The 121,896-nt window shown below is 40.3% G+C and overlaps 2 protein-coding genes and 1 pseudogene across 3 annotated transcripts; 2 read left to right on the forward strand and 1 right to left on the reverse strand.

Annotated features, from left to right (window-relative positions):
• Positions 1-24,643: 24,643 nt before the first annotated feature.
• On the forward strand, positions 24,644-84,675 carry ADGRE3 (adhesion G protein-coupled receptor E3). Of its 2 annotated transcripts, none has more exons than XM_077119586.1 (16): positions 24,644-24,759; positions 39,880-39,930; positions 41,601-41,729; positions 46,524-46,679; positions 48,891-48,922; positions 57,011-57,194; positions 58,569-58,688; positions 65,713-65,897; positions 67,908-68,075; positions 74,466-74,663; positions 75,987-76,222; positions 76,672-76,738; positions 76,936-77,027; positions 78,771-78,939; positions 81,808-81,916; positions 84,498-84,675. In XM_077119586.1, the coding sequence occupies exons 1-15, from the start codon at positions 24,735-24,737 to the stop codon at positions 81,913-81,915; spliced, it is 1,920 nt and encodes a 639-aa protein (XP_076975701.1). In that variant the 5' UTR covers positions 24,644-24,734; the 3' UTR covers position 81,916; positions 84,498-84,675. The 2 variants fall into 2 exon arrangements, with proteins under 2 accessions (XP_076975701.1, XP_076975702.1); XM_077119587.1 differs by having other exon boundaries at positions 41,604-41,729.
• A 5,371-nt stretch (positions 84,676-90,046) lies between these two features.
• On the reverse strand, positions 90,047-107,869 carry CLEC17A (C-type lectin domain containing 17A). The gene is made up of 12 exons (XM_077121576.1): positions 107,771-107,869; positions 107,605-107,676; positions 105,694-105,726; positions 105,561-105,611; positions 105,442-105,483; positions 105,250-105,291; positions 104,183-104,332; positions 104,035-104,097; positions 100,692-100,787; positions 100,332-100,483; positions 94,798-94,907; positions 90,047-93,256 (listed from the first exon to the last, which is right to left on the reverse strand). The coding sequence occupies exons 1-12, from the start codon at positions 107,811-107,813 to the stop codon at positions 93,124-93,126; spliced, it is 987 nt and encodes a 328-aa protein (XP_076977691.1). The 5' UTR covers positions 107,814-107,869; the 3' UTR covers positions 90,047-93,123.
• Positions 107,870-114,139: 6,270 nt separating this feature from the next.
• On the forward strand, positions 114,140-115,634 carry LOC143649658 (ubiquitin-conjugating enzyme E2 D3 pseudogene; annotated as a pseudogene).
• The last annotated feature ends 6,262 nt before the right edge of the window (positions 115,635-121,896 follow it).

Consider the following 121,896-nt stretch of genomic DNA (forward strand, 5'->3'; position numbering starts at 1 on the left):
AAGAGTTCAGCAGGGGTGTGTGCTCAGCAGGAGTTGGGCTTCAGCCTGATCCCATGGCAATCATCTGTGTACCCTTTCCTGTCTATCTTTTAACAGACCCTCAACTGTTTTTTTTCTTTTCTATTTTTCAGTGCATGGGCTGGGAGTTGAACCTGGGTCTCCTGCGTGACAGGCAGGCATTCTGCCTCTGAACCATCCATACATCGTTTCTGCCTAAATTTGAATAGACCCCCAAGTAGAATTGCACCCTGTTTGTACATGAGATCCAGGCCTTCGTTTGGTGGGGAATTACCAAGGGCAAAAGGGAACCTTCAATGTGAACCCAAGTAAATACAAATCTTTAATGAGTGAAGGAAATCAACTTGCAAATAAGGTTATTAAGATAATCAAATGCACCAGACACAACAGAAAATCACAAAGCAGGTGAAAATCCAGGCAGAAATGGTCCAGGTAAATGACCAAATCAATATACCAGAGGTGACACAGAATATGGAACTACTCAAGAATATTTATAAAGAAATAAAAGATATCAGGAAGACACTAGAAGACCATAAGGAAGAATTCAAAAGATTAAATGGAAAAATGGCAGCTCTCACAGAGATGAAAGATACAATAGACCAAATTAGCAATATATACTAGAGACACATGATAGCAGATTCAAAGAAGCAGAAGGAAGAATGAGTGAGCTAGAAAACAGAACGACTGCACTCAAGTGCACAAAAGAATAAATGGCAAGGAAGATAGAAAAAAAGAAACTGGATCTCTGGGAAATGATGGACAACAAAAGGTGCACAAATAGAACAATGATTGGTGCCCCAGAAGGAGAAGAGAACAGTAAAAATATGGGAAAGTTAGTTAAAAAGTTAATAAGAGAAAACTTCAAACCCTTATCAAAAGCATAGAGATGCAAATCAAAGAGGTCCAAAAACCTTAAATAGAATAAATCCAAATAAGCCCACTCCAAGGCACAAACTAAACAAAGTGTCAAATGTTGAAGAAAAGCAGAAGTCCTGAAAGTTGCATGAGAAAAGTGATCCACTATATGCAAAGAAAACACGTAAGACTGAATTTGGACTACTCAACAAGAGTTCTGCCAAATAAGAAATACTATAGGGAGTTCCCTCCGTTGAAAAAAAAAAGACAGGAGAGGGGTCTGGAGAAGGGCACAGAATTGAAGAGTGCCAGTAAGGGTCATTCAAAGGATAAAAAGAGAGAGAGAGGGAAAAAATATATAGATATGACAAATAAAAACTAAATGATAACATGGTAGACTCGAGAACTCTCTTACAGTAATAACTTTTTGAATGTTAACGGACTAAACTCACCAAATAAAAGATGCAGATTGTCAGAATGGATTTAAAGCATGATCCATCTATATGCTGCTTACAAGAGACTAATCTTAAACCCAAGGATACAAGCAGATGGAAAGTGAAAAGATGGAAAAGAATTTCTATGCAAACTATAACCAAAAGAAAGCAGGATTAACCATGCTAATATCGGATAAAATAAGCATTAAATCTAAAGATGTCATAAGAAACAAGGAAGGGCACTACGTATTAATAAAAGGAGCAATTCACCAAGAAGAAATAGCAATCATAATGTTTACGGTTCCAATCAAGGAGCTCAGAAGCATATGAGGCAAACATTGACAAGACTTAAGGGAGCTAGCTATAGATGTTTCAACAATAATAGTGGGAGACTTCAATATACCACTATCGTCTATAGACAAAGCAACCAAACAGAGGATAAGCAAGGAAATAGAGAAATTAAACAATTTGATAAATGAATTAGACCTAATAAAATATATAGATTGTTACACCCCAAAACACCAGGAAGTATGCATTTTTCTCCACTGCTCATGGAATGTTCTCCAGGATAGATCAAAGGTGAGATACAAAACAGGTCTTTATAAATTTAAAGAAATTGAAATTATCCATAGCACTTTCTCTGACAACAACAGAATGAAGCTGGAAATCAATAATCACCAAAGAACCAGAACTTTCACAAATATATGGAGATTAAACAACACACTCCTAAATAATCATATGTCCTAAATGCCTTTATTAAAAACAGAAGAATGAGCAAAAATCAAGGGCTTAACTGGTCATCTGCACAAATTAGAGAAAGAACAGCAAACTAACCACAAAGCAAATAGAAGATGAGAAATTCAAAAGAGTAAAGCAAGAAATAAACAAACTGGAGAACAACAACAAAAACAATAGAAAAAAATCAACAAAACCAAAAGTTGGTTCTTTGAGAAGATTAATTAAATTGATGGGTCCCTGGCTGGGCTAACAAAGAAAAAAAGAGAGGACACAAATAAGCAAAATCGGAGAGGAGAGGGGTGTAGTTACTGTGCATCCTGAAAAAAAAATTTATTATAAGAGGATACCATAAACAATGATCTGCCATCAAACTAGACAACTTAAATGAAATGCACAAATTCCTAGAAACACGCAAACTACCTATACTAAAGAAAAAAATAGAAGATCTCAATAAACCAATTACGAGTAAACAGATTCAATCAGTCATCAAAAAAACTTCCTACAAAGAAAAGCCCAGGGCCAGACGGCTTCACGGGGAATTATTATCAGACATCCCAAAAAGAACTAATGTCAATCCTGCTCAAACTCTTCCAAATTTTTAATGGTGCAACCACTGTGGAAAGCAGTTTGGCGGTTCCTCAAAAAGCTGAATATAGAATTGCCATATGACCCAGCAATACCATTGCTGGGTATCTACTCAAAGGACTTGAGGGCAAAGACACAAACAAACATTTGCACACCAATGTTTATAGCAGCGTTATTTACAATTGCAAAGAGATGGAAACAGCCAAAATGTCCATCAACAGAAGAATGGCTAAACAAACTGTGGTATATACATACGATGGAATATTATGCAGCTTTAAGACAAGATAAACTTATGAAGCATGTAATAACATGGATGGACCTAGAGAACATTATGCTGAGTGAGTCCAGCCAAAAACTAAAGGACAGATAATGTATGGTCCCACTGATGTGAACAGACATTCGAGAATAAACTTGGAATATGTCATTGGTAACAGAGTCCAGCAGGAGTTAGAAACAGGGTAAGATAATGGGTAATTGGAGCTGAAGGGATACAGACTGTGCAACAGGACTAGATAAAAAAACTCAAAAATGGACAACACAATAATACCTAAGTGTAAAGTAATCATGTTAAAACACTGAATGAAGCTGCATCTGAGCTATAGGTTTTGTGTGTGTGTGTGTGTGTGTTTTACTATTATTATTACTTTTATTTCTTTTCTCTATATTAACATTCTATATCTTTTTCTGTTGTGTTGCTAGTTCCTCTAAACCGATGCAAATGTACTAAGAAACGATGATCATGCATCTATGTGATGATAAGAATTACTGATTGCATATGTAGAATGGTATGATTTCTAAATGTTGTGTTAATTTCTTTTTTTTCCATTAATTAATAAAAAAATAAATAAATAAAAAACTCTTCCAAATTTTTTAGGAACAAGGAATTCTACCTAACGCATTTTATGAAGCTAAATCATTCTAATTACAAAACAGGTAAAGATGCTACAAAAGAGTAAAACTACAGGCAATTTTTCTAATAAACATAGATGCAAAAATTCTCAGCAAAGTACTAGCAAATCGAATCCAAAGACACATTAAAAGAATTATACATCATGACCAAGTGGGTTGCAAGTGTGGTTCAACACAAGAAAATAATCATTGTAATATAGCACATCGAAACAGGGAAATCACATGATCATTCAAGTGATGTTGAAAAAACATTCAACAAAATTCAGCAGTCTTTCTTGATAATACCCTTCAAAAGGTAGGAATTGAAGGAAACTTCCTCAACATCATAAGAGCATATGTGAAAAACCTATACCCAGCATCATACTTAATGGTGAGAGATTGAAAACATTCCCTCTATGATCAGGAATGAGACAAGAATGCCTATTGTCACCACTACTTTTTTTCAACTTTTTTATTGTACTATAATGTACATACAAAGCAAAAAAAAGAAAAAAGCAATTTTCAAAGCACTTTTCACAAGTAATTACAGGACAGATCCCAGAGTTTTTGTCATGGGCTACCATACCATGCTCTCAGATTTTTTCTTCTAGCTGCTCCAGAACATTAGAGGCTAGAAGGAATAAATATTTTTTATCATCACTATCGTTTTTTTTTCTTTTTCATGAAAAAATAACATATATAAAAAAAGCAATAAAGTTCAAAGCACAGCACAACAATTAGAACAGATTTCGGAGTTTGGTATGGGTTACAATTGCACAATTTTAGGTTTTTACTTCTAGCGTCTCTAAGATACTGGAGACTAAAATAAATATCAATATAATGATTCAGCAATCATACACATTTGTTAAACCTGACCTTCTTTGTATACCTCCACCATCACCTTTGATCTTTCTCCCACTCTTTGCAGTTTATTTGGGCTATGCCCATTCTAATTTTTCATGTTGGAAGGGGCTGTCAATAATATGGGGTAGGAAGATGGAGCTAGCTGATATTCTGGAGAGGCTGACCCCTCTAGGTTTCAGGACTTATCTGGTCCAGGGCCCCATCTGGAGGTTGTAGGCTTCTGGGAAGTTACCCTAGTGCATGGAATCTTTGTAGAATCTTCTATATTGCCCTAGGTGTTCTTTAGGATTTGCTGGAATGGTTTAGGATGGGGTTTGGCAAGTTATGATAGGTAGCAACATCTAACTGAAGTGTAAGAATGACCTCTAGAGTAAGAATAACCTCCAGGGTAGCCCCTTGACTCTTTTTTAACTCTCTCAGCCACTGATACCTTATTTGTTACACTCTCTCAGCCACTGATACCTTATTGGTTACACTTCTTTTCCACCTTTTGGTCAGGGTGGCATTGTTGATCCCACGTTTGCCAGGGCCAGGCTCATCCCTGGGAGTCATCTCCCATGCCACCAGGGAGACTTTCCCCCTGGATGTCAGAGGGGAGGACAATGATTTCATTTGCTTTGTTGGGCTTAGAGAGAGTGAGGCCACATCTGAGCAACAAAAGAGGTCCTCCAGAAGTAACTTTTAGGTATACCCTGGGCTGAGCTTCTCTGCTACATACATAAGCTTCACAAGAGCAAGCCTCAAGATCAAGGGCTTGGTTTATTGACTTGTTTGTCCCTAATGTTTGACACAGTTGCAGGGATTTCCCTGATGGTAAAATATAATAGTTCCATATTTTTTATCTCATCCCTCAAGGGATTTTGTCAATACTTTTTGATTATCTGCTTAGTATATTCTATTGTCACCACTATTATTCAACATTGTACTAGAAGTTCTAGCTGGAGTGATTAGACAGGAAAAAGAACAAAAGGCATCCAAATAGAAAAGGAACACAAGAAATTAAAAGATTAAGAGAAAAAAAGAAGAAGAAACAAATAGAAAAGGAAGAAGTAAAGCATTCATTATATGCAGATGATATGATTCTATACCTAGAAAACCCAATAAATCAATGACAAAGCTGCTTGAACTAATAAACAAATTCAGTAAAGTGGTGGGATACAAGATTAATACACCAAAATCAGTAATGTTTCTATACACAGGTAATAGCCTAATTCAGGAGACAAGTAAGAAAAAAAATCATTCAGAATAGCAGCCAAAAGAATCAAGTTTCTAAGAATAAGTTAACCAGGGATGTCAAAGACTTGTACATGGAAAACTACAAAACATTGGTAAAAATAAATCAAAGACCTGAAAAGATGGAAAGACATTCTGTGTTCATAAATAGGAAGGTTGAATGTCATTAAGATGTCAATTCAACCCAAACTGATCTACAGATTCAATGCAATACCAGTCAAAATCCCAACAACCTTGGAAAGGCTAGTTATCAAATTCATTTCAAGGAAAAAGAGAATTTGAGTAGCTAAAGAGATCCTGAAAAGAGTGAAGTAGGAGTACTAACACTTACTGACTTTAAAGTTTATTATAAAGCCACAGTGGTCAAAACATGGTACTGGCACAAAGATAGAAGTACTGACCAATGGAATCAAATTGAGAGTGCAGAGATAGGTCACCAAATGTATGGTAATTGATCTTTGATAAGGCCCCCAAATTCACTGAACTGGGACAAAATAGTCTTTTCATTAAATGGACATGGGAGAATTGGATATCAGTAGCCAAAAGAATGAAAGAAGACATCTACCTTATACTCTGTACAAAATTAATTCAAAATGATTAAAGACCTAAGTACAAGAGCTAGTACTATAAAACCTCTAGAAGTAAATGTGAGGAAATATGTTCAAGACCTAGTAATAGGAGGTAGCCACTTAAACTTTACGCCCAAAACACAAGCAATGAAAGAAAAAAATATTGATGAATTGGAACTCCTTAAAAACAAATGCTTCTGCACCTCAAAGGACTTTGTCAAAAATGTGAAGAGGCAGCCAACTTAATGGGAGAAAAGATTTGGAAACCACATATCAGATAAAGGTTTGATATCCTGTGTACATAAAGACATCATATAACTCACAACAAAACAAACAACCCAATTATAAAATGGTCAAAGTACATGACTAGATGTTTATCTAAATAGCAAATACAAATGGCTAGAAAGCACATGAAGAGATGCTCATGTTCATTAGCCATAAGGGAAATGCAAATCAAGAGTATGGTGAGATACCACCGCATACATATAAGAATGGCTGCTATTAAACCAACAAATGTTGGAGAAATTGGAAAACTTAGTCACTGCTGGTGGAAATATAAAATGGTACAGCTGCTGTGAAAGACAGATTGGCAGTTCCTCAGAAAACAAAATATTGAGTAGCCCTGCAGAAATACCAATACTCAGTATATACCCAGAACAGCTGAAAGCAGTTACATGAACAGACAGTTGTACACCAATGTTCATAGCAGCCCTTTTCACAATTGCCAAAAGATAGAAACAATCCAATTGCCTATCAACAGAAGAGTGGATAAGCAAATTGTGGTATATACACTTGATGGAATATTATGCAGGAGTATAAAAACATGAAGTCAGGAAGCATATGACAATATGCATTAACCTTGAGGACATAATGCTGAGCAAAATAAGCCAGGCAAAAAAGGACAGGGGTTATATCATTTTGCTACAATGACTCTGGTAAAGGTAATTGCAAAGGTTTACCCTGTAGAATATAGGGGACCTAGAGTTACACAGAAGCTAGAGACAAGGGAAAGGTTACTCAATGAGATTGCCCTTAAATGTAAGGAGCAGATAAAAGTGATGGTAGGTAATTAGTGGCATTACAAGAAACATTGCTATATTGAAGATGAATATGATTGAAAGGGGATGTGTAGTGCCATGTCTCCTGCTGATTCACTCTACAGTCATATCATGTTCTCGCATGAGCACCTTCAAAAGTTTGATCTTGTACAAAGAGTGAGTAATAGAGGGGTGGAAGGAGAAAACTTACACTGCATACTATGGCCTATAATTAACAGGAAGACATCAACAGGATGACAGCAATACCAGGCGTAAATAATTGGCGGGGGTGGGTAGGGGGAAGGACAAGAGATTAGGGGAGGATTTGATTTGATATTTGGTGAGGCTGTGTTTATCGACTGATAAATCGAAGGAATGCCATTAGATTGTGATGATAAACTATACATCCTCTTACAATCATATTCATCTTCAATATGGCAATGTTACTTGTAAGGCCACTAATTACCTATCATCACTTTTATCTGCTCCTTACATTTAAAGGCAATCTCATTGGGTAACCTTTCCCTTGTCTCTAGCTTCTGTGTAACTCTAGGTCCCCTATATTCTACATTTCATTGTCTCTTTGGACCAATGAAAATTGTCTAACATTGAGAGTGCTGCTGATTGTACAACCAAGTGAGGACACTGTAAGACCTAATTTGTTTATTTTGGACATTTCCCATGATGCCCAATAGATGGAGAGAGCTGAAGGTTCAGTGACTGAGAAGCCAAAAGGCACATTATGGCATATATCTCTCTCACACACACACACGATGAAATACTGTGTGGCTACAAAAGGGAATGCCATTCGATTGTGATGATAAAAAGATATTTATGCTTTCTAACCTCCTATATTCTGGAGCAGCTAGAAGGAAAAATCTGAGAGGATCGTATGGTAGCCCATGACACACTCTGGGATCTTTCCTGTAACTTTTTGCTGAAGAGTGCCTTGAAAACTATTGCTCTTTTATTTCTTTGCTTTGTATATATGTTATACATACAATAAAAAAAATTTTTTAATGACATCATGAGGCACACAATGAGCTGAACCCTGGGGACAACGTGTTATGCAAAACAAAATGGAAACAAAAGAGCAAATATGCTATGGCCACTTTCAGAAAATACTTATAAGAAAATTGGATCCTAGAATGTAAGTTCTTATAGCAGTCACATTTAGTTCAGAGTGGTAATTGTTATTTCTAGTTTTTTGAGAGGCGGTGCTATATATGTATAACCTAGTATTTCCCTGGAACTTTAGGTATCTGTGCGACACCTAAGACTCAGAGTAGGAGATCTGCAGTTCTGAAGGTCAGCATTGCCATAATCAACAACTGTTAAATAATTGAAAAAGAGATCAAGTTTTGAATAGAGGTAAAAATGAAGCCAATTGTGTCAGAACTAAGGTAAGTCAGAAAAAAGGGGTAAGGAAGACATTGTCTGTATTTTAGAACTTAACTTACTCTATGAGACCAAAGGAAAAGAGGTTTATTTTGTCCAGAACCTAAATTTTCTGTAGCCCATCATCTACCTCAACCTGTCTGGATAGAGTATTTAAACAATCCAAACACAGGGAGCCCAGAGTAGGAATGAGGCTTTGAAATTCTGTACAATTTAATGTAATACCCAGATACACCCCAGAGTATGTTCAGCAGATAATTTTAAAAAGAATTGGCGAAGTCCCCTGGGGGACCAGAGGGAAAAAATGGAACTATTAATCTTTACCACCAGGGAAACCCCTGATACTGTCTCAAATATTAGGGACTCCCAAGTCAATAGGCCAAGCCCTTGATCTTGAGGCTTGCTTTTTTAAATTTATTTCATTTATTAAGCATACCAACATACAAACACAAACATTCTTACCATATGATCATTCCATTCTACATATATAATCAGCAATTCACAATATCATCACATAGTTGTTTATTCATCACCATGATCATTTCTTAGAACATTTGCATCACTCCAGAAAAAGAAATAAAAAGGAAAAACTCATATAGACCATATTCCTTACCCCTCCCTCTCATTGACCATGAGTATTTCCATCTATCCAATGTATTTTAACCTTTGTTCCCCCTAGTTTTTCCCTATACCCCTTACCACTCCCTTTCATTGATCATTACTATTTCAATCTACTCAATTTATTTTAACATTTGTTCCCCCTTTTATTTATTTATTTTTATCCATATTTTTTACTCATCTGTCCATAGATAAAAGATAAAAGGAGCATCAGACACAAGGTTTTCACAATCACACAGTCACCCTGTGAAAGCTATATCGTTACACAATCATCTTCAAGAAATATGGCTATTGGAACACAGCTCTACAGTTTCAGGTACTTCCCTCTCACCACTCTAACACACCTTAAACTAAAAAGGAGATATCTGTATAATGCATAAGAATAACCTGTAGGATAACCTCTCTACTCTGTTTGAAATCTCTCAGTCACTGACATTTATTTTGTCTCATTTCTCTCTTCCTCCTTTCGGTGCAGAAGGTTTTCTCAATCCCTTGATACTGAGTCCCAGCTCATTCTAGGATTTCTGTCCCATGTTTCCAAGGAGGCTTTCACCTCTGGGAGTCATGTCGCATGTAGAGAAGGGGAGGGTAGTGAGTTTTCTTGTGAGGCTTCCTTTTGTGAAGCTTATTTATATACTGGAGAAGCTTAGCCTACAGAGTTATGCTTTAGAGTTACTCCCAGAGGACCTCTTTTGTTGCTCAGATGTGGCATTTCTCTAAGTCCAACTCTGCAAGTGAAATCATTACCTTCTCCTGTTTGTGGGACATGACACCCAGGGGTGAAAATCTCCCCCAGCAATGTGGGACATGACTCCCTGGAATGAGCCTGGCCCTCACACTGTAGGATCGACAATGCCTTCCTGACCAAAAAGGGGGAAAGAATTGTAACAATAAGGTATCAATGGCTGAGAGAGTTCATATAGAGTCAAAAGACCACTCCTAGGCAAGCTTCAGCAGACATTGTTACTTATAATGGTTTGCCTAACCCCAACCAAAACCGTTCTTGACAACCCTAGGGCTTTATCTCCATGCACTACGATTACTTTCCAGAAACCTACAACCTCAAGTTGGGCAACTAGGCCAGATAAGTCTTGAAATGCAGAGGACCAAGCCTCTCCAAGAACATCAACTAATTCCATCTCCCATCCCATATTACGAAAGCTCTTTCCAACATGAAAACATTAAAATGGGCATATCCCAAATACCCCTAAAGACTGGGAGAAAGATCAAAGGATAAGGTGGCATTATAGCAGAGAAGATAGGATTTAACAAATGAATATGATTGCTGAATCATTATATTGATATTTCTTTTAGTCTCCAGTGTCTTGGAGCAGCTAGAAGTAAAAACCTGAAAATGTAGAATGGTAACCCATACCAAACTTTGAAATCTGTTCTTTAACTGCTTGTTAAAATGTACTTTGCAAATTATTGGGGATTTTTTTGTATATATTATATTTCACAGTAAAAAAAAATTGAATAGAATTGAAAAAAAAAGTGCTATCATAAATTATGACAAATTTTCCCCACCAGTGCAAGTGTTGGTGGTGGGGTAGTGTATGAGAATTCTGCATTTTATGCATGATTCTTCTGTAAACCCAAGCTTTCTCTCTCTAATAAAAATTAAAAAAAAAAAACAGAATCACTGCCTTTGGTGGATTCTGAAGGCTGCCTAGGAGGAAATACTTCTTCTGGGTTTTGAAGAATTTGGCCTTTGCTCAAGATTGGAGAGAGGAAGGGAATTTCAAGTAGAGGAACAGTATGTGCAAAAAAACTTCATGAAGACAGTTTTTTTGTCTGTTTTGTTCACCATTGCACCCCCTGTGCCCAGATGACTGCAGTAATTTCTGTAAAGAGTGGTTGAACCTTGACTCTGGGGTTTATAGACAATAGGATATTCCCACTGTTGGGGGCCAAGCTGGGGATCCCCACAAGGTAGAGGCCTCTTGGTAGCTACACAGGAACTTGAGGTCTCTAAAAGTAGTCACTGCTCACTCCCTCCCTCCTTCCCGGGCCGACTGAGAGTCTCGGAGAGGCAAGTTTCCCAAGCCGAGGCGGCCGGCGCCCCTCTTTTGCGGGCGGCTTCGAGTCTCAGCTTCGAGTCCGCGGCTACAAGTCTCAGATCAGAGGGCTATCCAAGCCGCGGTGCCCCACCCATGGGCGGCTTCCTGGTCTGGTGGGGAACTCCCCAGGCCGCGGCGGCCAGTGACCGACGCCCCTCCCCCGCGGGCGACTTCCTGGTCCGGTGGCGAATTCCCCAGGCCCGCTGCGGCCAGCGACCAGCCACAGGGTCCCCTCAAGCCGCGGCGGCTGACGCCCCCACCACGCGCGGCCCCTGAACCAACGGAGAGAATTGGATCGGAAATCCCCAGGCCGCGGAGATCAGTGACCGGGGGGATCCATTCCAAACACGTGAGACAAACGTGTGCCACGAGCGCCACCTACTGGGGCAGGATAAGAAAAATAGAACCCAGAGATTTCACAGAAAAATCTTACAACCTTGTTGGGTCCGACACCCAGGGAAATCTGACTAAATGCCCAGACGCCAGCAGCAGAAGATAACGGTCCACACTCAGAAGATTGAGAATATGGCCCAATCAAAGGAACAAACCAATAGTTCAAATGAGATACAAGAGCTGAGACAACTAATGCTGAATATACGAACAGAAATGGAAAACCTCTTCAAAAATGAAATTGATAAATTGAGACAGGACATGAAGAGGACATGGGCTGAACATAAAGAAGAAATAGAAAAACTGAAAAAACAAATCACAGAACTTATGGAAGTTAAGGATAAAGTAGAAAAGATGGAAAAAACAATGGATACCTACAATGATAGATTCAAAGAGACAGAAGATAGAATTAGTGATTTGGAGGATGGAACATCTGAATTCCAAAAAGAAACAGGAACTATCAGGAAAAGAATGGAAAAATTTGAACAGGGTATCAGGGAACTCAAGGACAATATGAACCGCACAAATAAACGTGTTCTGGGTGTCCCAGAAGGAGAAGAGAAGGGGAAAGGAGGAGAAAAACTAATGGAAGAAATTATCACTGAAAATTTCCCAACTCTTATGAAAGACCTAAAATTACAGATCCAAGAAGTGCAGCGCACCCCAAAGAGATTAGACGCAAATAGGCGTTCTCTGAGACACTTACTAGTTAGAATGTCAGAGGTCAAAGAGAAAGAGAGGATCTTGAAAGCAGCAAGAGAAAAACAATCCATCACATACAAGGGAAACCCAATAAGACTATGTGTAGATTTCTCAGCAGAAACCATGGAAGCTAGAAGACAGTGGGATGATATATTTAAATTCCTAAAAGAGAAAAACTGCCAACCAAGACTCCTATATCCAGCAAAATTATCCTTCAAAAATGAGGGAGAAATTAAAACATTCTCAGACAAAAAGTCACTGAGAGAATTTGTGACCAAGAGACCAGCTCTGCAAGAAATACTAAAGGGAGCACTAGAGTCAGATACAAAAAGACAGAAGAGAGAGGTATGGAGAAGAGTGTAGAAAGAAGGAAAATCAGATATGATATATATAATACAAAAGGCAAAATTTTAGAGGAAAATATTATCCAAACAGTAATAACACTAAATGTCAATGGACTGAATTCCCCAATCAAAAGACATAGATTGGCAGAATGGATTAAAAAACAGGATCCTTCTATATGCTGTCTACAGGAAACACATCTTAGACCCAAAGATAAACATAGGTTGAAAGTGAAAGGTTGGGAAAAGATATTGCATGCAAATAACAACCAGAAAAGAGCAGGAGTGGCTATACTAATATCCAACAAGTTAGACTTCAAATGTAAAACAGTTAAAAGAGACAAAGAAGGACACTATATACTAATAAAAGGAACAATTAAACAAGAAGACATAACAATCATAAATATTTATGCACCGAACCAGAATGCCCCAAAATACGTGAGGAATACACTGCAAACACTGAAAAGGGAAATAGACTCATATACCATAATAGTTGGAGACTTCAATTCACCACTCTCATCAATGGACAGAACATCTAGACAGAGAATCAATAAAGAAATTGAGAATCTGAATATTACTATAAATGAGCTAGACTTAACAGACATTTATAGGACATTACATCCCACAACAGCAGGATACACCTTTTTCTCAAGTGCTCATGGATCATTCTCAAAAATAGACCATATGCTGGGTCACAAAGCAAGTCTTAACAAATTTAAAAAGATTGAAATCATACACAACACTTTCTCGGATCATAAAGGAATGAAGTTGGAAATCAATAATAGGCAGAATGCCAGAAAATTCACAAATACCTGGAGGCTCAATAACACACTCCTAAACAACGAGTGGGTCAAAGAAGAAATTGCAAGAGAAATTAGCAAATACCTCGAGGCGAATGAAAATGAAAACACAACATATCAAAACTTATGGGAGGCAGCAAAGGCAGTGCTAAGAGGGAAATTTATTGCCCTAAATGCCTATATCAGAAAAGAAGAAAAGGCAAAAATGCAGGAATTAACTGTCCACTTAATGGAAGACCTGGAGAAAGAACAGCAAACTAATCCCAAAGCAAGCAAAAGGAAAGAAATAACAAAGATTAGAGCAGAAATAAATGAAATTGAAAACAATAGAGAAAATCAATAAGACCAGAAGTTGGTTCTATGAGAAAATCAATAAGATTGATGGGCCCTTAGCAAGACTGATAAAAAGAAGAAGAGAGGATGCAAATAAATAAGATCAGAAATGGAAGAGGAGACATAACTACTGACCTCACAGAAATAAAGGAGGTAATAACAGGATACTATGAACAACTTTACGCTAATAAATACAACAATTTAGAGGAAATGGACGGGTTCCTGGAAAGACGTGTACAACCAACTTTGACTCAAGAAGACATAGATGACATCAGCAAACCAATCACAAGTAAAGAAATTGAATCAGTCATTCAAAAGCTTCCTAAAAAGAAAAGCCCAGGACCAGACGGCTTCACATCTGAATTCTATCAAACATTCCAGAAAGAATTAGTACCAACTCTCCTCAAACTCTTCAAAAAAATCAAAGCGGAGGGAAAACTTATGAAGCCAACATCACCCTCATACCAAAACCAGGCAAAGATATTACAAAAAAAGAAAACTACAGGCCAATCTCTCTAATGAATACAGATGCAAAAATCCTCAATAAAATTCTAGCAAATGGTAACCAATAACACATTAAAAGAATTATACATCATGATCAAGTAGGATTCATCCCAGGTATGCAAGGATGGTTCAACATAAGAAAATCAATTAATGTAATACACCATATCAACAAATCAAAGCAGAAAAATCACATGATCATCTCAATTGATGCAGAGAAGGCATTCGACAAGATTCAACATCCTTTCCTGTTGAAAACACTTCAAAAGATAGGAATACAAGGGAACTTCCTTAAAATGATAGAGGGAATATATGAAAAACCCACAGCTAATATCATCCTCAATGGGGAAAAATTGAAAACTTTCCCCCTAAGATCAGGAACAAGACAAGGATGTCCACTATCACCACTATTATTCAACATTGTGTTGGAGGTTCTAGCCAGAGCAATTAGAAAAGAAAAAGAAATACAAGGCATCAAAATTGGAAAGGAAGAAGTAAAACTATCACTGTTTGCAGACAATATGATACTCTACATCGAAAACCCAGAAAAATCCACAACAAAACTACTAGAGCTAATAAATGAGTACAGCAAAGTAGCAGGTTACAAGATCAACATTCAAAAATCTGTAGCATTTCTATACACTAGCAATGAACAAGCAGAGGGGGAAATCAAGAAACGAATCCCATTTACAATTGCAACTAAAAGAATAAAATACCTAGGAATAAATTTAACTAAAGAGACAAAAAACCTATATAAAGAAAACTACAAAAAACTGCTAAAAGAAATCACAGAAGACCTAAATAGATGGAAGGGCATACCGTGTTCATGGATTGGAAGACTAAATATAGTTAAGATGTCAATCCTACCTAAATTGATTTACAGATTCAATGCAATACCAATCAAAATCCCAACAACTTATTTTTCAGAAATAGAAAAACCAATAAGCAAATTTATCTGGAAGGGCAGGGTGCCCCGAATTGCTAAAAACATCTTGAGGAAAAAAAACGAAGCTGGAGGTCTTGCACTGCCTGACTTTAAGGCATATTATGAAGCCACAGTGGTCAAAATAGCATGGTATTGGCATAAAGATAGATATATTGATCAATGGAATCGAATAGAGTGCTGAGATATAGACCCTCTCACTATGGACATTTGATCTTTGATAAGGCAGTCAAGCCAACTCACCTGGGACAGAGCAGTCTCTTCAATAAATGGTGCCTAGAGAACTGGATATCCATATGCAAAAGAATGAAAGAAGACCCATCTCTCACACCCTATACAAAAGTTAACTCAAAATGGATCAAAGATCTAAACATTAGGTCTAAGACCATAAAACAGTTAGAGCAAAATGTTGGGAGATATCTTATGGATCTTACAACTGGAGGCGGTTTTATGGACCTTAAACCTAAAGCAAGAGCACTGAAGAAGGAAATAAATAAATGGGAACTCCTCAAAATTAAACACTTTTGTGCATCAAAGAACTTCATCAAGAAAGTAGAAAGACAGCCTTCACAATGGGAGACAATATTTGGAAATGATATATCAGATAAAGGTCTAGTATCCAGAATTTATAAAGAGATTGTTCATCTCAACAACAAAAAGACAGCCAACCCAATTACAAAATGGGAAAAAGACTTAAACAGACACCTATCAGAAGAGGAAATACAGATGGCCAAGAGGCACATGAAGAGATGCTCAATGTCCCTGGCCATTAGAGAAATGCAAATCAAAACCACAATGAGATATCATCTCACACCCACCAGAATGGCCATTATCAACAAAACAGAAAATGACAAGTGCTGGAGAGGATGCGGAGAAAGAGGCACACTTATCCACTGTTGGTGGGAATGTCAAATGGTGCAACCAATGAGGAAGGCAGTTTGGCGGTTCCTCAAAAAGCTGAATATAGAATTGCCATACGACCCAGCAATACCATTGCTGGGAATATACTCAAAGGACTTAAGGGCAAAGACACAAAGGACATTTGCACACCAATGTTTATAGCAGCGTTATTTACAATTGCAAAGAGATGGAAACAGCCGAAATCTCCATCAACAGAAGAGTGGCTAAACAAACTGTGGTATATACATACGATGGAATACTATGCAGCTTTAAGACAGGATAAACTTATGAAGCATGTAATAACATGGATGGACCTAGAGAACATTATGCTGAGTGAGTCTAGCCAAAAACTAAAGGACAAATACTGTATGGTCCCACTGATGTGAACAGACATTCGAGAATAAATTTGGAATATGTCCTTGATAACAGAGTCCAGCAGGAGGTAGAAACAGGATAAGATAATGGCCAATTGGAGTTGAAGGGATACAGACGGTGTAACAGGACTAGATACAAAAACTCAAAAATGGACAGCACAATAATACCTAATCGTAAAGTAATCATGTTAAAACACTGAATGAAGCTGCATCTGAGCTATAGGTTTTTGTTTTGTTTTGTTTTGTTTTGTTTTGATTTTACTATTATTACTTTTATTTTTTTCTCTATATTAACATTCTATATCTTTTTCGGTTATGTTGCTAGTTCTTCTAAACCAATGCATATGTACTAAGAAATGATGATCATGCATCTATGTGATGATGTTAAGAATTAATGATTGCATATGTAGAATGGTATGATCTCTAAATGTTGGGTTAATTTCTTTTTTTCCGTTAATTAAAAAAAAAAAAAGATAAGGGATAATTGGAGCTGAAGGGATTCAGACTGTACAACGGGACTGGATATAAAAACTCAGAAATGGACAGCACAATACTACCCAATTGTAATGCAATTATGTTAAAACACTGAATGAAGCTGCATGTGAGGTATAGGTTTTTTTTGTTTTTGTTTTTGTTTTGTTTTTTTTCTTTCTATTATTGTTTTAATTCTTATTCTGTTGTCTTTTTATTTCTTTTTCTAAATCGATGCAAATGTACTAAGAAATGATGAATATGCAACTATGTGATGTTATTAAGAATTACTGATTGTACATGTAGATTGGAATGATTTCTAATTGTTTTGTTAATTCTTTTTTTAATTAATAAAAAAATGCTATTTAAAAAAAAAAAAAGAAAGTAGAAAGACAGCCTACACAATGGGAATCAATATTTGGAAATGACATATCAGTTAAAGGTCTAGTATCCAGAATTTATAAAGAGATTGTTCAACTCAACAACAAAAAGACAGCCAACCCAATTACAAAATGGGAAAAAGACTTGAATAGACACCTCTCAGAGGAGGAAATACAAATGGCCAAAAGGCACATGAAGAGATGCTCAATGTCCCTGGCCATTAGAGAAATGCAAATCAAAACCACAATGAGATATCATCTCACACCCACCAGAATGGCCATTATCAACAAAACAGAAAATGGCAAGTGCTGGAGAGGATGCGGTGAAAGAGGCACACTTATCCACTGTTGGTGGGAATGTCAAATGGTGCAACCACTGTGGAAGGCAGTTTGGCGGTTCCTCAAAAAGCTGAATATAGAATTGCCATACGACCCAGCAATACCATTGCTGGGAATATACTCAAAGGAATTAAGGGCAAAAACTCAAACGGACATTTGCACACCAATGTTTATAGCAGCGTTATTTACAATTGCAAAGAGATGGAAACAGCCAAAATGTCCATCAACAGACGAGTGGCTAAACAAACTGTGGTATGTACATACGATGGAATATTATGCAGCTTTAAGGCAGGATAAACTTATGAAGCATATAATAACATGGATGGACCTAGAGAACATTATGCTGAGTGAGTCTAGCCAAAAACTAAAAGACAAATAGTGTATGGTCCCAATGATGTGAATCGACACTCGAGAATAAACTTGGAATATGTCATTGGTAACAGAGTTCAGCAGGAGTTAGAAACAGGGTAAGATAATGGGTAATTGGAGCTGATGGGATACAGACTGTGCAACAGGACTAGATACAAAAACTCAAAAATGGACAGCACAATAATACGTAATTGTAAAGTAATCATGTTAAAACACTGAATGAAGCTGCATCCGAGCTATAGGTTTTTGTTTTGTTTTGTTTTGTTTTGTTCTTACTATTATCACTTTTATTTTTTTTCTCTATATTAACATTCTATATCTTTTTCGGTTGTATTGCTAGTTCTTCTAAACCGATGCAAATGTACTAAGAAATGATGATCATGCTTCTATGTGATGATGTTAAGAATTACTGATTGCATATGTAGAATGGTATGATTTCTAAAAAAAAAAAAATTGACAGCACAATACTACCTAATTGTAATGTAATTATGTTAAAACACTGAATGAAGCTGCATCTGAGCTATAGTTTTTTTGTTTTTTTTCTTATATATTTTTGTATTTTTTATTTTTATTTTTTCTCTTTATTATTTTTTTCTGTTGTCTTGCTATTTCTTTTTCTAAATCGATGCATATGTACTAAGAAATGATGATCATACATCTATGTGATGATATTAAGAATTACTGATTGCATATGTAGAATGGAATGATTCCTAAATGTTGTGTTAGCTAATTTTTTTTAATTAATAAAAAAAAAGTAGCCACTGCTAGTAACAGCTAACAACTGCTTTCTGGTCTAAATTTTACAGTGGAAGGGAACTTGAATGGTGAAGCCTGAGCCTTTCCCTGTGACCCACAAATAAACCTTGTGCTCAGGACCAGGTACGCCTAAGCCTGGCACTTAAGATGGATGATGAATGTGGGTTGACTCCCTCCTTGGGGCATCTTATCATAAAACACATCTCCCAGCAGATGGTGATCTGCCAGCACTCTCCTTCCCATTTTGTCCCAAGTATATGTAAACATTCACAGACTGCTTGGCTAGGTATATGCAGTTTATGACACCTGACAAACCCTACTGCTATATCTGTTCCTGGTGGGGAAGGAATGAGGCCACTCACCTTTAGCACAAGAGAGGCACAGGCAGACCATCTCCTTACATTGGCTATAGAGCGAGATGCACTGGTCATGGGAGACTGAGATCACACATAGATGGATGGATGGATGAGTGGGTGGATGGATGGATGAGTGGATGGATGGATGGATGAGTGGATGGATGGATGGATGAATGGATGCATGGATGGATGGATGAATAGATAAGTGGATAGGGCTTATTCAGGGGCACGTATGAGGCAGACCTGCAGGAAACTTGCAGAGATAACTGAGAAAACACTTTTTGAGGGCTGATTTCCAGCAGGAAGGCCCCTAGTGTCTTGTACTGTAGTGACTTGGTGATTAAAGGGAAATCTAATCTCATTTTGTCATAACAGGTGGAAGTCTGGTGACATATGAGTTTCACTTCTGGGCTCTACTAAGCAGTGTGAGGGTGATACATAACCAACATGGTTTCTGGTACTTTTGTGGGTGTTTTTAATAAATGCCATTCTCCACACTCCTAATGGACCAGAGAACTACACTGTATAGAGCTGGATTCTCAAACTTGATCATGCATCTGAATTGCCTGGAGGACCTGTTAAGCACAGCTTGATGGGACCCCCTCCAGAGTTTCTGATTCAGCAGGTCTGGAGAAAAGGAGAGTCTGCATTTATAACAAATCATACTTTGTTGAGTTTTCTTTTCTCTTGGTGTTACATAAAATAAGGGTGCACTTTAAAATTGATGATGCCTTAGATGTGACAAAATATTATTTGAACCGAGAGGAGAGGGATGCCTAAATCTATCTTGGGAGTAGAGATGGGGCAGAGTGAGGTTAGTCAAGGAAGAATATACTAAAGAAATCACACTTGGAGGGCTTGGCCAGAAGCACAGTAGTGGAGGAAGGAGGACATTTCAGATGGAATGTGTCTTGATCTGTTCCTACTCATCCCATTGGCAAAATAGGGGTTCCCTAACCCTAAGTAGTATGAGATGGTCAAACACATGAGCTCCAAAATGGGATAGATGAATTCAAACAGAAGTTTGTTCATCAAACCTGCTCACAGCCTGGGGGAGGAGGAACGACACACCATGCCAGGCCATAGGGGTTGTGGTGGGGAATAGAGTAAACAAGTAGGTGCTGTGGGAGGCAGACAGGGAAGGGTGATCTTTTTTTTCCTGGGGGAGGATACCATTGGATTGCAGCTGGTTGGTTGATGGGGGCACTAAATGGAGGGGGGTGCTTTCCTACCAGGCGGGGATGTATCTGGAGAGAGTAGGGGAACTCACAATTAGGCCTTTGGAGCCCTGTGAGGCTTAATAATGCTAAGGCAGCACATGAAATTTCAGGCTTTACAATACAGAAAGGACATATGCAAAAGCCCAGAGGCTGGAAAAAGCCAGAGGAGTTCAGGGTACAGCAAATGGCTCAAGGTATCTCGTAGCCTGAGGGAGAGGAGGCTGGAAGAGTGGTTCAAATCAGGTGGGCTTAAGCTGTGCTAAGTGTATTTGAGTTGTAATGTATCCGTGGGGCAGTGGGGTGGAGGTGTGATGTTCCCAGATTCATATTTCTCAAAGGAAGGAGGATGGATGGGAAAACAAAGTGTTAGGAGATTGCTGCCATTATCCCAGAACAGAGAAACTTGAGGGACAAAGAGGTTGATTAATTTGCCCCAAATTGCTCAGGTAACAAGTGCAGCACCAGGCACTTGAACCCAGTGCAGCAAATTAGCAGAACTACCTTGGCCTGACCACTAGGGGGACCCCATGTCTCTCTTGATCAACTCCTGCCCCAACTGTCACCCCACCCACAGAGGTCCACAGGGAGAAAGAAAGGAAAGCCCCAGCACACAGATTTTTGCTCCCCCTACCAAGCTGCACAAGGATTTTGAGAACTCAAAACTCATGGCCCTTCTCTGTCTCAGCCAACATGACAAGCAAACTCACTGCCCTTCCCCTCTCTATGTGGGACATGACATCCAGTGGTGTAAACCTTCCTAGCAACATGGGACAAAAATCCTAGAATGAGCTGGGATTCAGCATCGAGGGATTGAGAAAACCTTCTCAACCAAATGTGGGAAGAGAGAAATGAAACAAAATAAAGTGTCAATGGCTGAGAGATTTCAAATAGAGTCAAGAGGTTATCCTGGAGGTTATTCTTATGCATTATATAGATATCACCTTTTTAGTTAAGGTATATTGGAGAGGCTAGAGGGAACTGCCTGAAAATGTAGAGCTGTGTCCCAGTAGCCATGTTTCTTGATGATGATTGTATAATGATATAGCTTTCACAATTTGACTGTGTGATTGTGAAAACCTTGTGTCTGATGCTCCTTTTATCTACGATTCGGACAGATGAGTAAAACATATGAATTAAAAATAAATAAATAATGGGGGAACAAATTTAAAATAAATTTAATAGATTGAAATGCTAGTGATCAATGAAAGGGAGTGATAAGGGGTATAGAAAAAAATAGAGAAGCAGAGGCTAAAATGTATTGGGTAGATGGAAGGGGAAATATTGGCGGTCAATGAGAAGGAGGGACAGGGGGTATGGTACGTATGAGTAAGAATGTTTGTGTTTATATGTTATGTTTAAAAAAAATAAAGAACTTATGGCCTTGACAATACCAAGGGTCAGTCAATTGCACAATGCTTCACCCATCCAAGAAGTACCTTCTGTTCATCTTCCTTCACTGACACTCATGTCCTCATCTGTCTCTGCTTTCTCTACTTCCTCATCTCCCATTCTTCCCTCAATACACTTTGTTTCTGGTTTCCACCATCATCTTCATTGCCATCACCATCATCACCTCTGCCACCTTCACCATCACTGTCACCACCTCCACTGCTAACACCAACACCATCTTTACTTCCATCACCATTGCCCCTGCCTTCATCACCATCCCCACCACCAATGCCGCCATCTTCACTTCCATCATCATTAGCACTGTGATCACTGCCTTCATCACCAGCACCACCATTTACTACTCTCACCATCATCATCACTTTATCACCATCACCATCACATCACCACCATCTTCATTACCACCACTGTCATCACCATCTTCATGACCACCACCACCACCGTCTTCACAGCCATCATCATTAGCACTGCCATTCCCACCATCATCACCATCTTCAAGACCACACCACAATCTTCACCAGCACCTTCACCACCACCGTCATCTTCTTCATGACCATAATTGCCTCTACCACCATCACTACCCTCATCACCACTGGAACTCTTGTGAAGAATACCAACAACCTCCTTAGTGTGCCACCCTGTGGATATTTTTCAATTTTGACTCATTCTGCTCTCTTTTCTTGCCTGCCATGATATCATACTATATCCTTTCCCCTGTCTCTCTGATCACTATTTCTCTGTGCCCTCTATCGGCTGTTCCTCAACTCCCTGACTAGGAAATTAGTTATTTAAGGCTATGTCCTCACCTACAATTGCTCTCTAAATTATTTAATTCATTACTATGGCTTTGATTACAATCTATTGGTCTGTGGGGCAGGGAAAGGTGGAAACCTCTTTTCTATGATTCAAACTATATATACAATGTGTATGGATATCACAGCACCTCAAAATCAACTTATCCAAAAATTAACTCTATCTCTCCCCCCAAATCTGCTTCTCCTCCAATGTTTTCCTTCTCTGTAAAGCAGTATCACTGCCATCTACCCAGTTCCCAAAGCCAAAGAGCCAGGAGTTAATTCCTCCCTCTCCCTCTCTTCCCAACTTCCAAGTCCTGTAGATTCTACTTTTTAATTTTTTTAAATAGATCCATCAATTCACTCACTCAGCAATGATTCCAGGGGAAGCAATATAGATAAGAAACTGCCATACAGTTATATACTAGAGGGGAAATATATTATAAACAAAATAAACAAGAAAATAACAGATATGAGTACTACAACTAAGAAAATGAACAAAGTGCTATGATTGGGTGTAATTTGGACCTGCTTTTATAGGATGGTAAGGGAAGTCCAGTCTGAAGCACTGAGTTTAGGGCTGAATCTGATAGAGAAGGAGACAGACATGTGAAGATTAAAGGGGAAAGCATTCAAGGCAGAGAGAATGACATGTGCAAAGGTCCTAAGGTAGGAAAGAATGTGATATGCTCAAGGAACAAAAAGAAGACCCTGTGACTGATGCTTAGGGATTGAAGAGGAGGAACATGGCAAATGAGATTGAAGATGTAAATTAAAACACATCATTTAGGGACTTATAGGCCATAATAGGGAATCTAGTTTATATCCAAAGTGCAATGAAGAGTTTTGGAAGGATTTTCAGCAGGGAAGTAATAAAATGTGGTTTGTTTTTTGAAAGATAACTCTGGCAGCTGGGTTGAGAATGTATTGGAATGAGTAAGAATTGAAGTAGGGAAGCCACATATAAGATGCTCCAATAATACATCAGCTCTATCCAGATTATCACCCAAACTGGCCCCCCATACTCAAGCCTATCTCCTCCAATCCACAGAGCATCCAGAAAAACTCCCCAAAACACAAAGCCTATAATACCACTCCACCTGCTTAAAAATCATGCAATGGTTCAAATTTCCACCAAACTCCTCTCCAACACACCTGAATGATGAAAAAGAGAAAAGTTTGGAGGCAGCTTCCAACTTAGACACAAGGGAGAAATGGCTTGATATTTTTTCATTTATTATGAATAGAATCCCCTCTTTGTGCTTCTGTGATACTTTAGTAATAGCTTTTGGTTTATTTCTGGGATGTTGGATGGTGCTTCTTTGAAAGCACCCCTTGCCAAGACTGACAATTAGATCCTCAGCTTTATATGGGTTATACTTCCTTAGTTGTCTGCCTTCCCCCACTACACTCTAAGTTCTAAGTTCTGTTATTTCCAGAATCCAGCACAAGATTCTATCACTTAGTGTTGGCTTAATAAATATTTTTGTTGAAGGAAAGGACTGAGAGGCTTTTTCTCGCAAATTCTGCAAATGATCTGGGCTGCCCCAAATGTATCACTCTACTGGACTTTGAGACTCCAGTAGGACCAGGTGTGTGTTACCTGCTGAGAGGGAAATCCCAAGGTTTGTCATAATGAGTCCTCCAGGAACTTTAGATACCAACAGAGATACACTGAAATTCTGGCTCACCCAGGTTAAATCCACAGGGTTTTTTTAAGACTTATTTTGACCCCAAAGGTACTTCCCACTCCTCAGGGAACACAGTGTAAATAAATGGTAATCCCTATCCTAGGGTCAACGTCTTCTGTCACTCCAAAGACTTCAACAATAGCTAGGAAAACCCCCATCACAAATGCAGAAAAGGTATAGCAAAAATAAACAAATGAAAAGCAGAACCATGCTTTGGATGGTGAAAGACAGAGTTCACTTTTCTAGCTGCAATTTCCTAAGCCCGCAGATCTGAGACATACATATTCATTTTCTTGAGACTTCCTTGAGTTAAGACAGCACACAGGGAGCTTCCAGAGCTGGCTGGCACTGGGTTACCGGCACTCCAGGAATGAGAATGCCATCAGCTTCCCCAGGTACGTGGAACCCTGACAACAATTTTGCTCAATTCACCCCCATTCAGGAGCTACTGGGTTCAACGATTTGCTGTCTTTTCCTTTCCTGCTCCTTTTTCTTCGTGTTTTGCTTTGTACACTCTCTTCTTTTTTCCTGGTATAATGGTTTCCTTCTAGCCATCCTATCGAAATGACACTCTCAAGTATTCCTAAAATTCTCCTTCTGATCCAATCCTGTGAGTCGTTCATCTTCCTCTTCATAGGTTTTGTTTTCTAATTGACATCCTCTCCTCCTTAATAATTTCTGTAACTTAGCACTGCCCGGAATTTTTCCTTTTCCTTCTTCTCCTTCCTTTTTCCTTTTCCCACACAAACAATAATAGCTGACATTTCTGAGTACTCACTATACACCTTACATATATGAATCCATTTGATCCTATGAGATGAGTACTATGCTACTGGACAAAGGCCATGGTTTCTTTTGCCCAACACACTCAGTAACCAATTTCTGAGACACTGAGGTTTCAAAAAGAGAAAGAGTTTATTACTGGGCACATAGTAGGAGAGCAGATGGCCTAGCAGTCCAAAATCTGTCTCCCCAAACTGCAGTAATTCAGATAGTTTTATTAGAGAACAGATGAGCAGGATTTAGGATAATGTGCACAGTGACCCCATATGATGTAATTAGACGTGACCTACTTATTGAGCATTCGCAGACTGATTACGTGCTTAGGCACAGAACGCTTGTAAGAAAATAGCAGAGAGGTTTTGGTGACTCATAGGTTAAAGTCTAAGCTACTGCGCATGTCAGGAGGGCCCACTTTGGTTAGATCCAGTCTCGGTCATCAAGACAAGTTTAGCTTTGGGGTGGGTTAGCTCTGGGCTGACCCAAGACTGTTCATTAATAATCAGTAGGGGCTGTCTTTAGTGATTACAAGACTCTAAAGTTGAAAAACGGGATAACTGGGTACAAATGAAGGTTAGTCCATAAATGTTTACAATCACAGAGGGAAAAGATAAGGGTGATACAATCACTATCAGAGATAAGGCAATGGGGTTACAATTTAGAGATTTCGGATATGTTTCTCTGTCTACTCCAATACACCAGAAAGCAAAAAAAGAATATCTATATAATGATTCAGTAATTAAGTCATCACTTAAATCCTGATTTCTGTTGTTATCCCCATATTACAGGTGAGGAAACTGAGGCACAGAGAGGTTATATTACTCATCCAAGGTCACACAGCTAGTAAATGGCGGTGCTAGGATTCACACGGAGGGCACTGGGTTCCGGAGCTGTGTCATAAATGCTTCTCCCATGGGATTCTGCCTGGTTTTCTATACCTTCATCCCCAGAGGGATCTTATGGTCCTGTGGCTTCAATCACGTCTGAGAAGATGTTTCACAATTCTGAAGTTCCATCCATCCTTATGGCCCCACATCCAAGACAGTTACATCATCAGTCAATGTTAATATTCATTGAGGACCTGCTTGGTCCCTGCGTCATGCTAAAATGAAAAGAAGTTCATTATTGTTCGGTGCCTCCACATAAGGGAAGGAAAATGGCATCACAGAGAAGCTACATGGTTTGTTCAAAGTCACACAGCTATTTAGTCGCAGAGGCAAGGCATAAGGCTCTCCATAAGTCTATCAAAATAATATAAGCTATCAGGGACTTGAACAGATATTTGCACACTGTACTCACAGTGGCATTAATCACAATAGTCATAAAGCAGAAGCAGCCCAAAAGTCCATCAACAGATGTATGAATAAACAAAATGTGATATAAGCAACAATGGAATATCGCTCAGCCATTTATAAAAAAGAATTAAGTTCTAATACATGCCACTACATGAATGAACCCTGAAGACTTCACGTTGATTGAAATAATCTAGACACAAAAAGACAGATATTATATGATTCCACGTATAGAAAGCAGCTACAAAAGCAAACTCATAGAGGCAGAAAGTAGAGTGCAAGTTACGAGGGGTAGGGAGAAGAGGCAATGAGAAGTTAATGCATAATGGGTATAGGGGATCCGTTTTGAGAGATGGGAAAGTTCTGGTAGTGGATGGTGATAAGAATAGCACAACACTGTGACTGTGATTGATCCCACTGAATGTATGCTTGGAAGTGGTTGAGATGGAAATTTTATGTTGTGTATATGTTTCCACAATTTAAAAAAGAGAGAGTGACTATAAAGACAATGACAATTAAAGGCAGTACATGATTCTGTACTGGATCTAATAGTAGAAGGGGAGAGGCCTAAGAGGACATTATTGAGACACATGAAAAAAATTTGAATGTAGACTGAAAGCTTTATAACAATGTTAAATTTCTCAAACTTAGTAACTGCACTTAAGGTGGTTGCACCAATGAATCTCCTTATTTTAACATTTGTTCCCCCTATTATTTATTTTTATTCCATATGTTCTACTCTTCTGTTGATATAGTAGCTAAAAGGAGCATCAGACACAAGGTTTTCACATTCACAGAGTCTCATTGTGAAAGCTATATCATTGTTCAATCATCATCAAGAAACATGGCTACTGGAACACAGCTCCACATTTTCAGGCAGTTCCCTCCAGCCTCTCTGGTACATCTTGAAAAACAAGGTGATATCTACTTAATGCATAAGAATAACCTCCAGGATAACCTCTCAACTCTGTTTGGAATCTCTCAGCCATTGACACTTAGTCTTCTTTCACTCTTCCCCCTTTGGTCGAGAAGGTTCTCTCAATCCCTTGATGTTAATTCTCAGCTCATTCTAGGGTTTTTCTCAGTCCCTTGATGCTGAGTCTCAGCTTATTCCAGGATCTCTGTCCCACGTTGCCAGGAAGGTCCACACCCCTGGGAGTCATGTCCCACACAGAGAAGGGGAGGGTGGTGAGACTGCTCATCATGTTGGCTGGAGAGAGAGGCCACATCTGAGCAACAAAAGAGGCTCTCTTGGGGGTGATTCTTAGGCCTAAATTTTAAGTAGACTTGACATATCCTTTGTGGGGTTAAGTTTCATATGAACAACTCCCAAGACTGGGGGCTCAGCCTATAGCTTTGGTTGTCCACACTGCTTGTGAGAATATCAGGAATTCAACTTGGGGAAGTTGAATTTTTCCCCACACTCACCATTCCCCGACGGGGGCTTGCAAACACTTTTTAGTCACTGATCAAATCACTCTGGGATTCATCGGGGCATCACTTTGGACAAACTAACAAAATCTCATGTCCTACCTGAGATTCCAAGTACTTATGACATTCAATCAAACTATCTACATGAGTTATATTAGGAAATGCTCTAGTCAAAATATAAATTTTGTAACAAATAAACATTTTTTGCTTTAGTCTCACACATTAGTTGAAATTTTAAACTACTAAGTACCATCTATTTTCAGCACACTGCAGTAATGACATTCCTTTGTTCTTCCTCATGCAAAAACATTTTTAAAATTTGTACATTGTACATTTCACTATTATTATACATGCTAGGCATTCCTAGATTATACCATCTTGATATTTACCATCTATCTTTCTTTCTGATTTCATTTATGTCCCCAGCCCTCCTCCCTCTATCATTCTCACATGCAGCTTCATTCAGTGTTTTAACATAATTACATTACAGTTAGGTAGTATTGTGCTGTCCATTTCTGAGTTTTTATATTCAGTCCTGTTGCACAATCTGTATCCCTTCAGCTCCAATTACCCAATATCTCACCCCGTTTCTATCTCCTGACGGTCTCTGTTACCAAAGAAATATTCCAAGTTTATTCACTAATGTCAGTTCATACCAGTGAGACCATACAGTATTTGTCCTTTTGTTCCTGGCTAATCACACTCAGCATAATGTCCTTAAGGTCCATTCATGTTGTTACATACTTCATAACTTTATTCTGTCTTAAAGCTGCATAATATTCCATCTTATGTAAATTTCACAGTTTGTTTAGTCAACTGTCTGTTGATGGACATTTTAGCTGTTTCCATCTCTTGGTAATTGTTAATAATGCTGCTATAAACATTGGTGTGTAAATGTCCATTTGTGTCCTTGGCCTCGTGTCCTTTGAGTAGAGACAGCATATAGATGGGTCCTGTTTTTTAATCCATTCTGCCAGACTATGTATTTTGATTGGAGAGTTTAATCCATTAACATTCAGTGTTATTACTGCATGGGTAGTACTTTCTTCTACTATTTTGCCTTCTGGATTTTATATGTTATATCTAATTTTCCTTCTTTTTACTTTTACTCATAGTCTTCCTTTCTACACTCTTCTCCACACCTCTCTCTTCTGTCTTCCTATCTGTCTCTAGTGCTCCCTTTAGTATTTCTTGCAGAGCTGGTCTCTGGGTCACAAATTCTCTCAGTGATTTTTTATCTGAAAATGTTTTAATTTCTCCCTCATTTTTGAAGGACAGTTTTGCTGGATATAGAATTCTTGGTTGGCAGTTTTTCTCTTTTAATAATTTAAATATATTATCCCACTGTCTTCTCGCCTCCATGGTTTCTGCTGAGAGATCTGTGCATAGTCTTATTGGGCTTCCCTTGTATGTGATGGATTGCTTTTCTCTTGCTGCTTTCAAGATCCTCTCTTTCTCTTTGACCTCTGACATTCTGATTATTAAATGTCTTGGAGTATGTCTATTTGGATCTATTCTCTTTGGGGTACGCTGCACTTCTTGGATCTGTAATTTTAAGTCTTTCATAAGAGTTGGGAAATTTTCAGTGATAATTTCCTTCATTAGTTTTCCTCCTCCTTTTCCCTTTTCTTCTCCTTCTGGGACACCCACAACACGTATATTCATGCGCTTCATATTGTCTTTCAATTCCCTGAGTCCCTGCTCGTATTTTTCCATTGTTTTTCCTATAGTTTCTGTTTCTTGTGGGATTTCAGATGTTCCATCCTCCAGTTTTGAAATCCTATGTTCTGTCTCTTGAAATCTACCATTGCAGGTTCCCATTGTTTTTTTCATCTCTTCTACTGTGTCTTTCATTCCCATAAGTTCTGTGATTTGTTTTTTCAGACTTTCAGTTTCTTCTTTTTGTTCTTTCCTTGCCTTCTTTATATCCTCCCTCAATTCATTGATTTGGTTTTTGATGAGGTTTTCCATGTCTATTCGTATATTCTGAATTAATTGTTTCAGCTCCTGTATGTCATTTGAATTGTTGGTTTGTTCCTTTGACTGGGCCATATCTTCAATTTTCCTAGTGTGATTTATTTTTTGCTGGTGTCTAGGCATTTAATTACCTTAATTAGTTTATTCTGGAGGTTGCTTTCACTTCTTTTATCTAGGGTTTTCTTGCTGGATGAATTTGTGTCTATCTGTTCTTTGACATTCCGTTCAGCTTTATCTGGACATTTAGCTTAAGTTTTGTTTAACAGAGGAGAATTTTCCCGTTCTGGTTTTCTTATTTCTTGCCCTGCTTGTGTGGTGCCTTTCACCCACACACATTTAGGAGGGTCTACTTAGATATTATAGACCCCAGCCAGATTTTCCCAGACCAAACTGGCCTCCTATCAGGAGGAAAGAGTCACCTGTGTTGGTTTTCCCTGAGGGTGAGACCCAGCAGGTTGAAAGACTTCCCTGTGAAGTCTCTGGACTCTGTTTTTCTTATCCTGCCCAGTATGTGGTGTTTGTCTGACTGCAGGTCCCACCAACATAAGATGATGTGGTACCTTTAACTTTGGCAGACTCACCCTGTTGGGGGTGTGGTGGAGACAGAGGAGAGATTGTAGACTGGTTTTAATGGCTTCAAATTACCAAGCCCTGGTTTCTGAATTCCTTGATGGAGGGATTCCACCTGAGTTGGGCTTCGCCCCCCTGGGGAAGGCACAGGCTCCAGACAAGCCCCCAAAAGAGCTCACTTCTGCCTATGTCTGGGACAGTTGCAGCCTGAAAAGTCCTGCTGCTGTATCCAGAGGCAGTCAAGACTTTATAGATACACAGCCACAAAAACCTCTGCTTTCTTCTTTTCCCACCCCCCCCTTTTTCTGTCAGTCCTGCCCCCTTGCCGCCGGGGCAAAAATGAGCAACCTCCGCTTTGATCAGGTTCACCTAAGCTGGGGGCCTATTTTTAGTAGTCAGAATTAGTTAATTAGTTCCACAATTGGTGTTTGATTGTGCCCAGTCTCTGCTGCTGGTAAAGTCCTTTCCTTTCCCCTCTGGAAAGCAGCCTGTGGGGGAGGGGCACTGGCTGCCGCAGCTTTGGGAACTCACGGTTAAGGGGTGCTCGCAGCCGGTCCAGCTGGTCCAGACTGGGGTATGCTGTGTGTCTGGTCACTGACGTGGCCCCAGGGGCTGTTCTGTACTGTTTCTGGTTATTTAGTAGGTGTTCTGGAGGACGAACTAAAACACGCTCGTTGTTAAGCCGCCATCTTGACCCGGAAGGAAACTTTGCAGTCTCTCCTTGTTCTTAAGAAATGGGTATGGGAGTATTAAGTGTTTGAGGAGCATGATATATACAACCCGCTTTCAAATCTCTATCTAGAAGATATATAGATAGAGTAGATAAATAAACACATAGATGATAGATAGATAGATAGATAGATAGATAGATAGATGATAGATAGCAGATAGATAGATAGATAGATAGATAGATAGATAGATAGATAGATAGATAGATATAGATAGATAGATAGATAGAATGATACAGCACATGTGACAAAATGTTAAAATTGGTGGATCTAGGTAAGGTTATTTGGGGGGGATATATTGAAGATCTCTATGGGTATTATATTATTTTTGAAACTCACCTATAAGTTTGAAATTATTTCAAAATTCAAAGTTTAAGGAAAAATAATACTATTTTAAGCTACTTGAAGTCAAAGGCCACATATCCCTGCCCTTTGCAACCCATACCACACCATCTTACATATAAGAGATGTTCAGTATATATTTGTCAAATCAAATTGATTTGAGAGAAGCTCAAACAAGATATTTCCTGCTCTTTGGCAAACGGAGAACTGGACACTTCCAAGATGGATTACTTGTGAATTTCAGCAATGCATGAAATCTCTGCCCATTTCACTCTGGATGGAAGCGGCAGTGTGATGGAATGAGGATTAAACAGAATTAGAGTAAGATTCTAGTCCTTCTAGTGAAGGATAATGGAAGCAGCTAGCATTCGCAGAGCATCTTGGCCAGCTATTATGCGAACTGCTTTGACATGCTCCTTCATTTATTCCTCCCCATGGCTCTATGAAGGAGGCAACGCTGTCATCATGTTGCACATGACGAAGCTTTAGGAAAGTTAAGCAACTTGCCCAATTTACACAACTGATGCCTGAGCTGCTTGACCCCTGTGGGACCTGTTTCTTTTTCAGTAAATTGAGTCAGTGGATGCTTTCTAAAGTCTCTTAACACACCAGAAGTCCAGCATGCTGGTAATTCTTCAGAAACCCTAATTGAAGACAGACTTCTGCAGTAATGATCATAGGTTACTGACTGGGCTGGAAAGTGATGCTGAGGACTGGTTTTGAGGAAAAGTCGTGATGTCCTGGCTGCCTGAGCCCTTGAATATTGGCACACTTTGCAGCCATATGGTTACAAGTTGGCTCTGTGAGCTACAGCCACCATTTAGTCAGGTGTAGTGTCGTACCTGTGTGGCCGGTGGAAATCAATTGTTAGACAGAACTAAGAGGAAGGGGAAATTAAAGGAAATATGCACACACTCTGTTGTTAAGCAGGTCACAGCTCAGCTGGGACTATACTCACTGGAAGACCAAAAATATTCAAAATGTAAAGTGAGTGCAATAGCATACGTAATTGGTCATAAAGCAGATCCAGAACCTTCTTTGGGGAAGAGTAAGACTGAAGTAGGCTGAATAGTGGTGACCAAAGATATCCATGTCCTAATCTCTGGAACCTGTGAATATGCTGCCTTACCTATGTATCAGCCAGCGTTCTCAAGAGAAACAAGATTTTGGTTAGATGGATGGATAGATAGATAGATAGATACAGATATATGATAGCTAGATAATAAACAGATGGGTGATATAAATAAATATAGATGGAGATGGAGATGTAAATATTTATTTGTATGATATGTATATATTTATATTGTATATATCATATTGGTTCTGTTTCTCTGGAGAACAGAGAATTTATCTCTTTTTATATATCTATATATGTTGAGAAATATATATGACATATTTTAAGGAGTTGGTTCATGCAGTTATGGGAGCTGGCAAGTCCGAAATCCTTAGAGCAGGTGTCTTAATTTCCTGGCACTTCCATGCAAAGAACCACAGATTTGGTGACTTAAAACAGCAGAAATACATTGTCTCACAGTTCTCAAGGCCAGAAACCTGATTGTCAAGGTGTGGGCAAGGCTGTGCTTCCTTCAAAACACAGGGGAAGAATTTATACCATGCTTTTCCTAGCTTCTGGCAATGGCTCACTGGCAATTCATGGTGTTCTCTGCCTCAGTGTCACACAACCTTCTCCCCTCTGTTTGTCTGCCTGTATCCAAATTTCCTCTTCTTATAAGGACACCAGTCATATCAGATTAGGACCCACCCTTATTCAGTTTGGCTTCATTTTCATTAATCACATCTTCAAAGATTCTACTTCAAATAAGATCACATTACCATTGGTGGGAATGTAAAATGGTGTAACTTCTCTGGAAGGCAGTTTGGCAATTCTTCAGAAAACTAAGTATAGAATTGCCATATGAGCCAACAATCCCATTACTAGGTATATGTTGAGAGGAACTGAAGGCAAGGACACAAAGGGACATTTGCACACCAGTGTCTATAGCAGCATTACTCACGATTGCCAAGAGATGGAAACAGCCCAAATGGACAAGTAGCTAAAGAAGCTGTGGTCTATATATGATGGAATTTTACACAACTGTAAGAAGAATAAAATCATGAAGTATGTAACAATGCAGATGAACCTTGAGGACATTATACTGAGTGAAATTAGCCAGAAACAAAAGGACAAATACTATGTGGTCTCACTAATGTGAACTAACAGTAATGAGTGAACTTTGAATGTTGAAGTTAAAGATGCAGGTTATCAGGAGATAGAAATAGGGTAGATATTGGGTATTTGGTGCTGAAGGAATGTGCAACAGGATGATTGTAAAAATTTATAAATGGATAGCACAATACTACCTGATTGGAGCACAATAATATAAGTATACTGATTGAAACTGAATGTGAGTATGATTGAGGGAGAAGGGCAGGGAGCACGTATGAAACAAGAAGGAAAGATAGAGGATAAAGACTGAGATAGTGTAATTTAGGGATGCCTAGAATGGACAATGCTGGTGATTAAATGTACAAATAAAAAACATTTTTGCATGAGGGAGAACAAATGAATGTCAACAGAGCAAGGTGCTGAAAATGGAAGATATGCAGGTAAAAGTACAATCAATGCAAGCTAGGGTCTATAGTCATCAGTGAAATTGTAATATGCTTTCACTAAATGTAACAAAAGCATTATACCAGAACTAAATGTCAACAGATGGGGAGCATGGGGTAGGGATATGGATTCTTTGTGGAAGAAAAGGAAATGTCCTCATATAGATTATGGTGGAGAAGGTATGTCTATTTACTTAGGTTGGATGGTATGACAGGCAAATAAAACTGTTTAAAATGAAAGAAAGAATAAAGTCACATTTAGGATTTGGGTTGAGGACTCAACATATCTTTTGCAAGGGACACAATTCCATTCATAGCAGCAGGTGGGCAGGCTGGAAACTCAGGCAAGTGTCAACCATGTTGGGGCAAGGTTTCTTTCCCTACAGCAAACCTCAGTTTTTGCTCTTAAGGCCTTCAACTGATTGGATGATGTGCTGATTTGAAAGGATGTATGTATCCTAGAAAAGCCATGTTTTAATCCTAATCCCATTTTGTAGAAGCAGCCATTTCTTCTAATCCCTATTCAGCACTGTATGCTTGAAACTGTGATTAGATCATCTCTCTAGAGATGTGATTTAATCAAGAGTGGTTGTTAAACTGGATTAGGTGGAGATGAGTCTCCACCCATTCGGTGGGTCTTGATTAGTTTACTGGAGTCCTATAAAAGAGGAAACAGTTTGGAGAATGGGAGAGATTCAGAGGGAGCAGAGCAGAATGACATAGCCACAAGAAGCAGAGTCCACCAGCCAGCGACCTTTGAAGATGAAGAAGGAAAATGCCTCCCAGGGAGCTTCATGAAACAGGAAGCCAGGAGAGGAAGCTAGCAGATGATGCCATATTCACCACATGCCTCTCCAGATAAGAAAGAAACTCTGATGTGTTCACCATGTGCCCTTCCACTTGAGAGAGAAACCCTGAACTTCATTGGCCTTCTTGAACCAAGGTGTCTTTCCCTGGATGCCTTTGATTGGACATTTCTATAGACTTGCATTAATTGGGACATATTCTCTGCCTTAGAACTGTAAACTACCAACTTATTAAATTCACCTTTTTAAAAGCCATTCTGTTTCTGGTATATTGCACTCCAGCAGCTAGCAAACTCGAACAAATGAGTAATCTCCTTTACTACCTCAAAAATACCTTCACAGCATCACCTTGATTAGTTTTGTTTGATTGAATCACTAAGTGCTGTGGTCTAGCCATTGACACATACAACAAACCATACATGGATGCTTGTATGTAGCGGAGAAACAGCCTACCTATAGCTATGTGTAAGAGTCATGTCTGGAAGGTCTCTTTTGTTGCTCAGATGTGGCCTCACTCTCTCTAAGCCCAACTCTGTAATTGAAATTATTGCCTTCCTCCCTATGTGGGACATGACATCTAGGGGTGAAAGTCTCCCTGGAGGCATGAGAGATGACTCCCAGGGATGAGACTTGCCCTGGCACCATAGCTGCAAATCCTAAAGAATACCTAGGGCATTATATAAGATTCTATAAATGCTCCATGCACTAGGATAACTTTCCAGAAACCTACAACTTCCAAATGGGTCCCTGGACTTGATAAATCCTGAAGTGCAGAGGGGACCAGCCTCTCCAGAACATCAGCTACTTCTATCCCCATCCCATATTATCAACAGCCTCTTCCAACATGAAAATGTTAGTATGGGCATATCCCAAATACCCGTATAGAGTGGGAGAAAAATCAAAGGTGATGGTGGAGTTATACAGAGAATGTAGGGTTTAACAAATGAGTATGAATGCTGAATCATTATATTGATATTTCTTTTAATCCCTAGTGTCTGGGAGCAGCTAGTAGTAAAAACCTAAAAATGTGAAATTGTAACCCATACCAAACTCTGAAATCTTTTCTGCAACTAATTGTTGCGATGTGCTTTGAAATGTATCGCTTTTTTGTATATTTGTTATTTTTCACCAAAAAAAAGTCAGTTGTGATGATAAAAAAAAATTTAAATTTAAAACTAATCACGCACATAAAAGGGACTTTGCAGGGTGACATTTGTAAAGGTCTTAGTATAGTGCCTGACATATAGTTACAGCCCAATTCCCACTAGGAATTGTTGAGGTACTTGGAAGTATTAAGTGTTCAAGGGGCATGATACATATAACTTACTTTTGAATAGTTTGTACAACCCCTACCAAGGAAATCCTCTCTAAGGCAATAGCGAGCAAGGTAAATTACCTCCAGGTTCACAGGCAAGACTGAGGACTGGTTACAAGGGCATAGTGTATTTGGCTCCAAATGTTCCCATCTTCTCCAAGGCTTGCTTCCCAGCCACCTATATCCTGCCTCTTCCTGAGCCTTCCCAGGGCAGCACCCAGGACAACCCTCCCTATTCACCCCAAACCTTCAGCCTCAGATCTTCTCTTCTACCTCCCAACCCCATCCCTGGACCATGCACAGGAATTGAACCCAGCTCCACCAAACTAGTATATCCTCATCTGCACCCAACTCCACAATTGGTAAACAAAGTCTCTTCCATTATCAGATATCCACTTTCTTAGGCAATAACCAGGTTATAAATAAGGCAACAAATCACCACAGTGAAACTTCCACCAGCACACATCAGAAAAGTAATATTGGTTTTCATACTAAATTAATTCCACACTGTTTGCTGATAATCATTTCTTAGGACCAGCCCCTAGGATATTCCTGCCAGCCTGGTATCTGCCTTAGGAACTAGAGACCTCATGATTCAACAGCTAAAATGTTAACCCTGGTCTCCAGGGTCCATTCTGATTAATTGATTTCTGAACCACATCTGTTGTTAAATATTTTTAACATCACCTTTATGAATGGCATTATAGAAATGAGAATGAATAATAGAATTAAAAGAAGGTGTCAAAACCAAACCCAGCCTCTCCAGAACATCAGATAGTTCCCATCTCCCTACCCTATATTAGTGACAGACTCTTCCAATATCAAAAATTTAGAATTGCCATAGCCCAAACAACCCCAAACAGAGGTATGGAAAGATCAAAGGTGAATGTGGAATTATACATAGAAGATAGGACTTGACAAATGAATATGAATGCTGAATCATTAAACTGATATCTTTTGGTCTCCAGTATTTTAGAGCAGCTAGAAGTAAAAACCTGAAATTGTAACCCATGTCAAAGTCTGAAGCATGTTCTACAACTAATTGTGGTACTGTGCTTTGAAACATATAGCTTTTTTGTATATATGTTATTGTTCACAGAAAAAGAAGGGGAAAAAGTAGACTGTGGTGATAAAAAAGTATTTAAGCCCTCTAGCCTCCTATATTCTGGAGCAGCTAGAAGGAAAAATATGAGAGGATCATATGGTAGCCCATGACACACTCTGGGATCTATGCTGTAATATTTTTTGAAGAGTGCTTTGAAAACTATTGCTTTTTTATTTCTTTGCTTTGTATTTATATTATACAATAAAAAAGTTTTACAGAGAAAAAAAAAGGTGTCAATTTCCTAGGGCTGCTGTAACAAAATGCCATAAACTCTGTGACTTAAAACAACAGAAATTGATTATCTCACTGTTCCAGAAGTCTGAAGTCTGAAACCAACCTATAGAGAAGACTCCTTCCTTGCCTCTTCTGCATCTGGTGTTTGCTGCCAATCCTTGGCAATCCTGGGCTTGTGATGCAGCCCTGAACTCTCTGCCTCCATCTTCACTCTGCTTCCTCCCCTCTGTGTGTATCTCTGTTCATCTTTTGATAAGGACACCAGTTATTGTGCTTAGAGCCCACCCTAAGCCCATATGATCCCGCCTCAAAATTCTTAACTAATTCCAGCTCCAGAGACCCTATTTCCATGTAAGATCACATTCTGAGGTCCTGAGGGGTGGACATTCTCTATCTCTTTTCTGGGGACACAAGTCAACCCATAACACAAGTTAAGAAGAGAACTAGTGATCAGAGTGGAGTAAGGTTTACTAGAGAAGGTTTATGAAAAAACGAGCATCTTTGAATTTATGTAAAAGCAAGAACCTGGCTGATGACACCATCAGGAGTTAGGATGGCAAGGAGGAAGGGGAAAGACATTTACCAGCCACAGTAGAGAGAGCCTCCATACACTGTGTTTTCCAAAAAGAATACAACATTATCTCCCATCCAAGATGTGCTTCTAGAGTTTTGCCTGTCCTCCATTCCGAGGAAAAATCTAATTCTTCTCCACTTGAATCTGAGTAGGCTTATCACTCGCTTGTAACCAAGAGGATAGGGTGAGCAGGCCAAAGACAGAGGCAATCTAGATGTTCATCAATGAAAAAATGGACAAACAAAATGTAGTCCAAACAAAATGTATTCCAATGGAATATTATTCAGCCATAAAAAGCAATGAAGTTCTGAGCCATGCTGCAATATTCATGAACCTTGAAGGCTTTATGCTAAGTGAAGGAAGCCTGGCACTAAAGGGAAAGTACGTAATTCTACTTATGAGAAATCTCTAGAATATGCAAATTCATAAAAACAGGATGGAAATAGGGGAATGGGAATGGGGAGTTATTGCTTAATGGGTATAGAGTTTCTGTTGAGGGTGATGGAAAAGTTTTGGAAATAGTGGTAATGATAGCACAACTTTGTTAGTGTCATTAATGCCACTGAATTGTACACTTAAAAATGTGTTAAAATGGTAAATTTTATGTCTTCACCTACAATTTTAAAAATCTAGTAAAGTATAGCACATTTTTAAAATCTATAAAATGAGAGAATATGGCAGAAGTTCACCTTGTTGGCTGCAGCATTCATGCTTAGAACTCTGAAGCACCATGGAAGCAGCTCTACTGAGGTCGCTATGCTGGGAGGAAGCCCCAAGTTCCATAGGCAGGTGCTGAGATCACACGAAGGGGTGAGTTCCCCAGCCCATCCCCAGCAGCTCCAGCCACTGTCTTGTTGCAAACATATGAGAAACCCTGATCCAGAATTGCCCAACTGAACCCTTCCAAAACTCCTGACCCACAGAAACCATGAGAAATGAAAAAATGAATGTTGTTTAAAGCCATTATGTTTTGTGGTTGTGTTCTAGTTTGTTAGCTGCCAGAATGCAATATACCAGAATGGAATGGCTTTTACAAAAGGAAATTTAATAAGTTGCAAGTTTATAGTTCTAAGGCCGAGAAAACAAGTCTATAGAATTGTCCAACCTAAGTCATCCAGGAAAAGATACCTTGGTTCAAGAAGGCTGATAAAGTTTGGGGTTTCTCTCTCAAGTGGAAAGGCACATGGCAAACACAGTCAGGGTTTGTCTCTCATCTGGAATGGCATGTGGCAAACACGAGGTCATCTGCTAGCTTTCTCTCCTGGCTTCCTGTTTCATGAAGCTCCCCAGGAGGTTTTTTCCTTCTTCATCTCCAAAGGTCACTGGCTGGTGGACTCTCTGCTTCTCGTGGCTGTCATTCTCTGTTCTCTCAGAATCTCTCCCATTCTCCAAAATGTTTCCTCTTTTGTAGGATTCCAGTACACTAACAAAGGCCCACCCGGATGGGTGGAGACACGTCTCCACCTAATCCAGTTTAACAACTGCTCTTGATTGAGTCACATCTCCAGGGAGATGATCTAATTACAAATTCAAACATGCAGCACTGAATAGGGATTAGAAGAAATGGCTGCCTTTACAAAATGGGATTAGGATTAAAACATGGCTTTTCTAGGGTGCATACAACCTTTGAAACTGGCACAGGTTGTTTGTTACACGGCAATAGATAACTGATACACACACAGCCTTTGGAGGCTTCCCTGGAATGGTTCCTTAACAGTTTCGTGTATCTCCTTTCTGCTTCTCTGTTCCAGGGCTCTGCTTCCTGCTGAGTTTGTTAGGAGCTGTGGCTCACAAGGCTGAAGGTGAGTACTCAGAGCCTGACCATTCCATAACCAAATACTAGGAAGGGTTTAAACCAAGTCATGAGACCACCATGTCCTCCAACAAGCTAGAAATAAAAGGTTCATCCTGGGAGCAGGACTCAGGAAGACTTGCTCCCGTCCGCTTATTGTTCTTGTTGTTAATTGATAGCTTCCTCAGATTTGGATATCTTTTTAATTTTATTGTGATTTGACTGCTTGTCAGTTTTCAGAGGCCACAGCGTGTACCACATGGGAATAGAGCAGTGAATAAAACACACAAACTCTCTGTAAGTGAACATTTCAGTGAAAGAGACAGGCATGATGGTCCTCACTATACTGATAATAAACAAGTTAAGAAAACACTTCAGTTTAACTTTAATTCCCTGGGATCCTCACTAAAATGCAGATTCTGCTTCACTTGGTCTGGAGTGGGACCTGAGATTTTGCATCTCTGGCCAGCTGCCAAGAGATGAATTCCAAGTTTCTGCTTGGCGCCCTGGAATGTTCTCTAGCCTCCACTCCCCATGGGTGTCCCCTCACTCCCAACTGCACGCTTGAGATGTCTCCTAATTTCTGAGTCCCGATTATTTCCATTCATTTGCTAGGGGCCTCAGATTAAGACTTTCAATGTATCTCTGAATAGATGAAGGTACGTATATAGTTACCAACTTTAATATGTGCCGTTATCAGAACATACCTCCCTTGATGACCTACAAATTCAAATTTTTATAATCATAATTATAGCTAACACTTACTTAGTACCTCCAAAGCACTTTGTGTGCAGTAATTCACTAGGTCCTCACAATAACCCATTTTACAGATGAAGAAATTGAGGCACAGAGAGGTCAAGTCACTTGTCCAAGGACACAAGTGGATAAAGTGCTAGAAGCAAAACTAAACCCAGCATCCAAAGTCTTCACCACTTCACTCCCCTTTTATAAATTCCACAATGATTTTAAGAGCACCTCAAATATATTGCATTGAGCTTAGTTGGGGGTTAAAGCTCATTTGTCTGACACCAACAACAGTCCTTTATCATGCACAGGAATTCCACTTTTTCTGTAATTTTCGTTTGGCCACTGTCTTCATTTCTGCAGCTGCCATAACTAAGTGTCACAAATTAGGTGGCTTAAAACAATAGAAATTTATTGTCTCATGGTTCTGAAGGCTGGAAGTCCAACTCTAAGTGTCAGCCTGGCCACGTTCCCTCAGAAAACTGAAGGGAAGAGTCTGTCCTTCACTCTCTCTGGCCTCTGGGCAGTGATCAGCAACCCTTGATGGACTATGGCTTATGGTAATGTCACTCCAAGCTCTGCCTCTACCTCCCCACAACTGACTCCCCAGTGTCCATCTGCCTGTCTCCTTTGCCCTTCTTATAAGGACACTGGTCATTTTGGATCAGACCTTCCCTCATCCAGTGTGGCCTCATCTTAATTTAACTAATTCCATCTGTGAAGACCTCTTTCCAAATAAGGTCACATTCACAAGACCAGAGTTTAGGACTTGAACGTATCCCTTTGGGGGACACGATTCAAGCTATAACAGCATCTTTATTTTTTAATTTAATGAGAGCCTCAAGAAAAGAAAAGTCACGGGTCACCTCAGCCTCCAGAGGCACATGATAAAAGAGAATCCCCTGCCCAGCTGACGATAACCTGCTTCTCTTCCAGCAGCTACCTGCTATCTTCTGTGTCCAGTAGATGCCCATTGCGTCAATAGCACTCACTGTACCTGCGACTCTGGATATCACTCTGTATCTAAGAAGAAGGTCTTCAAATACTCTTTGGAGAATTGTATTGGTAAGTGGGTAATTTTAGAATCACCCAGAGTTGGGGGTGGAAGGGAAGCAAAATGAGGACCCTGGGAGATGAGCGCCAAATATTGAACGATGCTGAAAACTCTACCAATTCAACCTTCACCGAGAAAGAAACACAGACCTTGAAGTCAGAAAAACTGGGCTCTTCCGGAAGCTAGCCAGGTCTGATGGCATTTGTTTTGTAAAGGTGGAGGGGGTTGAAGGAGGTAATGAATGCAACAGTGCTTCATGAATTGTAGTTTCACACCAAACTTTTTTTTTAACAATCTAAGAGTCCTTCTGCTGAATAAGCATTCTCTGAGGGCGTCTCTCTATTTAAAACTGGCTTCCTTGGGTCAAGGAAGAGCTCTGAGAGCAGACTGTTAACTTCCCTAGGATTTGATCCCATTCAAGGATGAGAAAACTATGCTGCTGAATGGTTATCTTTGCAAAAAAGGTCACAGAATCCAACATGGATATATGTGAGAGCTCTATACCTCTGGGGCTCTCTTTTCCCATCTACAAAATTGGGAGTAAGTTGGGTTTCCTGATTTCTTAAGTTCCTTCCTTCTCCTAAATTATCGGATTGTATCTCTCATGCTACACATAATATCCTTTGGGGATAAAAATTCAAGGGAAGAAAATCCTTTGGCCATTTTTAATTGGATTATCTGTTTTTTTATCGATGAGGTATAAGCATTCTTTATATATTCTGGTCACCAGTCCTTATGAGATATACAATTGGCAAATATTTTCTCCCATCCTATCCATTGTCTTTTCACTTTCTTAATATTGTCTTTCAAAGCACAAAAGCTTCTAATTTTGATGAAGCCCGATTTATTTATTTTTTCTTTTGCTCCTCACAGTTTTGTCTTTTCTAAGAAACCATTGCTTAATCTAAGGTCCATGAAGATTTGTGCCTATGTTTTCTTCTAATAGTTTTATAGTTTTAGTTCTTACATTTAAGTCTGTGATCCATTTTGAATTAATTTTTATACATGATAAGAGGTAGGGGCCTGCGTTCATTCTTTCACATGTGAATTTCCAGTTGTCCAAGTAACATTTGTTGAAGAGACTATTCTTTCCCCCATTACATTGTCTTCGGACCCTTCTTAAAAATCAACTAACCACTGCCATCATCTTTTGCTTGGCTTTTGCAATGGGCTCTTAGGGAGTTTCCCTGCTCCCATCCTTTGCCTGCATAATCCATTCTACACATGGCTTGGTGTTCCAGTTTGCTAGCTACCGTAATGTGATATACCAGAAATGGAATGGCTTTCAAAAAGGGGGAATTTAATAAGTTGCTAGTTTACAGTTCTAAGACTGAGAAAATGTCCATATTTAAGCAAAACTATAAAAATGTCCAAATTAAGGCACCCGCAAGAGGTTACCTTCACTCAAGAAAGGCCAATGAAATTCAGGGTTTCTCTCCCAACCAGAAAGGCACATGGCAAACATAGCAATGTTTGCTGGCTCTCTGTATTAACTAGGGTTTCTAGAGAAACAGAATCAGCAGGAAATATCTCTAGATATAAAATTTATGAAAAGTGTCTCACATAACCAAGGGAACGTAGAGTCCAAAATCCGTAGGGCAAGCTATGAAGCTTACAATTCTGATGGAGGGACTGGATGAACCCCACAGGAGAGGCTCACCAGCCGAAGCAGGAAGAGAACCTGTCTCTTCTGAATCCACCTTAAAAGACTTCCAGTGATTAGATTAAGCATGACTTATTGCAGAAGACATTCCCCTTGGCAGATTACAAATGGAATTAGCTGTGGATGCCGCCAATGTGATCATGATTTGATTCTATGAAATGTCCCCGTAGCAATAGACAGGCCAGCACTTACCCAACCAGACAAACAGGTACCACCACCTGGCAAAGTTGACACATGAACCTGACCATGACACTTTCTCTCAAGGCTTCTTTTTTTCATGAAGCTCCTTGGGGACGTTTTTTTCTTCAGCTCCAAAGGTCTCCGGCTGTGTGGGCTCTCGTTATTCAGGCTCAAACTTTTTCCAAAGTGTTTCTTCTTTTTTAAAGGAAACTAATCAAGATCCACCTGGAATGGGTGGAGTCACATCTCCCTGTAATCCAAGGTTAATACCCACAATTGGGTGAGTCACATCTCCCTGGAGATACAAATTTCCAACCTACATTACTGAATAGGGATTAGAAGAAATGGTTGCTCCTACAGGATTGATTAGGATTAAAATATGGCTTTTCTAGAGGATATAAATCCTTTCAATCCAGCACAGTTGGAAAAGGGTGAAAGAGTAGAGTTAAGATGAGGTAGACAGACTTGGGATATATCTTGGAGGTAGATACAACAGGCCTTGCTGATAGGCTGAAAATGCGTGTGAGGGAGTAAACAAAGATGGCCTGGAAAGGATTACTTTCAACCTTCACGTCAATGCTCAAATGCCATTTGAAATCCTCCCACAGGTGCCCTAAAGATCTTTAAATACACCAAATGTCTTTGCTTCAGAGCCATCCCCTTTCTACCTCCAGCCATTTCTCCCACCCAACCAACATGCTGCTCAGCCATCTCAGTTTATTATAATTTCTTGGGAGGACTGAGTTGTTTCATGCTTCTGTATCTTTTTTGTTTTGGGAGGATCTTTTATTTTTCTTGATTAGAAAAGTTGTAGGTTAACAGAAAAATCATGATAAAATGCAGAGTTCCTATATACCATCTTATTATTAACATGGTGCATTAGTGTGCTACATTTGTTACAGTTCATGAAAGAACATTTTTATAATTGTACCATTAGCTACAGTCCATCACCAACAATAGAAGTCATTGAGTTGTGTTATATAGTCCTATGTTGTTTATTTTTAATTTTTGTTCTAGTAACATATACGCAACCTAAAATTTCCCCCTTCTAAGCAGATTCAAACCTATAATTTAGTGCTGTTAATTACGTTCACAATGTTATGCTACCATCACCACCATCCATTACCAAAACTCCATGTTGAACCTAAATAGAAATGCTGTACCATTTACGCATTAACTCCCCATTCCTTATTTTCCCACCCCACCCCATCCATCCCCTGGAGACCTATATTCTATAATCTGGCTCTATGAGTTTGTTTATTCTAATTATTTCATATCAGTGAGGCTGTACAATATTTCTCCTCTTGTGTCTGGCTTATTTTACTCAACTTAATGTCTTCAAGGTTCAGCTGAGTCATTGCATGAATCAGAACTTCATTCCTTTTTCAGGTTAAAAATATACCATTGTGTGGGCTGCAAAGGTAGTGCAGTGGTAGAATTCTTGCCTGCCATGTAAGAGTTCCAGGTTCGATTCCTGGTCCATGTACTTCCCCAAAAATCAAACAAGCAAAACAAACCAACAAAACAAGCAAAAAAAATTCAACAAATGGCACTGCAAATAATGGGCTCTCACATGGAGAAACAATGAAATGTGATCCTGCCATACAGCATACCAAAAAATATATATATGTACATATATATTCCATTGTATGCGTATACCACATTTCCTCCAATACGTTTGGCCTGGAACTCCCTCTGACTGAAATGCTCTCTTCTCACCACCCCCAATCATCTGTATAATTATTGCTTATTGATCAAGTATCTTCTCATAAATCAGTGATTCCTGATTTATAACATATAAATATATCATGTGACAGAACTTTAAAAAGGTGGGGGAACATAGTTTTTATATATTATTGAAGTTAAGTAGTATCAAAACAAATGAGATTATTCTAGATTTAGAATGTTAAATGGAAGCCCCGTGGTAACTAAAAAGAAAATATTGGAGAATATTGAAGCTCATAAAGACAGAATTCAGAGCACAGGCTTCCAAGGATACAAGAGGAAAAGGGAATTAATGCATAATGGGTGTAGGGTTTCTGTTTGTAGAGATGGGGAAAGTCTTAGGAATGGAAAGTGGTAAGGGCACCACAATATTGTGAATTCCTGTGCTTAATCTCGCTGAATGGTGTGCTTAGAATTAGCTGAGATGGGAAAGTTTGTCATATCTATGTTTCACGCTTTAAAAAAAGAAGAAGAAAGAGCAGCCAAGAAGACAATGACAAAGAAATGCAATATGTGATTCTGGATGGGATCTAACAAGGAAGGAGAAAATACTCAAAGGAATTTCAAGAATCCTTTCAGGATTGTCTAGGCTGAAATTACATGTCCCACCTCTATATTTCCATAGCATCTTTCATCTAATTAAACACTTACTGCAGCATCTGGTCATTGGTATTTTATTTGTCTTTCTCCCTCACAAACTCTGAGTGCTGACTGTTTCTTTTATCTTTAGGCAATTGTCATCTGATAAATACCCCAGTTCCCTTACCGGTCAGGTGGAGTAACTCTGAGGCATAGATTCCACACTTTCCCCAAGAAGTAACCAGAAGGCTTGAGCCCCAGTTTTCCACAGTGGAAACTTGCATGACAACACACTTTTTTTTTGGGGGGGGGTGCATGGTCTGGGAATCAAACCCGGATCTCCCTCATGCAAGGTGAGCATTCTACCACTGAACCACCCGTGCACCCAACGACACAGTTTTTGTTTTAGGTATTCTCTTCCCTGTCTCGTTTCACTACTTCCCTTCCAATATTTTCTGGGATCACCTCCCAAATAATACTTTCACTTGAATCCTTGTCTCAGCGTCTGCTTCCTGGAGAACCCAATCAAAGTCTTACCTAAACTGAGTCATCTTGGAAAAGCAGAATAGATCCTGGGGGAAAAGGCACAGCTCTGGCATCTGTAGATATTCAATTAATCTTTGTGGAATGAAGGATTAATTTCTCTTTTGTGTTTCAGATATTGATGAATGTGTGCCACCCTTCAGCATATATTGTGGATTAAATGCTAAATGCCGTAATACCGAAGGAAGTTTCTTCTGTGTCTGTGATTCTGGATACAAACTCTCTTCTGGGAACACAGAATTCAAGAATATCAATGAAAACACTTGTCAGAGTAAGAAAACCCTTGTCTTCTTGTCTCTTTTCCCTATTTTTGATTGGATCTACCACCAAATATATATATATATATATATATATATATATATGCTTGTTGTGGAGCCAGGGCACATTTCCATTTTCAGAGGGAGATGGATGGTGGAAAGAAAAGAACTAAAGAAAGAAGGAAGTGCAGGGAACTCAAGGTGTTGTGATAATTAAATGAGATAATGCACGTAAAGAGGCATTCAACAGATGTTCCATGTGATTTTTGTGCATGGGTGCGATTTTCCATCTGATGTATCCTTCACTTCAAGAGACCGCAGAGCAGAATGATTACAAATGTGGTGCCTGAACGCTGAAGTCAACTTCCCACAGAGTGTCCTCGGGCCTATATTTAACTTTTCTCCACCCTATCTGTAAAATGGGGGTGATGGTTATAACTATTGCACAAGGCTATTATAGAATTAAATGAGATATTATATGTAAAGCACTTAGGACAGCATTTATGAGTCTTTGGGAATAATACTATTTATTCATCCGATTCTCAAAAAAAATTAGTCAAAACCATGCCTCCATTTTCATTCAACATTGTTTTTGAGATCTAGCCATATTTATATAAAAAGATCTTATAAACCATCGTGTAATAGCCCGTTCTATAAATATACATTTGACTTATCTATTACTTATCGATTTGCTTGTCTATTCAATTGCTGATGAGCATTTAGATTCTTTGCCATATTTATCTGCTGTAAACAATGATGAAACAAACATTGTTGCATATGAGAAAGAAAAAATCACAACACTGCTCCAGCTAGAAAGGTCATGGGAAAGTTCAGGTTCCTTTTTAATAGTAATAGTGTTTTTTCCCACCAATGGGAGGCACTCCTGCAGGATCAAAGACCAGGTTTCCGTATTTCCCCAGGTTTCAACCTGGAGTTCATACAATGGTGGAAAAATGTCTCAGAGCTGCCTGAGCTCTAAAAGGGAGGCTAGGGTTCAAGTGGGAGAGGTGAGAGAAAAATACATGGGGTGGGGATGCTAAACCATAAGATGACTCTCTCCATGTTCCTTGTCACTAGCTCAGACCCTCAATAAACAGCTGCAGAACTAATTAACTAATTAATTAATCAATATAATTAAATCCAAAGTGAAAGAGTCTTTTACTAGGCAATGGGCCCCTCTGTTGAGATGTACAGATTACGATTCACCTGGATTCAGTTAACTTACCTAATTTACAAAAAAGAAAAATCCCTTGATTATTTCCCTAATTTTAAGATTTTCTGTACAGTCCTTTTATACACTTTGAATCCACCTCGGGTTAATTATCACCAAGGTTGGTGGATCCAAGTTAACTCCCTACGACGAAGTTTGCGACTTTCAGTCGAAAGTGCAGTTTTTGACAACAAATGTGCTTTGGTATAAACAAACATATTCTACTCTAGAGTCAGGGTTTTAAGTTCGGAACTCTTAGGACAAAATCTTTATCTTTATAGGGAACCTTTTTTTCCTATTTTAGCAAACAGACTCAGCTGAAAATCAAACTGTGAAATAAGTGTAGATTGAACCTCAGTCTGATGGAAACAAGCAGGAAAATATTTGCTAGCCTTTCTTCATCTTTTTCAAATAGAGATGAGCTGTCCTTCTAAAACACCAGAAAGAACGGGAGTTGCTTATTGGTTGGGGATTAACAGCCAATAATCGAAAAGTGACACTTCTGTTTCAGTTATGATTCCCAACCAAGGCTGAATTTTAAAACCTGGGGTTTCCAATTTTCTGTTTCCTCAGCCATTTCAGTTATAATTTCCAGCCAAGACTATATTGAAAAATTTGGAACTTGCACTTTTCTGCTTCATCAATGCCAGAGTTTCTCCACTGAGGCACTATTGACATTTGGGCCAAATAATTTTTTGTTGTGGGGGGTTGTCCTGTACAATGTAGGGTATAGAACAGCCTCCTTGGACTCTGCCCTCTAGATGCAAGTAGCACCCTCCCTCTGCTGTCCTCAGAAATCTCCAAATGATCCTTGGAGAGCAATCTTGTCCCTGATTGGGAGCCATTCGTTCTATGCCATAACGAAAAACTAAGACTCCAGTCCCCAAAAAGGACAAAAAGTGTGAGCTCAAAATTCTGGACCTTCTTGATGCAAAGCCTACCCAACTTGCCTCCCCACCCCTCCACCACCTCACTCTCAGTTCTAATAATGACCTTTCGTTGACCTCTTTTGCAGATACCACCTCACAGACTGAAGGCAATGAAGAGGTGAGTGGGGGGCTGAGCCCTGAACCTAGATAGGTAACAGTGATTTACAAAACCCAAAATTAGCAAATCAGGGTGGATTTACACTAGGATGCTGCCCTCTAAAGACCCAGACCTTTCCCAAACCAAGAAAGACTAAGAGAGAGAGCATATTAGGGTAGGCTAAGCTACTGCAACAAGAGACCCAAATAGCTAACAACTTATTTAAAAATGGTCTGCTTTTTGTAATACAATAATGTTAGAACACTCAATGAAGCTGAATTTGGGAATGATAGAGGGAGGAGGGCTGGCGGCACAAATGAAACCAGAAGGGAAAATAGACAATAATAACTGAGATGGTATAATCTAGGAATGCCTAGAGTATATAATGATAGTGACTAAATGTGCAAATTTAAAAATGTTTTTGCATGAGGAAGAACAAAGGAATGTCAGTACTGCAGGGTGTTGAAAACAGATGGTAATTCATATTTTAAAACTTTAACTTATGTGTGAGACTAAAGCAAAAAAATGTTTATTTGGTAGAAAATTTATATTTTGACTAGTGCATTTCCTAATACAACTTATGTGGACAGTTTAATTGAACAACAAAAGTACATGGAACCTTGAGTAGGACAGGAGATTTTGTAGGTTTGTCCAGAGTGATGCCCCAATAAATCCCACAGTGATTTGAACAGTGAATTAAAAAGTATTTGCAAAGTCCCCTTGGGGGAATGACAAGAAAGGGGGGAAATTCAACTTCCCCATGTGGAGAATTCCTGATATTCTCACAAGCAGTGGGGACAACCAAAGCAATAGGACAAGCCCTCAATCTTGGGGTTTGTTCATATGAAACTTAACCCCACAAAGGATAAGCTAAGGCTGCTTAAAATTAGGCCTAAGGGTCACCTCCAGTGAACCTCTTTTCCTGCTCAGATGTGGCCTCTCTCTCCAGCCAACACAACAAACAAACTCACTGCCCTCCCCCTCTTTATATGGGACATGACTCCCAGGGGTGTAAACTTTCCTGGTAACATGGGACAGAAATCCTAGGATGAGCTGGGACTCAGCACCAAGGGATTGAGAAAACCTTCTCGACCAGAAGGGGGAAGAGAGAAATGAGACAAAATAAAGTTTCAATGGCTGAGAAATTTCAAACAGAGTTGAGAGGTTATCCTGGAGGTTATTCTTATGCATTATATAAATATCACCTTTTTAGTTAAGGTGTAATGGAGAGGCTGGAGGGAAGTGCCTGAAAATGTAGAGCTGTGTTCCAGTAGCCATGTTTCTTGAAGATGATTGTATAATGATAAAGCTTTTGCAAGGTCACTGTGTGATTGTGAAAACCTTGTGTCTGATGCTCCTTTTATCTACCTTATAGACATATGAGTAAAACATATGGATTAAAATAAATAAATAGGGTGGGCCACAATGGCTCAGCAGGCAGGAATGCTTGCCTGCAATGCCAGAGGACCCGGGTTTGATTCCTGGTGCCTGCCCATGTAAAATAAATAAATAAATAAATAAATAAATAAATAAATAACAGGGGAATAAATGTTAAAATAAATTTAGTAGATTAAAATGCTAGTGATCAGTGAAAGAGAGGAGTAAGGGGTATGGTATGTATGAATTTTTTTTTCTTTTTATTTCTTTTTCTGAACTGATGCAAATATTCTAAGAAATTATCATAATGATGAATATACAACTATGTGATGATATTGTGAGTTCTTGATCATATACCAAGAATGGAATGATCATATGGTAAGACTGTTCGTGTTTGCATGTTGTTATACTTCAATAAAATTTTAAAAAAGGAAAACAGACTGTTTCAGTTTGCTAATGCAGTATACAAGGAATGGATTGGCTTTTGCAATGAGGACTTATTTGTTTACAAATTTATAGTTGTAAGACCACAGAAATGTCCCAATTAAGGCATCAGCAGGACCATACTTTCTCTGAAGAAAGACCACTGGCAACCTGGGTTCTTCTGTCAGAGAGCAAGGCACATGGCGACATCTTCTCGTCCTTTTCTCCTGGTTCTGGTTTCAGTGGCTCTCTCATCTCCTCCAGCAGACATTTTTCTCAGCCGTCTCTGATCTCTCTGGGCATTTCTGTCTTTTATCCTCATAAGGGACTCCAGTAAAGGATTAAGATCCACGTTGAATTGCATGGGTCACATCCCCATGGAAACAACCTAATCAAAAGGTCCCGTCCACAACAAGTCTGCACCCACAGGAATATATTCAAAGAACATAGCCTTTTCTGGGGCATAGAACAGCTTCCAACCAACACAATGGTCATTTATTCTTCTCTCAGTTAACATCCAGCCTCCTGCTGGAGTAGTGCAGGGTAAGGATGAAGGAGTGAAGAGAGGAAGGCATGAGTCCATTCTAGGGCAAGAACCAGACTATAGGTTCTTAGAAGGCTGGATCATTCTCTTTGTTAAAATTCAGAGTCAGTCTTGGAGCAGCGAGAAGGAAAAACCTAAAATTATGGAACTGTAACCCATACCAAACTCTGACATCTACTCTATAACTAATCATTGTGATGTACCTTGAAATTCATTACTTTTTTGCATGAATGCTATTTTTCACAATTAAAAAATGAAAAAATCAGAGTCAGTTTACAAACACTAAATTGGTAGTAATAAGTCTTACAACTTAAGAGCACTTTCTTAGTCTCTTTCTGCCTTAACTGTCCTACAGCATCCATTTTCTCTTTCTTCCTTTTTTACTATGGTAAAAAATGTATATGTATTTATATTACAACACTTGTCATTTTCACCATATGTGAGTGTACGATTCAGTGGCATTAAATTAAATTTTGCAATGTTGTGCAACCATCACCATCACCCATAACAAAAACTTTTCCACCACCCCAAACAGAAACTCTGCACCAATTAAGCATTAACTCCACAATTGTCCCTCCTTCTAGCCCCATTAACCTCAAATCTAGTTGCAGTCTCTACGCATTTGCTTATTTCAGGTATTTCATACAAATGGAATCACACAATATATTTACTTCTGTATCTGGCTTCTTTCCCTTAGCATAATATCTTCAAGGTTCATCCATGTTGTGGCATGTATCAGAACTTCATTCTTTTTTACAGATGGATATTATTCCATCAGACAGGTGATGATCTGTGTCATTTGATGATCCATCGGATGATGGATGCCTGAGTTTTTTCCACTTTCGGCTATTGTGAATAACGCTGCTATGAACATTAGTGTACAAGCATCTGTTTGAGTCCCTGTTTTCAATTATTTTGAGTGCATACCTAGGATGTGATTGCTGGGTCATATAGTCAACCGTCTAGTATTTTAATGTGTTCATGAACTCCTGGGGCCTCAAATACACCCTGGGGGTCCCCAAGATTCTGTATGTCTAACAGGCTGCCAGGTAGCTGCTGATGCTGCTTGGTTCAAGACCATCCTTTGAGTGCAAGGATGTGGGATTCAGGAAAAAATAATAATAATAAAGCCCTTCAAATTGCCTGCATTAATTTTTTATTTTCTATTATAGTAGCACAAATACAACTCAAAATTTCTCACTTTAACTACTTTCAAGAATATTATTTAGTGGTATTAATCAAATTCACAATACTGTGCTACCATCAACAATATCCATTTCCCCAACCTCTTCCTCACCCTCAACAGAAACTCTTCACCCATTAAGCAATAACTTCCTCTTCCTGTTCCTGGTAACCTATAATCGACTGTCTGTCTGTATGAACTCACTTGAATATTACAGTGTTTTTGCTTGTTTGTTTTGATTTATCATTGTATTTTATTCATTTGCCTTTTAGATTCTGTAGGAAGTAAAAAGTGGAGTTACAAATAAAAAATACAATAGTACTGGTACTTATTTTTACTCATATTGTTTATCCTCACTAGGAAATCATTATTTCTTCACATGGCTTCAGTCATTTATCTACTGTCCCTTCCTTTCTACCTACAGAATGCCCTTTAGCATTTCTTGTAGGAATTGTCTGGTAGTAACAAAGTCTCTCAGCTTCCGTTTATTCGGGAATGTCTTAATCTCTCTCTCATTTTTATAGACAGTTTTGCCAAATATAGAAGTCATGGTTGGCAGTTTTTTGCTTTCAGGTTTTTAATATGCCTTTCCATTGCCCTCTTGCCTCCTGTTTCTGATGGGAAATCGACACGAACTATTGAAGTTCTCTTGTACATGATGTGTGGCATCTCTCCTGTAGCTTTCAGAACTCTCTCTTTATCTTTGGCATCGACAGTTTGATTATAACATATCTAGTTTGCCTGCTGCCGGAATGCAATGTACCAGAAATGGAATGGCTTTTAAAAAGGGGAATTTAATACATTGCTAATTTACAGTTCTAAGGCTGTGAAAATGTCCCAATTAAAACAAGTTTATAGAAAAATCCAATCTAAGGCATCCAGGGAAGGATATGTTGGTTCAAGAAGGCCGATGACATTCAACATTTCTCTCTCAGTTGGAAAGGCACATGGTGAACATGGCGGCATCTGCTAGCTTTCTCTCCAGGCCTCTTGTTTCACGAAGTTCTCCAATGAGGCATTTTCCTTCTTCATCTCCAAAGGTCACTGGCTGGTGGACTCTCTGCTTTGTGGTTCTGGGGCGCTCTCTGCTCTCTCAGAATCTCCAACCTTTTCCAAAAATGCTTAAAGGATTCCAGTAAAGTAATCAAGACCCATCTGGAATGGGTGGAGACACATCTCCAACTAATCAAATTTAATACCCACACTTCATTGAGTCCCATCTCCATGGAGATAATCTAATTAAAGTTTCCAACATACAGTACTAAATAGGGATTAGAAGAAATGGCTGTCTTTACAAAATGGGATTAGGATTAAAACATGGCTTTGCTAGGGTATATACATCTTTACAAACCAGCACACATGGCATGATGTGAGTCTATTTGAGTTTATCCAAGTTGGTATTTGTTGAGTGCCTTGGGTGTATATCTTCGTGCCTTTCATTAAGTGTGGGAAATTTTCAGCCGTTACTTCTTTGAATATTCTCTCTTTCTCCTTCCTGGGACCCCCACAATGTGTATATTGGCATGCTTGCTGGTGTCCCATAGGTTTCTCAAACTCTGTTCACTTTTCTTCATTCTTTCTTCTTTCTGCTCCTTACACAGGATAATTTCAATTAGTTTACACTCCAGGTCACTGATACTTTCTTCTGCCAGCTCCAATCTTCTGTTGAACCCCTTCAGGGAATTTTTAATTTCTGTTATTTTACTTTTACCTCTATTTAGTTCCTTTTCATAATATCCACCTCTATTGATAATCTCTTCATATTCATCTGTTGTTATCCTGATTTCTTTAGTTCTTTGTCCCTGTTTCCCTTTTGTCCTTTAGGCATATTGGGGACAACTTTTTAAAAGCCTTTGTCTGGAATGTCCCAGTCTGGCCCACCTCATTCATGGTTTCTAGTACTTTACTGGGTCAGTCTCACCTCTTTGGTTATATATGTTTCGCGATCTTATGTTGAAACTTGGACATTTTGATTCTTTAATGCATTGACACTGGAATTTAGACTCTGGAGTATCTGCTCCTTAAGCTTTTATCCAGCTAGTGTTATGACATAGACTTCCTTGAATGCCAGGAGCTACAAAAAAAAAGGAAAAAAACAGCTTTCTCAGTCTGCAGATCAACCAGTGTGAGCATTCTCCTTCAGAGCTTATCTACGTAAGTTTAGAGAATAGCCCCAGCCCAAGTGTAGGGGCCTATGTGGGCATTTCTGCCATTGCATCTGTCTTAAGTATGTACTTTTGGCCCTAGGAGTCTGTTTGTTTAGATTAATACAAATGTCCCCTCTTCCCTTGGAAAACAGTGTCCTCAAAGTCCCAGACACTGCACTGTGTTTCCTACAGCCAGCAATCCTTTGTCCCAGGCAGTGTCTCGATGTGTCCCCCACAACATTCTGTAGGAGAACTCTGCAACCCTCCTTCTAAATGAGTTCTGGTACTGCAAGTCCCTCACTCCACCACCAGACACATAAGGCCAGGTAAAATGCTCCCTGTGTGTACATGAGGGTTAGTTACTCTGCTTATTCTGGAACCGAGACCAGGGAACCAAATCAGTAACTCAGGTCAGTTCCATGCCAAGCTGGTGAGAGGATGAGGGAGGTGCCAAGGCAGAGTGCCAAGAGATCCTACTGCTTTTAAGTGACCCTTTTCTTGATTTGATGCTCACCCTGTTACTGAGACCTTTCAACTGTTTTCTGGAGCTTTGGGAAAGATATTTCTGACAGTTCTTGCTGGTTGTTCAATGCTTCTGCGAAGCTTCTCACTCTGACAACTTGATCAGAGCAGTTGCTTAACTTCCAGCCGTTGTTCTTGTTAGGGTTAGATTTAGATAACATATGTGAAGAACATATAAACCATGTTGCCTGATGAACTAAGACCACAAAAGCTGATCCAGGTTTAAGGCTTGATGTGAATGGTGACTTGGCTGAGATTTTATATTCATTTTTGTCTGAAACCAACAAAGAGTCAGAAGAAATGGGACACATGCTAGTGGTCAAAGACAGAAGTGGTGTCTGTTGAAAGCAGTATCCCAGTGCATCTGCCTGCCTTGTTCCTCATGCAGGCATGTCTTAGATTTAGCAGTCTCAGCAGCCCATGTGCGTGAGGAGTCTGTCAGGTCAGAGGTTTGTTGTCGTTCAATTATTTTAGACTGGGCCAGATGGTAGCAGGATGGGGAGGAAAGGTGGGAATTTCAAGAGTCCACCCTATTGCCATACAGGAATTTCTTTCTGAGTCATAGTTACCCATGGTAGAATTCATTCCTTGTTCCACCTTTGGGACTGCTAAAAATTTCCTGTCTATGGCAGAATTGCACTGGGTGCTACTGATATTGCTACAAAAAAAAAACTGACCTCTTTTCTTAAGGGATTTGTAAACTAATTTTGGATATGAGGTCACAATCAGTAAGCAAGCCAATACTTAAATGGCAAAACTGTACCAAGGATGGCAAAAAAGTTTAAAAAATCGAGCAGCCTACAATGAGGTGCTGATTTTGAAGTACAAATGACAAATAGAAGAAGGAAAGAAGAGAATGCTTATCAGGGAAGTTAGTAGAAGTCAGGCAGCACTAACTCTCTGTGGACAGTTGAAGATTACTTCAGGTTAGGTTCTAGCACCAAAGCCAAGAAATGTAGAGAACTTCGGATCACATTTAATAATGGGACTGGTCTTGGAGGCTGAAGAAATTTCAATCCAGCTGCTCTGGACAAGGTTGACACTAGGATTAACCTGGATGCTATGGGAATGGAATGTAGATGAGATATATCCTGGGGCTTCCTAAGAATGTCTGGAGAAGGCTGGGGAGGAAGAGCTGAGGTCTTGCAGTTACCCAGCAAGGAATATAGATATGCACGGATCCAAATTCCATAGACCAGGCCACCAGCTGGCAACTCCCATGAAGGTCATCGATGAACTCTCCAGAAGATGCTGGCTGGCTGAAGAATCTATATTACAGTTTTTAAACCTCAACTTGACTATTCTTGCCTTGCCATTGGTCCATCTCTTTGTTCTCCTTAACTGACAAATTTCTTGATTTAAAATTGCCAGTTAGAGTATCTTCAGAACTATAATATATTTCAGGGTTTCCCACTTTCACACTATGTACATTACATCAGGATTATTCTCTGAAGCAGGACTGTCCTGTACATTGTAGGCTTTAAGGAGCATCCCTGGACTCCACCCATGAGATCCCAGTAGCATAAGTTGTAACAATCGAAAATGTCTCCAGACATCGCTAATGGTCCCCTGGGATGGGGCGGGGGGACAATCCCTAGTCTATTTCCAGCAGCTTTGTCACCTCCTTATTGGTAAAAGATGCCAATAACTGAACTTTGCATCATATTTACCAGGTACAGACATTCTTCTAAAAGTTTAGCAACTCTTAACTCATTTAATCCTCCCAAAACCCTATGAAGTGGGGAAACTGAGGCACGGAGCAATGAAGTGACTTGTCCAAGGTTGTACAGCTGGTCGGTCATGGGCCTGGGATTTGAAGCCAGATTGTATAGCCCGAGAATCTACTTTCTTATGCTCTCAGGGTGTGGGAACTAACAGATTGGATTTATTTTTTATTTCTTATGTCTTCAAAGCTGCAACGAACTGTTGACAAATTTGAATCATTTCTCGCCAATAATACTCTAAAAGGAACAAGAGAGAAGAGACAATTTGCTTCCATGGTTACATCTTTTCTCCAGAATGTGGAGTCGAGTGCTCTAGAAACTGCTCTGAAATCTCCTGAGCAAGAAGTCCAAAAAGTCCAAAACAGTACCATCGGTAAGGGGATGTTAGGACCTAGCACACAATGGGACTCTGTTACTAGCAGGGGTCTGAGCTAAGCAATTACCAAAATAAAATCAGAAATACACATCATGGTTCCATTTGGATAAAATTGTAGAAAAATGCAAACTAATCTATAGTAACAGAGATCAGATCAATAGCTGATGGGGGCAGGGAAGAGGTTGGAGGGAGAGATTACAGATGACAATAGGGCTTGAAGAATTTGGGGGAAACTTGAGAATGATGGAAATGTTTGCCATCTTTATGGTGGTGATGGTTCACAGCTGTATACATGCAACAAAAATCATCAGATTGTATGCTATATATATGTACAGTTCATTGTACATCAGTTATACCTCAGTAAAGGGGATTTTTTTTTATGTTGCCAATGGTGTCTAATCCATGATCTGAGATTTTTGGCTTTCAGGTAAGATTTTGAAAATCCAATGCCCATTTTCTCTTGAAACTGGAATCTGGACACTTCAGTCTAAATGAAACACTTTTCTAGATTATGAGCAACTCTCATCTCACCCAATTGCCACATGTCCTAATTATTTGATCTTGGGCCATTGCCTCACCTCCCTGGAACTAAGTCTCCTCATCTGTAGAATGAGGATAATTACAATTCATGCAATTCACTCAGAACTGAGACTGGCAGTTGCTATAATTATGATTATTCTGTTTTTCCATACTTCATCACGATAAGTTTTTATAGAAATAGCACCATTCTTTACATACTATTTTGTTATCTACTTTTTTTAACTTCTTTTAAATGCATACAAAAGAAAATAGAGTGGAATAAGAACCCACCACCCAAATTCAACAACCACCAACTCACAGCCCATTTAGTGCCATCTGCTTCACAAACTAAGTATTTTAATGACCTTGTTTCTTGGTCTCAAGTCTTCCATCAGTCCATTTCTATTGGAAGCATAGTTCCCTCATGAGAGGACTGTACCATCATTTATTTAATCAATTCCTATTTCTTGAACATCGAGTTAACTTCTTGCTTTTCACCATAATCTATGCAGCTACAAGCTTTCTTATAGCTAAATCTGCCCTCTCACCCATGTGTCTTGGCCGAAAATAAATTCCTAGAAACAAAGTCATTGCTTCAAATGGACTGGAAGGTATTGGTTAAGAACTTGGTTTCATAAGTTGGAGCCTTACACAACTTCTGAATTTCAGGTTCCCCCTCTATATAATTGTTCCCCCATGGAGTTGTATGAGGCTAAGATGATATGTATATGGCTCTTAGTCCAGTTTGTGGCCCATCCTAGAAAACCAATAAGTGTGAGCCATTCATCTTGTTTTGCAGATTTTTGAAGTTTCTTATGTTATCAATGAGCTTTCCCATTGCTTTTTTATCAGCTATTGAAACTCGAGTTATTGCAAATAATTGCTCAGAGGGAAGAACAATTTTCAACTTGAATGCCCACATGAACTCAATGGACATCCACTGCGATGACATCATCCAGGGAAACATGCAAGGTACTTGTGGCAACTTCATTTAGAATCCTTCACACAGAGAATATCATTATGTGAGTCATGTGGAAAACTTCCCTAGTAGGCTCCTACTTATTGGCCTCCTTACCCTAAAACCATCATTCAAGCTTTTTCCTTTCCAAAAAAAGGGCAGTTTTCAAAGCTGGAGGTTTTCTATTCTTTGGCATGAAAGAGACATCTCTGCCATTTCTGGGTGCAGTACTGCTTGTGTCTCTCTTTGTGTTTGTCCAGAAGCAGTCACTGGGATAAGTATAAGGTGCTAAGGTGTAAGGAGTTTTAGTTTGCAAGCTGCCAGAATGTGATATACCAGAAATGGAATGGCTTTTAAATGGAGGGAATTATTAAGTTGCAAGTGTACATGTTCTAAGGCTGTGAAAATGTCCAAATTCAAGCTGGGCTATAGAAATGTCCAATCTAAGGCATCCATGGAAAGACACCTTGGTTCAGAAGGCCAATGATGTTCAGGGTTTCCCTCTGAACTGGAAAGGCATATGGCAAACATGGTAATGTCTGCGAGCTTTCTCTCCAGGCTTCCTGTTTCATGAAACCTCCCTAGTGGCATTTTCCTTCTTCATCTCCAAAGGCCTCTGGCTGTGTAGGCTCTCATGGCTCTAAAGCTTTTTCCAAAATGGTACCCTCTTAAAGGGCTCCAGCAAGTAACCCCACATTGACTGGTTGGCGGCACACCTCCATGGAAACCATCTAATCAAAAGTTACCTCCCACAATTGGGTGGGTCACATCTCCATGGACAATCAAAAAGCTCCCACCCAGCAATATTGAATAAGGATTAAAGGACGTGACTTTTCTGGGGTACGCAACAGATTCAAACTGGCACAGGAGGTGATTCCAGGGAGCATCAAGGAAGGAGAAGGGAAGTGAGACAGAGATGGTATGTTGATAAGCAGGCTGCTGCTGGAGCAATTGCGGCTCAATCCCACAGAGTAATCCCATCAAGGAGAAGGAGCTCCCTTTCATAATTTGTTGAGGGCTCTTCCCAGGGGTTTCCATTCTGTCCAGATCAAATACACATTCACCCAGAGAAAGGCCCCAGGCATAGAGTTACAGCTCCTTTTAGTAGGCTCCTTCAACATATAAAGAAATAAAGAGTTCCAAGGGAATATGGACAGGGTGGTTATGGCATCTGCTACAGCTAGTGTGAAAAAGGAATGAATTATTATTAACTGCCCCAGTGTTACCAGATTTTCTTAGTTTACAATAGAAACCAAAAATTGATTCGGTTTTGTATGAACACTTCCCAGTTTTTAATCTGGAAAAAATTCCTTTATTCTAACTGCATATGGTTATAATTGCTACAGGATCTATTAAATTTAATCACATTAATATAGGATACAGTTGGCCTGTACATCCACCAAAAGAAAAGACAATAAATAAAAATGATGAAATGTAGACAGCTAAGCCACATGCCAAACTGAGAAAGTCCCAAATGAGCATGAGGTAATTACTTCCTTTTGCTCCCCTTGCCTTACCCATGAAGATAAAAAGTTGGACCTGTTCCTTTTGAGGATGGGCTGGGCAGAGGCTGCAGTCACATAATTTTACATCTGCTTTGTATCCGTGTTCCTCTATAATTCACAGTTTACAGAGAGGATGTGCAAGAACTAAAAGTGCCAGTCACACAAGACACAACTCCAGCCCAGTTTGTCCCTTGGGTCTCTTCTAGGAGCTCCTAGCCTAGATGGAAAGATGTTTGGAGTGAGGAGAGGAGGCTGAGAATTTCTCCAGGGTAGAATAGCCCTAGGGCAATGGTTCTTAAAATTGTGTTTCCCACATTTGAATGGTGGAAGATCTAAGATTCAGCTAGGTGGTGACTAGAAAAGATACCAAAATATCGAGAGATGTTACCAGTGGAAAGTTCTCTATATTCCTAAATCTCTGAATTTCTTTTGCCATGAGAGTTGTTAGAGTTTATTAAATGTGTCATGACATAGTGCGGGTTTTTCCCCTCATGCTATTAAATAGTATATTAGATTGAACTTATTTTGAACTTCCTTTGCATTTCTGGGGTAGATCCCAATTTGTCATAATGTTTAGTGCTTTTGATATGTCATTGGATTGGAACTTGTGGGTGTTTTACGATTGTATTAACAAGGAAAATGGATCTATAATTCTCTATATTGTGGTGTCTTCGGCTGGCTGCTATTGGGGTGGTGGTGACCTCATAAGATGAGTTATAAAGTATTCCCTCTTCATATTTTTAGAAGATTTTCAGAAGTATTGGTCAGTTCTTTGAATGTTTGATAGATGTCACCTGGACTCCTGAACTTTTCTTTGTTTGAAGTCCTTTTGGTTTCTTCTTCAGTTTTCTTACATGCTATATGGAGGTGGTAGGATTCTCTATTTTTACTTCAGTGCATTTAGGTGATGTGTGTGTTTCATTTCTGAATGGTTTGTCATAGTGTCCCCACTGTCATTTCTGATTTGTTATTTGCACCTTCCCTTTTATTTTCCTTTGTTGGTCCAGCTAAAATTTTATCAGTTTGTTGGTCTTTTATCTTTTTTAAAGCACCGATTTTGAATTCACTTCTAGTCTCCATTAGTTTTCTATTGTCTTTCATTTATCTCCATTTTAATCATTATTTCCTTCTTCTAGGTTTAGTTTGTTCTTCTTTTTGTAGTTCCTCAACACACGAAGTCAGTCTCATGATTTCAGAACTTCTTTTTTAATATAGTTATTTACAATGATGAAATTTCTTCTGAAAATGCCTTTTTATAATTTCTTTCTTTATTGAAATTTTTTCTATTCATACCACTTTTTCCGGCTTTTTATTCCATTTTATGGCCTTCTTATCTCTAGTTTGTTAAAAACACTTTTAGGTAAGTAGACTTTTAACTAGTAATCCCAAAGTCTGGGCTTCCTCTGGGATGGTTTCTGTCACTTTATTTTATTTCATTGAATAAGCCACCATTTCCCTTATCTCTGTATGCCTCACTTTTTTTTTTTTTTTTGCATTCTGAGCATTTGACTATTTCAGTGTGTTAACATGGATATCAAATCTCTCCCCCTCTTCCAGGTGTGCTGCTCGTGGGTTTCTGGTGTATTGTTGATTTTGATTGTAGAAAACTGTACTAGTTTGTGGGGTGATTTTTTCAAACTATTTTCCTAAAGATTTCATTCTTTGCTCTTGTTATCAAAAATTTTTTTGCTATGAGACAAAGTGTCAATGGCTGAGAGATTCCAACAAAGTCGAGAGATTATCCTGGAGGTTATTCTTACACATTAAGTAAATATCACCTTGTTGTTCAAGATGTAGTGGAGAGGCTGGAGGGAACTGCCTGAAAATGTAGAGCTGTGTTCCAGTAGCCATGTTTCTTGATGATGATTGAACAATGACTCTGCGAATGTGAAAACCTTGTGTCTGATGCTCCTTTTATCAACTTTGTCAACAGACAAGTAGAACATATGGAATAAAAATAAATAATAGGGGGAACAAATGTTAAAATAAATTTAGTTTGAAATGCTAGTGATCAATGAAAGGGAGGGGTAAGGGGTATGGTATGTATACTTTTTTTTCTGTTTTCGTTTTCTTTCTTTTTCTGTTGTCTTTTTATTTCTTTTTCTGAATTAATGCAAATGTTCTAAGAAATGATCATGATGATGAATATGCAACTATGTGATGATATTGTGAATTACTGATTATATATGTCAATATATGTTTAATTTAAAAATTTTAAAAAAATATTTTTTTTGCTGCCTCGGTGTCTACCAGACTATGGCTAAGCCACTAGATAAACAGATTTCTAGTCCTGGGAAATGAACTCCCCCAGATACCAAGCCATACCACCCACACACACCAGACCCAAATTCCACAACCGGTCCCAAATGGGAAGCCAACCAACCTTACCGCCTTTGAATAATCAGTCCCTCTTCTTTCCACACGTTTGTTTTAAACTGACCATTCTTGACTCAAGTAGGGAACCACTAACCTCCGGGCCTAGATCACCAGCGGACACACGCCCTCTCTGTGTGTTCCGCCTACCTGCTGGCTGAGCCCCCCAAGCTGATGGCGCTTCCTGTCAAACCATATATAGTCCCCCCTCTCTATGGCCTGTCAGAAATAAACTATCTTTCCTCATACAAAAAAAAAAATTATACCAGGATGCCAGCTGTGAACTAGGACAGTCATAGACAAATTAGGACATACAATCTCCTAAAACACGGCCTGTATGAACAGCCCCATGTCGCAGGGACCTTGGAAACCTCAGCCACCGCTCTTCTCCTTTCTGTTCATGATTTCACTCTTACACTGGAATATTTCGAATAAAACAAAAAGCAAGTTCTAAGCATGATAACAGATTATTGCAGCTGAGGCGCTTCTCAGCCACCTACAGCTGTTTCGTTCTGATGAGTGGAAAGTGCCATTAAATCAGAAAACAGAAGTGAATCTCCTACTTCTGTCCCCTTGAGGAAAGCCAAAGAAGGCTTATTATTAGAGGGGCTCACTGAGGGATTTAATCCATCGAGGTGAATGGCTCAACTGGTGAGGATTCGAACCCAGAAACCCATACTCCTAAACACACTATACAGCCTTCTCAGCAGCCATAAAGAAAAAGGCGTATTTGTTGACACAGAAATAAGTTCATAATATATCATCAAATATATGCATATATACCGCAGTGCTATATATATCATGTATATATCCTATTACTATGCAATAAAGTATATGTTAATATATGATAGAAATATATCGTGTACCTCTAGTTTTTATTCTATTAAAGTATATATGCCTTTCAAGAAGAAAGGCATCCCACACAAATCCAAGGAAATTTATCAACCAGTATACAAGGGCAAAGTTCATTTACAACCATAAGTCCACTATAATTAAGGAAAAAGAAAAGTCTTCTCAATTTTGTAAAGATTTACATCCAGAACTTCTGGCTACTTTGGTTATTGTCAGCCATCATCAAAGTTCATTTGTAGGGAATGATTTGCTCCCAATTATATGAGATAACTGAAGCATTAAGGTAGGGTATCTCAGGCTCTCTCCTTGGTTAACATATTCAAAAGCATTGCATTCACAATTTACAATGTTTAATTAAAAATTCACAGTTTTTACAGCCGATCAAATGGTATCTGAGTCAGTGTTTAATACTTAGAATTTAAGAACTTTGCTATCTGAATATGTAGATTTTTTGCCTTGTTGCCTCAATTTTAAATTGGTTTATGAAACTTACTGCGCAAACACAGGCTTTACAATGATTGTACGGATACTTTATTTAAATATGCCTATGGTTAAGCTAACTACAATATCCATGGTGGTAGTTCTAAGTGTATTGTTTGTTTTCTTAAATCAAAATGTGAAAAAAGAAAGAAAAATTAAAAATAAAAAAGTATTGCAATTAGAAATCAAATGCAGTGCTGTCTTTGTTAATGTGCTAGAGAAATAAAGGGATATGAAAGAACATGTGAGCAGAAGACTTTCTTTTTCTTTTAAGCTGGAGTCAGAAATAATTTCACTATGTAAGGGTGAACTGTGGAAATCAATCAATGGCAAACCTTAATGTGAATTATGGGTTAACAGTTTACTAGTGTCATTATAATAATATTGTTTCATCTATTGTAACGAAAGTAACCACACTAATTAATGAAAAGTGTTGATAATAACTGTGAAAACTGTGTGTGTGTGTGTGTGTGGGTATATGGTCTGTATTTTCTGCATGATATTTCTGCTCAACCTACCAAAAAAAATAATTTTAAAAAAATCAGTGGCACCCTGTGTCAGTCCCAGTCTAACCAGTACACGAGGTTGCATGCTGTTGTATGGATAATAAATGCTACCAATGTTGGGCATGGGGGGTAAATGTCAATTTAAGGCATTCCCCAGTTTAAATCCTTTCAATGGTTTTCCACTGGGCTTAAACCAAAAGCCAAGTTCCTCCCTGCCCCCACCTCCTCCCCACCCCCACTCCCTGGGCTCCTGCCTCCTTGCTGTCTCCTGAATGATTTCCCCCGCTACTCCCTCCCCTTGGAATAGCCCTCCTTCCATTCATTCAGAGAGACTGTCTGAAAACTGTCTAAAATAGCAGCCTCCTGCCTCTCTGTCCCCTTGGGCTGCTTAATTTTCTCTGTAAAACTGACCATGCTCTGCTATATTTCTTTATTTATTTGTTTATGGTTTGTTTGCTGTCTCCTACCCCAGAAAGTAAGACCCATCAGAGCAGAAACTTTATTTTGCTTTTCCACAAAAGCAAACTTAAAGGCATTCTATTTTTTTAATGCCAGATAAATAGGATTTCCCTTTATTTGATTTATGTCTTTATCTGACTCACCTATATATAATATTGAGAGATAAGAAGGAAATGATTATCAGCCATAGAAAGGAATGAAATGGAGGAACCTTGAAAACATTACCCTCGGTTCCTATCGGGAAACTAAGATTCAATACACATGGAGCAATTAGTGGGCCTTTAAATTCTCAGCAGCATGGCAGGGACCACGCTTGAAATACTAGTTCGGAGAAAGAAGCATCAGGGCTGGAGTTGGGGGAACAGAGGCTGGATTTGAGCTGGCTCTGGAAGGATGCCTTGGATTTGGGTAGGAAGAGTTTTCCAAGAACATGAACTTCCGAGAAAGTTCCTGAGGACAGTACAGAGAGGCAGGGACGTGGCAGGTGTGGGGAAGGAAGATTCTGCTTGAGAATTTGTGCAAAAGGACAGAAGGAAAGGAAACACTTTTTTTTTTTTTTTTTTGGTCTTGATTTTTGTTTTGTTGTCTACTTATTCATTCACTGGCTTTTCAAAGAGCTTGTTAATTCTTCGTACCCGTACCTTGTTTAATTGTCCCACATTGCCTTCTTTTTCTTTAAACTTTTTATTTTGATATAATATCGAATGTACAGGATAGCTGCAAAAGTAATACAAAACCCATGCAGAGAGCCCCAACATATATCCCTCCCCCAGATACCTGAATTCATCAATTTTGACATCTTGCCACATTCCGCATTTGGGAACACGGGCACTTTTAAAGCCTCCGTCTTTCTGTTTCCTCAGGTGTCAGTGCAGTTACCTTGATCTCGTACTCTTCTCTTGGGAACATCATAAATGCAACTTTTTTTGAAGAGGTGAAGGAGAAAGATCGCGTTTACCTAAACTCTCAAGTAGTGAGTGCTGCTATTGGACCCGAAAGGAACATTTCTCTCTCCAAATCCGTCACTATGAGTTTCCAGCACATGAAGGTGGGTCCAAACTGCCGTGTGAGCTTGCGTAGGTTTCCAGGAGGTAGATAAACGGTGACCACACACATCCCAAGTTCAGTGGTTCTAGTTTGTGCTGTCCAAAATGGTAGCTCCAAGCCACATATGGCGACTGAGCATTTGAAATGTAACTGGTCCGGGTTGAGATATGCTGTAAGTGTAAAACACACAGGAAAAGTCTAAGGCTTAGTATGAAAAAAAGAACATAAGATATAATCATGTTTATACTGGTTGCCTGCTAGAAGGATAACATTTTGGATCCAGTGGGTTAAATAAAATATATTATTAAAATTACCTTCACTTTTTTTACTCTTCTGCTTTATAATGTGGCTAGCAGAAAACTTTAACTCATAACTGGCTCACATTTCTATTGGACAGTGTTTTTCTAGGGTATGGAATTATTTTCATTAAAAGTACTTCATCAATAACCCATACTAAACTGAAATCTGTTCTATAACGACTTGTTTAAAAATGTGCTTTGCTTTGGTGTGGTGTGACAGTGGCGCAGTGGTAGAATTCTTGCCTGCCCATGCCAGAGACCCGGTTTGATTCCCGGTGCCTGCCAATACAAAAAATACATATATACTTTGAAAAGCATTGCTTTTGTGTGTGTGTGCATATATGTTATATTTCACAGTAAAAAGCATTTAAAAATTGTTGAAAACCCCTTTTGCCAGATACCTTAAAACAAAACAAAAAAAGTACTTCAAAAATCTGTGAAATTTGAATGGAGACATAATATCCACTCTCACACAGAAGGCTGATATTAATTAAGATATTATAACTCAATCAAAAAACTGTCCATCTATTCCATGGCTATTTTCCATTCCCTGTCCAAAGCAAAAGGATCAACAACCAGAAATACACATAATAGAAATATTTTGCTCTTTTCCTTTTCAACTCTGTCAAGAAAATAAGAATGAATGGGGAAACAGCAAGGAAAGGTAGACTTTCTATATGTAGTGCCTAAAATCAAGGATGGTTCTGTGGGTCATCAAAAGAGAAAAGACCCCTAAACAAGAAGTATCTGCACCATCTCCTTAGGCCCATTAAGCAATCATCTGAAAGCCCTGGGAACAAAAAGAAGACATTAAGGGCTAATTTTATGCTCTCTCTCCCTTTCCCACCCCCTTTATAGCAAGAGGGAGCATTCTATGATGAGGGATTGGAGATAGAATTGGTATGGGGGGGCCAGGAAAATTTGGCTTAGAGGTTTGTCATAGTTTCCAGTGGTTGCCATAAATGGGTGACTTCAAACAGCTGAAATGTATTGTCTCAGGATCCTGGGGGCCAGAGGTCCAAAATTAATGGTCAGGAGGGCCACACTTTCTTAGCAATCTGAAGGAGAAGACTTCTTTTGGCTTCTTCTAGCTTCTGGAGTTTGCCGGCCATCCTGGCTGCTCCTTGACTTATAGTTACCTCTCTCCAATCTCTGCCTCCTTCATCACATGACCTTCTCCCCTCTGTCCACCTACATCCAAATTTCCCTCTTCTCATAAGGACCCTGGTCTATTGGATCATTGCCCCACCCTACGTCAGTTTGGCCTCATCTTAACTAATCACATCTTCAAAGACCATATTTCCATATAAGGTCACATTCCCAGGACCGAGCATTGGGACTTCAACATATCTTTTTGCGGGGACACAATTCACCCAATATCAGAGAGTCTTCAGTGGGGAATGGTGTGTGAGCCTGACACTTGGTTTTTGTTTGATTCCAGTAGGGAGGGATGAGGTCCTAAAATGAATGAAATAGAATAAAATTCTGGCTCTCTGAGAGTCTTGGCCTTGTTTTGAGTTACACAGAAGCCCAAGATGAGGGCAGGGATCCTGGCAGCTATCACCTTCAGTAACAGAATTTCTGGGTCGTGTAACAGAATTTCTGGGTCATCTCTAATCCATGGGTTTTCCAATATGGCACCAGGACATAGACCAACACTCTGAGAATTGTCCCTCCTGACAAAGGAGATGATGAGCCCTTTCTATTTTCAGATGAGCCCCAATAGCAAAAGGACCATCTGTGTCTACTGGAAAACCACCAAGGAGGGCAGCCACTGGTCCACAGATGGCTGTTTCCTGATCCAAGCCAACGAAAGTCACACTATATGCAACATCACGCACCTGTCCAGTTTTGCTGTGCTTGTAGCCTACAAGAGCCAGGTATGATGTCAATGTGTCATTCCTCCAGCAAACACTCTCTGAGCCCTTACCAGATAGCTATAGATGTTATGAAGAAAATGCAAAAGAGCAAGTGACTGGAGAGATTGGGGAAGGCAAGATACTTTAGGTACAGTGGTCAAAGAAGGCCTGTCTGGGAATTAAATATTTGAACTGAAATTGGAAGATTAGGAGTCAGAAGTTATAACTCCACAAAGGATAGGCTAAGCCTACTTAAAATTAGGCCTAAGAGTCATCCCAGAGAACCTCTCAGCCAACACGACAAGCAAACTCACTGCCCTCCCCCTCTCTACATGGGACATGACTCCCAGGGGTGTGGACCTTCCTGGAAACATGGGACAGAAATCCTAGAATGAGCTGGGACTCAGCATCAAGGGATTGAGAAAACCTTCTCGACCAAAAGGGGGAAGAGTGAAATGAGACACAATAAAGTGTCAATGACTGAGAGATTCCAAACAGAGTCGAGAGGTTATCCTGGAGATTATTCTTATGCATTAAATAGATACCACCTTGTTAGTCAAGATGTAACGGAGAGGCTGGAGGGAAGTGCCTAAAAATGTAGAGCTGTGTTCCAGTAGCCATGTTCCTTGAAGATGATTGTATAATGATGTGACTGTGTGATTGTGAAAACCTTGTGTCTGATGCTCCTTTTATCTACCTTATTGACAGACAAGTAAAACATATGGATTAAAAAAAATAATAGGGGGAACAAATGTTAAAATAAATTTAGTAGATTGAAATGCTAGTGAACAATGAAAGAAAGGGGTAAGGGGTATGGTATTTATGAATTTTTTTCTGTTGTCTTTTTATTTCTTTTTCTGAATTGATGCAAATGTTCTAAGAAATGATTATGATGATGACTATACAACTATGTGATGATATTGTGAGTTATTGATTATATATCAAAAATGGAATGATCATATGGTAAGAATGTTTGTGTTTGTATATTATGTTGAATAAAAAAAAAGAGTCGAAAGTTTTATATTGTAGATGAGCCTCAAAGACATTGTGATAAGTGAAAGAAGCTACATTCAAAAGACCACATATCATATTATTGCCTTTATGTGAAATGTCTGGAATAGGTAAATCCATAGAGACAGAAAGCAGATTAGTGCACCAGGGACTAGAGGGAGGGGGGAATGGGGAGTGACTGCTAACGGGTAAAGGGTTTCCTTCTTTTGGGGTGATGAAAATTTTGGCACTAGATAGAGGTGATGCAAAATGTAATGAATGTACTAAATGCCAATAAATTCTACACTTTAAAATAATTAATTTTATGTTATATGAATTTCACCTTAATGAAAAAAAAAAAGAGTCATTAAGAAAAAGTCTCGGGGATGAGCATTCCAAGAAGACAAATTGTATGTGTAAAGACCCTGAGAAAAGAACAACCTGGCCTGCTCCAAAAAGAAGTGTGGAAGGAGCAGACTGAATAAGGGGGAAGTGAGATGAGATGAGATTGGAGAGATAAAGGGGGCAAAGAATGTGCAAATCCATGTGCATATTTAGAGGAATTTAGATTTCACTCCATGTACAATGGGAAGACAATGAAGGGTTTACATCAGAGATGTTATATATTTACTTCATTATTATATCCCTCTGGCTCCTGGGTCAAGAATGGACTCCTGCAGCAAGAGTGGACTCACAGAGAGATGGCAGTGGCTGGGTTTCAGTGGTAGCAGCAGAGGTCATAGGAAGGGGTCAGACTGGACACTCATCCTAGAGATGTGGTCAGAGGAACTTATGATGACCTGGGGCAGTGATGACACATCAGAAGACTTTCATCCCTGAACAAACCTTGGGGACAATGTGTTGTGCAAAATAAACCAGAAATAAAAGAATGAATACGCTAAGGTCTCTCTCAGAGCATACTTATTAGAAAATGAGAGCTTGGATTGTGGACCCTTAGAGCCGCCACATTTGGTCTGAAGTTATGGATGTATTTTCTAGATTCCGAGGCACTGAGCTCTGTGTGTATCTGCTGGTATTTCCCTGGAACTTGGAGTAGCTCTGTGACATTTAAGATCCAGAAATGGAGGGCTGCAGCCCTGAAAGTGAGCATAGCTACATAGAATAACAGTTAAAGTTACCAAAGAAGGAGATCAGGCTGCAATTAGAGTTTAAAACAGAGCCAATCTGGCTGGGTCTAAGGTAAATTAGAATGCAGGGTAAAAGATGTTAGTGTGTGCACTCTAGACCTTCAGCTACTGTATGTGACCAAATGCAGAGAGATTTATTATGTCTAGAACCTAAATTTTCTGTAATACATAATCTAAATCAACCTCTCTCGATAGCTCATTTCAACAACCCAAACTCCTAGAGTCCAGAACAGGAACGAGGCCGTGTAATTCTGCATGGCTTAAAATAATACCAGGACCAAAAGAGGGAAAAGAAGTGTAGTAAAATAAGGCATCAGTGGCCAACGGAGATCAAATGGAGTCAAGAGGCTATTCTGGAGGCCGCTCTTACGCGAACTTCAGTTAGACAGTGCTAAGTGCCAAACCCCAATTAGCATCACTCCTGTTGACTCTTAAGAAAACCTAGGGCTCAAACGAGACGCTATAAAGGTTTCATGCATTAGGTTTGCTTTCCTGGAACCTGTAATTAGTTCCTAAGTCAGATAAATTCTGAAACCCAGAGGGACCAGGATTATCAATTAATTACATTCTCCATCCTTTAGTATGTATGCTCCTTCTCAATGGGCATTGCCCAAAGATCCCCATAGATTTGGAGAAGGATTAAAGGAGAAGGAGAAGGTATAATGGAGAAAATGGGATTTAACAAATGAGTATGGCTGCTGAATCACTATATTAATATCCCTTCTAGCCTTTAGTGTCTTGGAGAAGCTAGAAGAAAACAATCTGAGATGATGGTATGGTAGCCTATGACAAATCTTGGATCAGTCCTATAACTACTTGTTGAAGTGTGCTATGAAAATCATTGCTTTTTTTCTTTCTTTGCTTTGTATATGTTATATTTTACAATTTAAAAATGTCTTTTAAAAATTTCATCTCACCAACCCCCACTTCATTCCCAAAGAATGGTTGGTTGAAGTCTTTGACTTGTCTTATTTTACACAGGGCAGTAGGGAAGCCAAAATGGGGCTAAAAACATAAGATGCTTTTTTTACTCATCATTACATTTATGAAATATATGTATGAATGTATTTATGACATTCATCTGTGAGTTGGGCGTAACCTTGGTTCATTCATTTCCTTTGTTTTCTAAGGTTTTTCAAAACTTTGTTGAGATATCATTCACATGCTATGCAATTCACCCATTTTAAGTGTACAATTCAGTGATTTTAGCATATTCAGAGTTGTGCAGCCATCACAATAGTCAATTTTAGAACATTTTCATCATTTCCCAAAGAAACCTCCTACCCTTTAGGTATCACCCCAATTTCTCCCCATACTGCACCCCACCCCCTGCCTTTAACAGCCACTAATCTACTTTCTTTCTCTATATATTTGCCTATTCTGGGCATTTCAATAATTGGAATCATATAATATGTGGTTTTCTGTGTCTGGCTTTGATCACTTAGCATGATATTTTCATCTGTGACTCATGTAGCATGTATCAGAATTTCATTCCACTTCATGGCAAGTCATATCTCATTGTATTGGTATAGCGCAGTTTGTTTATTCATTCATCCATTCATAGGCATTTGGGTTGTTTCAACATTCGGGCTAGGATGAATAATGCTGCTATAAATTTTCATGTACAAGTTTTTGTGTGGACATTTGTGTCCATTTATCTTGGGTATAGACCTATGAGTGAAGTTTCTGCATTAAAAAATTTCTGAGGAATTTCCAGACTGTTTTCCATAGTGGCTGAACAATTTTACATTCCCACCAGCCATGTATGAAAGTTCCAATTTCTCCACAACCTCGCCAACACTTATTATAAACTCACTTTTTCATTATAACCAGTCTAGTGGATATGGGATGGCTTAATATGCATTTTAATTTACCAGAATCAACATCAGATTTATACTGTTAATTCTAGTGAGATATAGGCATGTTACTCCTGTATACCTAGGGCTTTTCCCCCTTTTTGTGATATTAGTGTTATCATTTGTTTACCTTATTGTATAATATTCCCTGCCTGGCTATACCATAATTTACTTATCCATTGTACAGTTAATGGGTCTTTCAGTTTGCCAAATGCTACTGGAAATGCAATATTCCAGAAATGGGTTGGCTTTTATAAGGGAAACTTATTGAGTTACAAGTTTACAGTTCTAAGGTCATAAAAATGTCCAAACTAAGGCAGCCAGAAAAACATAGCTTGAGTCAAGAAAGGACTGATGAGAAAGAAAAAAAAAAAGAAAGAAAGGGCTGATGAAATTTGGGGTTACTCCATCAGCTTGGAAGGTACATGGTGACTTCTCCCAGCTTCTCATTGCAAACGGCTTCCCTGGCGGCGTTTTCTTTCTGCATCTCCAAACATCTGTCTGTGTCAGCTCTGAAGCTTCTTCCAAACTTCCCTCTTAAACTTCCCTCAAGTAAGCAACCTCACCTTGAATGGGTAGAGACACACCTCCATGGAAACCACCTAATAAAAAGTTATCATCCACAATTGGGTGGGTCAGATCTCCATGGAAACAACTTAATAAAAAAGTTCCTACCCACTGATATTGAATCAGGATTAAAGAACATGGTTTTTCTGGGGTATACAACAGTTTCAATCTGGCATATTCCACCCTCTGGATTCCAAAAAGAAATGTTCTTTCTATATACAAAATATTTTCATTCCATTACACTATCACAAAGATGTAAACCATTTCAGTAACAAAACAAATGTAATACAAAGTCAGAAACAGTACAAAATCTTATCAAAGTCACCTACAAGCAACAGAGTGGACAGGTTATTTTTGGAGGCTATTCTTATACATTTTATAGATAGACCCTTTTTAGATTAAGGTGTATTAGAGAGGCTAGAGGGAAGTGCCTGATACTGTAGAGCTGTGTCCCGGTAGCCATGTTTTTTGAAGATGAATATATAATGATACAGCTTTCACAATGTGACTGTGTGATTGTGAAAACCTTGTGTCTGATGCTCCTTTTATCTACGATATTGATAGATGAGTAAAAAAATATGGATGAAAAATGAATAAATAATAAGGGGAACAGATGTTAAAATAAATTGAGTAGATTGAAATTCCAGTGAACAATAAAAAGGACTGGTAAGAGGTATAGAAAAAAAATAGGAGGAACAAAGGTTAAAATATATCAAGTAGATGAAATACTAATGGTCAATGAGAGGAAGAAGGGGTATGGTATGCATGAGTTTTTCCTTTTTATCTTTTTTTTGGGGGTGTTGCAAATGTTCTAAAAACTGATCATGGTGATGAATACACTACTATGCGATGGTATTGTGAGCCATTGAATGTAAACCATGCACGGAACATTTGTATGTTCAGAATGTTCATATCTGTATGTTGTTTTGGTTTCATAATAAAAAATAAATTTAAAAAATCCGAAAAAAATAAAAATAAAATGTCAGCTACAGACATGGTCCGTCCCAAGGCAAAACTCTCCTCTGGCTCTGGACCTATAAAACTCAGAACACATTATCTGCTGCCAACAGACAAAGGAGGGACAGTCACAGGATACAGTTTCTATTGCCATAGGGAGAAATTGGAAGGACCATAGGGATCACGGGGCTACATTCCTGTGTCTGCCTTGTCTGAGTTCCGGGGAAGGGAGAACCATAGTTCCAGAGCAGGAAAGACTGTGAAATCCTCTCTGCTGGGTCCCAGGAGTGTTGCTTCCTGTTGAAATGGAGCTCAAAGGATATTAAGGAATGATAGAAAGAAAGAGAGAGAGAGAGAGAAAGGGAAGGAAGGAAGAGAGGGAGGGAGGGAGGGAGGGAGGGAGAGAGAGAGAGAGAGAGAGAGAGAGAGAGAGAGAGAGGGAGAGAGAGAGAAAGAGAGAGAAAGAGAGAGAGAGAGAAAGAGAGAGAGAAAGAAAGAAAGGAAGGAAGGAAGGAAGGAAGGAAGGAAGGAAGGAAGGAAGGAAGGAAGGAAGGAAGGAAGGAAGGAAGGGAGAAAGAAAGAAAGGAAAGAGACAGATGGGTTCATGGGGTCGGAAGCTTAACTTTAACAAACAACAGACAACTTTATTCTTATCCAGATCCTGCTTATATACTGTAGGGTGACAAAAGGCATGCATGCATTTCTTGAGGGAACAAAGAGCTTATCTTTCAATATTCTCTTCCTTCATACTTAACATAACCATTTGGGGTAAGCATTCTCTTCCTCCCAGACTGCTCTACATAACAATCTCCACAGTTTACTGCCACCACCCTGAGGCCAGCTGCTCCCAACAAATTCTGCAGGTCTTGTTTTAACCCTTGGCTCCTACACAGGAGGAAGATCCCGTGCTGGCCATGATCACCTATGTGGGGCTGGGGCTCTCTCTGCTGTGCCTCTTCCTGGCAGCCCTCACCTTCCTCCTGTGCAAAGCTATCCAGAACGTCAGCACCTCGCTCCACCTGCAGCTCTCCATCTGCCTCTTCCTGGCCCACCTCCTGTTCCTCGTAGGCATCGACCAAACCGAGCCCAAGGTAGGTGCAGTGTCCCCGAAGGCCTCCCTGCCCTGCCCCAGGGGACGAGGGGCTCAGGGAGCTTTGCTGTGTGTGAAACTTAAAGCAACTGCCCTTAGGTTCCAGGTGAGGTTGGAAAGGTTGGTGCCGAGGTGTGGGCAGTGTTTGCCTCGACTGTCAACTCCTTTTGCTTTGCTTTTTAGTTCAAGATATTTTTTATTGTGATAAAATACGCATGTTTTGAACATCTTATATCTAAACAGCTTAGAGAGCACAACTCAGTGACATTTAATGCATTCACAGCATTGTACAACCATCACCTTTATCTAGTTCCAGGACAGTCTAATGAACCACTAGCAATCATTCCTCCCCGAAGCCCCTGGTAACCACCAATCTGCTTTCTATCTCTATGGGTTTACCTATTCTGGATATTTCAGATAAGGGAAATCGTAAAATCCAAGCCCTCTTCAGCCTGGTTTCTCTCACTCAGTATAATGTTTTCAGGGTTCATCCACATTGCAGCATGGACAAGTACTTCAGTCCTTTTACAGCTGGATAAAAGTCCATTGTATGGATTGACCACTATCTGCTGCCATTCATTCCCCATTTTGTCCACCGATTCATCCTTTGGTGGACGCCTGGGTTGTTTCCACCTTTTGGCTACTGTGAATGTGCTGATATGAACATTCACGTTCAAGTTTTCATCTGAACACTTATTTTCAATTATTTGGGGAATGTATCTAGGAGTGAAACTTCTGCATCGTAAGAAAATTCTGTGCTTATTTTCAAAAAAAAAAAGGCCAAACTCTTCCACCTTGACTTTTTAAAAATATATAATTTTTTTATTAGAGGAGTTGCAGGTTTACAGAAAAATCATGCAGAAAATACAGAGTTCCCATATGCTCCCCTATTATTAAAACCTTTCATTTGTACGGTACCTTTGTTGAAACTGATGAAAGAATATTATTATCATTGTACTATTAGAGTTCATATTTTATATTAGGGTCCAATGCTTATGTCGTACAGTCCTACAGGGTTTTTAAAATTTTTATTCCAGAAACCTATATATAATCTGAAAATTCCCCCTTTTAGCCACATTCAGATACATAATTCAGTGCTACTAATTAGGCACCCAAGGTTGTGCCATCATCACCACCATCCATTACCAAAACATTTCCATCCTTCCAAACAAATTCTGTACCTTTTACACACTAAATCCCCATTCCCTACCCCCACCTCCGTCTGAGATCAGGCACTCTGAACTCAACGCCAGTGGTGAGGAAGAGTCCCAGGGCCACTCTTCACCCCCACAGCCTTTCATGGTGGCTCTAACTCCACCCCCAGGTGCTGTGCGCCATCATCGCTGGAGCCCTGCACTACCTGTACCTGGCCTGCTTCACCTGGATGCTGCTGGAGGGTCTGCACCTCTTCCTCACTGCTTGGCACCTGGAGGTGGTCAATTACTCCAGCATGAACCGACTCATCAAATGGCTCATGTTCCCTGTGGGCTATGGAGTCCCAGCTGTGATCGTGGCCATTTCTGCAGCGTCCAGGCCTCACCTGTATGGAACACCTGACCGGTAAGCTGAGCTCCCACCCTGGGTCCAATGGTTATATTTCCTGAAAGCTTCTTGGGGGTGATTTTAGAGATGATGATTGGGATGGACGTATCAAATCCACTCTGCATGTCCCTCTATAACAGCTGTAGCCCGTTTCCAGGGAGGCAGGGTCAGGTGGCATGAAGAGCTTGGGTTTGGAGGAAAAGTTCTGCCATGAGATCCTAGCTGTGAAATGGCATAGCGGTGGTCATCCCCCATTGCTCCAACCTCACCATGCTGGTGTGAAAATTCAACAGGACTATCTTGTAAAATAGTAGCATAATGCTAATACGGGTAGGGTACAAAGTCTTGATTGTCCTTGGCTGAATTTGGGGGGAGGCGTGATCCTATATTAGGAAAGACATCACTTCATGTTCATTTCATGTGCTTTCACTGATCTCTCTTTGAGTCCCTTTTCCTGTTTTCCCCAGCTGCTGGCTTCACCTGACGCAGGGATTCATATGGGGTTTCCTTGGCCCCGTCTGTGCCATTATCTGTGTGAGTATGTGAATCCAATGGTCCCAACCAAAGAAGTACTGGGTGTGAGATAGCATGATGGACATACATTTTCTCAGTTGTATGGTTTGATTTTCCACCTGCTACCCATTCAAATCCGTGCACAGGGAGATAGGAGTTGCGTGCAAAGTGGTACGTAATTTAACTTGCATTCTGCACCATGTGTGTCATTCCCATAGGTAAATTTAGCATTTTTTATCTTGGTCCTTTGGATTTTGAAGAGGAAACTTTCATCCCTCAACAGTGAAGTATCAACCATCCAGAACATAAGGTGAGATGGAACAAATGGTACCTCCCACCCCCTTTCCCTCTACCTGCCTCCCTACACCTCCATCCTGCATATGTACATACACATACACAACACAACCAAGTTCCAGGAACTAGCAAGGCTGCTGTAATCTCCCGCCATCATATTATTATAGATTACAGGCTGATCTGCTGTGACAAAAAGACCCACAAAAAAGAGTGAAATAGACTTCAGAGGTAAGCATTGCAAAGCGGGTAGGGAAGCTCTGCTCCACAGATGGATGCAGGGACTCAGGTCCTTTCTATTCATTGTTCCAGCGTCCTCTAGGGAGTAGTCCTTATCAGTGTTCCATCCTTGGGAAGCAGGTGACATGCAAGTTGCACATTCCACATTTGTTTGCATCTTACAGGCGAGACCTTAGTCACATGGCCACCCAGCTGCAAGGAAGGCTGGGAAATGTCGTCTCTGCTTGAGCATCCAAGTGCCATGATAAAAGTCAAAGGGGGAAGGACTCTAATACTAAAACAAAGAAGAGGAAAATGCACAAAACAAGCAGTTTCTGCCACACAATGCAAGGCACATGTAGGAGTGCTCTTTTTCTCAAAGATAAACAATTCAGTTTTGCCAAGCCATCAGTTACTGACAGCTTGAATTCTATAGGAACCCTAAGAATTGAACTGCTAAAGAATAACCCTCTAAAACTGTGCCCATTCTAACCAAGAGGGACCAATTTAACTAACTGTAACAAATTTGAACGTATGTCTCCAGTTAGGTGTAATAAGTTCAAGAATGCTTTAGATTGAAATACAGTTTTGTATAATACTTGTTCCCAAAAGGTTGAGCTATGAATATTTGTTTTATTTTACAACCCCCATTTTAATTTGAACACATATTTGTTGTTATTATAGTTTCCATTTTAATTACAAAAATGTGAAATGCTTGTTGAACTTTTTTGAACATTTTTCGAAGTATGTAAAGTGAAACCGGTCAGTGTCTCCTTTTCCTGCTATTTCCACTTCCCAGAATCATCTATAGGATATTTTTCTAGATCTTTTTCTATTAATTTTCTATAGCAGAAATAAAGGCACAAATAAAATAGGATCACCCTATACAAATTCAATAAACTTTATCACTTATGTATTATTATATTAAAAAATTAGGGAGATATATATATATATATATATATATATATATATATATATATAAACAAACTGTAAGATGGCCATACATCTTAGATTATGGTGGCTGCCAGCAATCCTTGGGCTTCAATATTGGCCTCAATTGTCACATGCCTGTCTTCCCAGTGTCTGTCTATCTGTGTCAAATTATCCCTTCTTATAAGGTCATATTAGATAATGGCCCTCCCCAATCCAATTTGACCCCATCTTCGAAGACACTATTTCCAAATAAGGTCCCATTTATGGGACTGGGAGTTAAGACTTGAACACATCTTTTTGGAGAACAACACTTCAACCCTTAGGACTTGAACATATCTTTTGAGGGGAACCCAGTTCAACCCATCACACTGTCCTAAATATTCTACATTGAATCAACTCTTGTTTAATCCTTGCAGCAACCTTACCCTAAAGATGAGAGCACTGAGATACAGAAAGGTAAAGTAACCTGCCCAAGGACACACAGGTGTCGAGGACTGGATTCAAACCTAGGAAGCTTAGCTCCAGAGTCCTCAGTGTTGACAACTATATGATAGGGCTGTCTGTGTCCATTAATCAGCTTTTTAAAATAATCATTACTGACTCTTCTTAGGATGCTGACTCTCAAAGCAACAGCTCAGGTCTTCATCCTGGGCTGTACATGGGGACTGGGCATCTTGCAGGTGGGACCAGCTGCCCAAGTCATGGCTTACCTCTTCACCATCATCAACAGCCTGCAGGGTTTCTTCATCTTTCTGGTCTACTGCCTCCTAAGCCAGCAGGTAAATATTGACTCTTTTATTTACTGTTTTAAACGTAAGAAAATTTTGTAGGTGCTCATTTTAATGAACATTTAAATCCGTGTTCTCTAAATTTCCATCTCCGTTTGTAATCAGTGTATAAAAACTATACCTGTATTTTCTCTGAGATACTATCAATTATAAGATACAATGTCGATTTATTAAAGAAAACAATACAGAAAATACAGTGCTGTTACATCAAGGAAATACGCTTCCCTTCAGCATTCCCACCTGTGATAGCTATTGCTATGCAACAAGTAACTTCAAATGTTTAGTGGTTTACATAGAAGTATTTACTTTTCTCATTCTTGAGTCTGCAGATTGGTTGGGGTTCAGCTAATCTTGGCTGGGCTTGGCTGGGCTTGGGTCAGGAAACAGATAAGGTTTAGGTCTGCTCCTTGGGACTCAGCCTGAGGAATAAGTAGAAGGGGCTGCAACTGCCAGGGTGTTCTATTCTCATGACGATGGCAGGGACACAAGGAAGCAAGCCACACTGGGCAAGGCCATTTCAAGCTTCTGCTTGCATCACCTCTGCTAGTTTCCATGTACTGGTATGTTCTCCATGCAAGTAGGTTTTAATAGTTCTACAGTGAAACTGCATAATAAGCTAATTGTTCCCAAGATTTTATCTATCCCTCTATCTATCCCTCCATCCATCCGTTCAACCATCTCATTATAAACAAGCGTAGCTTCTATGTTCAGCTAAAGAAAACTTTAGACAACTCTTCTAATGCATTATATGCCCTTGAGTGAGCACAATGCAAAAAAACCTACATCTACTTATCTCAGTTCCTGAGGCACTTCCCAGTGCAAAATTCAGTATATAAAGAGATGCATTTTTATTCAATGTGGACGCTAAATGCAGCTGAACAAAAGGAATAGCGGCATGCTCTGGTACTCTGAAAATAATAGCAGCTTTGGACTTATTGAGATAAGCTTCCAACATGATGCCTTCCTAAAGGACACTCAGATAATTTGAACCGCTTGCTAGCTCTAGATTAAACCCCTCTGCAAAATGCAACCCCAATGTATGCCACTGAACTATGTTGACATACTTCTACCTAGATTTAGTTAAATTATACTATCTCCACACAACAGAATACTGTGCAACCATTAAAAATAATGTTGTATTATTGTAGGCAGAGAGCTATAGTTAATGATACAGTTATTAAAATGTTCTTTCATGTATTGTAACAAATGGACAGCACTGATGCAAGATTTTAATAATAGGGTGGTATATGGAAACTCTGTATTTTATGCATAATTTTTCTGTAAACCTACAACTTCTCTAATTTAAAAAAAATGTTGTAAAAGACTGAAACCTCAGTGAAGCTGGGATCCATGTGGTCCAGGTCAGGGGGATACAAAGGCATTAAGTAAACATAGTCCAGCAACCAGAAGAAATTCAAAATCACTCAAACTCTTTACTTGCACTTTTCCAGCACCATACAGAGGACACCCGGCTGTTCTAGCCCCCTGTCTTCACGAATTTCCCAAAAATGCTACCTTAGCTCCAACTTCCTCTATTCCTTTATGCCTCCACCCTTTAACCCTCACTCTTTTCCTCTCCCTCCTTCCCTCCTTTCCTCTCCTTTCCTCCTTCCTCTTCCTCTTTTCCTCACTCTGCATCCAGGGTCCGAAAAAACCAAAGTAGGAAAGGCAGATGAGGAAAGGAAAGAAACTGTTCTGGTAGAACAGACACTCCCTAGGGGTCCAAGGAGAGGCACGGACTTGGAACTGTCTTCACTTTCGTCCAGGCACAAGAATATATTATGAATGGAAGGCTATTCACATATTTTGTAAGTGAAAAAGCAGGTTACAAGACATTACCCAGACAGGTTCCATTTTGTTTATGAACTGTATACAAGCATTCATTACTTACATGATTATTATGTATTTATTTATGTGTGGGAGTATATGACATAGCACAATCGTTTTCAATCAGGGACAATTTTACCTCCTAAGGACATTTGGCTATTTCTGGAGACATTTTTTGTTGTCACAGCTAGAGGATGTTACTGGCGTCTGTCGGAGGAACCCAGGGATGCTGCTAAGCATCATGCAATGCCCAGAACAGCCTCCTACCACAAGGAACTACACATTCCAAAATATCCAAATTCCCAGTGCAAAGGCTGAGAGACCCCGATGTGGCAGATACTGTCAATGGCCTTTCCATTCCCCTTTAGCATTCACCTCTGCACATACAGGATTGCTTCTTGCAAACACCTGCAACTCTGCCTGTGGACGTCTTACTGTCTGCAGGACATGCTTGGCCCATGCACTGAGCAAGCTCGTAATGCCAGTGATCAACAGTCCCAGGGATCAGTCCTCAACCAATGACTGGTAGGAGTTGCTTAAATAGCCCTCCTCCCTCACATGGGTAGATTGGCTCTGAGGTGTGTGTCCTATGCTGCCTCCCAGAACCCCCCAGATGGACTAGACCCCAGTTTCACACAGTGGGAAATGTAATCTTTTCTGGGTGCCTTCCCTTCCCTGTCTCCCTGCCCCCATTGCCCTACTGACTTTTCCTGAGAAAAAAGTCACCTCCCAAATATATTCCTTCTCTTTGAACCCTTATCACAGGGTCTGCTTCTGAGTAATCCAAGCCACATCAGATGGAAGGATACCACTAAAACATTATCAGTGGTTTTTGCTAGATTGAGGAATTATATGACTGCCATTTTCTTGCTTTTGCAAATGCATATTGTGTAAATTTTCTACCACAAATACATGTTTTGTACTATGAAAATTTTTTTTAATAATGTCTCTATCCTCTTTCCAACTCACTGCTTATCTCTTCTTCATCAATGTTAATATTTTAAAAATCTGGTATTTCCTTTAATGTCCCAGGTCCAGAAACAATACCAAAAGTGGTTTAGAGACACCATAAAATCAAAATCTGAAGCCGAGATGTACACACTTTCCAGCAGGTTTGGCCCTGACTCAAAACCCAGTTGAGGTAAGAGGACGTGTAGCCTAGGCTAATGTTTCACACCCTTGAAACCCCAAACTTCCTCTTTGTTTTAGTACAAACTCCCTTTCATGGAGCATAGAGGGAAGTGTTCTAGTCCTGATGACCTTGCTTGCATTCTTCCTTCTCAGTTATTGTTCTTCTTTTACTCTCCTCTCCTCACTAACAGTGCTTGGGCTGGCTTTTGTAGGTGCTCTTGCCTTGCAAAGAGACATAGGTGAGATATATCAGTGTCAAAATCTGAGCTGAACTAAGACAGCTGGGCTGAGCTGCCAGGCATTGCAGTAGCTGATTAAGACAACAAGCCAAACTCAAAGGAGCAGTCAAGGCATCCATCACTGCAGTGGTATAAGCAAGAGGTTAAACCAAAGAAAGCATTGGCTCTCCCTATCCCTGTTCTATTTTTCCCCATACAAAGATGCCACTAGGTGATGGTCAAATAGATAAGCTTGGATGTGGGGACCTTCTCATTGCTAAGGGATCCCCAAACAAATTAGTGTCTTCAAGCCCTCCCTCTCCTCTTCCTGATAAGGAGGTGTCAGCCTGAGGAAGGTCTCAGCTCTGAAGCCCCCCTGATAAGGATATGCCTGAGTCAGCAAAGCAGTTATTCACAAAAACATGGTCTGCCATTTTCAGAGACTGCAGTGCATTGACTATGCACCAAGTACGCAGAGGACAGCTTTCCCCCTTTTACCTTTCAGGTACTAATACATAGCATTTTAGCCAGGAGCTGGAATGCTCAATCGCCATCACTACATAGTGTCCATTTGCAGTAAAATTCTATTGGGGGAGACTAACAAGCATAGAAAGAACAGGGTGGCCTCATCCCCCCAACTCTTACTATCCCATAGAGAGCTGAACATGAGCCCAGCAAAGTTGGTGAACACAATGGAATGAGCTCCAGGTAATGAAACCAGTCCCAGTAAGGAAAGAACACAGGGTGTAATGGAAATTTCTGCTAAAGGAAATGGCCTGCTAGATAGAGGACCTCTGGAACTAGATGGCTGATGTAGTCTGATCTTATATTGAGCTAACTAAGGCTCAGTACATCAAGGCTTGAGCTTCCAAAACTATATGAGACATCTCTCCATAGTTTTCCCTTATTTGCCTTTTTGGGGAGAATAGAGAGATACTTCTAAGAAGGTATATCTGGATGAGCAAGATGGGCTTCAAAACTCTAAATCCATAAAATCCCTCCTATCTTTTTTGCATGCAACCCATGTGAATACCCATCACATCTACTAAGCAAAGAACCTTACAAGATGGTGGTTTTTTAAAAAGTTAAACTAAATGGATAAATTTCTGATAAATCATCTTCTAAATTTCTTGAGATAATATGTGATTCTCCTCAGCAGTGAAAAGTCATGTGAAGTTCATTAAAGAAAATTTTGTCTCTTATTCAAAGAAGGGTTTGGTGAGTTAAGTGAAAAGTCATATTAATTTCATTAAAGAAAATTTTGTCTCTTTTTCAAAGAAGGGGTTGGTGAGTTAATCATAAATCTTTCCACAGAGTCCCAGAGGAAAAGGGACCACAAGAGTCTTAGTGCATGTCAGGTGATTGGAAAAATTTTCATGAGTATTAGGCCTAATCACTCTCAATAATGCTGACTATTAACTGTGGCCTTTAAAAGGTTTCCATGTAACCCAAAATAATTTCCAAAGCTGTCAGAACTCTAATGACTGGTTCCCCACAATAAAATAAGGAAAACTTTTTTGATGACTTTACATTGTGGAAACTGAATGAATGTGTCTTTGGATACACCTTCTCACAGTAAGTCTCACTTCAAGAAGTACCTCAATTTTAAAAGGATCTTTTAAGTTTTTGTTTTTCTAGGCACAGGGTGCAAGTGAAGAGTTAACAAAATCCTTTCCCTTTCTCTATGGGTAAATTTGATCTTGTGTTAACTTTCGGGTTCTGTTCTCCTGGGAACTTGGTAAGGGTGGAAAGTTATATGTGTAGCCCAGCAACATTGCTTATAGTTAAAGTCATGTTTGGCTGGTAAATTGCACCTGGACAGGGAGTTCTGTGAGTGAACCACAAACACCTAGAAGGTAGTCATAGCTTGGACCTGCTCTATACACTGAGTCATGTAACTTGGCAGTATCCCTACCAGGACTCTTAGAAGCTGTACCTATGGGCTGCTAGAGATATTGGTTCCCATATGGGGTTTGGGCTTCTAACCAAGCTATGGGGGACAAAGAGAATATTCGTTGAGTTCTACAATGCTTCAAGCACTCTGCTAAGCAATGGGTATATACTGTCCCTGCTTTCTCAGAACTTAGAGTCTAGCTTTCTTCATAGAAAAAATGAAACATCCAGGGTGCTGAAATACTGGAGAGAGACATTATGTCTGAAATTTTTTCAACAGGAAGAATTCTTCATTCTGTATCATTGAGAAGTCCTTTGACCCTAAGCTAAAGAAGGCCACACCTGCCCTAAGTTTCTAAAATTCCAGGAGATTACACCATCCTTGCCTGCTCTTGCTTTAATCCTGCTCTTTCTCTTTTTTTCTATTTTATCCTTACATACACCTTTAATCTAAATGTCTTTGGGGGGATTTTTATTCAGGACAAATGAAGAGAAAATATTAAAGCTAGAATGTTCAACCCCATGGATCTGGTTGCCATCATGAGAAATGAAGCTGAGGATGGAGAGGCTCATTATATATATCATCCTTGGAGAAATGTTTACCCTTTACATCCTGATATGTTTGTTCTGCATAGTAGGCTCTCAATAAACGTGTGGCAAATTGGATTTCTCTTTGCAGTGATGTGTTCTGGCAGTGCTTGTCCCTGGATTCTCAGATCATGACCATTGCAAACACTTAGTTGCCTTTTTGTAACTGAGGAGTCCCCTTCCCTCCAGGTCTCACTTTCACCTTTTCTAAACTTACTCTTTAAACTCATTCATCCCCTGAAACCATCAGCTTCTCCCAAACCATCTACCTCCTTATGGCTTTGCCTCTTTTCTTTTTTTCTTAAACAGTTTTATTGAGATATAAATCACACATCATATAATCCATCTGAAGTATAGAATTAATGGTTCATGGTAAAATCAAATAATTGTGCTCACCTCCTTTCTTACCTAGCCTGAATATTATGATCCACCAAGTCACATGATATCCCCCAAACTTTCAACACTTTTGTTCCCTCATTCTCTTTCCATACCTACCCAGGAAACTATGGGAAACACCATGGACTGTCTACATAGCAGCCAACACTGCCACTATATTTTCTTTTTTAACAGAAATTTCATAGTTTTCAGATTTTGGACAGCTATGTTTCTTGGCCAGGGATGACCTGAGACTGATCTAAGCCATCAGTTCTCAACTGAGGGTGATCTGCTTTCTGCCCCTGAACATTTGTCAATGTCTTGAAACATTTCTGGTTGTCACAATTGGAGAGGAGAGTGCTAATGGCATCTTGTGGGTAGAGGCTAGGGATGCTGCAAAAACTCCTATACTGCTCAACAAATAACCATCCATCCCCAAAGGTCAATAGGGCTTAGGTTGAGAAATCCTGGTTTAAGCAACCGTATTCCATTTGGTAGAGCTCAGTTTAGGCTGGGTATTTGAAGCAATTCTAGCCAATGAGACTTAAGACAGCCTGCTGGCAATTTTTTTTCCTAGATATAAACAAAGACAAATTCAAGGAGGACCTGCCCATGACTTCCTGCTTTTGAATGTTGTTATTACAATTATATGATACTTGGAGGGAAGATATTATGGAAATGCTAAGGATGGAAGAGTGGAAATTTGGGGATTATTTGAGATTTTATGATTTTGTTGAATTGTCCAAAAAGCTAAATCAAATTTTTACTATGTAAGACAAATAAATTCCTATTGTTAAGCCACTTTGGGTCAGAGAATCTGTTACTTGTAGCCCAAAGCTTGTTTTATCCCACTCCTCCATCAAGGCAGGGAGATCCCAGAACACTCAGCTTGAAGCCATTATAAAGTTGTGCTTTCTGGTCTAACCAACGTCCTCCAAGCTACCTGGAAATCTCTTTCCCTCACCTCCTTCAACTTCCCCACATGGGGAGTTCCAATATTTCATCTTCTTCCTCAATGCTCATAAGGCCCACTCATAAATCCTTTCCCTTTACATAAGACAGAAGCCTTGCCTCCTAATTCCCAGGAAAAGTAAACACCAGCAGATGGAAACTCCCTCAATATCCTGACTTCCCCCAACATATTTACTCTCATCTGTACCCATCCTTGCTTCCTTCCTCCAGTGTTGCCCATTTTCTCCTCCTCCATTTTTCCACAATGGCAAAGGAATCCCTCCTTTTGTCAAGACTAACTCCTTCCTCTGTGCCTTGGACCCCATTCTCTATTGTCTCTTTGAGAATATTTCCCCATTAATTATCTCTTCTCTCTCCTGAAACTCCCCCAGCAGTGTTTAAGTACGCTAAAGAAGAGTCATCAAAGTTTTTCTGTAAATAATCAGATAGTAAATATTTTAGGTTTTGTGAGCAATATAGAGTATCTATTCATGTATATGCAAATTATATATTATACTGGTTGTACAGAAACAGACTCTAAGTAGCATGCTTTGGCCTCCTGACCAGAATGATTTGCTGGCTCCTGTGCTAAAAAAATAGAAATGGAAAATTCTAAGAAAATGGCCATCTGAACACGTCTCAATTCTTCTCCACTCCCTACCTCAATATAGCTGCCTCTTTGGAACTGAAAGACAGCTGGGAACCTAGCAGCTGGAGGAGGGTGGAAAGAGGTTTGTATCTCTGGGGGGAGTCTCTAAGTGGAAAAGCACATATAGAACTTCTTCCTCTGCACCAGGTAAAAACACTGAAATAAGTTGAAGAATCCACTGCAGTGAGGATAAGACAGAATCCATCCTGGGAAGAGTCAGCCTCGTGAATGTGTTCCTGATCTTTCTGGTCCCTATGAATCCCAAGAGGAAACCTACTCATGAGTCCAGAGGATATGAGGACACTTGGAAGCAGAGATATGTCCCTAGACACCCGCTCAGTGCACACAAGACACCCCAGGGTAGAGAACCCATCTTCTTCTATTACTTAGGAAACTGCCCTACTTAGAGTTCTAAATCCCCAGATCTGAAACCCAAAGAAAAGTAACAAAAAAAATGAGAGAGTTCAGCACTGCAAAGTGGCTGATCCAACTGAATTGACACCCAATGAAGTAGAGCTGCTGGGGTTATCAGACAACAACTTTAAACAAAAATAAGAAAAATAAGAACTTAAGGAGATTCCATTACAGCACCAAAAATAGCTCTCTGGAACTAAAAAGACATGAATTCCACAAGGTAAGTTTTACTAGATGCATTTTAAGAGGATAATTGCTGTCAAGAGCCAAATTAATGGCTTAGGAAACCAAACAGAAAAAAATATGTTCAAAGCACAGAACAAAATACAAAAATAGATGAAAATTGTGAAGGAAATAAATCAGTCTGGAAGATCCAGGACATCTAATATGGGAATAATAGGAGTTTTTAAGGAGTATTTGAGGAGCATGTCCATGTCCTGTTATGGATTGAAGCATATCCCCACAAAGACATGTTCAAGTCCTATCCCCAGTCCTGTGGCTGTGACTCCATTTGTAAATACAATCTTTAAAGGTGTTATTAGTTAGGATGAAACCAAACTGAATCAGGGTGGGCTTAATCCAGTATGACTGGAGTCCTTACAGCAGAGGAAATTTGGGCTCTGAGTAGGAGACAAGTGGGGAGAGAGATAGCCACGTGACAGAGGCAGAGAATGAGTTATGGATGCTGGCAAGCCACCAACAGGACACTACAGACTTCAAAGAAAGCATGATCCTCCCAACACCTTCATCTTGGATGTCTAGCCTCCCAAATTCCTGTTGTTTAAGCCAACTGGTCTACTTTGTTACAGGAACCCTGGAAAACCCACCACAAAAAAACCTGATCAAACACTTATCCTGCTGCAAAAACCCAATAAACACTCCTTTCTGTCTTTCACAGATGAAACCTAGAAAAAATTTGTTTACACTCTGCTGTCTTCACTTCCTCCCACCCCCTCACTGCTCAACCCACTGAAGTCTGACTTCTGCCTCCAACACCTCAAAGAGTGGCTTGTCAACGCTCCATATGCTTCCACAGTGCTAAGACAACTGTCTGCTTCTCAGTCTTATTTAGCTTGGCTTTTGGATCACATTTGACTGTGTTGATCATTTTTGCCTCTTGAAATATTTCTTAACACTACACTGTTCTGCTATTAAGGTGGCCAACTCATCACAATTTGTCCAAGACTTTCCCAGTTTAGTGCTGAAATTCCTTAGCCCCAGGAACCCCTCAGACCTAGATAAACCAGAACCATTTTGCAAGCTAGTCTTCTACTGCCTAGTAGTGTCTTCGTTTGGATTCCCCAAAAAGAAAATTCTGAGGGAAGGGTTCAAGTGCAAGTCACTTATTTTGGAAGCGATCCCAGAAAGTACCTGCAGGATAGAGGCAAAGTGGGTCAGAGAAGAAAACTGGAGATTCATCCTGCTGGTGATCTCTGAGAGATAGTATGGAATATGCAGCTCAAAGTCATCTCATCTGAGGAATGAGGGAACCAGGGTATGTGTTCTTCAAGTCCAGCTTTGGGTTGAGGGCTGTTACAGGAAGCATTTTCCCTGGTACATCCAGCCTGCCATATGACAGATCAAGGGGACTCTGGAGGCAGCTGGTGGTTCAAGAATATGGGTATGGTATGGTCACATCTGCTACCGAGAGTATTCCATTCTTGATCCATTCTCACTTGACAAGGGAGGTGTTGAGAATTTTGGCAAGATTTTATGAGCCACCTAAAACTGAATTAGTTGTGTTCATAGGCATTTTTCTTTACCATATCTTTTAATGGTAATGCCAGCTTTCCTATTGCTTGGGCTGAAAACCTTGGAGCCATTCTTTTCTCTTCCCTTCTTCTCACATCCCATATCCAATCCACCAGCAAATCTCATTGGATTTACCTTCAAAATAGATCTGTAATTCTTTCCATTCTTCTACTGTTAGCTCCCTGGTCCAAGCCCCCACCGTCTCTCCCCCCCAGGAGAGTCAAATGACTTATTAACAGCAGCCTCTTGTCTCTTCTGTCAACCAAGCATATCTGTTTCACCGCACTATTCCTTTCCCATAATTGCCAGCTGAGACCAGAATTACAAAGTGCAGGGTCCACAGGAATTATTAAAATTTATAAATAATCCCTCAGAAGGTAGCAGAGTGCTCCAGAGAGAGAGACAATAAATGGAGGCACAGACTGAGTTCAAATCCCAGCTCCACCAATTATTCACTGATGGCAATTGACAACCCACAAGACCCTTCTGGGCCCCAATTTTCCCAGTTATAAAATGAGGTTGGTGCCTTATGACCCAGCAATCCCACTACTCAGGATATACCCAGAAGCTCTGAAAGCAGGGACACAAACAGACATCTGCACAGTGATGTTCATATCACAATTGCCAAAAGATGGAAACAACCCAAGTGTCTATCAACAGATGAATTGGTAGACAAATTTGGAGTATACATATGAGGGAGTATTGTTCAACAGTAAGAAGGAATGAAGTCCCAAAGCACACGACAACATGGATGAACATTGAGGGTATTATACTGAGTGAAATAAGTCAGACACAAGCGGACAAATATCGTATGCTCTCACTGATATGAACGACTTATAATATGTAAACTCAGATATAAAATACAGCTTACGAGGAAATAGAATGAGGGGAAAGAATTGGGCACAGTAGCTGAATATGTGCAGAATGTTTAAATGTTAACTAGTTAACATTTGGAAATGGACAGAGCTGACAGTAGCACATTATTGTAAGAATAATTAACAATGCTGAATGGTGCATGAATGTGGCAGAAAGGGGAAGTTTAGAGTCACGTGTGTTATCAGAAGGAAGTTGGAGGTTAAAACATGGGAATATAGAACACAGTGAGTCTTGCGGTGGACAATGATTGTGATTAACTGTACAAATATTTTTAAAGTTCTTTCTTGAACTAGAATAAAAGTATGATACTATTAAAAGAAGTTAATTATAGAGGGGTATATCAGGGGAAAAATGTACCTATTGCAAACCATGAATTATAATTAGTAATATTTTACTACTCTTTCATCAACAGTAACAAATGTACTACACCAATACTAATGGGTCAATAATAGGGGGGAATGAGAGGTATGGGAGTATTTGTGGTTTCTTATTTATTTTTATTTCTTTTCTGGAGTAATGAAAATGTTCTAAAATTGATTGTTGGGTTTTATGCCCAATTATGTGATGGTACTGTGAACCAGTGATTGTATACTTCAGATGGTTTCTATGGTGTGTGAACATATATCAGTAAAATGGCGTTCTTAAAAATGAGGTTGACAGTGATTCCATTGTCATGGAGTTGTAGCAAAGGTTAAATGAGAGCCACATAACATGCTTGGTACATGATGGCCATTATTTTTATTAGCCAAGAGCTCCCAACCTCTGCTCCTTTGGACCCAGAGTGGTTAAAAAGTGATCTCTTTGCCAACCCCAAACCCAAAGCATTCCTTCCAACCCTAAAGATCACCTAAGGCTCTACCTGAGATTCTAGGAAATTTCCATGCACTATAATTACTTTCCAGAAACTCGCACCCTCCAGATAGGTTCCTAGGCTAGATAAGTCCTGAAATCCAGAGGGCCAGCCTCTCCAAGATCCTCAACTGGTCACATCCCTCTATACCATATTATTGACAGCCCTTTCCAACATGAAAAAATTAGAATGGGCATAGCCCAAATACCCCTAAAGAGTGGGAGAAAGATCAAAGGAGACAGAGGAGTTATGCAGAGAAGGTAGGGTTTAACAAATGAGCACAACTATTGAATCATTATAACATTATTTCTTTTAGTCTCTAGTGTCTTGGAGCAGCTAGAATGAAAAACATAAAATTGTGGACGTGTAACTCAAACCAAACTCTGAAATCTGTTCTATAACTACTTTTTACAATGTACTTTCAGATTTATAGCTCTTTTTTTTGTATATATGTTATATCTCACAATTTTTAAAAAAGAAAGTGATCTCTTTCATGTTTGCCTCTTTGCCCTCAAGTGGACAATCATGAGAGATGAGGAAGGGAAATAGGTTGTGACCAGCTCTGCTGTGGACACCTAGCATGACTCAGAGATGTGTCCACAGCCCCTGCTTCCTCATTTATCATCACTACATACATGGAGGGAAACTCAAATTTCCTCTTCTGAGATGTGGGAACTTCCCATGACCTCAGATAAGCAGTTGCTGGACCAAGGGGAGGTCCCCAAGGTGGAAGATTTAGAACAGAACACCCACCCACTCTACGGGCTGTGGAAGAGAGGGTGGAGGGCTGGTTTGAGGACTTGAGAGCAGGGTGTGGAGATGAGAGAAAACCAGAATACAGGAAGCAGGAAGTGAGAGCCAACCTCACCCACTGCCCCCCTCCTCAGAGCCCATTTGCCTTAACCACCTCTCAATCAAAACAGGAAAGACTCTGCTATTAGTCAAGGTCACTTGTTGATCAATAAATTGATTGGTTTAGAGAATGTCTTCCTATCTCCAAATAGAGTTCACTGATTTTCCAAGGCATTCATTGTGTTGAGTGCTCAACTTGAGGCCAGGAGCTGGGAGGTACCCCTAGGGAGTACTTTTGGTTGGTATGACTGCTGACGAGGAATGGAATTCTGGCTTTTAGTGGGTAAGGGTCAAGTATATTGAACATCTTGCCACAACCAGAACTGCCCCATACAATGAGGTGACACTTAAATAAATACTAACATAGCAGGAGCTAGTAGCCCAAGAAAGTCCATGCAAAAGTAAAGTGAATTAGATCAATTAGGCTCTTTATGACACATGGATAGTATAAGAGCACATTGGCAGACATCTCCATTAACATCCTGTGAATCTCGTACACCTCAACAACAAAAGAACAAACAACCCAACTATAAAATGGGCTAAAGATATGAATGAGCATTTTTCTGAAGAGCAAATACAGATGGCTCAAAAGCACATGAAGAGATGTTCATTCCCATTAGCAATAAGGGAAATGCATGTTAAGGCCACAATGAAATACCACCTCACACCTCTAAGAATGGCTGCTATTAAACAAACAGGAAACTACAAGTGATGGAGAGGATGTGGAGAAATTGGGACACTTATGCACTGATGGTGGGAATGTGTAATGGTATAGCTGCTAGGGAAGACAGTTTGGCTGTTGCTTAGGAAACTAAATGTCGAGTTGCTCTGTGACCTGGCAATAGCACTACTCTGAAATCTGTTCTACAACTAATTGTTGTGTTGTGCTTTGAAATTTATTGCTTTTTTGTATAAATGTTATTTTTCACACACAAAAAAAGAAAAAACGTCAATTGTGATGATAAATATATATATATATATTCTTTCTACCCTTCAATGTTCTGGAGCAGCTAGAAGAAAAAATCTGAGAGGATCGCATGGTAGCCCATGACAAACTCTGGGATCTGTCCTGTAACTACTTGTTGAAGAGTGCTTTGAAAACTATTGCTTTTTACTTTCTTCGCTTTGTACATATGTTATATTATACAATTTTTTAAAATCCCATGAATCTCACCAAGTCACAGTCAGGCCCAGTCACACTGTGCAGGAGTCTTGCCTTTCTAGAAATTTCTAGACCCTTTCTACAGGGCTGGTCTCTCCCAAAGTTCCACGGACCATGCCTTTGCAGAAGTCAGACTCTGCCTCCTGGCTTGAGCCAACCACACCCAGGAAGTTGAGAAAGTTACTTGTGAAGAATAGCTTCACCCGTCCTGCTACCCAGCAGCTGGTCCACTTTAGGTAAGCAGTGAAGGAGCCCAGTCTCAGGAAGGAACCAGTGGCATTCAGCCTGGGCTCCATGTCAGCCCCAAATTCCCAAGGTGAGCATCACTTCCCAAGAACCATGATGGGAACTCAAGGAATGTACTCCAGACCAGGACTGGAAGGCCACCACTAAGTGCTGGGTGTCCTTCCAGCTCACTGTCTATTTGGGAGAGCCCAAGTCCCAGCCCGAAAAATTCATCCCATGCCTCGCCTGACTTGCATCTCAGGGAACGTGTTACATCCAGGGCACAATGGATTCCACTCTGGGCACATCCATGTCAGCTCATGGGGAGGTCAGACCTTCTGAGCAAGGGCAGAAGGAACCATCTCCAAGGCCAGAGAGACACTTGAGGATACCCCAGCCTCAGCCCTGGGGCTCAACAGGAACATTTCCGCTCACAAATCCAGTAAGTAGTTTTTCCACAGGAGAGATCATTCCAGGTTCCCCCTTTGTTCATGCTTGCACAGTCCTCTTCATAGAGGTTGTTGGGTTCCTGTGGGTCCCAGAAACTGGGTGGAAGAAACAGAGGGGTGGGGGGCGGTGAAAAGATGGAATACAGAGGATGTTTGGGTGGTAAAACTATTCTGTATGATTTCCTAGTGGCAGGTACATGACATGATGCATTTGTCAAAACCCATAGCACTTTACACCATGAAAAGTGAGGATGAATGTAAACTATGCATTTTGGTTAATAACAAGGTATCAGTATTGGTTTAAAAATTGTAACAAATGTACCCGGGTAGGGCAAGATTATAATAATAGGGGAAACTTTGGGATGGGGGAGAGAATGAGCATATAGGAACTCTCCATACTGTCTGCTCCATTTTTCTGATAACCTAAAATGTCTCTAAAAAAAAATAGTCTATTAATGAAAGATACAGATGAGGGGAGGAAAAAAGCCTCCATGGTTTGGGGCTCTTTCTTCCATTTGAATCATATCTTTAGCCTTTCAGAATTACCCAAAGATTCTGCGTCATCCCTTTCACCCTGGCTTACTTGTCCCAACTCATCCCATTTCCTTTTTCACCGGGATAGTCTTCCCTTCCCGAATCAGTTCCTCAAATCTGGTTAGCTGAATTCTGCTTCTCTCCCTCAGAAGATGGGAAGAGGGAGAAGCCAGGTGGGACAGGAGAAGATGCTGAGCAAAGATGTAGGTTGAGTATGGTCCAGCCACAGCCTGTTACTGTGGGGAGTCCTAGAATGTGAATAGCCTTCAAATTATCCCAAACTGAGGCAAGGGTCCAGACTTCTGTTAGTCAGGAATTGTAACCCTGGTAGGTGTGACATAACCCCCTAGGAATGCAAGCTGAAGGAAACTCTCTAGACCCAACTGTAAGCCTTTAGCAGCCAATGAGTAGAGCAGCTGTGGGATGGAGGTGCCAGCCCCGGGAAGGGATCTGAGCTGAGCAGCACCAGGCCACGCCATCTCTATTTACAATTGCCCCTCCTTCCAGGGGCTTTCCATTAAAAATGAGATATTGTTCATCATCTGGTGAATCAAAAGCTTCCTCTTCCTGCCCTGTGGCTTTCCCTCCTTTCTTTCTTTTTTTTTTTTTCCAACCCTTGGCCTAGGGACTTGCCAATATATTGGAGTAGTTGTGCTAAAAGTTTGAGATGTTGCTATGGAGGAAAAGTTCATGGTTCAGGGACCAGGTCCTGTGCCTTGGGATTCTAGAAAACCTGCTAGCTTGGACTGTAGAGGTGACAAGGACACAGGGAAAAAAGAATGCCCAGAGGTGTTGCCAAAATAATTAATCAGCAATGCTGCACAACACAGCCTTGCCCATCCTCCCGCACCCATATTAAGGTTCCATAAGTCCCTTCTCTGCCTCTGGTTTTGGGGTAGTGAGCAGGTCCAGGGGGCAGCAGGGGGACACTCCGAGTTCAAAGGCAATGGCAATTTACCAACAGGGGAAAGGAACATTTGCGTATTTAACAGCCAGTACAGAGCTCCAGGCTCCCACGACCACACGCTCCCATCTCACTCTCCTCTTCCATGGTTTGGACCCACAGAAAGGACACAGAGACCCCAGGAACCCCAGACACTTACCTTAACGTGACGGGCGACCCGTCCAGCCACCTCCAGTCCCCTTCGTGGTCGTTGTCGTGCAGTCCCAGCCAGTAGACTCGTGGAGAGCCGTGAGCCTTACTCACAAACTTCTACAAGAACAAACTCTACTCAGTCATCCATCTCTCTACATAACCCTTGAGAACAGGGACCCCAGGGGTGGCCTCTCTCTCTCTCAGCCAATGCTGCAAATAAACTCACTGCTCTCCCCCCACCCCACCCCCATGGGACGTGACTCCCAGGGGTGCAAATCTCCCTGGCAACGTAGGAAATGACTCCCGGGGATGAGCCTGACCCTGACATCATGGGATTGAGAAAGCCTTCTTGGCCAAAAAGGGGGAAGAGAAATGAGACAATACAAAGTCTCAGTGGCTGAGAGATTTCAAATAGAGTTAAGAGTTCACTCTGGAAGTTATTCTGATGCATTATATAGATAGCCCTTTTTAGTTTCTAATGTATTAGAATAGCTAGAAGGAAATACCCAAAACTGCTGAACTGTAATCCAGTAGACAGGATTTTTGGTGATGATTGTGTAACTATATAACTTTCAAAGCGTAACCGTGAGAACGTTGTGATTGACACTCCCTTTATGTCATGTATGGACAGATGAGCAATAAAATAAAGACAAAAAAAGATAACTTCCTAAGGTCTCATGAAAACCATTACATATATCATGGTGGGGAACATACAAGGAATATCTTTCAGTAGCATTTGATGTTGCTCGTGATTATTTTTCCTTTTTTCTCATGTTATCAAAAGCTGGTGGGCGGGCCATGGTGGCTCAGCAGGCAGAATTCTCGCCTGCCATGCCAGAGACCCGGGTTCAATCCTCGGTGCCTGCCCGTGCAAAAAAAAAAAAAAAAAAGCTGCTCACTAGTGTGATTGTGAAAACCTTGTGTCTGATGCTTCTTTTATCCAGGGTCTGGACAGATGAGAAAAAAAATAAGGATAAAAATAAATAAATAATAGGGGGCATAATGGGTAAAAAAAATTAGGTAGATGGAAATACTAGTGGTCAATGAGCTGGAGGGGTAAGGGGTATGGGGTGTGTGAGTTTTTTCTTTTTTTCTTGTATTTCTTTTTCTGATATGAGGCAAATGTTCTAAAATTAATCATAGTGATGTACACACAACTATGTGATGATATTGTGAACCACTGATTGTAGACTTTGTATGGACAGTATGTGTGTGAAGGTTTCTCAATGAAAACATTTTTTAAAAAAATAGCTGGTCAGTTAGTTATTTTTAGTTTCTGGTGAACTGGAATAGCGCAAGGGAAATACCTGAGATTGTTGAGCTGTGGTCTAGCGGCCTTGACCTTTGATAATGGTTGTATAACAGTATGGCTTTTGTCGTGTGATCATATGACTGACACTCCCTTTGCCAGATTTATGGGTGGATGAGTAATAAAACAGTGACAAGAAATATAAATATAATAGGGACGGATAAGAGGTCTGGGATTGTTTGGGTGCTCATTTATTTTTATTTCTTTATTTGGAGTCATGAAAATGTTCTAAAATGCAATTCAACGTTGAATGTACAACTATACAACGATGGTGTGAATCACTGATTGTATACTTTGGATGGTTTATATGGTGTGTGAATAGACCTCCAAAAATTGCATTTATGCCAGAGACCAGGGTTCGATGCCCGGTGCCTGCCCATGTAAAAAAAAAAAAATTGCATTTAAAAAAAAAGAAGAGGGTCTCACCTCTACCCCATCCCATAAATGTAAGGTTTAAAAACATTGCCCCCCAAACCCTTCTAAGTTCCCACACTGGACAGGAAAAAGTCAACCCAACCTCTCACTTTCTCATGCATGGTAGGATAACATCCCCACCGTGCTACCTTCCTGTTGAACCTATAACCACTCTGTGCCACGGTTTTCTCAACTGTAAAATGGGGTAATAACTATGGCTACCTCCTCACAGGGCTGTTGTGAGGAATTAATACATTCATAAGTGTCAAGCACTCAAAAGAGAACCTGGACCAGAGTGCTGTGCTAAGCTATTTGAGCATTACAACATCTAAGTAATAGCCTTTTAACTTTTTTTTGTAATAACATAAATACAGCTAAAAATTTCCCATTTTAACCACCTCTAAGTGTACATTTCAGTCGCACTCATTACCTTCACAATGTTGTGCTTCCATCACCAATATCGAATCCCCCAACTTTTCCATCGCCTCAAACAGAAACTCTACACCCACTAAAAATAATTCCCTTACATAGGCCCAAAGAATTGAAAGCAGGGATCCAAACAGATTTTTGCCCGCTGATGTTCAAAATGGCATTATACACAATTGCCAAAAGATAGAAGCCACCCAAGTGTCCACCAACTGATGAATGGATAACAAAATGTGGCATATACACAAAAATGCAATATTATTCAGCTATAAAAAGGAACGAAGCTCTGGTTCATGCAATAACATGGATGAATCTTGGAGACATCATGTTGAATGAAATAAGCCAGACACGTAAGGACAAATATTGTATGGATGGCCCCATTGATATGAAATAATTGCAATAAGGAAACTCATAGAGTCAGAATCTAGAATACAGGTTACAGGGGATGGGCAGGGGATAGGAAATTAGGAAGTTAAGGCTTAAAATTTACAGTCTCTATTTTGTATGATAGAAAAATTTTGGTTATCTACGTGAGACATGACATCCAGGGGTGAATGTCTCCCTGGCAACATAGGACATGACTCCCAGGGATGAGCCTGGCCCTGGCACTGTGGGATCAACAACACTTTTCTGAGCAAAAGGGGGAAATAAATGTAACAAAACAAGGCATCATTAAGAGTTCAAACAGTCGAGAGGCTATTCTGGAGGCCACTCTTACACAAGCTTCAGCTAGACATTGCTAATTTCCATGGTTTCCCAAACCCCGACAAAAATAATTCCTATTAACCCTAAAGAACACCTAGGGCTCTCTCTCTGAGACGCTACAAAAGTTTCATCACTAAATTTACTTTCCAGAAACGTATAATCTCCAGATGATCCCTAGACCAGATAAATCCTGAAACCCAGAGGAACCAGCTTCTCCAGAAACATCAACTAGTTTCATCCCCCTATCCCATATTATCACACTCATTTTCAACATGAAAAGTTAGAATGGGCATAGCCTCAATATTCCTAAAGGTTGGGAGAAGGATCAAAGGAGAAGGAGGAGTTACAACAGAGAAGATAGGATTTAACAAATGAGTATGAGTGCTGAATCACGACATCAGTATTTCTTTTAGCCTGCAGCATCTTGAAAAAGCTAGAAGGAAAAACCTGAAATGGTGGAACTGTATGTAACCCACACCAAACTCTGAAATCTGTTCTATAAATAATGGTTATGCTGTACTTTGAAATTTATTGCTTTTATCCTATATACGTGATAATTCAAAATAAAAGTGTTAAAAAAAGAAAAGTTTTGGAAAAGGAAGGTGGTGATGGCAGCATAGCACTGTGAACAAAATTAACAGAACTGAATTATGTTTGATGTGATTAAAAGGGGAAATTTTAGATTGTATATATATATATATATATATATATATGTATATATCACTAGAATAAAATTTTTTTAAAAAATCCATGGAACTACACAACACAAACAGTGACCCCTAATGTAAACTATGGACTATAATTAATAGTTACAATTATAAAAACATGATTTCACTTATAGGGTTACATCTTGAAAGCACACCCAGCTTTATAGGACACTAAAAGTTCCTGAAAATTGTAAGAATCCAGGAAGCTTAGCTTTCACAAAAGATGATGGTAGGCAGGGAAAGGGGAGGGCCTCTGACAAAAGCTTAGAACTGGTGCCAAATCCTTAATGTCCAGGCTTATTAAAAATATAAAACATAAACAAAGGGTGAACCGTCAGTGGGAAGTTCAAATTATTTAGACTATGTGGATAGGTTGTAACTTCTGGAGTACCCAATCGATGGAGAAACAGGTGAGAGGTCAGTGTGCTAAACTTATAAATACCTGTGGCATTCTATTGTTTGGCATGCCAGCCACCATTTTTGGGGTGGGCACTGTTCTTGCAAGATTGTGAATAAATTCTTTGCTTCTCCACAAAAAATAGTGCTTTCATCAGTTGTAACAAATGTACCACACCAATGCAAGGTATTCATAATAGGGCGGTATATGGGAACCCGGTATTTTATGCATGATTGTTCTGGAAACCCGCAACTTCTCTATTTAAAAAAAAAAAAAACTTTCCCCAGTTCCCTTTTACCTCCAGGCTCTGGTAACCTTAATCTACTCTCTGTATCTATGAAATTGCTTTTTCTAGGTCTTTTATTTAAGCAAGATGACATAATATTTGTCTTTTTGTGTCTGGATAAGTCACATTTTAATAGTAACTGATGATTTTTGTTCCCCTGGATCTTTCACTATGACCTGCAGCCCTGGTCTGCATGTCAGCAGACATGGATTCTCCTTTTATTGCTTGAGGAAAAGACAGGGGGGAAGGGACTTCCTGGTTTTTCTATTTCCAAAGCCCATGCTCTTTGGCCCTGGCACCATGGGATCCACCATGCCTGCCTGACCAAAAAGGGGAAAAGAAGGGTAACAAATCAGGCATCAGTGGCCGAGAGAGTTCAGATAGAGTGGAGAGGCGGCTCTGGAGGCTGCTCTTATGCAAGCTTCACCTAGACGTTGCTACTTATCATGGTTTGCCCAACCCCAACCAAAACCATTCCTACCTCATTTGTGATGATAAATGCATACTATATGATGATATGGTGAGCCACTGATTATACACTTTTGGATGATTACATGGCATAATATGTGAATATATAATATATATCCATAAAAAATAAATTATGTAAAAAAAAAAAAAAAAAAACCCATTCCCGCCAACCCTAAAGAACACCTAGGGCTCTCTGAAATTCTACAGATTCCATGAACTAACATTACTTTCCAGAGACCTACACCTCCAGATGGGTCCCTAGGTCAGATAAGTCCTGAAATAAGAATACAGAGGGGCCAGCCTCTCCAGAACATCAACTAGTTCCATCTGCCTGTCCCTTATTATCGACACCATTTTCCAAAATGAAAAAGTTATGAAGGGCAGAGCCCAAATACCCCTAAAGATTGGGAGAAAGATCAAAGGAGAAGGAGGAGTTATAACAGAAAAGATAGTCATTAACAAAGGAGTATGACTGGTGAATCATTATATTGATATTTCTTTTCATCTCCAGTGCCTTGGAGCAGCTAGAAGGAAAAACCTAGAATTGTGGAACTGTCCTTCCAAACTCTGAAATATCACCATGTTAGAAATAAAACTGAGGCTTGGTAACTTCCCCGAGGTCACACAGTACAATCAGGATTTGAACTCAGAATTTGAGATCACCCTCTTACTGCATGATCCTATCTCAGTAAGGACTTGCTGCTAATATTTTCGGTGCCTCAAAAGCAATTCCAATTTCTCTCCACCCAGGGCACAGAAGAATGCATGACTCCCAGAAGAGAAGCAAGTTGGTCCAGTTGGCTCACAGGGGCATGCTAGGAGAGCTCACCTGCTCTGCAACACTGCTAATGATGACCAGATGAGAGTAATTTTCCTGGCAGAACTTCCGGGCTCCATCCCATGTCTTGGTGTTTGGGGAGAAGTAATAACACTTGCCCTCGAAGGGTAGCCAACCCTCTGGGCAGGTGACCCTGGCACAGTCTGGGGAGAAGATAGAATGCTGTCAGAGTGATCCCAAAGCCAGGGCCATGTGTATAGCATGACATATACAGCTGTGCAGGTTGTGCACTGCTCAACTCTGGGGAGAAGACTTCACATGGACTGCACTGAGAATGGCTCCCGTGGAATTGTGCAATATTCCAGCTCTATCGTGCCTCCCTCTCTGGGAAACATCCCAAGACCCACTCACCTAATAAACTCCGAAGTTCCATCAGGGATTGGTTAGTGTCAGCTCTTACGTGGTCAATGCCCTTCTTGAGGCCAGCTAGTCCTGCCATGCCAGTCACTGTAGCAGAGGCGAACTTGAAGATTAGGCATCTAGAACCTCCGTCTACTCACCCACTCACTGCTAACTGCAAATGCACCATCATGAAACAAGAACTATACCCCTCACTGCACCCACCTTCTAGTGGCTAGGCTAGAACTCAGAAAACCACATACTCAGTGCCCAGGGGAGGTGATAGGGGCTCAGAGGAGGAAGTAATCCCTGGGGATGGGGGAAGCTTGGGGGATGTGGACTTCCCGGAGGAGGTGGGCTTTAAAGGAAAAGAGTAATTGAGCAACTGAGGGGGGAAGAGGAGCACAACAGGCAGGGGACCATCTCAGGGGAAAAAGGCACAGGAGCAAATATGTTGGGGAAGGCTAAATGCAGCTGGAGTTGGTGGGGGGAGCACTCTGAGTAAAGTGAAGTCTGATGTCTGGGTGAGTGCTTGAATGCTAAGACAATAGTTTCACATTGTGGGCAATGGGGAGCCACTGATGGGCTTTGAGGGAGAGAGCATCTTGATATAAGGTATGGAGAGTGACCATGTGGGATGAAGCAATTTCCAGGCCTGTAGCACTCATGACAAAATCCAGCCCACCACAGATGTGGCCATCTTCCAACATCCCCTACCTTAATGGATAACTTTTCAGGTGCCCACAGCAGAAACATAAATTATCCTTGACACCCCTCCTTCTCACTCATGGCCATTCCCAATCCATCCCCAGTAAGAGCTGTTTGTCAATTTTTACCTCTTAAATCCCTTTCCAACTCCTCCTAATTCTCTCCATCCCCACAGCCACCACCCTCATCCAAGCCACCATCATCTCTCACCTGCCCAACTACACCACCCTCCTCCCTTTACTGATGATGCTGACCCTACCACAGGGCCTTTGCACATTCCTGAGAACCTCGTGCCTTTCTCAGGCCTCACCTGATTAACTCCTTCCCTTCCCTCACTCAACTGCAGCGCCATTTCCTTAGGGAAACCCTCTGTGACCTCCCAAAGATTCAGATCAAGATCCCTCATCTACCCTGATGAATCCCAGAGTGATTTGATCAGTGAGTGGAAAAGTATTTGCAAAGTCCCCTTCGGGAAATAGTGAGAACTAGGGAAAACTCAACTTCCCCAAGTTGAATTCTTGATATTCTCACAAGCAGTGTGGACAACCAAAGCTATAGGCTGAGCCCTCAGTCTTGGGGTTTGTTCATATGAAACTTAACCCCACAGGGGACAGATCAAGCCTACTTAAAATTGAGCCTAAGACACACCCCCAAGAGAACCTCTTTTGTTGCTCAGATGTGGCCTCTCTCTCCAGCCAACACAGCAAGCAGACTCACCACCCTACCCCTGTCTACGTGGGACATGACTACCAGGGGTGTGGATCTTCCTGGCAGCGTGGGACAGAAATCCCAGAGTGAGCTGAGACCCAACATCAAGGGATTGAGAAAACCTTTTTGACCAAAAGGGGGAAGTGTGAAATGAGACAAAGTGTCAATGGCTGAGAGATTCCAAACAGAGTCGAGAGGTTATCCTGGAGGTTATTCTTATGCATTAAGTAGATATCACCTTGTTGTTCAAGATGTAGTGGAGAGGCTGGAGGGAACTGCCCGAAAATGTAGAGCTGTGTTCCAGTAGCCATGTTTCTTGATGATGATTGAACAATGATATAGCTTTCACAATGAGACTCTGCGAATGTGAAAACCTTGTGTCTGATGCTCCTTTTATCTACCTTGTCAACAGATGAGAGGAACATATGGAATAAAAATAAATAATAAGGGGTACAAATGTTAAAATAGATTTAGTTTGAAATGCTAGTGATCAGTGAAAGGGATCAGTAAGGGGTATGGCCTGTAAAAAATTTTTTTTCTGTTTGTTATATTTTTCTGTTGTCTTTTTATTTCTTTTTCTGAATTGATGCTAATGTTCTGGGAAATGATCATGATGATGAATATGCAACTATGTGATGATATTGTGAATTGCTGAGTGTATGTGTTGGGAATGTTTGTGTTTCTTGTAATTTTTTTAATTAATAAAAAAAAATCCCTCATCTACATTTTCTTAGGACTGCATTTCTCCTACTTTCAGCAAAAATTTGGAATTTTATAATCATTTAGGAAATCATTTGATCAACAGTTGTCTATACTAGTGTAGCCCAGTAGAAGTATAATGTGAACCACATACCAATTTTCAATGTCCTAGTAGCCACATTTTGAAAAGTCAAAAGAGGGCGGGCCGCGGTGGCTCAGCGGGCAAAGTGCTTGCCTGCTATGCCGGAGGACCTCGGTTCGATTCCCGGCCCCAGCCCATGTAACAAAAACGGAGAAACAGAATACAATAAAACAAGAAAATGTTTAAAGATGTTTCCCTTTCTTCCTTCCTTCCTTCCTTCCTTCCTTCTATCCTTCCTTCCTTCTCTCTGTCTTTCCTTTAAAAAAAAAAAAAAAAAAAGTCAAAAGAAACAGGTAAAATTAATTTGAATGGTTTATTTATGTCTGTATGCCATTATGATATTGCGATGGTTTGGAGCTTTGTACCCCCAGAAAAACATATTCTTAAGCTTAATCCATTCCTGTGAGTGTGCCTCCATTGTAATTAAAACCATTTCAAGATGTTACTTCAGTTGAGGTATGGCCCAAATGAATCAAGATAAGCTTAAACCTGGATTACTGGAGTCTGTTATAAGCAGAGAGAAAGTCAGACAGAAAAAATCCACAGAGGAAACAGCCAGAAGGTGAATGTCAGTGGAACCCGGAAGACAAGGAAGAGGCCAAGAGAAGCTGCCACTTGCAGAGACAAGCCCAGGACTAAGGGTCTCCAACAGCTAGCCCCAAAAAGCCACAGTCTTCAGGGAAAAAGACATCCCCTTGCTAACTCCTCGATTTCGGACCTCGCCTCACCTCAAAACCATGAGCTACAAAATTCCTGTCATTTAAGCCAAGCCATTGCTAGCAATGAGGAAACTAAAACACAGACATGTAATCATATGTTTAGATTACACATGGCATACTCTATGTTCTTTCCTTCACAGTACGTCTTTGACTTACTTTATACTCCCAGGATATCTCAGTTTGGACCACCCACATTGCAAGTGCTCAAAAGCCACCCATAGCTCGTGACTATCATTTTGTACAGTAAAAAAGCCACTTTGGGACAGTAAAGTCTAGACACACACACAGATTCTGTTCCACCCACAGTGCCCAACACAACACTTGGTACATGGTAGGCGCTCAATATGTGCAGTGTGAAAGAATGATTGAAAGCACTCACTGTTTGCTTGCCACGCCATCTGCTGAAAGGTCAACATCCGTAGTTCTTCCACCACCTCCTGGTCTATGATGGGGAGTCCAGTTTGAGCCTGGGTCCTCCCAGGCCCCACACCCAACCTCCTCCATGCCCCATCCCTGGCCCAACTCACACTTGATCAGGGTCACAGCCAGGCCAATGCAACTCAGGAGCAAAGAAGCCATCACGAGCGGACACAAACACGCCATCAGCCTCTCCTCTCGGCAGTGCTCAGAGCAGCTTGGCTTTTGTCTGAACCAGGGTGCTGGAGTTGCTGTCGGGGCTGGGGGTGGGAGGCAGGAGAGAGAGGCTGATATTGGTGTTTCAGTGAGTGAGGAAGGGACCCTTGGGCCTTTCTCTAAGAGAAGAGGGACAGAGGTTTGTAGTTGTGACTATCTCATCAGCTGAGGTCAGCAAAATGGTATTGGAGAAAGTGAATCCTGAAGAGGCCAGAGCATCTACAGACCACTTACTGCATACCAGCCATCATGTTACACCCTTATTATCTTAGCTGATCCTCATACTTATAAAATCAGTATTATTCCAATTTTGCAAATGAGAGAATTGAGGCTTGGAGATGTTATATGTAACATGGACGCCGCTTTAATATTAACATCTATGATCCATTATCTTCTAAACAGTGAGGCTATGAAACTGAATACTAAAAAACAGAAAGTACCTACAGAAAAAAAATATAATAAGATGGTAGACCTAAATCCAATCATATTAGTAATTATATTAAATGTAAATGGTCTAATTAATTAAAAGCCAAAGATTGCCAGATTGGATAAAGAGAAAAACAAGATTAAACTATACACAGTCTACAAGTAACCCACTTTAAATATAATGATGTAATGGGTTAAAAGTAAAAGGGTGGAAAAATGTAAACTAGCAGCTCCTTCCCAAGTCACTCCTCATTTAAGAAGACTGAACATTGTGTCTGGGGTAGAGGAAACTGCCCGCATCTTATTCAAGCATGAGGAGGGGGCTGAAGCTCATCCATCGGGTCTTGGTGCTGTGGTGCCTGGTCCACTTCCAGTTCTGGGACCTGGGGGGGTGGGTATCCCTAGACTCAGAAAGGAGCAGTTCCTGAACGTAGAAGAGACTCCTCTGGCCCCAGGTCTTAGCCCAGGAACTACTAGTCTGAATCAGATACCCTGAAAGAGGATATGGGAGTCACCAGGAGGGATAAGGACTTACTGGATGGAGATGGCAGGATTCCAGGAGGCTCCAGCTCAACATCTGGGAGAAAAAGGAAATGGTTTATTTCAAAGTTTCCAAAAGACTCCATCTTTCAAAATCCACAGCCCCTATCCCCTTTGCTGTGTTCTGTGCTCAGGGACTGGATGGGGAACTCCCTCAGACATTTCAATAGTTCTTCCCACTACTCACGCAGCTGGTGAGATGTGAAGGGCACGGGGGTGAGGTCCAGGCCTGGAAAAGTTCATAAAGACAAAGTCATGCAGAGCAGAGCTTCATGCAGATGAGCTGGATGATCCCTACACTCTCACCTTCCATCTTTGGAGACTTGCAGGGAAGTGGTGACTTCTCCTTTTTCTTTCCTTGAGAGGAAAGAATGGTTGCTTAGGCACAGAGCCAGGCAAAGTTAGCACTGGGTCTCCTGCACCCCCAGTCCCAACTCACCTTTCCTTGGAGGCCTTGGTGGAGCCACTGAACCTGAGGAAGAGAAAGTTGGAGTTAGGTCAGGTATGAACATGGAAATGAGATTGAAGAAAGTGGAGGAAATAAGGTTGAGATTGCAATGGAGCGTCAGGGATGGGGTTGGAAATGTGTGGTAGGTTGAATTATGTACCCCAGAAATAAAAATATACTCTTAGTTTTAATCCATTCCTTTGATTGTCAACCCACTGTAAACAGGAGCTTTTAAGAATGTGATTTTTCAGTAAGGTGTGACTCAGCTGAATGAGTTTGGGCCTTAGTCTTATTACTAGAGACTTTAAGGAGAATGCCACTTGGAGGAGAAGCTTGGAAGTCAAGGGAACTCAGGAGAGAAATCAGAAGGTGTCTCCAAGTGCATTGCCATGTGACAGAAAAATCAATGACCCAAGGATTGCTAGTATCCAGCCACGGAATGCCAAAAATCTTCAAGGAGAAAACACTGTCTTGCTGAAGTCTCGAATGTGGACTTCTCCTAGCCTCAGAACAGTGAGCCAATAAATTCCTGTGTTTAAGCCGAACCTTTGAATGGTATTTGGTTTAGAATCTGGGAAACTAAGACAGGTTGGGTATGAGAATGGAATTGGATTAGAGGTGGGGGAGGAGTAAAGGTAGAGTCCTGGATTGACCAGTTTTAAAGCTGAAAGTCCCACACCCCAGGAAACCTCTCAGTCCTGGACAAACCAAGACAGTTTGTCACCCTAAATTAAAGACACAGCTGAGTTTGGGGGTAGGGATGGAGTAGAATGGCAATAAGAATGAATGTGGGATTGGGAATGCAGTTGAGGTTGGGGTTGGGATTGGGTTTGAATGGAGATGGTTATGGGATGGGGTTGAAAATGGGTTAATGGACGCGTGAGTGGGGTTGTGATGCAGGATGTGGTTAGGATGAAGAATGGAGTGACAACTGTGTTTGGAGAAGTTGCGATTGGCTCAGAACTGGGTTGGGATACGGTCATGGAGTTGGTTTTGGGAATGGAGAATTTGGGGTTGTGTTGAGGAACTTGATGGAGTTGGATTTAGGAATGAGAATGGGTATGAGGCTACATTTGGGATGTGAATGGGACTCTGTTGGGGAGAAGGTGTTCCTGAAAGATGGAGATAGGGTTGGTCTTGGAATTGAATTTGAGGATCATGTTGGAACAGAATTGGAGTTGGAGACGGACAGTCTAACAGCAGAGCCCATTTCACCACCTACTTCTTGCTGATCCCTGTGCTGTCCGTAGACCTCTCATTGGTTCCAGCAATGACTTCTGTCCACAGACACCTGACTGGTTAGGCCTCAGGCACCTCTCAAGACCTCAGAAGCCCTGTTTAGAATTGACTCTGAAAAAACTTTTAAACTTCCACTTATATATCCCTTATAAAAGTCTTGTTAAGTTCAGGTCTAGGTCTTGGCCACACAAATTTGAAGCCAAACCTGGGGTTCAATGTTAATGTAAAGAGGCTAAAGAGGCAACCTTCCACTTGTAGTTCCTCAGACATAACATTTTTCATGCTTCAGGGCCTTTGCATCTACAGGTTCCCTTCTGTGATTGTCTTCCTAACAAATTCTAATTATCCTTTAAGTCTTGTTCCAATGACCCCCTCCTCTGACTCCCTGATAAAACCTTCCCTCACCCCGAAGTACTCACCATTGCAATAAGAGGACTTAAATGTCCTCATGATTCCCCCATCCCTTCTCTTTTGGCACTGATCACCTGAGGCTATGTCCAGAACTTCCTCTCCCATCAGACTGAGATATCTCCCAAATCATCACGGTGCCTAGCCAAGCACACAGGAAGCTGGCTGCATGTCCACAATGCCCAGTCAAAGCTCCCTGAAGACACTGCTTCCCCATCTCCCAGGTCACCCTCACTCGACCTGGCCTCCACTTACCTGGCTTTGGAGGAAGGTCCTTGTAGGGTGGTGTCATGTTCTCATAGTCATCATCGTCATCATACTTGGTTCCTTCCAGAAAAAGAAGCAAGTCAGAACTCACCCCAGGTTGGTGATGGGGTCCTGACCACCCCAGCCCACAGCCCAAGCCTGACCAGGGCTGTACCTAATGGATCCAGGTACTCAGTGTTAGTATACAGGGTGGGCATAGCTGGAGCCAAGGTAAGGAGTCTGTGAAGTTACTTTTGCACCCTGTTCTTCCTGCTAGAGTGTCTGGGGTCTCTCTCGGTTCCCTTTTCCTTTAAAAGGCAAGAATATGCAAACCCATCTTGAAGGGAACTTCCCACCCATGATACACACACACGCACACATACACACTCTTTGTCCCCAGTTTGAATTCATTATGTAATGTGGTGGTATGAAGTTATGTACCCCGGAAAAAACGTGTTCTTAAACTTAATCCATTCCTGTGGGCATGAACTCTTTGTAAATAGGACCCATTGATGAGGTGACTTCAGTTAAGGTGCGACCCAGCTCAATGAGGATGGGTCTTAACTCCATTACTGAAGGCTTTATATGGAAGGTCAAAGACAGAGAGCAGCCAGAAGCTGAATGTCAACAGAACCCAGAATAGAAAGGAGAAACCAGGAGTGGCTGCCATGTGCCAGAAAAGTCAAAGACGAAGGATCATTAACAGCTAGACCCAGACGCAGAATTCCACAGACTTCTTGGGTGGAAAAGGAATGGAAAAGGTGAGCAAGCTCATTCCCTCAAAGAACTTTCAATCTAGACAGGAGACAATAAACAATTAAAGAAATATAGAAACAAACAATATAGCTTCTGATATTGACTAAAAACTATTTAAAAAATAAAATAGGATAATGAAGTAAGATGGGGGCTAGTGCAGAGAGAGCATCAGAGAAGTCTTCCTGGAGGTGGTGGCATTTATATAAAATGATGATGCTAAGAACTCTAACATTCCAGAGTAACATGCTAAGCCACTGGATCAGCTGTGTAAAGCATTATCTCAGAATTTAGTGACTTAAAATGGTGTTCTAGTTTGCTAGCTGCCGGAATGCAACACACCAGAGACGGATTGGCTTTTAATAAAAGGGGATTTATTTTGTTGGTTCTTCAGAGGAAAGGCAGCTAACTTTCCACTGAGGCTCTTTTCTTACGTGGAAGGCACAGGATGGTCTCTGCTGGTCTTCTCTCCAGGCCCCTGGGTTCCAACAACTTTCCCCGGGGTGACTTTTCCAAAGGCCTGGGCTGAGCTGCAAGTGCTGAGATGAGAAATGCCGAGCTGCTTAAGCTGTGCTACATTGCATTCTCTCATTTAAGCACAAGCCAATTAAGTCAAACATCACTCATTGCAGCAGACACGCCTCCTAGCTGACTGCAGATGTAATTGGCAACAGATGAGGTTCACGTACCATTGGCTTGTGTCCGCAGCAACAGAGCTAGGTATGCTCACCTGGCCAAGTTGACAGCTGAATCTAACTAACACAAATGGCAATGAACATTTATTACCATTTGGCATCTGTGAGTCTGGAATTCAGGAGTGGCTTAGCTGGGTTGTTCTGGCTTGAGTCCTCTCATATGGCGACACATCTGAAGGTGCGGCTGGGGCTGGGGGATCTAGTTCTAAGGCAGTTCCTTACCTGGCTGTGGGCAGGAGGCTGTAAGCCTCTCCAAATAGCTGATGAGTGTCCTCACAACATGGCAAAGACCAAAGCCACAATGCCTTTTATAACCCTAGCCTCAGAAGTCATTCACTGTACCCTCTTATAACATGGAGCAGCCCTGAGTCATTGTGTATGGTGATTACACAAAAGCATGAATACCAGGTTATGGAAATTATTGGACACTTCTTGGAGGCTGATTTCCACAGTCGTACATGCAGAACTTGCAAGAGAAATGGTCAAAAATATATATTGTCACCCATCGTCTGACACTGGACAGTACTTTAAAAGTTAACATTAAAGGGAGAAGGAGAGGGCTGTCCATCCTACGGGGAAACCCAAGAATGGGAATTTGATTCATGCCCAAGACAGCACAAAGCAAAAGATGGACAAGGAAAGAGGGATACAATGAGAGTGGATGTGTCTTTTGGTGTGGCAAAGTCTGTGTGAGTTTCCTGTAAGCCAGGCGAAGGCTGTGCAATAAGACTGAAATCATTTGAAAGAACTCTACCCAAGAAGGCAGTCTCCACGTGTTTCTTGAAAGGGCTGCCATCAGCATTGAGGGCCAACAGCTCTAGCATCATCCATGACTCTCTTCTGTCTCATATCATGTTGATGGCAAATAGAATTTTCAAAGATGGCTGCAACCCTATCTCCCCTCATACTTGTGTTTCTGCAATGTGACTGGCCACTCCCCCAATAAGAAGTAGAGCCTAATTCTCCTCTCCTTGAATGTGAGCTGGCCATGCAGCATCCATCTGGGTCTCTCAGAGCACACAGTCTCAGTATGCTCTCTCTCTGGACGTTCCCTTTGGAAACGCAGCCGCCATGTTGGACAGGAAGCTCAAGCCACATGGAGGGGTCACGTGAGTGCTCCACTTAACTCTACTCTGAAGACCCCAGGCTTCAATTCATCTCAATCCAGTTGCCAGACACATGAGTGAAGATACCTCTGGATAAGTCCAACCTCCTGCCCCTTGAGTCTTCCTATCTGAGGCCCCAGACATTGCAGAATAGAGACAAGATACCCCCACTATGCCATCTGACTTCCTGACCTAAAGACCCCTTGAGCAAAATGAAATTGCTATTTAAAAGATCTGTGATCTTTTAAAATCCACTTATGAGTGGAATTTTATGATATTGAAAGCATGAGAAATGATACAATTGTCTATTCTACAAAGGCATTAAGTCTTCTAATCAGACCAAAACATTCAAAGAGGAACTTTCTTCATGAATCATTTCTTCTGATGTTTTAAGGGTTCAGAAATTAAATATGAATGAGTTAACAATTACAAAAATGTAGAGCTCACTTACATAACATTTATATTTTACCAAATGTTCCTTTATGATGTCACATTAAAATTTTCTCTATAAACTGAAAAACGATGGAAAAAGTATGAATTGAATTAACATGTGATGTCACAAAATGGAATGATCATCTCTGATATAACAAGCATTTGAATCTTTCATAGCATTTTTATATCTGATGATTGTATAAGTCTTGTTTGTTTTCTTGTTTTTTAATTTTTATTTTTAAATAAATGTTTTCATGTGTTCAATTCATTGCTATTCATTACATTCACAGTATTCCACCACCATCCATTACTAAAACTTTTCCATCACCCCAAATGGAAACTCTGTACCCATTAAGTAATTACATCCCCTTTCTCCCTCTCGCCTACCAGTCCCTGGTCACCTGTAATCTACTTTCTGCCTGTATGAATTTGCATATCCTAGGTATTTTATATAAGCAGAATCCTGTCATATTTGTCCTTTTGTGTCTGGTTTATAATTGTTGTTTATGCCTCTAAATTTGGGGTGGTTTGTAAGACAGACTTAGTTAACTGGAGAAATGGCCAACCTCTGAGTAGTTCTGATTGGCTCTGTTCTCACAATCTATCAGCTCTTAGTCTGAACTACCATTGTCTCTTGCTTAGATCACTACCATAACTTTCACCCCGGCGTACCTGCTTCTGTACTTTGCCGCTGTGCTGGTTTAAAGTTGTCACGTACCCCAGAAACTGCCACGTTCTTTCTATCCATTCCTGTGGGTGCAGACTTACTATGGATGGGAAATTTTGATTAGGTTGTTTCCATTGAGATGTGACCCATCCAGTTCAAGGTGGGTCTTAATCCTTTATGAAGGTAAAGGACAGAAAAAGCACAGAGAGCTCAGAGAGAGAAACACCCAGAGAGAGCTCAAAGATGCTAAGAGAACCCACAGAAGCCCAGAGAGGAGGCCACTGGAAGCAGAGGCTGAACACAATGAGACTCGGGAATGAAGGACCAGCAGATGCTGGCCATATGCATTCCCACATAACAGATGCCACCGACCTGTCTTCAGAGTCCACGTGTCGTCCTTAATTTGGACGTTCTCATGGCCTTAGAACTGTAAATTTGTAAACTAACAAAGCCCCCATCACCTATCCCACCACCACCCGAGAGAATCAGAATCACCTCTAAAAATATACATCAGAATCTGTTGCTCTACTGCTCAAAACCCTCTCTGGAGAAGAGACTAAAATTTTGTTCTAACCACAGCAAGAAGCCATTGCAGGAGAAAAAGGCCAGGTGTGATGGCTAACTTTTGCCCTGAGCCCCTAAAAAAATGCAGTTGCCACATCCTAAAATGTGAACGCCTGAGGGCAGCACCTGAAATTGTTGAGCTTTGTTCCAGTAGCCTTGACTCTTGAAGATGATTGTTTAAAGACGTAACTTACAATGGGACTGTGTGATTGTGAAAACCTCATGTCTGATGCTCCTTATATCCAGGGTATGGACAGATGAGTAAAAAAAATAGACAAAGAATGAATAAATAATAGGGGGAACAAAGGGTAAAATAAATTGGGTAGATGGAAATACTAGTGGTCGATGAGAGGGAGGAGTAAGGGGGATGGTATGCATGAACTTTTTCTTTTTTCTCTTTATTTCTTTCTCTGGAGTGATGCCAATGTTCAAAAAAGCAATCATGGTGATGAATACACAACTATGTGATGATATTGTAAGCCATTGATTTTACACCATGTATGAAATATATGTGAATGAAGATTTCACAATAAAAATATATTTTTTTAAATAAACGTGAAAGTTTGTGGGGAGTTGGGAATTTTTACACAACCTCAATTGTGTCACCCAAAAATGTCTTCACACATTTGCCCCATTGCCCAGTGCTTTGGCCCAGAGCTGGCAGCTGACAACCTAACAGCCTCCCCAGAGCCTCATCCTGCCTGCAGCAAACACAGTCTGTAGCTTCATTTTGCAATCCTATTCTTCAGCTTGTCCGTTCCAGGAGAGGGCTGTGGCTTTTCCTTTACACAACCAGAAAGTCATCGAACTGTCCATGTTTTTTTTTCCACCCCACCACCACCACAAGAGAGCCTGGCCCCCAAATGACAAATTGAGCCTCCAATTCAAACAGCGCAGTCATCCCTGAAAACTTGGAAATGATGTAATATGTATAATATTCATTGCATACTACGTAATTATATTGTATATATATAATATGCATTATAGTATATATATATATATATATATCATATATCATATATGTTCCTTGTGTGTGTGTGTGTGTGTTCTCTTTTAAGATTTCAAAGATCCAGGCCTCACACTCAACCTTATCTAGGCTTGTTCATCAAGAGACTCTACTGGTGGAAAATTCCCCCAGCACATGGGGAGGGGAGCTGCTCCAGCCTTAACTGAGGTGTGAGGGTGGCAGAAAAACAGTCTCACTTTCCACGGGGAGCATACCCTCAGGAGCTGACTTTCCCCCTTTACCTGGCATGATGTCACAGAACCTTCCAACCAACAAGAGGGTAGGTGTGACTGTTTCCAACTTAGAGAAGGGAAAAGAGACCAACCTGAGAAGGTGGGGAAGTAAGGAAAAACCCACCTGTTCAGCAAACACCCATTGAACATCAGGTTCCAGAAGGATACAGGGGTTGAGGGGTGGGGTCCGGGTTAAGAAAACTGGCAGCGTCTCCACCAATCAGGGGCACCCTTTGAGGTGGGTGAGCTTCAAGGGAGACATGTGACATGTGGGGGGGACATGTACACGAGTAGTTCAGTGGTAGAATTCTCGCCCGCCATTCAGGAGAACAGGGTTTGATTCTCATGCACCCAAAAAAGGTGGCATGAAAGCTAGGTGTTCCCAATGAGTGCGAATAAGGACCACACAGAGAACACCATCCCCTGGGACTTGGTACAGCACAGGCATTCAGGAACTGATGGTGGGGTCCAGCTCCATCCACTGGCCATGGGTACAGGCTGACTGACAGCTCAGCCCCATCCTCTCTGTGTGACCTTTGGGAATTGGGACCACGTCTCTGAGCTTCCATCTCCTGACATGTCAAATGGGGATTCATTTGCTCATTCACCCATTGGACAGACATACATCAAGCACCCACTATGTGATGAGCTCTGATTTAGGTACTTGGGATGCACTTGTGAACCAACAGAAAAAAAACAACTACTTCAGGAGCAGTAAAAGACAGGAAATGTTTTGATAAGGGTGCCAAATGCATGAATTAAGGGGAAAATGGTTTCTCCAACAAATGGTCCTCCAAAAAGTTGGATATCCATATGCAGAAGAATGAAGTTGGACCCCTACCTCACTCCATATATAAAAACTAATTCAAATGGATCAGGTCTTAAATAAACATAAAGGCTAAAAACACAAAACTCCTAGAAGAAAACCTAAGGAGGGACCTTCAGATCCTCAGATTTGGCTGTGATTTCTTAGATATGACACCAAAAGTAAGAACAACAAAAGAAAAGTACATTAAATGGACTTTCACCAAAATCTAAAAATTTTGTACATCAAAGGAGACTATCAAGAATGTGGAAACCCGGTTGTGCGCGTGAGCCCCGTAGGGCCGGGGAGGCACCAGCTGCCGCGCGGGGTGGAGGCCGAGGCCGCAGCTTGAGGGAGGCCCCGGCCCCTCTGCGCCTGTGTCTGGCAGAACCGGTGTGAGACGAAGATACACTCCTTCCCCGCCGCCCTGATAATCAAGAGTTTTGGCCGGACCTTTGAGCGCACACCAAGATAGTGCGGAGCCAGTCGAAAAGCACAGACTATGGCGCTGAAACGGATTAATAAGGAACTTAGTGATTTGGCCCGTGACCCCCCAGCACAATGTTCTGCAGGTCCAGTTGGGGATGATACATTTCATTGGCAAGCCACAATTATGGGACCTAATGACAGCCCATATCAAGGCGGTGTATTCTTTTTGACAATTCATTTTCCTACAGACTACCCCTTCAAACCACCTAAGGTTGCATTTACAACAAGAATTTATCATCCAAATATTAACAGCAATGGCAGCATTTGTCTCGATATTCTAAGATCACAATGGTCTCCTGCTTTAACTATTTCTAAAGTTCTTTTATCCATTTGTTCACTGCTGTGTGATCTGAACCCAGATGACCCCCTAGTGCCAGAGATTGCACGGATCTATAAAACAGACAGAGATAAGTACAACAGAATATCTCAGGAATGGACTCAGAAGTATGCCATGTGATGCTACCTTAAAGTCAGAATAACCTGCATTATAGCTGGAATAAACTTTAAATTACTGTTCCTTTTTTGATTTTCTTATCCGGCTGCTCCCCTATCAGACCTCATCTTTTTTTATTTTATTTTTTGTTTACCTCCCTCCATTCATTCACATGCTCATCTGAGAAGACTTAAGTTCTTCCAGCTTTGGACAATAACTGCTTTTAGAAACTGTAAAGTAGTTACAAGAGAACAGTTGTCCAAGATTCAGAATTTTTTAAAACATGGAGCATGTGTATTATGTGGCCAATGTCTTCATTCTAACTTGGTTATGAGACTAAAACCATTCCTCACTGCTCTAACATGCTGAAGAAGTCATATGAGGGGGAGGGAGATGGATGTTCAGTTGTCACATCAAAGGAAACAGCATTACTCTATAGCAGCATCCATTCTTGTTTAAACCTTCCACTGTTAGAAATTTGAGGTTACATGATATACTTTATGCTCATAACTGATGTGGCTGGAGAATTGGTATTGAATTTATAGCATCAGCAGAACAGAAAATGTGATGTATTTTATGCATGTCAATAAAGGAATGACCTGTTCTTGTTCTACAGAGAATGGAAATTGGAAGTCAAACACCCTTTGTATTCCAAAATAGGGTCTCAAACATTTTGTAATTTTCATTTAAATTGTTAGGAAGCTTGGAGCTATTAGTTAATCTATCTTCCAATACACTGTTTAATATAGCACTGAATAAATGATGCAAGTTGTCAATAGATGAGTGATCAACTAATAGCTCTGCTAGTAATTGATTTATTTTTCTTCAATAAAGTTGCATAAACCAATGAAAAAAAAAAAAAAGAATGTGGAAACCGAACCCACAGAATGGAAGAAAATAATTGCTAGACATTATCCAACAATGCTTAATGTCCAGAATATATAAAGAAATTCTACAACTCAATAACAAAAGACAACCCAATTTAAAAACGTGCATAGAAATCCCATTCTTCAGTATATTCACAGAAGATCTGAAACAGACATTTGCACACCGATCTTCCTAGGGGCATTATCACAATTGCCAAAAGATGGAAACAGCCCCAGAGTCCATCAACAGATGAATGGGTAAAGACTGTTGTATATACATATGATGTAATACTCGTCATCAGTAAGAAGAAATGAAGTCCTAAAGCATGCAATAACACGGATGCAGCTTGAGGACATTTTGTTAAGTGAAATAAATCAGACACAAAAGGACAAATATTGTATGATCTCACTGACATGAACTAATTATAATATGTAAATTCATAAACATAAAATAGAGCTTACCAGGATATAGAATGAGGCTAAAGAATGGGGAGCGGTTGCTTAATATGTGCAGAATGTTTAACTGGGTTCAACTTAAACATTTGGAAATGGATGGAAGTGTGATAGCACGTTATTGTGACAATAATTAGTGGTGTTGAATGGTGTGTGAATGTGGTGGAAAGGGGAAGTTTAGAGTCATGTATGTCACCAACAGGAAAGTTGGAGGTTAAAATATGATAATGTATAACATACGTTATCTTGTGGTGAATCTTGTGGTGGACAATGCCCACAATTAACTGTACAAATATTTAAAAATTATTTTATGATCTACACAAATGCAAGCCACTGTTAGAAGGAATTCATAATAGAGGTGGCCATGGGGGAAAAAATGTACTTATTCCAAACTATGGCATATAGTTAACAATAATATCTCAATATTCTTTCATCGACAATAACAAATATATCACCTCAGGGGTATCCCTTATAAGAGGGAGGGTTTGGGTTTTTGCTTTTTCTTTTTATTTCTGCTATTTTTATTTTATTTTATTTCTTTTCTGGAGTAATGAAAATGTTCTAAAATTGATTGCGGTGATGAATGCAAAACCATGTGATGACACTGGGGGCATTTATTGTACCCTGTGGATGGTTTGCATGGTGTGTGAATATATCTCAGAAAAAATTGCATTAGAGAAAAAAATGGGCAAAGGACTTGAATAGACATTTCTCCAAAGAAGATATACAAGTGGTCAACGAGCACAGGAGAAGATGCTGAACTTCATGGCCCATTAGAGAAATGCAAATTAAAACCACAATGAGTTATCACTTCACACCCACAAGGTTGTCTATTATTTTAAAAACGGAAAATAACAAAAGCTGGTCCGGATGTGGAGAAATTGGAAACCTTTGTACAGTGTGAGTGGGTGGGAATGCAAAACGGTGCAGCTGCTGTGGAAAGCAGCTTTGTAGTTTCCCAAAATATTAAACATAGAATTATTTGACCCAGGAATTCCACTTCTAGGTACATGCCCAAAATAATTAAAAGCAGCAACTCAAACAGATATTTGTAAACCAGAGTTCACTGCAGCATTATTCATAATAGCCAAAGGTTAGATATAACCCATATGTCCACCGATACATGAATGGATAAACAAAACATAGTGAGTACACACAATGGAATAATATTCAGCTGTAAAAAAAAAAAGGAATGAAGTTCTGATACATGAGGCAACTTGGTTGAACCTTAAGAACTTCAAATTGAGTGAAATACACCAGACACCAAAGGACAGATATTATATGGTTCCACTTATGTGAAATATCTAAGATAGACAAATTCACAAAGACAGAGAGTAGATTTGGGGTTACCAGGGACAGGAAGAGGTGTGGGGAAAGGAGCTACTGCTTAACGGGTGCAGAGTTTCTGTTTGGAGTGACGGAAAAGTTTTGGTGTTGTATGATAATGATGGTAGCATGACATTGTCAGTGCAATTAATGCTACTGAATTGTACACCTAAAACTGGTTAAAATTATAATGGAGGAGAAAATTCCTGAGAGTGCATTATTGGGACATATGAAAAAATTGGAATATAAATGGTAAGCTTTATATCAATGTTAAAATGTCCCGAACTTGACAACTATTCTTAAGATGGCTACATAAGTGAATATCCTTGTTCTTAGGAACTGGACATGGAAATATTATGTGTTCAAGGAGCATGATGTACACAGCCTACTCTCAAAGGTTTAGAAGATTAGATAGATAGATAGATAGATAGATAGATAGATAGATAGATAGATAGATAGATATAGATAGATAGATAGATAAAGATGGATGGATGGATGGACGGACGGACGGACAGACAGATGGATGGATGGTTGGATGGATGGATGGATAGACAGACAGACAGACATAGATAGATAGACAGACAGATAGAGGAGATGATATTGGAGTTCTCTGAATGGTGTTTGCATTATTTTTGCAATTGTCCTGTAAGCATGAAATTATTTCAAAAAGAAAGGTCTAGTGTGGGCCACGGTGGCTCAGCAGGCAAAGTTCTTGCCTGCCATGCTGGAGACCCGGGTTCGATTCCCGGTACCTGCTCATACGAAAAAAAAAAAGAAAATAGGACATTCTGTGTTACATATATGTTACCACAATAAAAAATAAAATAAAAATTTTAAAGAGTGATCAGGAAAGGCCTTCCTGGTAAGATGACATTTGATAAAGGCTAAAGCAAGTGCAGGGAAAGCCATGTGGGTTTCTTGAGAAGGAATATTCCAGCAAAAGGAGCAGTCTGTGCAAAGACCTTAGGGAGAGGAAGTTTCTGGAACAGGAAGTCTTCTGGGCTCCAGTAACATCTTCCTCATGAGACCTTCTAAAATGACCATCTTTAACATACTCTCCGTACTTTATTTTTCTCCCTAAAGGGCATCACCATCTGACATTCTATGCATTCACTTATCCTGTTCACTTCCTATCTTGCCCCCACTAGCAAGGATATTTTTCTGCCTGGTTCCTGGCTTCTTACTGCCAGACGCATTATAGGAACTCAGAGAATGTTTGTTGAATGAATAAGTGACTGCCTTCCTGCCAAATCTTGACTGAGACTACGCCGCAGACCAGGCCTCCCCAGGCTCACCCTTGCCTCCAACACCAGCCTGCCTGGGTTGTGTAGATTAGCTCAACATCCTGTGTGCCCCAAAAGCAAAGATGAGATCTTCCCCAGGGGCTTTCTGACGAAGACTCACTGCCCTTGTTTTTCATCCCCACTCCACCCCCAGCTGAATCACCCAGAGTCCCCAACTTCCCACTCAGTAGACCGTGACCTGCCCCCCACCGACCTGGGTTTCCTTTCCTGTACCCGGCCTCATCCAGTTTCGGGTCTCTAGAGGCTGCCCTCCCCGCTCACAAAATGCTAGACCAGCCCTCTGCCTTGTACAGGCCAGACAGGGCAGGATGAGTGGTGAGCAAAGGAGGAAGGAGGCATCAGGGAGAAGGAAGGAACTGTGGGCAACAAACCAGAGAAGCTGGTGGGAGAGGAAACACGAGTGGGTCCCGCGCCACGTGATTCATCCAGACTAAACAGGAAGCACGCGGTCCACCCAGTCCCAGCCTCTTCTTGTCTCACACACACTGCCTGATATCACCCTATTATGGTCCCCTCAGGTCCCCAACTCTGAGTAAGGACAAGCCAGGCTGAGCATCTCCAAACACAAGGGCCATCTCTCTCCAGCCAACACAACAAGCAATCTCACCACCCTCCCCCTGTCTACGTGGGACATGACTCCCAGGGGTGTGGACCTTCCTGGCAACGTGGGACAGAAATCCTAGAATGCGCTGAGACCCAGCATCAAGGTATGGAGAAAACCTTCTCGACCAAAAGGGGGAAGAGTGAAATGAGACAAAGTGTCAATGGCTGAGAGATTCCAAATAGAGTCGAGAGGTTATCCTGGAGGTTATTCTTACACATTAAGTAGATATCACCTTGTTATTCAAGATGTAATGGAGAGGCTGGAGGGAACTGCCTGAAAATGCAGAGCTGTGTTCCAGTAGCCATGTTTCTCAAAGATGATTGTAAAATGATACAGCTTTCACAATGTTACTGTGTGATTGTGAAAACCTTGTGTCTGATGCTCCTTTTATCTACCTTGTCAATGGATGAGTAGAACATATGGAATAAAAATAAATAATAGCGGGAACAAATGTTAAAATAAATTTAGTTTGAAATGCTAGTGATCAATGAAAGGGAGAGGTAAGGGGTATGGTATGTATAATCTCTTTTTTTCTGTTTTCATTTTGTTTCTTTTTCTGTTGTCTTTTTATTTCTTTTCTGAATTGATGCAAATGTTCTAAGAAATTATCATGATGATGAATATGCAACTATGTGATGATATTGTGAATTACTGATTATATATGTAGAACGGAATGATCATATGTTAAGAGTGTTTTTGTTCGTTTGTTAAATTTTTTTTTAATTTAATAAATAAATAAAATTTTTTAAAAAACACACACAGACTTCCGGAGAAGATGGCGGCTTAGTAAGACGCGCGGGTCTTAGTTCCTCCTCCAGAAAAGCAACTAAAGAAACAGAAACAATACGAAACAGCTCCCGGAGTCACGACAGAGACCAAAAAGACAGCGTACCCCATTCTGGAACAGCTGAACGGGCAGGGAGAATCTGCTGCGGTGAGCTACCCGAGGGGCGCGCGTTTTCCCGGCCGGGGCGGCTGGCGACTGGGGTCCCCTCCACGCACGTGGCTCACCGGCCTGACTGGGAACGTTGGATAGCGGGGCCCTCCCGTCACGCTTGGCGTTTCGGGCCAGCTGGGCAATTAGGACCGGCACTCTCCCAAGCCGCGGCGGCCAGCGACCCCCACCTCCACGCGCGGTTTCCCGGGCCGACTGCGGTGCAGACAGAAGAGCGCCACGAGCGCCACCTACTGGGCAGGAAAAGAAAAACAGAGCCCAGAGATTTCACAGAAAAAGCTTTCAACCAGCTGTGTAACACACCCAGGGAAATCTGATCAAATGCCCAGACACCAGCAGAAAATAATGGATGACGCTCGGAAAATTGAAGATATGGCCCAGTCAAAGGAACAAACCAATAGTTCAAATGAGATACAGGAGCTGAGACAACTAATGCTGAATATACGAACAGAAATGGAAATATTCTTCAAAAACCAAATCAATAAATTGAGGGAGGACATGAAGAAGACATGGGCTGAACAAAAAGAAGAAATAGAAAATCTGAAAAAACAAATCACAGAACTTATGGGAGTGAAGGACAAAGAAGAAAAAATGGAAAAAACAATGGATACCTACAATGGTAGATCTAAAGAGGCAGAAGCTACAATTAGTGAACTGGAGGATGGAACAACTGAATTCCAAAAAGAAACAGAAACTATAGGGAAAAGAATGGAAAAACTTGAGCAGGGGATCAGGGAACTGAATGACAATATGAAGCGCACAAATATACGTGTTGTGGGTGTCCCAGAAGGAGAAGAGAAGGGAAAAGGAGGAGAAAAACTAATGGAAGAAATTATCACTGAAAATTTCCCAACTCTTATGAAAGACCTAAATTTACAGATCCAAGAAGTGCAGCGCACCCCAAAGAAAATAGACCCAAATAGGCGTTCTCCAAGACACTTACTAGTTAGAATGTCAGAGGTCAAAGAGAAAGAGAGGATCTTGAAAGCAGCAAGAGAAAAACAATCTGTCACATACAAGGGAAACCCAATAAGACTATGTGTAGATTTCTCAGCAGAAACCATGGAAGCTAGAAGACAGTGGGATGATATATTTAAATTACTAAAAGAGAAAAACTGCCAACCAAGACTCCTATATCCAGCAAAATTGTCCTTCAAAAATGAAGGAGAAATTAAAACATTTATAGACAAAAAGTCACTGAGAGAATTTGTGACCAAGAGACCAGCTCTGCAAGAAATACTAAAGGGAGCACTAGAGTCAGATACGAAAAGACAGAAGAGAGAGGTATGGAGTAAAGTGTAGAAAGAAGGAAAATCAGATATGATATATATAATACAAAAGCCAAAATGGTAGAGGAAAATATTATCCAAACAGTAATAATACTAAAAGTTAATGAACTGTATTTCCCAATCAAAAGACATAGAATGGCAGAATGGATTACGACCCAGCAATACCACTGCTAAGTATCTACGCAAGGGACTTAAGGGCAAAGACACAGATGGACATTTGCACACCAGTGTTTATAGCAGCATTATCTACAATTGCAAAGAGATGGAAACAGCCAAAATGTTCATCAACAGACGAGTGGCTAAACAAACTGTGGCGTATAC

Source organism: Tamandua tetradactyla, chromosome 11, assembly GCF_023851605.1.
Source record: "Tamandua tetradactyla isolate mTamTet1 chromosome 11, mTamTet1.pri, whole genome shotgun sequence".
Classification (NCBI taxonomy): Eukaryota; Metazoa; Chordata; class Mammalia; order Pilosa; family Myrmecophagidae; genus Tamandua; species Tamandua tetradactyla.

Bases quoted from the DNA above. Each gene is read 5' to 3' on its own strand.
- ADGRE3 (XM_077119586.1), top strand. From the start codon at position 24,735: ATGAGAATGCCATCAGCTTCCCCAG. The intron at 76,739-76,935 runs GTGAGTATGTGA...TCATTCCCATAG, and splicing joins CCGTCTGTGCCATTATCTGT to GTAAATTTAGCATTTTTTAT. The intron at 77,028-78,770 runs GTGAGATGGAAC...GACTCTTCTTAG, and splicing joins TCAACCATCCAGAACATAAG to GATGCTGACTCTCAAAGCAA.
- CLEC17A (XM_077121576.1), bottom strand. From the start codon at position 107,813: ATGCCCACCCTGTATACTAACACTGAGTACCTGGATCCATTAG. The intron at 107,677-107,770 runs GTACAGCCCTGG...TTTTTCTGGAAG, and splicing joins TGAGTACCTGGATCCATTAG to GAACCAAGTATGATGACGAT. The intron at 104,098-104,182 runs GTGAGTTGGGCC...TCCCCATCATAG, and splicing joins GGCTGTGACCCTGATCAAGT to ACCAGGAGGTGGTGGAAGAA.